Source organism: Syngnathoides biaculeatus, chromosome 10 (assembly GCF_019802595.1).
Source record: "Syngnathoides biaculeatus isolate LvHL_M chromosome 10, ASM1980259v1, whole genome shotgun sequence".
In the NCBI taxonomy this organism is placed as follows: domain Eukaryota; kingdom Metazoa; phylum Chordata; class Actinopteri; order Syngnathiformes; family Syngnathidae; genus Syngnathoides; species Syngnathoides biaculeatus.
In genome coordinates, this window is record NC_084649.1 from 6,658,520 (window position 1) to 6,785,102 (window position 126,583).

General features: G+C 41.6%; 3 protein-coding genes across 6 annotated transcripts; all 3 read right to left on the minus strand.

Moving 5' to 3' along the window:
- Positions 1 to 240: 240 nt before the first annotated feature.
- Positions 241 to 51,784, minus strand: tafa4b (TAFA chemokine like family member 4b). The gene is made up of 7 exons (XM_061832214.1): positions 51,659 to 51,784; positions 42,369 to 42,583; positions 29,902 to 30,022; positions 25,677 to 25,792; positions 18,328 to 18,483; positions 7,472 to 7,665; positions 241 to 402 (listed from the first exon to the last, which is right to left on the minus strand). The coding sequence occupies exons 3-7, from the start codon at positions 29,967 to 29,969 to the stop codon at positions 241 to 243; spliced, it is 696 nt and encodes a 231-aa protein (XP_061688198.1). The 5' UTR covers positions 29,970 to 30,022; positions 42,369 to 42,583; positions 51,659 to 51,784.
- A 3,789-nt stretch (positions 51,785 to 55,573) lies between these two features.
- eogt (EGF domain-specific O-linked N-acetylglucosamine (GlcNAc) transferase) lies at positions 55,574 to 82,346 on the minus strand. 3 transcript variants are annotated; one of them, XM_061833292.1, is made up of 17 exons: positions 82,208 to 82,346; positions 80,909 to 80,962; positions 80,527 to 80,760; positions 77,587 to 77,690; positions 77,368 to 77,476; positions 76,294 to 76,388; positions 76,104 to 76,208; positions 72,101 to 72,201; positions 69,743 to 69,846; positions 68,776 to 68,868; positions 68,551 to 68,622; positions 66,066 to 66,152; positions 64,962 to 65,030; positions 61,982 to 62,043; positions 61,762 to 61,881; positions 61,320 to 61,422; positions 55,574 to 57,902 (listed from the first exon to the last, which is right to left on the minus strand). In XM_061833292.1, the coding sequence occupies exons 3-17, from the start codon at positions 80,743 to 80,745 to the stop codon at positions 57,756 to 57,758; spliced, it is 1,590 nt and encodes a 529-aa protein (XP_061689276.1). In that variant the 5' UTR covers positions 80,746 to 80,760; positions 80,909 to 80,962; positions 82,208 to 82,346; the 3' UTR covers positions 55,574 to 57,755. The 3 variants fall into 3 exon arrangements, with proteins under 3 accessions (XP_061689276.1, XP_061689275.1, XP_061689277.1); XM_061833291.1 differs by having other exon boundaries at positions 77,587 to 77,693; XM_061833293.1 differs by lacking the exon at positions 68,776 to 68,868 and having other exon boundaries at positions 77,587 to 77,693.
- Positions 82,347 to 83,459: 1,113 nt separating this feature from the next.
- tmf1 (TATA element modulatory factor 1) lies at positions 83,460 to 103,178 on the minus strand. Of its 2 annotated transcripts, none has more exons than XM_061833041.1 (17): positions 102,432 to 103,178; positions 100,976 to 102,357; positions 100,797 to 100,900; positions 96,903 to 97,029; positions 96,654 to 96,759; positions 94,911 to 95,053; positions 92,280 to 92,446; positions 90,631 to 90,787; positions 89,329 to 89,421; positions 89,082 to 89,238; positions 88,126 to 88,318; positions 86,880 to 86,949; positions 86,700 to 86,792; positions 86,488 to 86,595; positions 85,765 to 85,923; positions 85,502 to 85,627; positions 83,460 to 84,205 (listed from the first exon to the last, which is right to left on the minus strand). In XM_061833041.1, exons 1-17 carry the CDS (start codon positions 102,565 to 102,567, stop codon positions 84,065 to 84,067), a joined length of 3,462 nt encoding a protein of 1,153 aa, XP_061689025.1. In that variant the 5' UTR covers positions 102,568 to 103,178; the 3' UTR covers positions 83,460 to 84,064. The 2 variants fall into 2 exon arrangements, with proteins under 2 accessions (XP_061689025.1, XP_061689024.1); XM_061833040.1 differs by having other exon boundaries at positions 86,488 to 86,601.
- Between the last annotated feature and the right edge of the window lie 23,405 nt (positions 103,179 to 126,583).

The window sequence follows — 126,583 nt, forward strand, 5'->3', positions numbered from 1 at the left end:
GACCCTGAGACTAAATTGAAGTGACTGTTGATACATGAGTGCAGAACAGACTACAGAAAGTCCTCCCCATCCTCCTTCTAAACAGACAATTGTTGCTGAGAAGCTGCTCACGAAGAGAGAGCACAGTGGCAAAGCTGCAGTGCTGCAACACAGCCCAAAAAATATTCCATGTCAGCGGTCCCGAGAGAAGCCAGGCGCTATGCTGGCCCTTCAGTAATGAGAGTTTGGAGCTGGCTGCCACTAGTAGGCCTGCTTTCCTCCCAGCTCCCTCTGGCACAGAGCTGAGCAGAGGAGCAGGAAAGGCACCAACTCAGCTCCTACAGATTTATCATAGCTCATAAAGCGGCATGACTGAAAGCAGAGAGTCTCATTCGGAGAGGCACAGTCCCCGGCGGGCCAACCCTGAGACACAATGACCCGACACGTTCACGTATCAGACAGGCAGATAGACACATTTAGGGAAAGGCACACAATTGGATGTGTGTTGAAGTGGAAAATACAATAGGTTTGGAAAATTAACTCACTAGTATGGATTGTAAAGGTGGAAAGGGGAGACCAGCGAGGGATTAATATAAGCACACAGAGATGGGAGAGAATGAATAGAGAGGTTTCAGATGGTTGTTTGGGTGGCACTATTGTCCTCGATGGAGGAAATATCATTATCCAGAGCAATTATTTCACCATATCTCACTGAAATATTGATGCCGAAAAGCTTTCTGGGTTTGGGGGGGGGGGGGGGGGGTCAACGCATGCACAAAACCCCTCCAATTTCTCTTAAAGGGAGTTCCAAATGACCGTCGTTCCGAAAGTTTATTTGCATTTACGCTTGATGTGTCCACAGTGACGACTGCAAACATCCCATATTAACGACATCAAAACCAAATGCTTAAAACTTTTATGGATCTCCTTTGAAAAGATGACAGCAGAGATTTCACAGAACAAATATACCTACCAAAAATACAGGTTCATCCCAATTTGCTAGTTCACATCGTGCCATTTTATACTAGTCATTTACAACCTTTCAGATGTAATGAGGCAGGATGTATACAGTACAGTACACCCATATAGTTGCCTACTTCAAATGTCAGATGATTTTAAAGTTCTGCATGACCTCCACAGAATGATACAGGTGATGCTGGGAAAAACAAAACATTACCCAAAGGTTTCAACTAGTGCAAATATCATACATGAATTTTTAATATGTTATGTTCCTACACTGCAATTCCTAATTAGAACTGCAAATCGGCTCACACAAAACAGTCTTTGTGGTGGTGACTTGACCCACAAGAGCAATTTGATTCTAATTGGCTAGTTATGAGCTGCTATCTCTTTGCTCCAATATATAAGCTCTACATGGTGACAAAAGGCTGGCATTATGTCCAGGGGTGCCCGACCCACAGCGTCCCCACCAATGTTTTGTTGAAAGACACACTTTGAAATGCTTCGTCTGTGTTCACAATTGATTTCCATCATCCACGCGTCCAATGGTTGATAATAAGAGTCAGTTGTAGTTCTTGTGCACGCCAGGCAACCATTGTTGTACTCCTCTCATGGCCACAGGGATGGATGGCATTGTAATAGTTACATTTACTGTCTTCTTTTGTGATGGATACGGCGACATCCTACATTCCCCATTTTTTTCGTCAGTTTGTATGAGTCATCCACTCTTTCCACATGGAGAATTGTTTCCTCTTGGTTCAGTGGCTCTCTTGTTATCGCGTGACCTAAATAAATAAATAAATAATAATGGTAATAATAGCAATTTAGCGTGAATACACATTTCTCACAACTAGTTTATGAACATGTCAATGACACAGTCAAATGTCTTAGTTTGATTGAAACCAAAAACTAACGGCAAATAAAAATAGCAGAATATAAATTGCAAACACATACATTTTACAAAGATGCCATGGTGACAATTTCTTAAACAGTGAATATTGACAAAACAACCACACAGCTCTCAACATGTATTCTTGTGCTGCTTTCATACACATTATTTCTTAAATGTAATAAATTCTTTCAGAACTTTACATAAAACATTGCCTGGTAGTTCACAAAGGTTTCATTATGATGAAATGTTGAGCTTGAATCCATACAACAGAACCCACCCACCCAATGCCAAACCGACAAGTGAAGCATGGTGATGGAAGCAAAATGTGAAAATGTTCTCAGTTGCCAGAACAGAAAGAGTCGTCAGGATTGAAGGGAAAAAGATCCAGCAATGTCCAGAGACCTCACAGTGGGGCAAGGGTTAATTTTTGAACAGCATCCTGACCCTAAGCACGCAGCCAACGTGTCAAAGGTCTTCAGGACAATTAAGAATATCCTAGAGTGGTCAGCCAGAGCACAGACTTAGAGCCAATTGACCATTTCTGGTTAAGATCTGAAAACGGCTGTGCACTGTCACTCCCCATGCAACTTGATGGCACTTGGAGAGGGGCAGCAAAGAAGACCAGGCAAAACTGCCCAGAGGGAGATGTGGCATGCTTATAGTATCCAATTCAAAAGGACTTGAGGCTATAATTGCTGCCAAAGGTGTGTCAACACAGTATTGAGCAAAAGATGTGAGTAGAATGTTGAAATGATTTCCGATTTTCAATATTTAGGTTGTAAATATGTGTTGTGTGCAAAATTTGAAGTGAAAAATGAATATATTCAAACATGAAACAAGGTTTTAATATAACAAAATGTGGGAATAAGGAAGTGCTGTGAATACTTTCCAGATGCACTATAGTTTTTGCTGATGCACTTTATACAGGGTGGCTTAGTGTGCCTGCTTACCTTTTTTTACGGTGCTGCTTAACATAAAGCTGCTAAACTGCTTTTCAGTGTTTCTGCACTGCAACAATGAGAATAAAGCATTCCTCTAGTGGAGAAAAAAAAGTGTCATCATTGTTGTGTCAATATATGTTATATTTTCTGCCAAGACCAGCAACAGCAAATTGCTAAGTGCCTATAAGTACCACACTATAGTAGCAATGGATACAGTTCTCTCCAAAGCTGTGGGGGAAAAAAAAGGTTTTTACTACAGTATGTACTAGCTTGCAGCACATTCCTTATTCAAAGAGTCTTCCAGCGTTGCTGCGGTCAGTCAAATTCCATACATTTTTCTACAGCACACCAACGCCGTGTGGGAGGAAAGAGGTCTGGACAGAAACTGATAACCATGGTGAAAGTAATGTTGAGGTAGTGAAGGGAGGTCATGAGTGGAAGGAGAAACGCAGGAGAATAATGAGAGACCGAGCGCTAGAGCAGGGCCGTGCAAACGGTTGCCATGGAGTCAAAGTCTCGTCGCCACGATCGTCAGTTACATCTGCCGATCTCACAAGTAACAGTTGACTGATCCCGAATCACCTTGTGTATGCAAATGAAGTACCACTGATGCAATGAGCCCTTCACCTCCTCTTCGCCTCTCACCTGATCGGTTAGCAACACGGTGGGAGTGACAAAACAGACAGATGTGGAGGGGAGAGGCAACAGGATCAGGATAATTGTCCTATTGGTCCCAGAGTTGTTGTTAGGCCCGGGGTCATTAAATCCTCTGCCTCTGGCTGGCTGAGCCCAGCAGTGCCTCTGTTCCTCAGTCTATCCTACTTACCAACTTCATTACGACCCTTAATTGTAAAACCTCTGCGGAAGGCCCCAGTCATAATGCATTCTAATGAATGCGACAGATGTTGTGCTGTTATGCCATCTCTTGAGCAATTACTCTTATGGCGCCAGTGCAGGTTCCCTCACAACTCTTTCTCTTTACACCTGTGTAAATTAAGCACACCTGTTCTCCTTTCCCCACCATGCCAAGTCGCGCTCACACCTGAGATGCCGCTGACGCAAATTAACTTCCACACGTCGACAGCTTAGAAACGCCCAAAAAGGACCCTGCAGATGAATCATCATGAAGCCCTCAAAATGCTGCTTATGTGCAGTGTGCAGAGGTCTCCAACCTGATGGCCTCGTCACACCATGACGTTCTGGTCAGCGTCCTATAGCGTTTGAGGAAACGTTGGTAGTCGCCCATGGTCGCCGGGATAGCCCAAGAGTAGTGTTGTTTCCATGCCAGTGAACGTCAATGATCGCTGGGAATCGGCGGAGAACGCCGGTCCAGAAAAAAAGTTTTGAACATGCACAAAAGTTCTCACCGGGACAAGCGTTCATCAACGTTTAATTTTAAACATTGCAGAACGTTCAAGAACATTCGTGGAACGTTTTAGTAAGGTTCGCCGAGCGTTGCACGCGTTTGCCTATCGTTAGTCAGTCGTAATTCTAGCTTTACTTGGTTGTTACTTAATCGTTTGCTTTGCAGTGAACGACTCACTGGCAGCCTGTCAACGACCACTGAACAATCCCCTAGCGCACGCAGGGTGTAACCATAGTGAAACAAACGTCGTTTAGTGTCCATTGAGCGTCATTCGAGCGTTTCCCGAACTTCCATGCATATGGGTATATAAACCGATGCTTTGTAAAAGCAAGGTCCATTTAATATTAAGCTCCAGTAGAGAGCACCTACCATGGAAGATCCAGAAAGTAGCATTTTTTTTTTCGCGGAAAAACTCCACCAGACTATCCTCAACAGCCCGGTCCAGGATCCTGCAATCCTTTCTCTGCTTCTTTTGTCTCTTTGTCGGACCGTCCTCACTGGGGTTTGCAAGGTGTTTAGGGTCCCCAGGGGGTGTCACATGGTGCGTGACTTCGAGGACGTGCTCTTCCTACTGCTGTTGTTTTTCCTCCAAACACATTGCTCGTGATGAAAGAGGCTTAGCTTTCTTACTAGCATCGCTAGTTGCTGAAGTCCGCACCCTAACTTTTTTTCTTCTCGGCGGCATGATGCTCACTGTTCTAACTCACGACAACAACTGAAGTGACTATGAACTTTCCAACGTTTTAGTGCCGGTTCCACTGTAAAAATTCCACGCCAGCAAAACGCTTTTCTGTCGTTATTCACCCATTGGTCACACGCTCAACACACTTGACAAATCGCTCGTCGCGCCCCAATGACACATTTGCACACGCTAAAGGTTTTTAGGGGTATCTTATTTGGTCGCTGTGACACGCTTTTCGTGCATTAGACACACTTTAAGTCATGCGTTAGACACACGTTAATCACACGCCACATGTGTCATCCGCGTTTGAGAACGCTGAAAAATAGAACGATTGAAATGTTCAGAGGACGTTGACCAGAACGTCATGGTGTGACGGAGCCTTGACCAAAGAAGACAATGTAACATGCTGACCTATTGAATTGTTACAAGTGACACGCATACTACTGTTTGCAATTGTTTGCCTTTTTTTTTTATTGTATTTTATTATTTTACAAGATTAAGCTCGCGTGTTATATGATCTGTAGCTCATATAATTGTGAAAAGGCAAAGTTTACCAGACATTAATTCAGACAAGCTATTACTCAGAGAAGAAAAAATAAATCACTTTAGTCCAAGATCAAGGCCTCTCTCAGCTGCATCAAATATTACTCAAGCTGTAAGATATTTATGAAGTTTATTTTTGGAGGAATATTTAGATGTAAAATGAGATTACTGGCCTGATAAGCAGGTCTTTACAATCAAATGATTGCAGTTCTATTTTTATGTGGCAACACGGAACATGAGTTAACAGAACATGCATGCAGAGTCGGCAGGGGAGAAATTGTTCTTCCGTGCTACGGTTTTATTTTAAGTAATTTCTTGATTGAACAGGTCTGGGTGTAACCAAGCTTGAGTGTGGTCAATGAAACTGAACCTAAAAATCTGATTAGCCACGGTTAATTCATGAGTTGGCAACAGGGGTCATTACCTTTTCACACAGCGTCAGGTAGCTTTGAATATTCTTTTTCCTTTGTAAATTAAATCACTATATAATGACTGAAATTATTTTTACTTGAGTTATCGTTGTCTGATATTTCTAATGCTTTGATGATCTTAAACAGTAAAGTTATGCAAAAAAATCTTAAGAATTTCTGAAGGGGGAGCAATGTTTTTTCACAACATGGTATCAAAGACAAAATGTCCCTGATTTTCCAGTGTTCTTCATTTTATTGACTTAAAGGGGAAATCCAGTGCTTTGCATGAACAGTGTATCGAATAGGTCATGTAAAATGTACCCTATTTTGATAATAAGATGTTAAATCCTCTCTCATTTAATAGTGTTTTGAGAAGATTTTTATCGACAATTACAAATTTTCAGGTGCACTGCCATTTTCGTGTGTCACATGACCTACGTGCGTGTGTGTGACGTGGTAATGTCACGGTCCACGGCCGGAACTCTTGGCCCGCCTTCGGCGGAGGCCTTTAGCAGAGCTTCGGTGGCGGCGGAGGCCTTTCCCAAGCCTCTGCCGCCTGGAAGCTCGCCTCAGACTCCGCGTCATTCCCGTCCGAAGGACCATCCACGGCTGCCGGCCCGGAGCTCCCAGAGGCCATTGTTTACGCACTTATGTCACGCGCAGGCCTCCGAGTAGTCAGACTCCGCGTCATTCCGCCCGAAGAACCATTCGAATATTCAACATTAATTACAGCCACAGGTTCAGATCTGTATGGAAGTATTGCTCCATCTTCCCATTCAACCGATACTGCTATTTCTTCATCAGATGAGGATAAATTCGAGAAATCAGTGCTGGGCATAAATGGTGTCCCATGTAATCGAGCCTTTGTTGCGGCACGGTACACGTCACATCCGCGCACGTAGGTCATGTGACTCCCGAAAATGGCAGCGCCCCTAAAAATTCATAATTGTCGATAAAAATCTTCTCAAACCACTATTAAATGAGAGAGGATTTAACATCATATTTTCAAACTAGGGTACATATTACATGACCTATTGTATACACTGTTCATGCAAAGTACTGGATTTGCCCTTAAATTAACTATATTGCCCTGAGTACCCAGTGTGGACGGGTGTCATTCGTCCATCCATCCATCCAACCATTTTTTATACCACTTATCTTTAGGGAGCTAGAGATCTCAGCTGACTTCAGGTGAATACAGTTGAGGCTAGTAACCAGCAAGTCACAGGGGACAAATGCAGTCAAATGATGCATACCGACAAATAAAGCATTATACAACCATCACTGATGATGTAGCTGTACACTCGCCTGACTTTGGAACAGGCAGAGTGAGTTCAGTTCCTACTCATTGACGGTGAATATGCCTTGCGACTAACGGGAGGCCAGTTCAGGGAGTGGTCCATCATTCGCTCAAAGTCAGCTTTAAGCAGCTCCAGCACCCCGTGACCCGAACTAGGATAAGCGGTGTTGAAAATGGATGGATAAAGCATTATACAACTCTGAAGTCAGCTCACTGAGCTGAGCTCTGGTAAAATGTGCTGAAGATGTTGGAAAACATGCAACATATGGCGAAGTCACACATGATGGCATTTCCACTTTTTACGTTTTATGCGACTTTAGAATAGTAGTAGAATAGTTCCACAAAATGTTGATTAATACAATTTACCGAGACCTACTTGCTTCTTTAAACTGACATACATCAAGTAGAAGAATGACAGGAAGGCACTTCCACACTTGATCAAATGCAAGTACAGTACAGACTCTCACCTTAGTGGTTTTGACTTTATTGCCAGTGCTGCAGGACCAGCCAGTCAAGTCAGGTAAGACCTTACATTCTTCTCCATCCATGCATGGCTGCATCTGGCACCACCATTTTTGGGCTACAATGGAGGCTGAAAAAGCAAAGGGCGGGAAATGTAGAAAAAAAAGACAGCAAGTCATTGACTGGACTGCATTATGACATGAGACGTAATAACAAGGTGGGAAATTGGGGCTGTTTTTCAGACATAACACAATATAACATTCACAATAATGCTCCGAATTTCAAATAAGCACTTGCTTGCATCGATTACACTATATTATGTTTATCTTAATCACAGTCATGGTAAGCTGGATTGTACCATATGTTTGTAAAGTTGGGAATAGTTTTTTGTTATTGTTACATTTTAGTATCAACAGTGGTTATCTTATTTTTACACATTTGTGTCACAATGTTGAGATATTACAATCATCTTTTCTGCGCTTAGAAAGCCTATAGATTCTAAGAGTTTAGCTTCTCAGTCGTTCAGTACATATCTATAATAAAACTTCATTCTACCAGGCAGATGTCAAGTTGACCTAAGCAGTATGTATTGACAGAAGAACCACATTGCATAAGACATATTCTTCTATCCAAAACACCTTCTTGTTCCCAATCCTTTGTGTCTTGTCAGCAATCTTCAAAGGGTGAGTGGCTTCACCCGATATTATTTTGCTGTACAGTATTTAATTTCACTTTACATGTGTATGATGTTCAAATGAAACAAAATGAATGATCAAGCAAGGAGGCCCACAGGAAAAAAAAAAGAAAAGAAAAGCCACATATAGTTTACATGTTCATATAAAAGTCACAGCTTCGTGCATTACAAAGAGTAACATTTAACAGGCTGTTATGATGCATGAGCTCAGCGGCAGTTAGCGGTTCTAAAAACCAATGGCTGTGTAATGCTTGTTAATGTCTCCATTATGGTGCTGATGATGGTGCTTTGAGTGTTATTTAGCGCTAATGGCCTGTGAGCGCTTTGACTTCCTTACAACTTATCCCATGCCAGAATGTAGTGGGTAGGCGCGGCCGACCCCACACACCAACGGCTGCCTGTCAAGGCCAAAAACAAACCAGCTTCAGAGCTCAGTTTGTGATGTCATGATTAGATCAGACACGGGTCTCAACAGATCGATGTTAAAGAGATTAGAGAGGTAGTGGTCAGCAGTTAATTCTGAGATATTCACCTCAGGGAATTAGCAGGGTGTGTGCAGAATGAGGTGTCAGATGATTACTGGTTTCACTATCAAATGGCAGCACTTGTTTTCTCCCATATTTTTTTTTTTTTTATTACCACTACTGATAACACTCTTGTCTTATGCCTGGCTGAACCAAAATAGATTTTTTTTCCCTTTCATCTCCTATCTTTATGCTAAACTGAGATAAGCAAGCTTGAATTTTTATTTACTCGGTGAAGATTTTTTTTTAATCTAGCCTTCTGCATATGGGGTAATATTCTTCCAATATCTCTACATAACTTTGGGTGCATTGCCTCAACACATGTCATGTCACTGTGGTGCATCATAATTTGAAATCTACTCCAAAGTCAGAAAAGTATACCACTACACCATAAATTACATCACACATTCCACGAGTAAATGTAATCACTGAAATTACTGTCTATGTAAAAGTTAAATTAGCTGTTATGAATGTGACATTTTAACTCATTGCATCATAACCGTTTTTTAAATGGCGACAACCTGAAGTAGTCTCATTAAACACCCTCCAGGTCGAAATGTGGAACATTTAAGATAGTGTGTCGCGCTAATTAAACATTGAGGGATCTACATAACTAATTTATATTACATATCCTTTTTGATTTAGATCTCGTCTCATTTACTTTTGCATTCGTATTGTTGTTTTCCAGGCAAAAGTTAAGTGTGATCGTGGCTAACTCCATCATTCATTGCACTAACGGCGAGGCTGCAAGTAGACCTGCGCTTCTGACATCTTCATGAGTTGAAATTGACCACCTCCTGACCTTTTTTGTCCCTTCCTTAAATACAACACAGATTCAAACACCACTACTTACACATCCTGTCATGCTCAAAAACTAGGGCTGCCAATGTTTTTAATCTTGGCTGTATCAAAAGAGGCGGCACGGTGGAGCAGCTGTACGTTGTTGGCCTCACAATTCTGAGGTCTAAGGTTCGATCCCAGCCCCGCCTGTGTGGAGTTTGCATGCTCTCCCCGTGCCTCCGTGGGTTTTCTCCGGGCACTCACACCCACATCCCAAAACCATGCAACATTAATTGGACACTCTAAAATGCCCTTAGGTGTAATTGTGAGTGCGGCTGTTTTCAGTCTCCATGTGCCCTGCGATTGACTGGGAACCAGTTCAGGGTGTACCCCACCTCCTGCCCGATGACAGCTGGAATACGCTCCGGCACTCCCCGTGACCCTCGTGAGGATAAGCAGCTAAGAAAATGGATGGATGGACAGATAGATGTATGCATAAAAAGAATCAGACGGAATTGTTTTAGGTGAATTGGGTGTACCCAAATTACCGGTATTTTTATTTGCTGAATGCCAGAATGATGTTTTTTTTGTTGTTGTTTGTTTACAAATGTAGCCTATATATAACAGAAACTGCAGTATTTTTTCTACAACTGCCCAATGTTTAGCTACGATACATATTGTTTATGCCAGTTTAAAAAAAAATCTCACACCTTAATCATACATTTCACCACCTCATTGTGATACTTATGGCTGTGAAAGTGGCTCTAAAATAGCGCAAAATGAGGTGTGCTCATCAACAGTGCACTGCTTTGTTAAGAGTGCAGGTGTTGAGGAAGCTCAAGGGTGTGCATATAGTTTTCCCCTCAAATATCTCCAAGGTTCTCTCATTGAGGCCCAGAGACGTTTAAGCCCACGAGGCTGCCTAGAGCATCATGCCTTCCCTGACTGATGCAAAGATGTCAATCAGAGAATGATTCCTTTTCATATGCTTTTTTGTGTGTGTGAATGTTTGCATGTGTGTGATTTCCAAACAGTTCACTTATTGCAGCATTTCGCTGGCATTTGGATTGTAATGTTTGTGACATCATGTGGACATAGTGAGGAGTGCATCCACATTCAAAACAGCGCCGTGCCCACCAGAGCAAAATTTTAACCAAAGTCATGAGGTGCCAAAATTATGGTATGTTGACTGATTAATTTACATTGATTTGTGATGTATTTTTCTTTCAAAACTTGTATTTAATGATCTAGAGTTCAAACGGGATCAAACTAGGTATCATTGTAGGGCATGGAACCAAATTTGGTAACCCTTGGTACATTATTTCTCCCACCCAACAACAAAATACTAATTTTATCCAATGAAAGTAATGCAACACTGATACATTTATTGTATAACTACAATGAAAATCCAATACTGTCATTATTTTTTGAGTGACCAAGTGAAAAGTTGTCTTGATGCACTAACCATTCTGGAGTTAAAATGTTTTGGGGGGTTTTCCCCCATGTATTCGAATTTGTGTCCTATCAAGGGTTAAGCACCAAGTCGTGGCAGGTAAACAGAAATAGAATTTACTTTGGGTGAGAGTGGGGTTAGTTTAGATCTACTGTATATGGTATACTGGATAAAAGAGATATAGAAACATTAAAACAATTAATGTTAATGGAACACTGCAGGAAATTTTCAAATTTATAGTGGAGCATCTCATCAAAACACTTTTAAAATACTGCTTGGCAAAGGTGAAGTAAACTAAATGTTTGAAGTAGTTAGTTAGTTTAATAATAGCAGTAATAATGGTATTTTTTTTAGACAACATTGGATTTCAAGACAGTGTCACTATTTGTGGTGGTGGTCCCGAACCTAACCTTCACAATAAACAAGGAGCAACAAGTGTATACATATTTTGACTCATTAACAAAGTATTCTCATCTGTCCTTGAATTCAATCAGCAACTAATCGGGAGTGGCCCGTGAGTCTGTCACTGGTTTGATTCAATGTTCATTGCGTCATTAAATCGGCTGCCCTGTGACTCTACGAAGGGAAAGCATCAACAAGCACAAAAGACAAGTGGACCGCAGATCTATGTTTTCATTTCTGTCTTCATCCTGGCAAACACGAGTCAGGTACAGCTAAAGAGTCGTGGGCACATCAGTACGAGTTGAAATCAATAAACAAAGTATTTGTTTGTCCCACTGCACACGTGCCTTTGCATTCACCTACACATAAAGTCAACATCTATTTGAGAATGTAAATTATACTAAGCGGTCTGTTTTCAACTTTGGCTAAGGTCTGTATCACTCTCGTTGAAGCTGTGATGTGTGCAACATGATCAGTGTACATAGGAGGATACATGTTGTTCTCCTCATTAGTGACGCCTTTACAGTATTTTATGTACTGTAAGCTCTTGGTATGAATATCCATCTTTCCATTTATCACGGTTGAGCTGAAACCTATTTCAGTTGATGATCGGCAAGACGTCCAAGTAAAAAAAAAAAAAAATGCTAACATGGGGAGAGCATGTAAACGCCATTGTTTCAGAGCCTTAGCCGATATTCAAACCTGTGAGGCAGACCACATACTAACCACTCATATTACAGTGCTGCCTCAATAAAAAATAAGATGCGCTATTTTGGCATGAAGTGCTTGATGTGAATAGTTAAAAGTGAATAATTATTCATTTGAGCATGTATACGCAATTTAAGGTCAGACAGTTTGATTTTGCTTCAAACAACAACATGAAAAAAGGGAAACATGTCATAGGATTCATTTTACGAGTTGAATGGGATTTTCGGGGACCTGTCACCCTTATTATCACAAGATAGAGAATACAATAGAATGGCTCCGTTTATGCACAAAATGGTGAATTAAACGGTTATTCTGGAGGTGGATGAGGACTGGTGTAAGGCATAACACAGCCATGTTCAATAGGGTGCGGATGTCTTGAGGTTTTTGTCCATGAATATTTAACAAAGGGCTTCACTCAATAGGCCAACACAGCCTTGTGTGCGTGTATTGGCGTGTGCGTGGTTCAAATACGAAACACATATACACATTCGAACACATAAACACACATGCACAAACACTTATGCTGCACATAAGATAAGCAGTCCAACCGAAAACCCTCAGGCTTGGTAACTGGACAGCACAGCGATCCTGAGGTAATTGAAGATAGGGTCACTGTTCTTTCTATTATGATTGACTCACATGGAGGGACAGTGTGTGCATTACAAGAATACACAAGGGTGGAGTAAAACCCAGCAAGAAATAGATTACACAGCTACACATAAGCACACACACGAGGAAAAACGAGCAGCGTGACCATAACAGGACTGAGAGTAGATCAGACACTTTAGTAAACAACTGCCAGCAGATGTTCCACAAAAGTCCTTGACTGTAGATGTCTTAAATCACAGAAACCACTCAACGTGTTCAATACTAACTGGATGCTACTAAAAATGGTCTTCCTGTTAGGGCCTTGCATGTTCTCCCTGTGAATGTATGGATTTTTTGCGGGTACTCTGGTTTCCTCCCACATTCCAAAGACAGGAATTTTAGTTTAATTGAGAACTTGAAATTGTCCGTAGGTGTGAATCGTGCTCGTGTAGCTGTGCATTGGCTGGCCAACATTTCAGGGTGCACTTTGCCTCTCGCGCAAACTGAACGGGATTGGATTCAGCACACCAATGAAGATACGCGATACAGGGAATGGATGGATCAAATGACCAAATGTTGTTGATTTTTTACTAACTTCCCAAGGCAAATTCTTTGTGGAACAAACATCTTTGCCAAGATACACAAATTTGATTCAGTCATGTTAGAGTTGGAGCAAGACAGATACCACAAAATGAAGTAATGGCATGTTGACCTGGCAAGTGGTCCAATCCACTAATGGTAGGGTTCTGCTCATGTGGGTTTTCTTGCAGTACTCTACCCGCTTCCTACATTTTGAAAACATGCATCCACCCAACTGTCTTCTTCTGTGAGACATAGTCCCCTTGACAGGTTCTGGGTCTTTCCTCGGGGCCTCTTACCAATGGAACGTGCCCGAAACACTTCACCAGGGAGGCCTCCAGGACAAATCCTAACCAGATGGCTGAGGCACCTCATCTGGCTCCGGCGAATGCAGAGAAGTAGTGGCAAAACACTGAGCCCCTCTAGGAGGACCAAGCTTTTGATCACTCCTAGAGAGAACCTAAACATTCCGCCACCTGCAGCTTGGCTTCCTGTAGTCTCTTCACTTGCCAGTGTTGCCAATCTTTAGATCATGGCTGACTCTTCGGTCAGATGACACACCTGACACCCACCTTCACCCATTCCAACCAGTTTCTTCACTTCCTTATGACACTCGCGATTGCCCTGGATTGTTGATCCTAAGTATTTGAAGTCATGAACCCTCTCTATCTCTTCTACCTGCACCCTCATTCTTCCTCCTCATCCCTCCCATTGATGCACATACAGTATATTCTGTCTTGCTTCAGCTAATCTTCATTCCTCTCCTTTCCAGTACATGCCTCCATCTTTGCAATTGAAGAGTTTGTTTTCAAAACGAGACATAGGCACTTTTTTCAGATTTACGAAACTCGCGCCAAAATTATGCATTCGGAGCTGGATAATTTTGGCGCGAGTTTTGTAAATCTGAAAAAAAAGCCTATGTCTCGTTTTGAAAACAAACTCTTCAATTGTTTCTCCACCTGCTCCCTGCTTTCACTGCATATCACAATGTCATCTGCTAACATCATGCTCCAAGGGGATTCCAGTCTAACCTCATCTGTCAGCAAACACGAAGGGACCTCCAGGCTGCTACTTCTCGGTCCACCACACTTTTCTCCTTGACTCTCCATCCATACATCCATCCATCCATCCATCCATCCATGGTTCCATTCTCAACATTGTTTATCCTGTTCAGGGTTACGGGCGCTGAACCCTATCGTTTCTTATCCGTTGGGTGAAAGGCAAACTACACCCTGAACTGGTCGCTAGTAAGTCGTGGGGTACACACATTAAACATAAGAATCTCAATTTCAAGTTTCAGCCTCATCACTCAATTGACCCCTCCGTGGATATTGCGCAATCCGCGTCACTGACCAATCAGAGGCCAGAGATCTGCATAAACCAAAGCCCGTTTTTGCTCCCGCCATTTTCTCAGACAACATTGCATGGTCCGCTATAGGTTTTGTTAGCGTTTTATCGCGTATTTGGGTTATTTTACAAAAAATATGGTTAAGAGGTGTAGTCACGAACTTTGTAATAGTGACGACAGGTATCCTGAAAGGCTAGTTGGTGGAGTTCGATTCGTACCTTTTCCAAAACCGAAGACCCAGTACGAAAAATGCCTTCGATGGATCAAACTTTGTGGAAGACCGCATCATCAACTAAATCAATCTAATATCAACCGGAACACATTTGTTTGCACGAAGGTATGCCCTATATTTGATTTTCAATACATGTCTCGTATAAATGAATTCGAAGTTCTTCGCTAGCATAACACTGCTGCGTGTGAACGATTGACACTTATTCTTTGTTGAGCGATATTTAGCGATGATCGGACTGCACAAACGTGTCGCTTTTTTGCTGGCTCGTGGCAGAAGCTTAACCAGACTGTATTTGCACGAAGATATGCCCTAAATTTGATTTTTAATACACGTCTCGTATAAATGAATGAGACGTTCTTCGCTAGCATAACATTGCTACGTGTGAATGATTGAATGAAATCAGAAGCACAGCCTCTCTCTCAGTTCAGAATTTATTGTATTTAGAATCTATAATATATCGTTGATTTGAATGAAATCAGAAGCATGGCGTCTGTCTCAGTTAACAATGTATTGTATTTTATTGTATTTGCCATTTTTTACGAATTGTTTGTCTTACGTCAGCGCACGTGGCGTGACGTCACTTCGGGAGGCGTGGTTAAGTGCCCTGTACGGAGGGGTCAATTCATATTCTTTTCATGTTCAAGACATTCTCAGCCAACTCTTCCTTAAAAAAAAACAATTTATTTTCCCATTTACACCATCCATCCATTTTCTGACCCGTTTATCCTGACAAGGATTGGGGGAGTGCTGAAGCTAATCTCAGCTGTCATCGGGCAGGAGGCAAGGTACACCCTGAACTGGTTGCCAGCCAATCGCAGGGCACATAGAGACAGACAACAGCCGCACTCACAATTACACCTAGAGGGAATTTAGAATGTCAAATTAAAGCATGTTTTCGGAGTGTGGGAGGAAACCAGAGTTCCCAGAGAAAAACACACGCAGGGACGGGGAGAACAAGCAAACTCCACATAGGTAGGGCCGGGATTTGAACCCCAGTCCACAGAACTGTGAGGCTAACGCTCTACAGCTGCGTCACCGTGCCGCCCATCTGCACCATAGCAAAGTTATTTGAACCCTGTGCCTGAACTTACTGTCTTACTGCCTTTCCACCTGCTCTCCTGGACACACAGTATATATATATATATATATATATTCTCTTTCTCTCTAAAAATCCCTATTCCACTTCCTTCATCTTCAATCCAAGTTTAGTTGAATTTCCACTGGTGCCCTGTCAGTTAGTGGCAGACATTGGCAGCACAGGCCACAACCGATCCGGTATGGAATTCTTTGGATGAACACTTTCCAATCTATCCCCTGCAATAAACTGGGATTGACTGTAGTTTATTCCAGAAAACAAGCAGTGTTTTTCCTCCAGAATATTGCCAGATGTAGCTCTTGATATCTTTTTCTAGCTGTATGACTGACTTTCTTACTGTTATTTACGTAATGCTTCACCATTCTGGTTTTCTCCAGGCACTTCGGTTTACTCTCACATTCTAAAAACATGCCTGAATAGAAGACTCTAAATTTCCCCTAGGTGTGAATGGTTGATTGTTTCTTTGTGCCCTACGATTGGCTGGCAACCAGTTGAGGGTGTACCCTGCCTCCTGCCCAATGACAGCTGGAATAGGCTCCAGCACTGCCACGACCCTTCTGAGGATAAGCGGCTTGACAAATGGATGGATGTATTGTTTGAAAAAGAACATTTTAACAAGTTCATTTTCAAAGTTATGTAAAGTAGTTATACTCATTAGCATAGCATAAACAGGAAGTTTGCTAACCTGTTTTCCAGGTTTGGTGTTATGTGTGCTGCACTGACTTTATCACACAGCGCTAGTTATATTATAAAATCAACATGATGGCTTTTTTATTACAAGGAAAAATAAACTATAATAGTTATTTAGAAAAAAAGTTTCATTCACAGTAATGATTCTTGCCAGGCTGCAGCCGGTAAAAGGACTTGCTGCTGTTTGCTCCTGTTTCAGCTCCATCAATAATGCAAGTCCATTTACACCATGGCCATTCCACACTGGTTGGCAACAGAGTGGGGTTTGTCTCTCTCTTTCAACGGAGGAGTGTGGGAGAGGTGCTGGCGTGCTCGGGTGTGTGGCTGAGGGTGGATCGTTTGGAAGCGCGAACTCCGAGGTCGAGCGTGACTCGGGAGATGAGTGCTGCTCAGCACTGGATTTGCAAGTGCGAGGCAGCGAGATTGAGAGGCGAGATTTGAATCAATTGCAAGACTCAGACAATCGTGGCGTGTGTGCACAAATGTGGAAGGGAGCAATTAAGATTCACCCATCCTCATCTAAAATAATTTGTCACTGAGAGACTTTTAATCATCATCCCTCTTATTTTTGGATGTGCTTTTAATTGGTGTCTTCTTTCCTATTGGAAAACTTTGTATAAAAGCTCCACCAAACATCTCACAATGTCCCTTATTTATTTGCGCTTCTGTTACAAAACAAATCATTGTGACTACAGTTGCTTGGTTTTATCATTATCAACCCATTGCTCCTATTTAAGATCTCATCAAAAGAGGTTAAACAACAAATCTAGTTCTTTATTGCGTGAAATGAAAAATTAAAATGAACTAGAAGATGAGGTACGTTTGTGATTTAAATGTGAAAAGCACCTTCTACTGGTCTCATGATGGTATAGGATTAATAACACCAAAGTGTGATGCGTGTGTGTATGTGTTTTATTAAGGAGTATAGACCATTATTAAAATCCAATCATCCATTTTCTGAGCCGCTTATCCTCACAAGGGTCACGGGGAGTGTGCTGGAGCTTGTCCCAGCTGTCAACTGGCAGGAGGCGGGGTACACCCTGAACTGTTTGCCAGCCAATCCTAGGGCACATGGAGACAAACAACTGCACTGACAATCACACCAATGGGCAATATGGAGTCTCCAATGAATGCATATTTTTAGGGTGCGGGAGGAAAGCAGAGTGCCCCAAGAAAACCCACACAGGCATGGGAAGAACATGCAAACTCCACACAGGCGGGGCCGGGATTTGAACCCCAGTCCTCAAAACTGTGAGGCAGATGCTCTAACCAGTTGTGCCATCCCCATGATAAATATTTATATTATTATTATTACTATTAAATCATGATTATTTCCTGACTTCATTATGAAATTGCGATGGTCAAGACAAGCTGTCCAAATGAACTATGCAGGTTTGTTTAACATGGAATTGTGTCTTAAATCAAATCAGATACCTTAACATGAAGCTGAAATTTCTGATCTTAAGGTCAGATATTTTTTTTTTTGTTGTTGGTCAGGTGTTAGCTGGTGACCAGTTCAGGGTGTTCCCCGCCTCTCACCCAAAATCAGCTGGGTCACCCGCAACCCTCCAGAGAGGAAGCACTTGAAAGGGGATGAATGTTTCCTTCTGAATGATGCTATCTGACCAGGATTGCCTATATTGTTACACATACTCCAATGTTGTGAAGTGATTACTATTTTTTGTTTTTGTTTTTTACCTTCCACACATGAGGGTCTGGCTCTGGTGGTGCCAGCAACTTGCCCGGGGAAACAGGAACACTTGACAGTTTGGGAACGCTCCTCAATCTTATTCTTATTACAGCAGCGATGGACAGCCACAACCTCACATGTCCCCTGCTTCACCTGGTAGGAGACTGGACACAGACACACCGATGGAGACAGATGTCACTTACCTCAAATTCAAAGACATTCAAACAGTTGGTGGTAGAACTTGTATATTTATTTTCCCTTTGTTGATTCCAAACATTGAAAGCATTTGTAGTTATTTGAAATGTGAAAATAATGGGTTTCATTCTGTGCCAAGGGCTCTCATTAAATATATCTGTTGCTCTTGATGTCAGATGAAGGAAGAAAAAAAAATAAAAGTAGCGAGTCCGTTTGAGTGCACGTGCATGCAAGTGTGTTGTGTAATGTCACCTTTTAAGTATAATTGCATTTCAGCTGAAACCTCTCTTGTGCAAACATCTTAAAAGCTACCTTGATTTTATACAAACCTCCTTGGAGAACTGCAAGTTAATTGTAACATTCTCGTGACACTAATGAGGGACAAGGCTGCATTTAAAGTCATGTACATTTAACACAGAGTGTCCATGCCTGGTGAACAAACTGTATCAAGGTGTGCACATGTGTGAAGTTTCTAAATTTAAGCTATTTCTTCCCAATCCCACTGTAAACTAGCCTTTTTATGATTTATGTATACCTGCTCAAATATGGAATACAATAAATATATCTTTATAATAATTATTATAAATATATATTATAATATAATATATTATAATTTTTATTGACACTAGCAAATAGTTATTTTTCTAGGAAACTGTTTTGTTGGAGTCCCACTTGGGACAAAATAAATTACAATTGGTGTAACCCTCGGTGGCGCACCTCTAGGGCATTGGGCTCACAGTTCTGAGGACTGGAGTTCAAATCCTGACCCCACCTGTGTGAAGTTTGCATGTTTTCCCTGTGGCTGCATGGATTTTCTCCGGGCACTCCTGTACTGATTATCGATCACAACAATACGTCATTATTTTACAAGACCCCACGACCCTTGAGAGGATAGGGGGCTCAGGTAATGATGGATGGATATATTTCAAGACAAGAGCGTAAAGAAATGAAATAAAATAACAAGATCATGCAGAGAAATGATAAGAACATAGACTAGCAGGAGAGAAGCAGATTAATCTGAAAGTGCATACTTCCTCAGAACATAAAAATAAAGAACTGCACCGCCAGTGGCATCTTCACACAATGTAAAATCATCTTTAATACTTGTTTACTGCATCTGAGATCATTACAATAACCACCCTTTATTTTTCCTGTGGGGAAAAAGAAGAATGCTTTAGCCAAGAAATCAAACAGCAGGGGCTGCTTTTGAGGAAATACAGTCCTAACGATTAGGGGCATTTTCACCACTGAGCACATGTGCAGACAGAAAATATGAAGATAACGTGTAAACCAGGAATGATTGGTCAAAGGTAATCTTCCCTAATGGTTTCCGAAGGGATTCCCAAGGACTTATCTTTAGTTTTGTTGTGCACCTCTTGGCCTCTCAAACATTTCCTGAGTAAACCCTGCAAGCGACACTGCAACGTATAAGCCTCTTTGCAGTCCCATGAACAGCAGGGTGAGACTGAGCCATGAGCTCAAGTGTCATTTATGTACGTGACTTTACACATACTCCAGAACTTTCCGCGCTCAGCTCAATGGCCCTTGCAGGCAGACACAAAAACACAGACAAACACACTCTGCAGAGGATCCTATTTCTGCAGGCCATGGCCCCACTCATCTTTTCTGATTTAAAGTTTGTTTGTTCTCTTCTCCACAGAGAACCGTCATTGATCCTTTGCTCTCAGAGTGTCCCTGTGCTATCATACCTGCACTTTCATTCACCCCCCAAGCGCCCCCCCCACACACACACACACTTACACACACACACACACACACATATACTCCCGTGTCTGAGGCTGAGACAGCTGTTGGAGTTCATTCATTCATACAAACAAATATGAATGACCCATTAAAATGTTGAATAAAACAAAAACTGATGACAAACAAACTGAGGGAGGTGTGTGTTGCCAGTAGATACTGTAATTTAAATACTGTACAGTACATACTGTAGATCTAGAGTGGTGACCCATATCAAGTTGCATCAAAGCTTTTGAATACAACTTACAAACATCCACCAAACAAAAATTTCTGAATTTCTGACGTGTGAAAATTGCAGTATGAGTTGAAACTTTTTCCATTCATTATCCGAAACGCTTATCCTCACAAGGGTCACAAGAGTGCTAGTGCCCATCCCAGCCATCTTCGGTCAGGAGGCGGGGTACACCTTGAACTGGTTCCCAGCCAATCGCAAAATTGTTATTTTTTGTATATTACCTCTATACTGTCCATTTTTTCCTATCATGGGTGGGTGTGGAATATATCCCCCGCAATAAGTGGCGGTTCATTGCACGTCATCTTTTATTTCACTGTAGGGAAGTTATGAATGGTCCCTGCCAGTTCTAATTGAGAGAAACTACACAGTAGTCTGGACTTCTGGAGTACAGCAACATGTTATGAGAGCTGCTGCCTCTGAGCACTCGGGTATTTAAGATTTTATGTGTGCAGAGGTCCAGTCTCCGGCTATACACACACTTAATAAGAGCGTATCTAATGTTTCAATACTGCCAATAAACCACTTTGTTATGACCATTAAAGAGTAATAGCGCATACTACACACAGATGAGGAGCTTTCTCAAGCATGGCTAAACACTTCGAATCCTGCAGTGTACAAAAGGAAAGCGGGAGGGCAAGGGGGTGATAACCACAATGACACTGTGAACAGGAAACGCAACCTTGAACTCTTGGCTCAGATAACCATTTCAAATACTGTGCAGTACAGACACAGCAAGAACATCATCCAATTTATCTGCTATCAATATCTGACAGTCATGCCCAGAAGAAAGGATTCCCACTAAATGTTTCATTTCAAAGAAGTCAGTATAGTGCAGCTCCCAAAGTAAATATGCACAATAGATCATGATACAATGATAAGTTGTGCTGATGGAATATTTTACACACATTGCTGGATCTGCTCTCTTAAATCCTCACAAATTTTCTAGTCTAGTCCAGTCTTTGGATTGTGGGGGTTGTGAGATTTATCTTTGTTCTTTCCCAACACTTGCAGCATCTTATCCTCACCTCGCCCTTGTGCAAATCATCAATCCTCCAGACATTATCGGCGTCTAACAGGCCCAGATCAGACCTCATTTCACATTTTGCACATTTTCATTTGAGGTCAATTTGTGACGTGACTGGTCAAGAGGTGTGACTTTTGTGTGCCCACAGTAAGCAGAAGGGGAAGGGGGAAGTCACAGAAAAAAAATTACAGTGAGAACACAAACTGGAGTAAGGGAGAAACAAGAGTGTGCGAGAGGACTGTGAGAGATGCAGCGATGGTGAAAGTTAGATATGTTTTCAACATTTTAAAGTTAGTGGATAGAGCATCTGCCACACAGTTCTGAGGTTCAGGGTTCAAATCGTGGACCCGCCAGTGTGGAGTTTGCATGTTCTCCTTGTGCCTGCGTGATTTTTGGCAACCAGTCCAGGGTGTACCCTGCCTCCTGCCCCTAAGGTGGCTGGAATAGTGTCCAGCAGTAATGTGACCTTTGCGAGGATAAGCAGATAATGGATGGATGGATGGATGGGTGAATAGACTGTTTAATGAGAGAGTGTAAACTCCAAAAGTAAGCGTTAATAGCTGCATTAGGTCCTGTGTATGCATATTTCACTCATTATGTTAGACGAGAAAAGACAAGCAACAGAACAGCTTGCCGTTAATGAATGTGCTCACAAAATAACAGAATGCCTCCATCATAGCATTCTTTAACCTCTAGAGCCACCCTGTGGTAGCGAATAGAAGTTCAGCTGTGATGTGTACCCAACAAATAAACAAACGCTCACCATCCAATTAGCTAGCCTTCTATTCCGTTTATTGCCACGAGGGTCACCGGTGAGTTTTCGCCTAACCCAGCAGATTTTAAGAAAGAAGACCGTGGACTAACCACCAGACAATAACAAGATACGTATGGACAAACAACCGTTCACACTAACACTGATGACAATGTACCTTAAAATCTTACCCAAAATGGTGAATATGATTTTTCTACCTGGAAAAAAAAAATCAGCATAGACACAGCCAATTACTTTTTTAGGCTGAAATTACATCTTGTGTATGATGCTAATATTCACAGCCAACAAGCCTTAAACCTCAACCAATTAGAATAAGCTCTTTCTAAAAAGCAGCAGTTGATTTGGGACCAAGTCATCTTGTTCCACAGAGAGGGGGAACCAGGGGGGGGGGGGGCACCCGTGACCTTCACAATACACAAGGCCTGCAATTAGTGGTGTCCCTGCCGTAAGCAGGCTGCCTCCTCTCGATCAAAAGGAAAACTAATCCCATCACTCACTGCCCAGACTGCAGTATGGTTGCATTTCGACTCCAAATAAAGGTCACCTTGCGAAACAAAATGGCAGGAGAAAAGAAGGTGAGATAATTCACAAAATTATCATAATTAAGTTTGGGAAAGAGTTGACTTTGGGTTGACAGTGCTGTCTTCCTACGCCTGCTGAAATTCTTAGCTTGTGGGCCACAAATTCTCAACCACATTACAATTAATAACTTTTTGTGCAACTAGTTCCCAAAACTGGTTAATTATCGCTTGATATAATCCATCCATCCATCCATCCATTTTCTAAGCAGTTTATCCTCATAAGGGCCGCAGGAGTGCTGGAGCCTATCCCAGCGGTCAACGGGCAGGAGGCAGGGTACACCCTGAACTGGTTGCCAGCCAATTTTAGGGCACACGGAAACAGACAACAGTCACACTCACAATCCCATCTAAGGGCAATTTAGAGTGTCCGATTAATGTTGCATGTTTTTGGAATGTGGGAGGAAACCGGAGTGCCCAGAAAAAATCCACGCAGGCACGGGGAAAACAAGCAAACTCCACACACGTGGGGATTTGAACCTCGGGCCTCAGAACTGTGAGACTAACACACTAACCACGCATCTATTACAACAACTTGTTTAAAGACTTTGGCGATGAACAAATGTGAAAATGATGTGGGGGTGAGTGTATTTCACAGCATCCCATTATAATACATTTCGATACACATGAAAAAAACAATTGCCAATGCTGGAAACTACTGTAAATTTGAGAGAATTGTTTGCAATTTGTGACTGGGGACTAGTTCAGGATTTAGTCTGCTTTTCGCCTGATGTTGGCTAGCCCTATGACACTAAAATGGATAAGCGTTGTTGTAAATGTGAATGGATGAAACATTTTTCATTTGATGTGAAGATTGAACAAGTACAGTAGTTTCAAGAATTTCCATTCCTATCTCAGGAATGTACCAAAGCAACTGAAAAAGGTGTAATAAGACACACAGTCAACAGAGAGTCCATTTTCTTTACAGTACAAGTGGCAGCAACTAAAGAAATTATTTGACTGGAGGGGAATGTGGTGCATATTAATGGAAACACTGATAATAATGAGCCCCTTCAAATCTGACGTTCTGGGCTCATGAGAGATATTCTCAATCAGGAGCGACCCCTAGCCGCTGAGGGGCGGACTGAAAAATGTCAGCAGAACTCCTGAAGTGTTGGATATCTCAGAGCACGTTCAGTAGATCAGATCTCAACAACGCTGATAAATTTGTGTTGACTTCAGCTGACAGCTAAAGTGCGATTTGCATCCGTACGGCAGACTCCATCATTCAGTGTTTGCATCAAAGCCCAAAAGAAGGGCTTGTCTCTATCAATGATTTCCAACGTGTGCAATGGCAAATCAGCTATGCCGCGGAAAGTTAAGAAGTTTAGCTTATTTTGGGCCGGCACAGTGGCCGACTGTTCAATAGTTGGGGATTCAAATCTTGACCCTGGCCGTCGTGTGTAGCGTTTGTGTGTTTTCCCCGCGCGTGTGTGGGTCTATTCCAAAAACATGCACATTAGGTTCATAAAAGAGTCAACTTTGTCCCTGTGCATGAGTGGTCATTTGTCTTTATGTTCCCTGCAATTGTCGAGCAACTAGTCTCGGGTGGGCCTTGCCACTCTTCCAAGGTTTGCTGGAATAGTCTCCAGCACACCTTCAACAATATCGAGGAAAAGCAGTACAGAAGACTGATTGATAGTCCAAACACTATTATTTATTACAATTTACTGTATATACAACAATGATAACGATTAAAGGAGAAATCGTCTACTTAAAGTGTATATAGCTTCACATGTTGAAACAGTCACTCAAGTGACAAGTGCTACCCGAGTGTAATTAATATCACTTCCAATTTTAACTCCAGGTGTCAAATTCAGGGACGAGAAAAGCACAACTTTAACACCGCGCTTGTAAAATGTTAACACACTAAAGAGGCAGTGATCACAGATGAATGTGATAATTGTAACTAGAGAAAAGCATGCTGGGAAACAGCACCTCCATCGAGGCACTACCTAGCTTTTTTTTTGTTTGTTTTGATGGTGCGATCTGACACACTGATATGACACATAAACTACAAATCCCATAATGCGGTCCAAGATGGAGAAAGATGTCTCGAATTATCCATCCATCAATTTTCTTAGTCGCTTTATCCTCACTAGGGTCACGGAAGTGCTGGAGCCTATCCCAGTTGTCAACGTGAAGGCGGCAGGGTAAACCCTGTAGTGGTTGCCAGCCAATCGCAGGGCACATAGAGACAGACAGCCGCACTCACAATCACACCTAGGGGTTTTTTAGAGTGTCCAATTAATGTTGCATGTTTTTGGGATGTGGGAGGAAACCGGAATTCCCAGAGAAAAACCCACGCAGGCACGGGGAGAACACACAAACTCCACACAGGCGGGTCCGGGATCGAACCCGGGCCTCAGAACTGTGAGGCCAACACTTTCCAGCTGAGCCTCCATGCCGCCTGTCTCAAATTATTCACACAAATTTATCCCCAATTTACATTTTTAAAATCCACAAATATAAGCGTGATTTACTTACTTTACTAGTTATTTTTCTTAATGTTGTGTGTGCAAGTATCATGGATCAGCGGGCACATGCATGTATTTTTGAGACAAAGTTAATGCAGTTTTCAAGATATTTACACACACAAATTGAGATTATTCACGTGTTGGAAGCAACAGCCTAGCTCACATTCAATCAGGAGAGGGGACAGTGAGATTAGCTCAGCCTGTTTCCATCAGGACCGAGATGGCTCAGGCGAAAGAAACATCTCAGGCAATGACAGTGTAATTAACCTCGTGTGGTATTTGTTAAAGGGGCTCTGCGCAAGATCTGATGTGTACCTGTCGATCCCCGATGGTTGCGGTTGCCAGTTGCCACAGGGTCAACGCAGACCATCGCCAAGGCAACGAGGTAGGCCACCTGCAAAGGCCAAGCTGACCTGCCCCACAGTTTCATCCTGCGAGAAGCGATGAGAAAAGCGAGGCACATGGTGGGTGAAGAGAGAAGGGAAAAGGCCATGTGCAGAGATTACAACCTCAAGGCAGAAGGGAAAAACTGCAGAAGACATTGCTTTTTGAACAGGTAACAACATTGGGAGGAGTGAGTCAGCAGAGGTCAAAGGTGAAAAATGAGAAGGGGATAGAAGTTTTCACAGCACATACTGTAACATAACGTGCTGGTCCATCAAATAACAATGGCTGCACTGTCTTCTCATTCTTTATATCCAATATGATGAGTACTTCCAATTTACTTTTGGTAGTTGCCAGTTATGGGACATGATGATGATGATGAGGAGGAGGAGGAGGATGAAAGTGTTCACAGTGAATGAAACCTTTTATCTGACGTGGCAGCACAGTGGGTGACTGGATAGATTGCCTACCTCAAAGTTCTGAAGACATTCTGCATGTGTTACAACAGTGTGGCTTCATAGTTAAAGAGTATGGGTACTAGAGCGGCCTGCCTGCAGTCCAGACGCGTCTCTCATTGGAAATGTGTGGCACATTCATTCCATCCATCTTATACCACTTACACACTCTGAGGTCTAACTTTTCTGGGGGTATACAGGGGTGATCCCAGGTGAGCCTAGAGACATAGTCTCTCCAGCATTTCCTGGGTCTGGAAGGTGGACCAGAATTTCCTTGAAGCCTTCCGTAGGTCATTCTCTATAGCCTCACTGAAGTCCTCCCATGAGTTTTTGCTTCAGTGACCAAAAAAGCTGCATTTTGCTTGGCCAACTGGTATCCATCAGCTGCCTCAAGAGTCCCACAGCCCAAAAAGGCCCGGTAGAACTCCTTATTCAACTTGATGCCATCCCTCACTGTTGGTGTTCGACAACGTGTTTGGGGATTGCCACCACCATAGGCACCAACCACCTTTCAGCCACAGGTCTGGTCGGCCGCCTCAGTAATGGAGGCACAGAACATTGTCCACTCCAACTCGATGTCACCCGCCTCCCGCGGAACATGAGCAAAGTTCTGTCAGAGGTGCGAGTTGAAAGTCCTTCTGACAAGAGATTCTGCCAGCCGTTCCCAGAAGAACCTCACAATTTATTTGGGCCTGCCACGTCAGACTGGCATCTTACCCCACCATTGGAGTCAAATCACCACCAGCGTGTGATCAGTTGACAACTCCACCTTTTTCTTCACCTGAGTTTCCAAGAAATGCGGCCGCAATTCCGATGACATGATCACAAAGTCGATCATAGAACTACAACGTAAGGTGCACATGTGGACACCCTTATGCTTGAACAGGGTCTTCGTTACGGACTACCACGATGAGCACAGAAGTCCAATAACAGAACTCATCAGGGAGCCGTTCCTCGCAATCAGGCCCTTCCAGGTCTCATTGGTATTGTCCACATTAACAGTGAAGTCGCCCAACAAAATGATGGAGACCCCAGAGAGAGTCATCTCTAAATGGTTTTGTTTTTCCTGTGATTTGCTGGTGACGAGTTCAGGGTGCAGCCACCTTTGGCGCGAAGACAGCTGGGATAGGCTCCAGCACTCCAGTGATCTTTGTGAGGATAAGATGGACAGAGGTTAATGAATGAATGAATGAATGAATGAATGAAGGGTTGGTTAACACATTCATCTCACACTTCTGAGTTTGCATGTCTCCCCATGCCTGCGTGCATTTTGGTTCTCTAGCTTCCATCCATCCATCCATCATCCATCCATCCATCCATCCATCCATCCATCATCTGAGCCGCATATCCTCACAACGGTTGCTGGAGTGCTGGAGCCTATCTCAGCTATTTTCAGGCAGGAAACGGGGATCACCCACCCAACCAGGTTACCAGCGAATCATAGGGCTGTCATGGTTCTGCCGGTCCAGCCCGGGCTGTGTGGGTTCCCGCACAGTCGCGCTGATTGGGAGGCGCACACCTGCGCCTCATGCTGGCTGATTGGCCCCGGTGTATATAGGACCCTGCGGACGACTGGTCCTTCGCCAGATCATTGCAACTCATCCCCCATTCCTGCACTCCCGTATCTCTGATCGTGAACCTGTGTGTACCGACCTCCGCCTGTTCTTCGACCAACTCGATAAGCCTGACTCCTTTGACACTCCTGCCTTCTTTGATCGATCTCCCGTGTACCGACTCCTGCCTGCCCGCGGACCTGCTCTCTTCGCCCGACGTCCTGACTACCGCTGCTGCACCTGACTGTCTGCCTGATCCCCGACCTTGGAACAATAAACGTTTTTCCCAAATTACCTCTGCGTCTCCCGAGTCCTGCATTTGGGTCCTCCTTCCGTCTTGATGGGTCGTGACAAGGGCATGTCTAAACAAACAACCATCCGCACTCACAATCACACATAGACAATTTAGAGTCTCCAATTAATCAATGGTTTTGGGATGTGGGAGGGAACTGCAGTGCTCGGTTTAAACCAATGCACGCACGGGGAGAACATCCAAACTCCACACAAGCGCAGATTTGAACCCCAGACCTTAGAATTGTAAGGCAGACAACTCTAGCTTCCTCCCACATTAAAACAAAAATGCTTCATTGGTCCATTAAGGGTTAATGTAAATGTGAATCTATTCTAGTCTATGTTATAATACACCATATCCAGTCTTACACAGACGATTAAAAAACCATGGGCATGAAATAATATGATCATTAAAGCTCCACTGACATGAAATGCATGATTTCAAAAAAAAGGTAGATGGAATGGACCCATCCGTTTTTTCACCACAAAACATGATTTTGACGTATAAGGCTTTTTTAACCCCCGCCAAGAAAATCCTCTCGAGGGATTTGTTTTGGAGAAGAAGCAGGAAGTGACGTTATCACCAGAAGCACACTCAGGCGGTCTCGTATGTTTATACTAGTTTTACTTGCTTGAAAGTAGCTCTTTGCTCCTTCGTGTTGGCCAAAATGCCGGCTCGTTGTATTGCTGGATATTGTTCGAACACTCGGGAGGATGGATTTACGCTTCATATGTTTCCAAAAGAAAAATGGATTGCACAGGTGCAAAGAATGATAATTGTGTTCACGTGCATGTCGGCGCCGTGTCCGCCGATCACGGCTTTGGCCGGGGTGGCTCATCGCGGCGCCGAGCTGGGCCTCTTTACTGCGTTGTCATTGCTCATGGCTGGGTGACCCATCATCAGCGACGTTGTTTATCGCCACTGCCGTCCACTGCATTGTTCATCGCCGACGCCGTCGGCGGCATTGTTCATTCATCGCACTTGTTCATCGATGACGGCGTTGGCGGTGTTGTTCATCCATTGCCGTTGTTCATCGTTGACAGTAGCCGCGGATGGCGGCGGCGATGAACAGCGTTGCCCAAGATGCCGCACTCAGCCGCGAGCAACGACAATGCTGTAAAGCGGCCTGGGTCGGCATCGTAATGAGCCAGACTGGCCGAAGCCGTCAACAGCTTGTCATGGTCGGGCTGCGGTGGCTCGTTCCACCCTGCCACGGCGTTGTCACTTGCGGCTGAGTACGCTACATACTGTCATACTGTCTGGGAGTCTGTTGTTAGTTAGAAGTGGTCCGCAGATCATCTAAATATTGCTCGAAACGATAGGGTAATATTGCCCCGGTAACTTCACTCGATTGTGAGATGTTCTCTTCTTCAAAAAGAGCTTCCGTGTCAGAAAGGGCATCGGAAAAATCACAAAATCTCTGTTGTTCCTCTCCCATAGCAGGTGCCACTACGTGTTTTCAATGGCGAATGGCCTAGTGTGACATCTGCTGATGACTTTGCAGGTAATATGGCAACACTGGAATCTCAAGTGAGACTTCTGCAACTTTGCACATGAATGACACACTCTCCGCTCGTATTTGTTTTTTTTGCATAGACATTGAAATGAATAATGTTATATGTATTTTTCATTATAATATCTATTTTAGAATGTTAATAGGCATGTCATTTGGGCTTTAAACCTTTTGTTTTATTTTCCAAAAATGGTTGTTTGTCCAGTAGTATTTGGACAATCAATTGCAACATTCTACTGGAGGATTTAGGTATTACCCAACATTTCATAGGCTGAAAAAACAATTGCTTCGCTCAATATGATAATCATGATCTCGATCCCTTACCGTGTCCTTTTCTGTTTACCTGGTTGCCTTTTTAATGGGTCTATCCCACTGAGTAGCCTCTTTAAAAACAACAGGCCATGGCTGCATCCATTCCCACCTTAGCTCGTCTCTTCTTCCTTGTCTTGCTTCTTTTTCTCCTCCTGAAATGAGCAAGCACAAAGGTCAGAGGCCATTGTACTCGAGAGTTCCTCATCACATCTCGAATAGCCTTGTATGAAGATACTCACTAAGGTACACACACACACACACACACACGCATGCACAGACCTACTTGCATGCTCAATTATGCACACAAAGAGGTAGAGATGTGAAAATCTAGATTCTGTCAGATCCGTTGTTTACAATAGGTTCACCTAGCCCCAGGCTCAATGTGATCCCCACTCTTTGGCACTTTTTCTCATACACATTTGCAGATACCGGACACGCATATCCTGCAAATACTATACATCCACAAAAAACATGCATGGTGATGGATGTGTGTTTGTCCGTATCTTTGATTTTAAAATGAGTATACAAAATCCAAAATATAGACTAGTCATCATTCAGCAGGCCCCGAAGACCCACTAATGGTGATGAAACTCCCTTGTCACACATTCACGTGTGGACTTGGACACACGTTTGCACACAACCTGTTTGCAAGGTAAATTCAAACAGAGGGACAGTAGTCGCCTGGAGAGATTCTCCCCAAATACAAGTGAGTGCACACACAAACGGTAAATTAGAATCCCCCTCATAAGTGTCTGTCAACACACTTTTCTTTCCAAAGGGACTAACTCAGCAAACAGAATGAAAGACAACAGATTCGCATTAATAATAACAAAATGTCCTCCCCTCTACAAACCTTCCTTATTCATCAGGCCTCATTCAAATTCAACTCAGCCTGGTGCAAAGGCTTGGGACCTTACAAGGGATGCGTCAGCTTCAACCAGACATTAGCAGTCCACGTCGTGCCACTGACCCCTAGCGGTGATAAATGTAAAAGCGCCAGGGACTTTCAGGTGGCCGTTTGTTACTTTCCAGGCCATATTTAGCACGAAGGTCTTCATTTTAAATTGCACATGATTAAAATCTGGTAAACTGACCTAATAATCTACTTGTTCCCTTTAAAAGAAGCACATGATATGTCAGTATAACACGTTAGTCATGTGTAACCCATGGATATGTTTAAATGAAGCATAGATAGATAGATAGATAGATAGATAGATAGATAGATAGATAGATAGATAGATAGATAGATAGATAGATAGATAGATAGATAGATAGATAGATAGATAGATAGATAGAAGATAGATAGATAGATAGATAGATAGATAGATAGATAGATAGATAGATAGATAGATAGATAGATAGATAGATAGATAGATAGATAGATAGATAGATAGATAGATAGATAGATAGATAGATAGATAGATAGATAGATAGATAGATAGATAGATAGATAGATAGATAGAGATAGATAGATAGAGATAGATAGATAGATAGATAGATAGATAGATAGATAGATAGATAGATAGATAGATAGATAGATAGATAGTAGATAGATAGATAGATAGATAGATAGATAGATAGATAGATAGATAGATAGATAGATAGATAGATAGATAGATAGATAGATAGATAGATAGATAGATTAGATAGATAGATAGATAGATAGATAGATAGACCAAACGTGCATTTTTTGGGGAATGTCGAAGGAAGATAAAACCCACAATAGCACAGGAAACATGAAAACATCACAGAGGAAGACCAAGCCGAGATTGTAACCCAGAACCTAAAAACACATACACATGCTAATCACGTGTTCACTGTGCTCCCAATACATCTTTACACCTCATGTGATTTACAGTACAGTACACACATTGCTATTTTTTTCTGGAATCTAGCTGGCAAACAAAATCAAATGACAACATGACCCGAAGGTGGCAAGAACAGATGTGTGAGTTGAAAGAACTCTTGTAAAAACTATCAGCAACAGGAAAGGAACATAGCAGCTCTGGGTGAATATCAAGTGTGGTGGTGTTTCAGTGCCATATTGATAAGTGACACCAGCAGTGAGAGAGAGGAAACGAGTGAGACAGATTGTGAAATGTATCACAGTGTTGGCATGGGGGGTGGTTAGGAGAAAGTAAGAAAGAATGTGAATGTAAGAAAATGAGATGATGATAAGTGTAAGGTAAAATACACAAACAGAAATTGAATGGCTTCATTTACAGAGTGCATTCTGCTTTGCTTATGGCAGAGGAGCTGTCACATTTGTTTCCGAGAGCTTAAGCTTTTTCTCGACAGTATTTCTTGATAGTATTTACATATTTCTATGTTCTAGAGTGATGATCTAGATTGATGTTATTGGTAAGGCTCGTGTATTTTCCATTCGGGGGAATTCTGTAGAAATACGTAAGATGCTTGGCGTATGTTGTGTGGCAGGTTGATTAGGCATGCTGCATGGAAGCACAGTAGCCCATATCTTATTCTCTTTTGAAAGGCAGAGCCACGGTGTGCATTTTTATCAGCTTTGGTCGATGATACACTTATTAAAAGAGTCCAATAAAACTGGATGAGTGTTTATGTGGGTGAACATCCGTTATTATTTGGAGCCATTTGTGTTCAGACATACGATTTGGTCAAGGCCACGAATATATTTATGATTAAGTTCTAGAAAATTTGTCCTGTCATGAAAACATAACACAAAAAGTTGAATCTCATAAAAAACATTTTAGATGGAAGTGACACAAGAAAGAGGGGAAAAGATTGTCGAAAGATATGTGGGTCTGTGTTTATGGAAAAATAAGCAAATACCACCATCATCCGTGATATAATGTTTAGAAACTGGCGACACCACACAAAATTTTCACACAAAGCTCTGCTCTTGAAAAAAAAAAAAGAAAGAAAAAAGGCGTTTATCCACTAATTGAATGGAATTAGGTTTTGTATGAAATCCTACTAAATCATCATGAGGAAACCATTGTGCATTTTCAGCCTTGGGATAGTGGGATTTATTGGATGTTGGCAGCCACAAGAACACTTTTTCTCTTTGTCTTTCACACACACACACGCACGCACACGCAAACACAGACACACACAGTAAAGAAATAGTGAGGCAGTCTATCAAACTATGCACGGTCTCACTCTTGCTTAAATAAACCCTGCACAACGTCACACTTCTCACTATGTGAGACGTCACTATCTGTTTTTCCGTGCAGTCATTTCACACAAGTGACACGGGGGCTCATTGACATGCAATGAGACAATCCCACCCCAGCCACCAACATATCTGTGTGCCCTGCATCTCAACGGCATTATTTGCTGGCACATCTGCAAAGGTACGCACATACATTTCCCAAATTAAACTTGTACTTCGAGTCTCGGTGACCAGTTCTGTTTCCGTCTTAAAAGTCTTAATCAAAAACAAAACAGCATGACAATTCATGCATGATGGAGAAGTGTCTGACACACTCAAACATGAAGCTGAGTCAGTAAAGTCACAATTCACTTATGGTTCAGAGGCCACATGCAGCGAGCTAGAGCAGTAAAATTATAGCAGATTTAATACAATATTTCCTGTTTAAAAACTAATGTATTTATATTTTACCATTTTGTTAGGACATTTCATAAGAAATGTTAGCTTTAATTTCATCATCTACGTGTATGTTTAATTTCTGATCACAGCAATAATATTTACAGGCACAAAATTCACAGGCACATTTACTTAGGACTAAAAACGATAGTATTGCACTTAAAAACAAAATCATTTATGAAGCTCTAGAAACTATTTTCATTACATTTTCTGCATGTGTATATTAATAATGACAACTATCCCCCACTCCAAATATATTTTTTTTCCTCTTTTAAATTCATCCTGCAGAAGGGATTGAAGCCCCTTGTGGGCCGGTTTGGGCCATTCCAGAGTGTAGCCTGCCTCAAAATCACCCATGAGCTGAATGAGCTTTAGAAAATAAATGGATGGATGGAGTACTGTAAATTGCTACAATATGTGTTCTTTTTCACAAAAATTAATTTATCTGAGCCCGTGTCAAATAAATACTATGAATAATAAAGATTTACACACCTTAATCTTTCAATACCAGCTGAAGTTAAGGTGCACTTTCCCTTTGTGATCAATAATATTGTGAAAATGTAGACTACAATGGATGACAGGCCTATAAGAAAATTTAGTTTTGGCGGTGGTGTGGGGTGGATGAATATTTGCTTTTTGAATCAGTAGTAGTAGTAGTAGTAGTGCAATGCAGCCCTATGGGGGCACAAACCAGTGCAATCTGTAGGCCGGTCCCAAGCCCGGATAAATGCAGAGGGTTGCGTCAGGAAGGGCATCCGGCGTAAAAACTGTGCCAAACAAATATGAGCGTTCATCTAAAGAATCCCATACCGGATCGGTCGTGGCCCGGGTTAACAACGCCCGCCCCCGGCACTGCTAACCTGCAGGGCGTCGGTGGAAATTCAGCTACTGTGGGTCGAAGACAAAGAAGAGGAGGAAACCGGATCCAGCGTCAGAAGAAAAAGAGGAATGCACAGAGCCTACAACTGAGTGTAGGGACTTTGAATGTTGGGACTATGACAGGAAAAGCACAGGAGTTGGTTGACATGATGATTAGGAGAAAGGTTGATATTCTGTGCATCCAAGAGAGCAGGTGGAAAGGTAGTAAGGCTAGAAGTTTGGGAGCAGGGTTTAAATTATTCTACCACGGAGTAGATGGGAAGAGAAATGGAGTAGGGGTTATTTTAAAGGAAGAGCTGGCTAAGAATGTCTTGGAGGTGAAAAGAGTATCAGATCGAGTGATGAGACTAAAATTTGAAATTGAGGGTGTTATGTATAATGTGGTTAGCGGCTATGCACCACAGGTAGGATGTGACCTAGAGTTGAAAGAGAAATTCTGGAAGGAACTAGATGAAGTAGTTCTGAGCATCCCAGACAGCGAGAGAGTTGTGATTGGTGCAGATTGTAATGGACATATTGGTAAAGGAAACAGGGGCGATGAAGAAGTGATGGGTAAGTACGGCATCCAGGAAAGGAACTTTGAAGGGCAGATGGTGGTGGACTTTGCAAAAAGGATGGAGATGGCTGTAGTGAACACTTATTTCCAGAAGAGGGAGGAACATATAGTGACCTACAAGAGCGGAGGTAGAACCACGCAGGTAGATTATATTTTGTGCAGACGATGTAATCTGAAGGAGGTTACTGACTGTAAAGTAGTGGTAGGGGAGAGTGTAGCTCGACAGCATAGGATGGTAGTATGTAGGATGATTCTGGTGGTGGGTAGGAAGATTAAGAAGACAAAGGTAGAGCAGAGAACCATGTGGTGGAAGCTGAAAAAGGAAGAATGTTGTGCAGCCTTTCGGAAAGAGGTGAGACAGGCTCTCGATGGACAACCGAAGCTCCCGGAAGACTGGACGACGACAGCCAAGGTGATCAGAGAGACAGGCAGGAGAGTACTTGGTGTGTCATCTGGTAGGAAAGGGGAGAAGGAGACTTGGTGGTGGAACCCCAAAATACAGGGAGTCATACAAGGAAAGAGATTAGCGAAGAAGAAGTGGGATACTGAGAGGACTGAGGAGAGGCAAAAGGAGTACATCGAGATGCGACGTAGGGCAAAGGTAGAGGTGGCAAAGGCTAAACAAGAGGCATATGAAGACATGTACACCAGGTTGGACACGAAAGAAGGAGAAAAGGATCTCTACAGGTTGGCCAGACAGAGGGATAGAGATGGGAAGGATGTGCAGCAGGTCAGGGTGATTAAGGATAGAGATGGAAATGTGTTGACTGGTGCCGGTAGTGTACTAAATAGATGGAAAGAATACTTTGAGAAGTTGATGAATGAAGAAAATGAGAGAGAAGGAAGAGTTGAAGAGGCAAGAGTGAAGGACCAGGAAGTGGAAATGATTACTAAGGGGGAAGTCAGAAAGGCACTACAAAGGATGAAAACTGGAAAGGCAGTTGGTCCTGATGACATACCGGTAGAGGTATGGAAGCAATTTGGAGAGATGGCTGTGGAGTTTTTGACCAACTTATTCAACAGAATACTAGCGGGCGAAAAGATGCCTGAAGAATGGCGGAAAAGTTTTCTAGTTCCCATTTTTAAGAACAAAGGGGATGTTCAGAGCTGTGGGAACTATAGAGGAATAAAGTTGATGAGCCACACAATGAAGTTATGGGAAAGAGTAGTGGAGGCTAGACTCAGGACAGAAGTAAGTATCTGCGAGCAACAGTATGGTTTCATGCCTAGAAAGAGTACCACAGATGCATTATTTGCCTTGAGGATGCTCGTGGAAAAGTACAGAGAAGGTCAGAAGGAGCTACATTGCGTCTTTGTGGATCTAGAGAAAGCCTATGACAGAGTACCAAGAGAGGAACTGTGGTACTGCATGCGTAAGTCTGGTGTGGCAGAGAAGTATGTTAAAATAGTACAGGACATGTATGATGGCAGCAGAACAATGGTGAGGTGTGCCTTAGGTGTGACAGAGGAATTTAAGGTGGAGGTGGGACTGCATCAGGGATCAGCTCTGAGCCCCTTCCTGTTTGCAGTGGTAATGGATAGGCTGACAGATGAGGTTAGACTGGAATCCCCTTGGACCATGATGTTCGCAGATGATATTGTCATATGCAGTGAAAGCAGGGAGCATGCAGAGGAACAATTGGAAAGATGGAGACATGCACTGGAAAGGAGAGGAATGAAGATTAGCCGAAGTAAAACAGAATATATGTGCGTGAATGAGAAAAGTGGAGGGGGAAGAGTGAGGCTACAGGGAGAAGAGATAGCGAGGGTCGACGACTTCAAATACTTGGGGTCAACAATACAGAGCAATGGAGAGTGTGGTCAGGAAGTGAAGAAACGGGTCCAAGCAGGTTGGAACAGCTGGCGAAAGGTGTCTGGTGTGTTATGTGACAGAAGAGTGTCTGCTAGGATGAAGGGCAAAGTTTACAAAACAGTGGTGAGGCCGGCCATGATGTACGGATTAGAGACAGTGGCACTGAAGAAACAACAGGAAGCTGAACTGGAGGTGGCAGAAATGAAGATGTTGAGGTTCTCGCTCGGAGTGACCAGGTTGGATAGGATTAGAAATGAGCTCATTAGAGGGACAGCCAAAGCTGGATGTTTTGGAGACAAGATTCGAGAGAGCAGACTTCGATGGTTTGGACATGTTCAGAGGCGTGAGAGTGAGTATATTGGTAGAAGGATGCTGAGGATGGAGCTCCCAGGCAAAAGAGCGAGAGGAAGACCAAAGAGAAGGTTTATGGATGTGGTGAGGGAAGACATGAGGGCAGTTGGGGTTAGAGAGGAAGATGCAGGAGATAGGCTAAGATGGCAAAAGATGACACGCTGTGGCGACCCCTAACGGGACAAGCCGAAAGGAAAAGAAGAAGAAGAGTAGTAGTAGTAGTGCCCCGCCTCCTGCCCCTTGACAGATGGGATAGGCTCCAGCACTCCCCGCGACCCTCATGAGGATAAGCGGCAAAGAAAATGGATGGATGGAAGATACACAATGATGGTACACAATGATCTGGTTCAAAGACCCCTGGTGGTACACTGTTCAACATTGCTGTAAATCGTACAATAATGTATCAGATATCTTACAGTAAAATACTGAAGTGACTGCACAGTAATTGACTTCAGTTTTGATTGCATGATCGGGTTTCTGTTGACATCTTGTTTAGAGCTACTTTATTTTGTATGCAGCAGAATAGGGAAGTCGTGTGCTCCCAGCATGGATTGCGGGATAAACTGTTGATGCTGTTGCTATAATAAAGACGTTAATCCTTAATGTTAATGAATAATAAGGATTAATGTAACATTGATCATGTCTGTTTATGTGACTGGTACTTCTTTGAAAATGTATCTTATTTAACTTGTATGGTGCACTTTTTGGGGGGCTTTGTTTGAGCTCCACTACGGGTACATCTGTGGAAAGTAATAACTCGGTGAGGATGGGAGCCATCCACAAGTCAGGGCAGTTTACCTGCAGTCTGATTCTCGGGCTGCAGATCAACCAGACAAAAATCCCATTAGTGTAAAACATAGCGCAACTCCCTTTAGGTGGAAAGATATTGAAAATGAAACTGGCGAGAGCACAAAGCCTAAAGGAATGATATACTGCAGTATGTGAAGCGTTTCACATTTCTTGAGTTGAGTGCGCGAGTAATGCAGCGCCTACATTGATAGATTTGTTTGACCGCAGTATATTACTTCAAACCATGACATGGCTTCATTGACAATGTGCATGTAATTAGCAACACACATTAAAACAATTCAACATCTCCATGCATAAAGCGTCATGACAGATATTGTCATTATTTTTTTTAGGTCTACATTGATTCACCTATTTTTGTAAATTTGAAAAATTATTATTTTTTTAAAATAGTTGTCAAACGGAGAGTAGTGTATCTATTAAAAGGTGTTAATGTGAACCAAAATTTAAACATATTTGGCAGCCTTGTCTTACTATGAGTTTTGTGCTTACTGTCGAATTAAACTGAAATTGTACATATGAACATGCTGTAGTCATTAAACTACACTAACACCACAGTAAAGTCATGATTACATAAAGAAAAGTTGTATGAAAAATATTACTCTGTCGTATATACTCAATTGTTCAATAAAAACCAGTAAGATTTTTTGTGTGGCGTCACAATGTATTCTTATGCAGTTGCTGAAATGAGTTCATTGATTGCTGTTGATAACCTTGAAATGTTATATTTCTGGACTGTCGTAATACGAAAATCCCCTTTGCGCGTAAACAAAATTTGCATTCCGGAATTTGTATTCAAAATGAATACAAGCTGCTCAGAAAAAGAAAGGTTTCACATTACATAAAATGTTGTATAAGTATCAAGTACTGTCGAATAATATTTAGGTGTGTGTTCCAATTGATCAAAAGTAATCCAAGAGACTCATAAGACCTGTTTTTAATGCAACCATCCAGAGGCACACTTAGAGCGTGTGTTTCCGCCAATACAGCAACAACCAATTAGCTCGAACAATCCCTATCTGGTGAAACGGTCGCGTGGGGAGGACAAGGTGGGAGGTATGCGAGTTTCTCAATGTAGGAACATTACCTGGCTGCGCTATTGACTTTCAAGTCTGGAGAATGGCCTTGCCACCAAGGTACCATTCCAACACAACTAAGCGCCCTGAACTTTCCATTCTTGTTGTTGTTCATACGGATCGGGATCTTCTCACATCATCAAATTTACATTTACAACCCTCTCTCACTAATCAATTTGGAATGACTAAAATGTAGAAGTTTGAATGTGTTTTACTTTCGAGGCTTCCACATACTGTATCATACTGTATCATTTTTCAGATCTACAAGACATAACATAGCTCCTTCTCACCTTCTCTGTACTTTTGTATTAACGCCCTCGAGGCAAATAATACATCTGTGGTACTCTTCCTAAGCATGAAACTATACTGTGTCTCACAAAATACTTCTTTCCTGAGGCTAGCCTCCACTACTTTTTCGCATAACTTCACTGTATGACTCATCAACTTTATTCCTCTATATTTCACACAACTCAGAACATCACCGTTGTTCTTAAAAATGGGCACCAGCACATATTTCCTCCATTCATGTGGCATCCTCTCATCTGCCAGCATTCTGTTAAACAATCTGGTCAAAAACTGGTCAACACCATACTGAGGATGGCTTGCAACGGTATTAACATGAGAACAACCTATCATCTGACCTTGGAAGGGGCATTTTGGGGTGGCACAAATAAGCAACTGGCAGCCCAAACGTAGCCCTTGGATTAGTATTGAATAGTCAGCCATGTTTAGACGTTTGTTGGTATTCGTCAGCGTTCTAAGTTCCAAAGCCTGCGCTTTGAGCTTGCCTCAGTGTTCATAAAAATCTTCAATCTGTCTTTGTCACAAGCCACTGTCCCACCCTGCCTGAAATCATAATTCCTGTCCCTGTAAAGCATGCGGTGAACTGTTTAAATAACTGCAGACCTATCGCTTGCAAGCTCATTGTCACAAAATGCTCAGAGAGACTTGTACTCTGGCACTTTCAAAAGTAGAGTACCCTTGACGTCTGACTCCTCTCAGTTTGCCTACATGGAAAAGAGGTCAATGTAAGATACCATCAGTGTCACTCCCCACTCAGCGCTGGAACACCTAGAACATAAGAACTCTTCCGTCCGGATGCTCTTCATTGATAACAGCTCTGCATTTAATACCAATAGACCACGCATTTTTATTAGGAAAATGTTTCACCTTGGTTTTTCTCACAACCGCCCCCATCAGACCCAGCCCTCACCTCTCTTCCTCGATCACTCTCAGTACTGGCTTCCCTCAGGGATGTGCGCTGAGCCCACTTCTGCACTGTCTGTACACCTCTGATTACACACTCATCCACCCCTCCAATCATATCAGTAAGTTTGCAGATGACACAACTATGGTGGGACTCATCTCTGGGGAGGATGACTCCACCTACCATGTTGATGTCCAAAATCTCTCTGCGGTGCTCTGAAAAAAAACTGACTTTAAAAGCAAAGAAAACCAAAGAACTGATATTGGGCTTCATGAAACACAGAGCTGTTCCACCCCCCATTTTCATTAATTGTGACTGTGTGGAAATGCCACCTCGGAAAATTATTGTCTCTAGTTTCGGAGGAAAATTCAGGATACGAAAGGAAAAAATGGCCACTGGATTCACAGTCCCCAAATTCTACCGAATGTAAACAACCTGTATCTTGGTTTGACTGGCACGCTAAAGCTGCTCTCCCATTGGCTATCACCTTAGCATCTTCCTGGCACGCCATTATTGGGAGGGATGTCAATCTTTCAATCACTCTTCTGTTGAAAGCATTTTAACATGCTGCATTGCTACACATCATATGACATAGCACAGCATGGTACATATTTCAGGGAAAGGAATCTTTAATTATTTTTAAATGTGCCTTTCTATTGCCTGCTTTTATCTGAACACAAAGATGATTGCACTTTTTATACATTTTTACTGAAGCACTTTTGAATAAAATGCTGATATGTCATATTCTGTGTGTTGGTGTTGTGTTGTATGGTTTCTGATGATGTGTACAGATGGAATGTTGTTGTAGTTTTTATGTGGAGGGGGGCATGTGCAATTTGGTTGTGTTTATACACAGTGACCATAAAATGAAAACTTCAAACGTGATAGTAAATAGCTGTAATTGGCTGGCAACCAGTTCATGGGGTACCCTGCCACCTGCCCGATGATAGCTGGGATAGGCTCCGGCACTCCCGCAACCCTTGTGAGGATAAGTGGCTCAGAAAATGGATGGATGGATGGCATGTGAATCCACTTCTTTGATTACAGTTTTTTTACATTTTTGCATAATTGCATACAATGCACAAAAACACTGAGATGAGAAATATCACATCAGTTTAATCCCCTAAAAAACTTGAAACAGAAGGTTCATCATTGTATATCCTTTTTAGAAATTGTTTTGCCTCCATATGCCTGTCATGCCCATCACATTATCGTCTTTTAATAACGTCTCCGCTTAGCGGAGGAGAGGAAAATGTAGGCTGCTGTTGTTTGTTTTATGGAAGGAAAAAACACGGACACTAACTGGCTAATAAACACTGGGCCGCTAACCCTACAAGTACAACCGCTGCCTAGTCCCAGGTTTCCTCTTTACACGTTTGTCGATTAAAGCTCAGACAGCTGGCATTGGTCGACATAGATCAGAACAAGCTTCTCTGACAGACAGAGTGCAGGCCTGAGCCGTAAATCCTGCACACTCTAATAAAGCAATAAAGGGCCTTTAAATGTCAATGTCCCTCTACACCGCATGATGGATAGAAACGTAGAAAGCAAAGAAGACACTAAGAGATGTCTATACACCCCCACACACATTGGTTTCAACAAGGCTTCTTTCCTCAACATTTGAGGAAAGGCTCTGGAAAATTGATGCTTTTGCTGTATTGCTACTCTTATTTTCGCTGTCTTCTGTTTGCTGTTGTGGGTATAGAATTACATGAAAATCTCATGTCATGCTCAGTCTGCTTTGAATTCTGCACTGAGTTTGATTTCAAAAAGGATCTTTTTCTGTATTTCATGCACAAAAAGACCATAGAATACAGCAAATGTCTGTGGACTGTGTATGTATCAAAGCAGCCTGCATAGCAGACTGAAAGAGAGGGGTTTTTTTTTTATTAATTTAGTGTAATGGCAACTCAATTTTGTCAGGTGCTCTATATTGAAGTTTCCCATTCTTATGATTTCCTTTTCAACCAAATTGTGTCTGGATTTACAGAATTAAAGGGGTGCAATGTGGCCCAGTTCAGATATTGAACTATGACGTCATGAAACTGTAAACTGAAAAGGTGCATGTAATCATATATTTGGAATCAAGTCTCCAACATATAGGTATAAAGATCAGATACAAATTGGATATCTGGTAATGTGAGTGCAGTGTAAGTGCATGGATCGAGTAAAGTCTGTCACTGTGAGCCAGGTGTCATTGAAATACATCAATCAATGACATACTGTATACGGGATGTGCCAGAAAAGTTCCAAGAATGGTGTTTTCTTCTTCAAAGTAATTCTCCTGATGGAATCCAGCGCAATTTCCCAGTCTTCTCTACCAAGCCTTCATTCACTCCAGGAAAGATTCTTTCAAGATCCACCGCAGCTTTGTCAACACAGCCATCTTGGTGTCATCCCCGTCTTTGAAACAGGTCACCTTAATGACCCTCGAAGGACTGGAAAAGAAGGACAAGAAAAAAAAAAACACACTGAGCCAGGTCAAGTAAGTAAGGCAATCTTCCCAGCCAGGAAATGTCAGATGCTCAAGGCGTTGTGAGCAAGCACGTTTTAATGATTAAGGAACCACGAGTTGTTCTGCCACAACTCACACATTTTTTTCAGGCACTGACGCATACATCTATGGTCACGGGAATGCTGGAACCTATCCCGGCTAATGGGTGAGTGGAGGCGCACATTCTGAACTGCTCACCAACAAATCACCTCCGTGCCGCTTCATGCTGACATTTCCTTTTAAATATACGGTGGTCAGAGTCAGTACGGGTCGGTGCATTTAGATCTGTGTTGTGCTACCCAATGTTGTCGCTACCATATCTGAACTGGTGTCTACTTTTCCACTTGCGTTTTGTCAGTGGGTGCATTAACAGTAACAATAAAAAACATGGAAAACAGAGAATCACAATTTGGCATTTAGATCAGCCATGTATACATAAAGCCTTCATCTATATCAGGGTCGCTTCTTGAACACCTGAGGGCCCAAGGCAAGAAGGCCTATGGAGACGACCCCTATCACACACCCCCACAAAAGCAAAATAAAAAGTCTACTAATCAGGCACAACATTAAAAAGATAAACAAAACTTGATGTGGCTTTGGAGATTTGATCTCAGAGAATCCTCTGAGGCTCACCAAAACCTTAAATCACAACTCTGATCAACCCATGAGAATGGTATCAATAATTCGCAAATACTGCAAAGAGTGTTTTATATATGCAATCTGGTTTCCTCCCACATCACAAAAACATGCATGAATTTGAGACTCTAGAGTGCCCCAAGGTGTGTTTGTGAGTGCAACTGTTGTCTGTCTCTATGTGCAGTGCGATTGTCTGGCAACCAGTTCTGGGTGTACATCGCTTCCTGCCCAATAACAGCTGGGATAGGCTCCATCATTCCCTCGACCCTCGTGAGGATAAGCAGTTCAGAAAATGGATGGAGTGATAGACTAATTGTAGTCCTTTGTGTATTCTTTGTGTTGCTCACCACACAGAACCTGTTCAGCCACATCCAAAGAGAGCGTCTGAGTGAGAGGGGTGTGCAAAGAGAGCTACTACATTACATTACACTACTTCATTTTGCACTGTGTGGACAACAGTTGCCAGAAAGCAAGCATCTCTCCAACAGCTACATTTTTGTCCTTACAGGGCCTCAAACTGTGACACTTTCGCTACAAAACCAAGTTCTGACAGATTGAGCTACTCTCCTCCCATTTGTCTGTTTTGCCTACCCATAGTGTGCCTGCCACCTCTGACCGATATATGGTATGAAGTGTTTCCAGTACATGTGAGTAAATTTCGAACACCATCTGGTTTGGTTGTTTACGTTGATATTGAAAGCCACTGTTGCACAGAACCATTCAAATTACTGGCCGAGGCTGTAAGGATGGATCTATGGAAAGTAGCAGCCAAAAGTTGAGATGTGTGTTTGCAATTTTATGTATGGAAAATAAACAACCTTGATATAGAGCCTGTTATTTTTCAAAGAATTTCTATGATCCTCGGCTATACTAACGCTGAATTACCTCCAATGGGCTAATCCAGAGAAGTCAAAAGCTGTTAATTGCTTACTTTTGCATCTCATGCACACAGATGCAAACCTTATCCTTTGCAATCTCTACGCATATACGTATAGAGACAAACCAACAACTTGATTATATCAATCCCTTCTGCCCCTAATGATGAGCTTGCACGTAATCGTATCGATTACCGTACGTGTCATGCCTGTCAACAGCAGGGCCAAAAGAAAAGCCGATCTTGCGAGAAGGAAGAAAGGAGTAATGGAAGAAAGGGAAGAGGGGAGTTGGATAGAGTAGTCATCTTGGTGGAACGTCAGAGTAAAGAGAGAGAGGTCAGAATGATAGAGCGTGAGAGACAGAGAGAGAGAGAGAGAGAGAATTGAAATGGAGCTGAGAACGATAGGAAACCTGATCAATTGTTCATTTTACAAAGTCGCTGAGACGTGTCACTAGTGTCAATAAATGAATTCATTTGTCTCTGGATCTGCCGAGCATGACACCTTGTTCACGTTTCTCCCCTGAGAAAGTCAGGTCCTCTAACCCCCTCTCAATCACACACAAACACATACACATTTGTGCACACACACAATGTTACTAATGCATGGTTGTAAAAAAAAAATATATATATATACTCATCAGGCATTACTCAGAGGCCATTTAATTGTAGTTAAGATTAGTGGGAAAGTGTTAAATCAGCAGTGATGAATGTGAAATAACAGCACAGACCCAAATCACCAAGCAGCTTTCCCCAAGGGACGGTGCCGCACGCCGGTGACTGACATCAGTCAGCCACCTAGAGGGACCCTCAATCACGAGCTGCCTGCTGTTTTCATTACAAAGCCATCACCTCCAGCACACACACACTAGGAGTGCACACAGAAATACACTTCTACACAAACTCACTCTCTCCCCTGACAGATTTCCCCCTCAGTCTCGACTACCCATATTCGTCTCTGTTGAAGATTTCTCTCACACGTCCATCCAAATGCAACTCCCTGCTCAGAGCCCCGAGCCTCCTTTCCTGCCCCCTCCGTGTTGGCGTCTCACCTCTCCTCCTATCCACCTTTCATGCTCTGCATCTCACGCATTTAAACTCTGCTCGTTGTTACAGGGTGGCTGCAATGGACACCCCCAGGCTCCGGCACCACTGCACTTTCCTCATACCGGCGTCACGGTGGAAAGACACACCGTGGTTCACCTGGGAGCTTTTCATAAACCCACATCGTTGCACTGTCCCCCACAGTTACGGACACATCTGGCAGCTGACATGGTGGAGGGCGAGGGGGGCAAACTGGGACGTGGTGTCACACAGGCTGACACACACTTCAATCCCTACACGGATTTTGGCGGGGGTAGCAGATGCAAGCAAGGTGATAGATAGAGCACTGTGGGAAGAGACGCCTCCTTTTCAATTACAATCATTACTATCACTTAGGGAGATTTGTCATGGTCAAAGCGAACTGGAGCTCAGAAGGAATTCACCTTGAGGCAGGTGAGAAGGAGTTTATTCTATTTGAACTAGGAGGATTACGAAGTCCACAAAGACGGTCCTTGCAAAATGACACTCAGTTACACATGCGCTACTACCAAGTTGTGAAACTATCGTTAAGCATTAGTTTAAGCATGACAGGTCATTATTGGTCTAGGACTAATATTAATAATGGGGGTGCTCAAAATGGACCCCCAAAGCCTGACAATGAAATAATGATTTCTCCAGGTGAGGAAATAAAGGTAAAGCAAAATATACTTCGATGTATATCATGACAGCACTCATCCATCATCCCATCCATTTTGTATACCACAAAAAAGCACAACACTCACATTCAAAACTATGGACAATTTAGAGAAGGGTACTTGAATACAGTACAAGAGTAATACACAAAATGTGGTACAAGGTACATGGGCTCCTTTAAGTGGTACATGAAAAAAATCACTAAAGTACAGTTTAGGTATATTTAACTTTTATGTTCATCATATTTGCATTGGATCTTTATGAACTGTTTTTAACATTGATTTTGGTACAGTAATATGATCAATACAGTTTAATTATAACACTACAGTGCGATATAATTTTATTGAATATAATTTTTTGGAAAACCTCTCGTTTTTTATCAACACTTAAGCCTACTATGCTACTGTATTTTAATATTGGTTTTAATGGTGCTACTTTTAGAGCAATTTTTTGTTAAGTGGTAGTTGGTGTAAAGGTTTGAGATCCTATTCCTTTGAGTAAAAAGATTTTTGAGTCTTCAATCAACGGGAATGCTCTTTTGAATGTGGGACAAAGTCAAATTACCCGGAGAAAAACATTGAACATTGAACCTGCATCCCAGGACCTTAGAACTGCGAGGCAGACCTGCTCAGTGCTCATCCACAGTGCTGCCCAATGACAGTATTGTTTTTTAACTTATTAAGAATATGTCATTTGAGGGGTGTGTTTAGTCAGAAATATGGCTGTATTTTCTTGTACCTCCTGTGCTTGTCCCACAGCTCTATCGTTTCTTCCATCTGATTATTCTGTGTGTTGAGTTGCTCGGTTTCAAGTCAAGGAGTTACTGCCTTAGTATGCATATTACAGTGTTTTCAGTCATTTTTACCCATCCATATGAAAAGAAATCATTTTGACATTGTCGCCTTATTTGGCTTTTTTTTTTTAAACACAATGGGAAAAAATACCACCGTCATGTAAATATTCGTGTTGCCTTCAAAAGTCATCCTGAGCTGAAGAGACAATTGCAAAGTGAATGGTCCCAAGGCAAAAGGCAGATACGTAAGCCAGTCTGGATGACACAAGCAGTGGAGACACGCACACACACACAGAAGGGCCCGATCCAATTGGTCCCGATTCAATTCCATGGCTTATTCCATCGTCCGGTTGCTATTACACGCTTTGTACACAGTTGTTGTCAAAACGCAATGTGCTCGTTTATGCTCATAGATACTGCCATATAATATTTTAAGAGTGAACATTGTATAAGAGGATGTGCCTCTCGATAAATTAATGGATTTGTTGAACTCAACCCTGGATTTGGGAATACTCCAACAAAATAATTGTGCGATTGTATGTGTCCTCAGGTCAGGAGAGTCTCTTTCCTCTTCCGACATGCCCCCCCCCCACACCCCCCCCCCACACACACACACACACCCACGTTTGACAAACCAAGGTCCCTAAAGACATGCTTGGATGCGTGTGGTCTGGCTGAACATGAGATCTCTGACCTCAGCCCAATCAGGAACGTTTACGATAAAAGAAATTTCAAGTCAGGGCCCAACACCAGTTACAGTACTTGCTCGATTGGATGAACGGACAACAATGCTACAGACATTTCAAGAAAAAAATATTGTTGAAGAAGAGGGGAAGCAGTGATACAATTATCTACATAGTTGGTTGCCCTAACTCTACATGTACAGTATAAAATAAAGGTACATCTGGTCTTAGAGTAATAAAATACTTAAACTTTCCTGAAGAAAGTGCTAAGTAATGTTGCTCCTGGTATCAGAGATAAATGGTGATCATATCTACCTGACACGTCTGAGGTTCAGGGTTAAAAAAAAAAAAGTTGTCTTCCTGTGTTCCTGAGTTTTGATATTTCATGCATGAGTTTACCCTAGGTACTCCAGCTTCTTCGCACATTCAAAACAAGCGCAAGTTAGGTTAATTGAAGACTCTAAACGTTTAGAGCAGCGGTCCACAATCTTTTTTTGCACCGCAGACAGGTTTCTAGTAGGCTTTTTTTTCTTTTTTTTTTCACGGACCAGCTTTGAAGATGTGCCATATATATACGACACAAATAAATTAGCATGATCGTCTTAAAAATGAATGTTAAATCCATGAAAAATGCAACTCACCATAACGCATAACAGACAGAAGAAACTTTCTTTTTCTTTGACGTTGCAGGCTGTTCCTCCGGCGGCCTTTCACCTTTTGAAAAGAAACTCACCAAAGACGTGTTTTTACTCATTTTTGCTAGTTTGAGGAATTATTTCTAGAATTCTATAACGTGACCAATGTGCAGTCTAGTGTTGTTTCACTCACAAAAATTCTACCAAAAGAACAAATCTTTTCAGTGAAAATGATGAACTGAATAACTCCATGAAATCATTTTGTTCTTTGATCTCGGCCACTGCCGTGAGTGAGTCGGCTGGGAGCGGAAACAGAATTATTAGAGCGTCCTGTGCGTTCTTGATGTATCACCTGCGATGTGCAGCTGTTGCGGCGGAGATGATATTTTTTCAAAATAAAACACATTTGAGCGGCATGGTGACTCAGCTGGAAAGCGTTGGCCTCACAGTTCTGAGGTCCCTGGTTCAATCCCGGACCCACCTGTGTTGAACTTGCATGTTTTCCCCGTGCCTGCGTGGGTGTTCTCCGGGCACTCCGGTTTCCTCCGACATCCCAAAAACATGCAACATTAATTGGACACTCTAAATTGCCCCTAGGTGTGATTATGAGTGTGGTTGTTTGTCTCCATGTGCCCTGCGATTGGCTGGCAACTAATTCAGGGTGTACCCTGTCTCCTGCCCGTTGACAGCTAGGATAGGCTCCAACACTCCCTGTGACCCTTGTGAGGATAAGCGGCTAAGAAAATGGATGGATAAAACACATTTGACCTTTGAAAATGCATTGAAACGGAAATTATATAAATTCGTCGCTCCTTCTATGCGGCCCAGTAACAAATGCTTCACGGACCACTACCAGTCCACGGACCAGGGGTTGGTTTAGACTAGATGTGTTAAATCGTTCATAGCATTATGAATGTTTGTCTATGTTCCTGCCACTGGTCAGATTTACCCGATTTCTCCACAAAAAATGAGACAGGATGGCTCCAGTTTACTTGTGACGCTAAATGAGGATGTTTTGTTTTTCCTCATTTCTCGTAAAAATAGAAGGGTTCACACGTTTTTCAGTTTTCTGTAGAAATCTATTTTGATTGAAATTAAGGCTAGAACCATTGAGGTCGAGGCAAGAATTTATACTGTGTCTAGATTACGTCACCTGCTATGTGACCACTTGGAAATATACAGAAGAGGATTTGTCGTACAAGACATGGTAACGAATGACTTTTCATAAAGATTGGCTTCAAACCGTACATTTATGGAGTCACAATCATTTGGTTCATGATTGCTTTGTGAAATAAACCCGAGCCTGTGACCAAAGTAGCACATGTGGTCTTTGTTGCCTGCCACAGCAAGGACTGAACTTTGGCCTTTTTACCCCCTGGAGTCATGACCTCTGTCTAATTAAGGTCTTCTTGTCTGTGGCAGAAAACAGTCATTGATTTTCTATCGCTTCTTCCGATATTACAGCCAAGCGTCTCCTCCTTGTGCGAGGAGTTGTGTGCCGCTCTTCTGAAGTAGATTTCATGAGGATGAGCGAGAGTCTTACTGTCCACTACTGCTGAATGACACCTGTCAACACAATATATGACTCAACGCACGGTGAAAAAGCTTGATGGGAATGAGCGCTACGGGATGCTCCGCTGGACAAATGGGAGTCTTCTCTCCTTCTGTCATGAAAGAATCCTTCTGCTCATTTTACCCCCCCCCACCCCTTCTCCATCCCCTCTCAGTCAGGAAGTATCCATTCATCACAGTCAGTGTGTTCGTGCAAGAGTGTGTGAGTGTGTTTGTGCGTGTGTGTGTGTGGGTATGGAGGTCTTCTCAAATCTGTCACGCTGCTGTCACCCTAATTCACCGAGCATCACCCACAGCATCTCACACACACACGTGTGATGATCATCTTCTCACGTGCTCGTATCTCCTGTAGTTAAGCATGCACGGCAACACACGTGCATACTCACACGTACACGCAGCACACACGTCTTTCCCATGCCTCTTGCAAAGCTTATTTTTGTCTTTCCAGCTCATTTCTCTCACCTCTCATAACCTCCCTGCTGCTGCTGTGCCCTGCCTCGTCATGCACGAGCGCTAACGCACACAATGCACTCATCGGCGGGCAGTCATCCTGTAGAGTCCTGACTTTGGTGAGGAGATATTGGGCCTGTTGAGACATGTAGCACCAAAGGGCCTTTTGAGCATGGGAAGCTGTCCCATTGCTGGGAGATTCTGCAAAACGTGAGGGAAGTGGCGGTGCATGTGAGAGTACGTACTGTGCACCCACACATATTTGTGCTTCAGCATTCACAATTGTTTTTTTTTTTCTTTTGGGGGGGTTCATTATTTTATTTGTGGAAAAATGTGCTTAGTCATAATTTTGGTAACCCACCCGATGGCATCTTGGTGCCAAGAAAATCATTTAAAGTGATCAGAAGAGCTTCATTTACACAAAAGTAATCATTTTCCACACAATCTAGAGCATTGGTTGGCAAAAAAGTCAATTACAAACAGATTTTAGCTATTTGCGGCAGGGTTTGGTCCCTAGCCATAGGTTCACTGTAGTGCAGAATCAGGAACTTAAAAGTAGAGGAGTTTTTCTGTGAATATAGGAGAACTGTAAAAGGGTCAAGAAAAGTGAAGGCTCCAGCTACTGATGCACATCCAGTCAGCCCTCTTCCACGTGCGTGTGCTGTGACAAGGTTGGAGAGTGTAATCGCCCCAAGATTAAGAGTGCTGCTCCCGTGTTAATGTGACTGTCAATGAGAATTAGGTCCCTGGACCGATCCTCTCCATCCTCTTCTCCCCCCAGGCCACCCCTCTCTACCTCCTTCTGCACTAATGACACCGCTCTGCGCGTGGTTGAGACAATGGAGGGAATAATTGCTCGCTCTCAATACAGTACAAATTGCAGAGGCAAGCAGCAGGACAGCAGACAATGGGGAGAAGGGAAATGGGTCGGTGGTGAGGGGAGTTGGGGGAAATAACAATTAAAACACGATTACTGTCCACATTGGAATGCAGGGGCGGGGGGGGGGGAGACAGAGAAAGGGAGAGAGAGAGAGAGAGAGTGAGAGAGCACAAGCTGAGTGAGGAAATTCCGTCCAATAGAATGTGACTATTACATTCTGCAACATGCCTTGATTTCAACAGCCTCTTATTCGGCTCCCATCTGCCCCAGCCCCGCCGCTACTTGTCCCTCCTTCTCCTCGTCTCCATCCGTCCCCGAAAGCCCTTCTTGATCCAAGCAAAGAGGGTGCCGAGTAAAGCCGTCTCCGGGGATCACTCGCATCACGGAAACTCAATAAAACCTCACCAGCGTGGAAGTCAGTGCCGAGCGTTGATTTAAGATGGGTGTGTGGGCGCATCGCATTAATCCCGCCTCAGTCTTGGCCACAAACCCGCGACACACGCACGCTCCACTCGATCCATGTCACTGGTGCGCTTTTACGCACGGGAATTACGCGGACATCATGTTTTGGAGTTGTTTTAAACGTGTATACATTTGCATAAATCACCTGGCTGGGCACAAACAAACGCATCATTCAGTTGCGAAGTCATGTGGATGAATCTCAGCACTCCACACCAAAGTCCTCTTCTGGCTCGTTCATTGTTTTACGTTGATGATGAAAATTTGAATTAACAAATAAAAATATAAATATGAACTTACCCAAATCTATTAACTGGATAACATGACTGCGGGAAAGGGGAGATTATCCAGGAGAGACTTTCTGCTTCAAACCCCCATGAATTTTCCTCACAATCCTTTCTTCGATGTCTCTGCTCGGGTTCCCGCAGAACCCAAACGGACCGAATCAGAGGGAAAGAAGGCTAGACGAGACGGCGCAGAACACCGGGGAACTGGAACCGTTTCTGACAAGCGTGAGTTCTTGTAACAGCAACCTGCTCCAAATGGAATCAACTGGCAAAGTCCCATCTCAACATCACAAAGAAGATAAAGTCACGCAAATAAGTGCGCATTTACTACCAAGTCAAAGACTCCGCCGCTGTGTGTGCTTTGTTCTAAGGCAAACTCCACAGAAGTTTGAGTCGCTTTGTGACAGCTCGGTGGAGCCGCCGAGAAGAGTGATGGCGGCACATCGGCGCAGTGGCGAGAGTTGCGCTCCCGTCGCTCCACCCGGGCATGCGGGGATCGATTGGTCATGAGAAATGAGATGTGTGCTCCGTCCTTCCCATTCAGAACACGTGCAACAGTGCCCGCCCAGTGCACCAGCGAGTACACCCCCTCCCTGATGTTATGGAGTTTGCAAGAAGTATTCGGATGGAGAGGGGACAATTCAGTACAATGTCGAGAAAGCAAAGGGAACGTTTGATGCCGTTTACCGAAAGAGTTGAGTAGCAGGTACTTTTATCTTAAAAATGCATCATTGCAAAGTTATTACGACTGTGGTTCTCTAACTTTTAACATCAAGTTCCACCATCACAACCAATTGGGAATGTTCACTAACGCCTTTTTAACCCCCTCCCCCTCCCCTCAGATCGATACCAGGATGAGTTTTCGTTTTTGCGTTCTCTGCCTGTACTGATTACCAAAATCACTGGTACTTTTCATGCATAAAATTCAAATTAACACAATGAAGGATAACTGTTAAGATATTGTGAACCTGCGACCCTTGTGAGGATAAGCGGCTCAGAAAATGGATGGGGAGATATGAAAAAAGATGTTTTTTTCTGACGCACATGATTGGCCAGTGTCAAACTACTACAGTTTAGCGCCAACTTCTGACAAGGAAGACTTAACTCAATGTCAGATTTGTTTGCTTTAATCAATAGTGAATGGTATCGTCAGCTGTCGCTAGTACTCGATACCTCGAGATAAGGCTGGTTTCAACTACCTGGTGACAGCCCTCGCCCATCTCTACTTAAAATGCAGTAGCACAGTAGGCCAAAATGTTTATATAAAAAAGATATGGGGTTTATTCTTTTGAAAAAAAGTATGTTTAATTTTATTCCAAGCCACATGACAATACACACAATTTTCGTATTAACACTACACTTAAAAATAGGAAAATGCCAATTTAATTCAAATGTATCACACGCAAAAGTTAAATACAATCTGTAAAACAGTCCATGAGGACGAAATGCAATTGTATTGAGGTTAGATCTTTTAACACACATGCGCTCCGGTCTTTGTGTGGTCTTCCTATGCTCACCCCACATTTCAAAAAGATGCTTCCTAGGTTATTTGATGACTCTAAACTGGTGGGTATAATTGGTTGGCGACCAGTCTAGGGTGTACCCTGCCTCTGGGATAGGCTCCAGCTCACAATTTAACTTACAGTGAGGAAAAGTGGCACAGGAAATTGATGGATGGTATTGCATTAAGAAGTTAACTTACAACCAAACTATACTTGGCCAGTGATTCTTTCAGGTATATAAAAGACTTTCCATGTCAAAAGGGCGGTCATGGTGGGAGATCCTCAAGACCTTTCTTATGTCATCATCATTTTAGTATTATTTTTATTCTTCACCATGTCCCTTCCTTCCTTGGATCACGTTCCATGCATATTGTGTGGGTATCAATACTAAGATGTGAATGCATGGTGAAAGTAGAATTCATCCATCCACGCCCCTTTAGCAGTATTTTATGATGGGCACCTCTCTCTTTTGTCACCAAGAGACTAGCTCAACAATTATTCCATCCCTGGGAATATTCTAGTGTGCTGATGCCAATTGATTGCACGGTACTGCATTTGAGGGCCCTTAAGACTGAGTGGAGGTCGATGCGTGCTAACGACCAAAGGTGATGATTATCCAAACTCACATTTATTCTTATTGTAAAACTGCTTGGTCCTGTGTCAGTACGTTCTTGCCGTGCATACATAATCTTAGAGTATTCAGATGATACAAATTAAACGAGTATCGACCCATTGCAGACATTTTGACCGTCATGTGGATGTTTAAAGTGAGCTCACAGATTAGACCGCAGCTGCAGTTTTGTTTACAAGATTTTAGCCGACTCGTTGTTTTTCAGTACTTTGGATTTCACGAGATTGTCTTGTCACTGTGCCTCTGTCCTGTGTGCTTGCATATCAAAGGAACAGTCACATCGAAAGAAGAGACACTTTTGGGGAAAAAAAGGAAGAAAACCCCACACAAATTTGAGCAAGTACGTGAAATTGTGTTTTCACCAGCATGGCCTAACAGTAATCAGCATGAATGTATTTTATAATTCTAATTCTCTACAATTTTTTCTTTCAGAAGTGACAAATAGAGGAAACCACGTTATGTGACCATTTTTCTGAACAACAAAACATGATGGGGCAAAATTTATTTTACACCTACTTTAAAAAAAAAAAAAAAAGCATTAGTCATCTGTTGGATCGTCAGTTTGCTCCACATAGTAGGTATTCACTTAAAGGAGGTACAAATTTCAGCAAGTACCAGCAGATCCGAATGTGAATAGCATCTCTTCACTCCCATAATTGAAACATTTCCCCCCTAGAGGGAGAAGTTAACTGCAGTTAACTACAAAATACGCCTGCAGCTTGATCAATATTCCCTTCCTGATCACCCTTACATAGAAGTATAGAAGATGTGATCATTAAAATGTTTCAGTAAACGATGACGCATGAGAAGTCGAGTCACAATCAATAACATCTAATATGAGGGGTTAAACTTGGGAAACAAATATGAAAGTTATCAGGACTAACGTGTGAACTAGTTTTTAATCCCAGAAAAGGGCAAATTTGTCAGATACGTGACTCCGGTCTAAAAAGATCCACAAACAGTTTGACTGAAACAAAACTAGTGGACTCCCTGTTTATTTTGTGTTGGTATGAGGAGAGATTGGATTTTTTCAGAGAGCATATATATGAGGTAAAAACCTAGTTAATGATTTTAAAATACCACAAAGGTTAATGAGTGTAGACATGTCGGTACATCTGCTTTTGATTCTCACCCCGAATAATGATTCTTCATTGCTCACGAGGTCACCGGCAGTAACTCGAGCTGGGCCATAAATAGTGTCCATCAATGGAGAAGCTGTCGATAAGTTAAGACAACATTTACAGAGAGTCGAGCTGGCCAGCTCCACACGCCAAACTTGAGATAAAGTGGAGATGGCAACATTTGACAGACATTATTGCCCTGTGACCCAGTGAAAATGTATTTGTAAAGTCATTATATTTACCATGCACAGAAGTGAGCTTGATCATCGCGCAGGGCAAGGAATTTGGCTCATCTGCGGTGATCTACTGCCCCCATGTGGTTAAAGTACAGTACATCACCTATAACTGATGAAGGGTTTTTTTTTTAGGTCATGCAGATTTATTACTGTGACAGTAAAAAACTGAACTAGTGCCCTTTTGCACAAAGTCCTTTTCTTCCTCAAACTGGAATTCAATAAATAATGAAACCGGGCAAAGGGATGCCTGGCATCAGCAAAAACTGTCAGGTAAGGAAGTTCAGCTTGTTTCCCCTCCAAGGTCAGACTTCAAAAATAAGATTGATTTAATGAGGATGAAGTACATCTTTGATGCGATATATGGTCAACGCAGACAAGAGAACATTATTGTCTTTTGAATTTTTTTTATTGAAAATGTTTCATTTTTCACATAAAATTCTTGACCAACAAACTGTCCCAATTGACTATTGCTTCTTTGATAAATACAATATAAAGGTTGAAACACCAACTACGGAATAATCAGTTAGTTTGAATGGCTAAAGGGTACCAAAGTGTAAAAACACTTTGAATAGCTATTGCATATCAAAGAAAAATGACCAAAACTTAAAATAAATACACATACAATCAATTAAAATTGTCAGATGCATTTAAACACTTAGCAGGCTAAATTGGGATTGGAGTGTCCAACTTTCTTTCCATCCATGTTCTATAGTGCTTATTAGGGTCGTGGGTGCTCACGTGAGCTATTCAGTCTTCAACCAACCTACCATGCATGTTACTGTAATGAAACAGCTAGGAATGCATTGATGAGAAAACTAACTCAAGCATTAGGGAATAGTGCAAACACCAAAGAGAAAGACAAGAGGCCAGATTCGAACTGATCCCGTCGACTGTAAGAGAGATGTGGTAGCCCAGTGTCCAGTGATTTAAAGCAAATATTCGTCCACCTTTTGCCCAAAGTTAGGCTGGATAGGCTCTGGCATTCACGCGACCCCTGTAAGGAAATGCGGCTTGGAAAATGGAATGGATGAATTTTACTCTAGCATTTTGTGTGTGTGTGTGTGTGTGTGTGTGTGTAATAGTAAAATCTTGGGTCTTGCTACAGATGCCACTCATACCAAAATAACATACGGCAGTGGAAACCCGCATATTCACAGTTTCGCATACCAAAAAAATGCGCCTATTGACATTTTTTATTAACTTATCCACTGTGATTTTCTTAAAAACGTACCTACTTGGTTTTATGGCGCTGAGGCCAAAGCAATAACAGTATTGCTCTGGCGCCATCATGTGGCATCTTAATGGCAAGGAACAATGAAGCGAGTGGAGAGCTTCAATTACACAAAAGTCCTGGCAGCACGGTGACACAGCTGTAGAGCGTTGGCCTCACAGTTCTGAGGGCCAGGATTCAAACCCCGGCCCCGCCTGTGTGGAGTTTGCATGTTCTACCCGTGCCTGCGTGGGTTTTCTCCAGACACTCCAGTTTCCTCCCACATTCCAAAAATATGCAACATTAATAGGCCACTCTACATTGCCCATAGGTGTGAATGTTGTCTGTCTCCATGTGGCCTGCGATTGGCTGGCAAAGAATTCAGGGTCTATCCTACCTCCTGCCCGATGACAGTTGGGATAGGCTCCAGCACTCCTCGCGACTTTCTCTAAAATTTTAAAAATTCCTCCATCTATCCATTTTCTGTACTGCTTATCCTCACGAGTTGGCAATCACAACTATTTTCAGGCTTTACTGGTTGCCAGCCAATCCTAGCCAGTATATACAGTAAATTATAAATCAAAATTATAATACTGTAAAATTTAAAGGCTCATGTGTGAAAAAGCAATACGTTTGTACATTTTTGGGTACTACCTCACTGCAAAGGTATTGTTCAGACAAAAGTACAAGGATTAATTTTCATTCGCTGTGCGGTGAGCGAGATGACAACAAATCGTGAAATGTAAACAGGCTGCAGCACTCCCGCAACCCTTATGAGGATAAGGGGCTCAGAAAATGGATGGAAGGAAGTCTTTTGACGCCAACTTGTGGCATCCATGCGCAATTACAAACTATTTAGCTATTCTCAGCAGGGCTTGGTTGTTGTCCGCCGCAAATAGTGGGGGTTCACTGTATTGATAAAACACAACATTGTGTGACAATGTAGCACAATCCTATTCTATGAATACTGATGTGTTTTGAATGTATTCTGTTTCTCAGGTGAAAACATCAAGAGCTCAGAGGAGTCTCGGATCAAGGTGACACTCATCAAAAGTAACAACAGGCCCCATGTTATGGGATCAGCTACTCATTAGCCAACACCACGCGGATTGAAGGAGTTGTAGTACAGTAATGAAGAAGTACTTCTTGTCGTTGTCCAGATGAATCCACTGCTTACATCTCATTTGAGATGCCTGGTATACAGATTTCACTCATCAGGACTTACTAAAGCAGGTAACAGAATGTGGCAAATTCTTAAACCACAGAGATCCTCAGAAATACTTTTTTTTTTTTCGTTTTGTTTTCTGAGGAGGTGGGGGTGGTGCAAATTTCTCAGGACCAATGTCACAGTGTCGCCTGATGTCAGCTACTTTAGTTTGATTTATTTATTTTTTTGCCCACTCAAGGACTCTACAGTTCGTCACGCATGTTACAATGCTGCCATTTGGGATGCTGTGTGATGTAATCTGCAGCATCCAGCACAATGCGCATGAATTCCTCCACGTCAAAGGAGTAGTTGGTGAACTTGGGATGGTCTCCAAGAGTCGGGTGGTGGCCCTATGGAAGATATTATAAGGGTCAAATCCAGAGAGAGGGGAAATTATGCCATTCCTTCGATGAATGCCTACGCTTGCTCACAGACAATTACCATAAGGTTCTATTATGCATCTTTGTTCCCAGCTTTAACGATTTTCCAACGTGAATTCAGAGATTTGTTTTTAAAATACAAAGAAGATGAAAACATGTGCCAAGGCTAAGAACTATGAAACTATGTAGAACTGAATTGTGGCGATATAGTTTTTTCACCATATTAGGTCTGTTAAACGCACTGGATGATGACCTCGGGAATCTGACATGAGTCCCCTACCCCTAGAAGAGTGGTCAGGCAAATCGTTTGGAGTGCTGCACCCCTTAGAATTCTGTTCTGGGTGGCTGGACATTTCAGAAACCGGCCTTACACTGAAAGGGTGCCTTGGCCTTGTGTTTTGGCTCACTGTCGTGTCAGAAATTTCAACGGTGTCCCATGTGGCGCTTCCAGGATGATGAAGTCCTACAATATTTTCAGATAATATGCTGGATTGAATTTATGGTCAAGTTGATCATTATACCCTGTACCATGATAGCTAAACACCCCCCCCCCCCCACACACACACACACAAAAACTGAGGTAAAAGAGAGAAAAAAAATGAAAAATAAAACATCAGCCATGAACATCCCTGATTCACAGATGGAATGGTGTACTTTTCACCATAAGCCTTGTTGACTCCATTCCAAAATGTGTTTGTGGTTGCGATCACCAAATTCAATTTGGGTCTAATCACTCCAAATAATTTTGTTCCAGAACCTTTGGTGCTTGTTCAGGTGGTATGTACCATATTATAAGTGCGCTGCTTTTATGGCATTGGAACAGTAAGGGCTTTTTTTCCAATCAACTCACCATGTAGCTCATTTTTGTTCGAGTATCTTCTAATTATGCAACTTAAAACAGCCAGAGGAGTCTGTAATTCAGTGAAGTTGCTTTTTGGTATTCTCTTTAGATGCTGAACAATCTTCATGGGAGTTGTGGCTGAAATCTAATTTTGGTCAACCTGATCCACCTGGTCCACCACGAGCACTAGCTATACCTACACGCCAAAAATGCATTTGTCCCAGATGCCCCAATTTATAACATACCTCAGTGTTATATTTAAATTCCCAAGTATTACAGTATGTATTTTATGTTACTCAAGCTAGCATATTAAGCTGGAACATAGAACATTGTGGGTTACTTGCTGGGGGAAATGCGCTCCAAAGTATGTCATGTAATGTGAACCAGAGAGTGAATATTGCGTGCCCCTTGTTTAAGACATTAAATGTTCAACTTTCCCTGAAGTGTCCCTGTTACATACATGGACCCCCACACTCGACACAACACTAAGCAATGAGGTGACGTCTCCTGATGAGTCTGCTGCTTGTGTGTTGGGTAAGAATAGCCCCAGGTAGATTGCAAAGTTCCTGGTGGCTAGCGCCTCTCATTGTGCTGTGAAAAGCTCTGCTATGAGCCGCTGGGACATGCGACAGCCGCTCATATTTTCATGGCTCAAACGTGAAGGCATAATGTGTTGTATTCCATTGACACCTGACAATTGAGTGGGTCATGCAGTTTCAGTGCATTCAGTGGACAGGCTAAGAGCAGCAGAAAGCATAGACAAAGTGTCATTTTATGTGCTTGATGTTTTTTTTAGTTTATATATCAGTTAAATTTGACAGGGTTGTCAAAAACAAGACATTTGTTTACACATTACAAAACTTAAACAAGATACGGTTTAAGGGTTTTACTGGTCCCAGCATCATGTCTATGTCTTATTTTCATGTGTATGAGTATAAATATGTTCATGTGTATAAATCTGATGACAACCACACATTGTCAGATCTGCCCTGTTAAAGAGCATAATTTTATGATGCCAAAAATACAACCTAATGCCTCCAGCGCAACCTTCGAAGTGGCCATTAATAATTCAATTCAATGCCAAACCCCAAGATTCTAGAGTAGGAATCGCAAAAAAACGCTTACTTTCATAACCGGTTTTAGCCGAACAGCTGTAGCAAAAAAACGATCAACCGATTTTAAAACCGGTACCATTGTGGTGTTTACATAATTCACCCGCGGGACCTTGAGTTGGAGTGCAGGGTTCCGCACAGACTGTTTTTGTTGTTGCTCTTCCGGAGTGACGAGTTCACAGAGTTCCCCCCGTTATGCGAGTAGTGTTTTGATGTCTGCCAATAAAACAAGTTTTGTTCCTGTGTCCGACACTTCGCCTCCTTTTCTCCAGCGCTACGCCATCGATCGTTAATTTACTCCGCGGTAATGGGGTAGTTTGTATACAATATTGACAAACAAGCTTGTTGAATGTGGCTTTCAACAACTCACTCGTGTAAGTTAAATTTTTGGTTTTTTTTTTTGCAAAAATGTTTTAATGTTAACATTCTTCTTTCGGACTTTCAGAAAGGGCATGAAAGTATACAGAGCATTTCCTTGATGCCATGTTTGATGTTTCTTTGATTTAACTGAATGTTCTTTTGAGCGAAACTTGAAAAAAGTGGAAATGATGTTGAAAAAAATAGCGCAATGTGGAGTACCGGAACCGGAAGAAATGATTGGAAATTTTAACCGATTTCAAAAGTCCGATTACTGCTTTGGTTTAAAAAAAAAAAACGAAAACCGGTTATAACCGGTTATTTGTGACCGGCTGCGATCCCTATTCTAGAGCTTATTTTTTGTTGTGCTTTGTTTTTTTTTTTTTTTTTTTGAGGCATGCAGTATTCTTATTTTGCCATTCTTATTTTGTGCAGTTTCCATTACCTTTTAATATTTTTTATCATGCCGTGCCTAAATGTGTTGTGTTTAGTTGAGCAGAGAGTGGCCAGATCTCCATGTGAGAGGCAAAGGGTTATTTGTCACCATCATTGTTCATCACTGCCATTACCATTCATACCTGACAAATAAAGATTGTAATTTTGATTAAATACAAATGTGATATGTTAATGCTAACACACAATTGAAAACAACATAGATGTATTAATGGAAAGTAGCATCATTATACCTGTAACTTAAAATAATCAAACAATGGTTACTTTAACAAACATGGGAGTAATACATAAATAGAACATATAGTAGTCACAGGTATATACTATATTCTCTACGCTCTGTGCAAACAAATATAACTTATTTAGTTTAGCCTAAAGTTTAGTTGAGTTTTCTGTTCTACTAGTGTTACACTACTGCTACCGACAGGCTAAGGGAGAAACCAGAATGAGGAGCACACTTGTATAATGTATGCAATCAGAGCATCTTATGCTGATAAGTTTGTGGGTGCGGCTTATATACTGGTGCATTCATTCGACCAACTTTTATGGCAAATACAGTACATGTGGAGAGTGCTTATCTGTTGAATCATACGTTAGAGGTGTTATTGATCATGCATTTTCCCTTACCTTGTCCTGGGGTAACACTTTGTCCTGTTTGTGCCAAGTCACATAGCGAATGCCTCGTAGCCGGGCCAAATCTCGATAGCAGCCCTCATCCTGACAATTATACCTGAAGCGTATAGGCACAACATTTACCTCTTGCTGGACTCGGTCTGCCTCTCTTTCACTTTTTCTTGCTAAATATTGCTCTTACACGAAAATAACATGCATATTGTTTTTTGAATCACTCGAGAAGATGCAAAAAGACATAAAAAACACATACAGCATTAGATTTGCTCCCCCCAGATGAGTTGGATGTGAGGAGTTAATTGTTTAATCGGTCATTTTTTCATAGCCACACACAAAGTAGCTGACAGGAAGCTTTAAGCACAAATTGCTTCCAAAATCATTACTCAGCCTGTTTCCCATTTAGTGTTTTCATAAATGTTAAACTGGCAGATAAACTTACAGCTCAAAGACCACAGCCCAATCGGGTAGGAAGAGTAGATGTGTAAGTCCTGCCCCATGCATTCCAATGAAGATATCTGAGTTGTGGGTGATCCTCAACTGCTCAAGGAACGGAACATCCCTAAAAGACCCATAGAAAACCACATCTCAGTTATTCATACTCACCACTCACAGGTACCAATAAAAGCTGGATATCAGACCCCCTGCCAAAGCTCACTCACTTGTATTTGTAGTCAAGCACATTGACCTCTAGATGCAGGACTGTTTTAAGCGCATTTACAAGCTGAAATTTAAAAAGAAAATACAATACTAAGTTATTGATCAAGGGAACAAAGACATCACTCCAAAAGAAGATAAGTGCCAGACAAAAACAAGGAGCACATGTCATTGCTATATATAATTTCTGGACTATAAGGTGCACCTGGTTATAAACATCACCCAGTACATTTTTAAAGGAAAAAAAATCTTGTGCATACATAAGCCACATGTGCCCACATTGAAAAATGAAATATTTACAAAGAAAGATGGTACACAGAAAGAGTTTTCAAAGTTTTAACAATATGCCCTAGCTTTTCTTTCCAAACAGTGCCTGTGACGAAGCCTAACACAGCAGCAATACAGTAGCACTAACAGGGCTGGGTTAAAAAAAACATACGACAGCAAGACAGCAAAAACATGGTTCAGGCTACCTGCTTTTATTACCTCTGAAAGCTTTTTTTGTCTTTTTACATTGCTCCAGTTCTTCTCGCTGCAGTTCCCAGCATCTCACCATCGATTCATTATGCCAAGTTTATGTGCAGCACCTGTTTCCCTCTTTATCGGCCAGCTCAATTGCTTTTAACTTGAAAGCTACGTTATATGCATTTCTTCTTGCATTTTCTATGATGAGGTTCTGTTTGTGCAAATTTTATTCATGCACAAAGCACAATGTTACATGAAACTTGTGTCTTCCTTGACACAAATATTCCACCTTTCTCACGCTTTCCTGCTCGAGCGCCTTTGGTGGCCGTTACAAAAAAATCCATAAATTAGCTGCATCATTGCATAAGACGCAGGTCTGAAAGCATGTGACAAAACCCGCGGCTTATAGTCCGGAAAGTATGTTATCCATTCATCCATTTTCCATGTCTCTTACGCTAAGGAGTGCTCGGGGAGTGCTGGAGCCTATCTCAGCTGTCATGGGGCAGGAGGCAGGGTACACCCTGAACTGGTTGCCAGCCAATAACAGGACACACGGAGAGAGAGAACAGTCGCACTCACAATCACACCTAGGGGCAATTTAGAGTCTCCAATTAATGCTTGTTTTGGGGATGTGGGAGGAAACCGGAGTGCCCAGAGAAAATCCACGCAGGCACAGGCAAAAACATGCAAACTCCACACAGGTGTGTACGGGATCAAACACGGGACCTCAGAACTGTGAGGCCGACGCTTTACCAGCCCCATTTCAAGAATAATCCTATTTAAAAAAAAAAAAAAAAACAAAACTTAAAAACACTTACACGACAGGAAAAGAATGAATGAAACTTCAGTAGGTACGAAAGGTATTTTTTGTGTGTGAAACTGGTAACCCACCAGGGTTCGCACGTGGCCCTAAAAGTCCCTAAAAACCCCTAAATTTTCGAAGGTGCATTTAGGGGCTCCTGAAAGTCCTTAAAAATCCACGAAAACCGGTCAAGCCCCTAAAAAGGCCTTAAATTAATTAAAAAATATATATATCAAAGGCAGGACCTCTACCGCTAAAATTCTCCCTAAAAAAATTATCTTTTATTTTAAAAAAAATTGCGGTCCGTCTGGCGTCTAAAACAGTCGGAAATTGTCAACGGAAGTCACCGTGTTGACAACTTGTCGCCATCTTGTCGATATTCCATTGTTTGTTTGCGTGAGTAGGCATTTCACTTCGTCTTCATTATGACGTAGCGTAGTTCTTTCATCGATCCAACTTGTATCACGGGGAAGTGCATTTTTCAATATGCTTGGGTTGAAAGTAAGGAGTTCGGGAGCTGGGTTCGTCGAGATCCAAAAGATCGGCACATGTTTTACTGCCATCTGTGCAAGCAGAGTTACCAGCTTGAAAAGATGGGCGTCAAAGCGCTGGAGTTGCACCGGCAAAACAGGAGACATGCTGATTTGGCGAAGACTCTCTCATCCTCCGTTGGTATGAATCTGTTTCTAAAATATCAAGATAGTGAAGCATCAACTTCAGGCAGTGGTATTGGCAGTGCATGCCCACCAATAGTTGTCCAGTGATCGACTTCAACCAGCCGGAAGTCAGGCTTTATGAACGTAGTTCAATACACGAAGACGGACTCGTTAAAGGCAGAGATCGCGTGGACCTTAAAAGTGATCTGCAACCATTACAGTTACAAATCTTGTGAAAATAATTCGAAAGGGTTTGCAGTCATGTTCCCAGACAGTGACATTGCTAAAAACTACCACTGTGGGGAAAGAAAGACTTCGTACCTGGCTACATTTGGCATCGCTGCCCACTTTTCATCTCTACTGCCTCATAGCCAAAAAAAACAGAATAGAGACTGACAGATCTAAGCTTATTGAGAAGGCTGACAGGCTGTGTGAGGAGGCAGAAGAAAAGAGGAATCTGAGGTTTATCACCGAGGCCAATGCTCTCAGAGGCAGAGCAAAGGACAAGAGAGCCACTTTGGCACCTCTGCAGCAACAAATAGAGGAGGCACTGGGTAGGCTCAAGGAGCTAGAGTCAGGGTGCTGAAACAGACATCAGTAGAAGACATTTGTGTATATAGTTGCAATTGTAGTTAGAATCTGTTTTTCTGTAGACTGTTATGTGAAGACATTGACAATGGTCATATCAATGAGAACTACCACAAGGGGCGACAGGTGATCACTGTCACAGGTACCCAGGTACTGGAACATTTGATGAACCAAGAACGGTTGATGGCACCATTGGGTGAGTCTTTTTTCCTTACTCTTGATTTCCCACGATGGGCCTAAATTTTTCGTGTCAGCCCTAAATTTTTTCCGTGTCGGCCCTAAATTTTTCGTGTCAGCCCCTAAGAATGCCCCTAAAAAGCTCTTAAATTTTTTGGGTCAGACTGAGTATGAACCCTGCCCATCCATGTAGAGAAAGATGTTAGAAAAGGTGGACAAAGGGGAGAACAAGGCAGGTGAAAAGAAACAGGTGGCTCAAATAAATAGGGAAGATAGGGAAAAAGGATCTTGCCTCACCTCATTTTGGTTTATTATTCTCCTGTATTCTGTACTGCGTTCCAGCAAGGTCACACGAATACGTCCTGCCTACAAACATTACATTTAATTTAATGAAAAGAAAAAGAAACATATCAAGTATAAGTATAAATATTTGGATTTATAGGTTGGACAGTAGCTTGCTGTAAAAAAAAAAAAAACTGTACTCAATCGACACCAAATTGTATTTGGATATCTCTACTTATGCACACATCAAACTCTGCAAAATATGAGAGCAATCACAACACTATTTTAGATTTGCTGGATGTTGGAGATTTTTCCTCTTACATAGCAAAGCAAATGTATTTATTTAGCACATTTCATACACAAGATAATTCTTCTACTTTACATGGTTAAAAGTATTTAAACACAAAAAAATTAACATTTAAAGCAGGGAAACATCTAAAAACACAATTAAAACAGCATAAGGTGCAAGAAATATCATTTGAAAATTGAAATACGCTAAAAAGCATGAGAAGAAAATAAGAATTGTTAACCTGGATTGAAAAACACTCACAATTGGGGCTGATGTCACAACCATTCGCAACTTATCCTCTTTGTGTGCAGCACAATAGTTGTATGTTGCCTCACAAAAACAATTATTTCAGTTTTGTATATATAAAACTCCACCAACCGCCACTAGTTAGTTGCTTGATGTGCGAAAGTGGTTTGAAATCTAATGACCGTGCATTGAGGGAAATGTCATAATTTTGGGGGCCCTTTTTCAAAGGGGAGTAATCACAAAAGGCACACGGTCGCGTGAAAAAGCACCAATTTTCACATGACCATACGCTGTCAAGATGTGAGGGCCAAATTTCGTATATTTTAGGCCAGCCACTGAGCAATATTGAAGGAGAAAAGTCATTCCTGCTACCACTGTGATAGTGTGACGAATGTCAACCGGCAGCCCACTCAATGAATAATAGTTTAATTTATTAAGGGACTCCTTATTACAGTTAAGGGAGTAATGAGGTTTTAGTGAAGCTGTGAAAAGCAAAGGGCTTAAAGATAGCACCCTTTCTTCAATAGCATCATTTTTTAATTTGCATAGCTCCTGGGCATTTGACTGTTTCATTAGGTTCTTACCATTGGTCCTTTCTGCAGTATGTTCAGACGATGGAGGACATGTTCGGAAAATGCCCGAAACATCCCTTCACTGGAGCAATCAGAGACCTGTCGACAAAATACAGCAGATAAAATAAAGTCACTGGCAGCACAGTATTGGATGTAAGTAAGTAGGTGCATTTTAGCAACTTGCATGGAAAGGACTTACCAAGTGTTTTACATTTAAAGTACATAGTTGAAAACAGGGTTAATACAAGAAAAACAATCTGAATAATCAGGTTTTACTGTAATACCAACCTAACCTACTTTGTAGAACAATCTAAATGTATAATATCACTTTTAGTTTATGATCTTGAGGAGCAGTAAGTAGCACACTGGAGTGACTAAGATCCCTATCTCACTGACCTCAAGACTAGTTGGCAACCTAATGGTGATACAGGTCTCTGTTGGTTGCAGAGACGTCTTCGCGACGTCTCTTGGAGTCTCCTGGAGACTAGCAGTGTTGCTAAGCCCTTAAATCGAATAGGTTCGATTTCAGCGGAGACCTTTTGGAGACTCCTCAATAGACACTATAGAAAAAAGGCTCATGAAGTACATTAATATCGCCAAACTGAAAGCAATCATTATTCAAAATTTATATGGACGTTTTAACCTATGCTGACTTCGACCTCTTAAAATATCGGAAAGATCACGCCATTATTTTGGATTTTTCGGAACGTTAAAATGTATTCCTGTATAGAAAAGGCTCAATGTCACTTTAAGAAAATAAGATTGCCAGCGATCGGTTTGAAAATGTGTATAGAGCTCTCTAAATATGCTCACTTCAATCTCATCGCAGGGCAGATATCAACAGCATCATAGAGTGGGAATTGATCCCATGCTGCCCACACCAAAGTCAGGTGTACATACCACTACACCATTAGTGACTTGGGTTCCTTAAACCTTACAAGGTATGTTGGAAAAGCTCTACCATTATAAAGAAAGCTCAACAGCAAAGTCAGGCCCCAGGAGTCTAGCCAAGAGACGTGAATAATTACCACTTTTATGATGGTTACCACGTCCCAAATTCGCAACCATTGCCTCTGAACCATGATCATGTGTGGTGGGTGATCATGCACAAAACCTGGGGAGAATGGTGGGGATGAAGCGAGATGGACACATGGCAGTAATAACCAGAATCCCGTCACCCTCACTCACACCAACCATCTCCGGAAGGATATATGAGTGTATGTGGTGCATTAAAATCTCAGCGGGGGAAAAGGCATGGACGCCAGGGGAACAGGCTGGAGTGTATCTGGTATGGAGTGTATCATCTGGCTGCATGTCATCCCTATCCGAACACTGCCCTCCCTCCACCGATGGGTGTATGATGTATAATAAACAGAGGTGTACCTGCTCAAAGAAGGGAAGCAACCGGACCAACACGGATGTGCCAGGACGTGGCCTAGCATTCGCATCTTCATGAGTCTTGTGAAATATGTACATTGTAAATAATAAAAATGTGTGTTACGAAAGAGCATAGATCCCTGCGGGCCCGGCCCAGCTGCCTAGGAGCCTCCAGAGAAAGTGGGGCATCCCTTTTACCCAACACCTGCCACCGCATGTCAACCACCTAGCGATCAGAAAAAGACACAGGAGGCAGGGCTTGCCAAGTCGGGAAGCACTGACATTCCACCAAAGGCCCCAATGTCAGCCAGGCACCCCACACAGTCTGAGCAAGAGAGGGGCAACAACCAAAGCGGAGTATCCCAGAAAGAAGGAAGATGACAACACAGGCACAAGGTGATACACAGAAATCCCCTTTCCATTGTACGACCCCATCTAAATATCCCCTTGGTTTACGGATTTCTGAATGTACAATATGTGTATAATGATTATTTTTGCCTCATCTCTAAATTTACTGTATGTCTAGAATGCATGTGAAACAACTTGGAATTTCTGAATCTGACATACACTTCTCCAGCACAGTCTATAATTCAGAAGAAGCAGGACTAAATAAATTGACGTATTACTGTCTCCACAATTTCTATCCATTTTCCATACTGCTTATCCTCACTAGGGTTGTGGGCGTCATGCAGCATATCCCAGCCGACTGTAGGTGAGAGGCAGGGTACCACCAAGAGTCAGCTGGAATAGGCTCCAGCGCGCAACTGACCCTAGTGAGGATAAGCAATACGGAAAATGGATGGATTGTGACCGTAAGTTAAATATGACCTTGCAATAATCCTATTGAGATAATGAAATACTGTATAGATACAGCAGTTTACCTAGCATTTGCATATTTTGTACTACTAAATGCATTACAGTACATGAGCTTGTGACCTCAGCTACAGTATGTTAATGACCAAATACCATTGTCCATATGTGAATGAAAATTTATTCAGTAAAGCACAGTCCATACCAGTGGAACCGTACAGACTTAGTACTTTTGCCCAAAGAAAAGTATGAATGCTTACAGTCATACTTCACAAGTACACTATGCTGATAGATTTATTGATCAACTTACAAGTGGTGTGTTGTAAAAGAGACCGTATCTCATTCTTGGGAGAAGAGAGAGAAAGGCATCTTTGAAACATACCTATGAAAAAAAAAAACATGATTTACATTAGCATAAATTGAATTGTATAAAGATTAGTTTGTAAGGGAGTATGTCACAAGATCATTCTTGGAATTTAACTTGTATTAACCGTATTAACCAAAATACACTGTATTGATCTAAAGTTTTACTTACTTTTTTAGAATCATAGGTCTTCAGGTGAATGATATCAGATTCTGAGAAGACCTTCCATATTTCCCTGAATAAATCTCCGTATTCATAAAAACTCTATTAAAATGCACAGAACGAAAGGAACAAAAAAAATTAGCCATCATGAAAAATGTGTTTTTTTTTGTCTATACCTTTACGAAAATTGTCATCTTGCATAAAATGAAATCCTGACTTTACTTAGTATTCAGTTTCAGCAAAAATCTTCAGTCATTTCTGTACCTTTTCATCACTTTTCCTTGTTCTAGTGCTCACAGTTTATCAATCCATCCTTCAACTGAGAAAATTCATGTACAACAGTTTCTCAACCTTTCCAAAAGCTCTGAGAAATACTAACCACGTAGTTGTCTCTCATTTCAAGTAAAAGCTTGACCTCTATTACCTCTATTACCATTCAGATTTCAGATTTTCAAAAACAGTCAGGATTGAACAATTAATGACAACCACCATTTTCATTGAGCTTTTCTTTTCAGAATTCCAGAAAAAAATTGACTTAATTTCTATAACCACTTATCTTACAAAAACATGTGTGAACAGCATTGGCCTTGTTACAACCCCTATATAACAGAAATATCCTTAGTCAGAGGAATTTCAACTTGAGACATTTGGTTCGTACTCATCTTACCCAAATGATTGTCCAAACTTCTGACCTTCTTTTCTGTTACTAATTCAGGAAATAAAATCAAGGCTTTCTTTCAATGTTTTTGTCCACCATTGGTTCACTTTCATTTCCATCTCATTTTAAAATAACAACTGATTATTGAATGTTCTATGTTTTAACCTCTAAAATAAAAATGTGCTTCATTGGTTTAAAATGCACTTGTGAATAAAAACTTTATATTATTATTATTAATGTATGTCACTGGTTACATGTTGATGGTTAACTTTAGAGAAAGTAAAATTGAAGGCTTGTCTTAATAAATCAGGTACTCACCGTGTCCCACATAATTATGTTGATATCAGTGCTGAAAGAGTTGTTAATGTGCTGGGATATGTAGAGGTTGACAAAGTCGCAGAAATGATGGTACATGTTCACCCCTGGTGAAAATGTTTAGTTATTATTTATTGTTACATGACTATAAATGGAGATGACAATGAACAATGTCAACAATGAAACATTTTAAGATGAATGATGGTACATTACAGTATATAGCCTACCAGGGGTACTCAAATACAAATCCTAAGGACTGGAAAGAAATCTTTTAATGATAAAAAGGTCCCTTTATTGAATTCAGTCAGGCCATATGCCATAATAGGGTAAAATTCAAAACAAAATGTCCTTTCCATCCATTATCCATGCCGCTTATCCTCACAAGGGTCATTGGCGAGCCGGAGCCAATCCCAGCTAGCTTTGGGCGAAAGGCAGACTACACCCTGTACTGGTCACCAGTCAGTCACAGACACAATCACTGAGCGGGACTCGATCCTACACTGCCCGCATCAAAGTCAGGCCTGTGTATCACTACACCATGAGTGACTCCCTAAACATGTCCTTTCCATTTATAATAAAAACACAAACTGAAATAACTTGTCATTTCCATCCATCCATCCGTCATTTTCTTAGCCGCTTATCCTCATAAGGGTCGCGGGGAGTGCTGAAGCCTATCCGAGCTGTCAATGGGCAGGAGGTGGGGTACACCCTAAACTGGTTCCCAGCCAATTGCAAGGAACATAGAGAGAAACAGTCACACTCACAATCACATCTAGGGGCAATTCAAAGTGTCCAATTAATGTTGCATGTTTTTGGGTTGTGTGAGGAAAACGGAGTGCCCAGAGAAAACACGCGCAGGCACAGGTAGAATATGCAACCTCTACACAGGAAGGGCTGGCATTGAACCGGGGTCCTCAGGACTGTGAGGCCAACACTTTCCAGCAGGCCCACTATGCCACTAACTTGTCATTTGTATTTTGACTGAATTAAAACAGTCAAACAAAACATGAGCCCTAACACAAAACACTACTCCAACATGCTGCCTGTTTTTTGAAACCTATCCAAATGAACTAGTATGTGCGATATTGAATGAAATTAAAATGTAATGGAACAAATCATGATTAAACTTTTGCAGTAAGCTAACACCCCCAACACACCTCTCTTTACTACTGCCGTCATGACATGATGTTGATGATACTACTGACATCAACAGCAAGATCTTTTTATTTCCAGTTGCAAGTTTGGCATCTTATATTGAAAATATGGTGTTTGACAAGTAAATACTGGATGTGGGTTGTGACAGGAGGTGGGCTAGACAACTAGCTCTCAGAACGACTCTAATAGCTCACACTTTTCTATGTAAATACAATTTATTTGAGTCCTCACTATATGCAGTCCAAACAGTCACGAAATACTCTTTTCGCTGCGCATCACTTAAACTGTCCGCTTTAGGAAAGCCCAACACAACCAGTTCCTAACGCCACCCTCCCTGAAGAGCAACTTTATCCCTTTAGGCATTTCTTGTCAACATAAATTTAAATAAATAAATTCTAAATGTAGTAGTCTAAATAAATTTGAATACATTTAAACTGATGCCAACTCCTGTGGCCCAAGTGGCAGAAATTATCTCATGGTTTCCTTACAATATCATGGGTACTAACGTGGTTGCGGAATCACAATGGCCCAGACTCAAATGGAAACTTATCTATTTGTGGAGCTGCTCATTAGCCAGAATATGAACAGGGGGGTTAAGTGTACAGCATACCAGCAGAGGGCTGTTGGTTCATATCCCTGGATGAGCACATGGCAAGTGTAGTTGCAGATGTATATTAAGTCCACAACTAGCCTAATACAACATTAAAATTGTAAAGCTGCAAAATGCTTTTTTTTTTACTAAAAGTATCTTTGGATATTTTTTTTCTTCAACTCTTGTGGGATACAGTTGTTTAACATTACCTTTTGATTTGTATCCTAATTAAATGATGCTGTACATGTATTCCATTACTCAAACCTATCACCTACCTCATTCATGCAAATCTCACATACACATTAACGGAACTGGTTGACTGCACATTGAGCTATATGAAATCAAGTGTGGTTTGCGGCCATACCACTATGACAACACCTGATCTTGTTTCGTCATTGAAAGGGTCCTAACAGTTTGTAGCCATAAACATGCAGCTGTCTATTGAGTACTCCTGATATATTCATTCACTGAATCCATTGAAGTAAGGTGAACTTAGCTTGCTGACTTCAAAATGCAGATACTGTAATAATAATTTGTATCTTAAGTTTAATTGGTGTTACATATTTATTAGATGTCATTATTTGGCTTAAAAGTGGAGAAAAATAGGTATTTACCAGCATCCAGTTTCATGAATACTGTGGGTTTCTCTATTATGACATCGCACGAATGTAAGGGATGAAACTCCAACTCTGTGTATGTTTGAAGCTCGGCATACCTGCAAGAAGCACCAATGCACTGTAAAATTTCAATCAAATATAATAGCTTGTCTGGTTCTGTCTACGTAATACTTGTTCCTAGTTATGTTGTGACTGCTAGTGCAGTTGGACATAGATACCGTATTTTCATGACCATATGGCCCACTTAATAGTCTTAAATTTTCTCCTTATATGGACGGGGGGGCGGGGTGCTTTATAATGCAGCACACCATATGTGTGCACCAAGTTCCAAAATCTGTAAATGTTGTTGTATGACTTTGATGAGCACTCCGCTCGACTGACCGCCGGGAGCTTTTCCTGCCAATACACTGCTTATAATAGAGATGAAAGTGGACTTTCGTGAAAATTCCTGAAAATACAAATGCGAGCACTAGGGTGGACCGGGGGCATACCCCCCAGGAAATTTAAAAAAAAAAAAATGGATGGATGTGGTGCATTCTGGCAATATCTGTGAACTAAATTCAGACAAAAATTGAAAGTAAAATTTCTAAGTCCCGACCAAAAAAAAAAATTGGGCTTAAGTTCCCCAAGGGCCAAGCCCAGATTTTTTTGCACCCATGCCCTATCACTGCATAGCACAAAATCACATTTGTCATTAAAATAGGCTTAAAATATGCCATCTTATCTCAAGACAAATGAATGAAGTGAACTATACAGTAAAAAGACATCTAAAATTGTCCTTTTCCCCACATTATAAATATTATAGTATAGATATAGAATATACACGAAAATATATCCTAGAATTTCTACACCGTACAGCAAAACATGTTAAAGAAGTTGATCTGTAGGAATTACTATTAACGTTTAAGTCTCAAACTTGTAACGTCGGGTTGTATTGATACACTCGACCACATTGCTCACTAGCTTAGATATAGATCTAGTAATACTAATAGTATAATCAGCTGCCTCTAATATAAACGTACGGGTGTGGTCAGTCATCCTCACAGAAAAAGTTGCGGGTGTGATTAGGGATAGCCTTAAAATAACTTACTGGATTAATATAACTGTAACTGTAAATTAAAAACAAAGTAAACAAATACATAACTAAAATAAAAAACTAAAATATATAACTCAAAAATGATCATTTCCAATTTCAACTGGTATTAGTAGAAAATTATATAAAATAGTATTTAAAATTTTTTATCAATAAAAATTCTTGATCTGACAAACTATCTGAGGAAAAGTGAAAAGCACTGGCCTGTGAAGGAATAAACACGAACGGTATACACCCGCAATGTTTTGAAAACGCTGAAAGTTTAGTTTAACATAATCGGCGTTCGTGGCAACAAGCTCGCGATACATTGGAACAAAGATTCCTGTCCGCAATCGTGACGTATTGTTGGGGGGGGGGGTCACGTACCACGTGACTGCCGTGAATAGGAGGGCGGCTTGCTAGAACGCGCCTTTATGTGATTGCGCTCGACGTATTGGCCACACCTGAATCAAGCGACGAGGTGGATGATAGTCTAATGCTTTTTTGTTTTTACACGGTCACACTGCCTCGCGATGGACACAATGAGCACCCCTAGTGTAACTGAATTTCCTTTGACATGCCTCAAGATGTTGATGACTGTCGACGTAAATGCGCTAAGCATTACGTGAAGCAGTTCTGAACATGCACTTTCGTACTTGCTCTGTACATGCTCAAGACAGTTACCTTGCATTTCCTGTTTCCAGGTGAATACCGGTTGTTCTTACTTAGTTAACACCGTTTATGAAATAAAAAGGTAAATTAAAGTCAAAACCACACAAAATAAGCGACGTCTCGATAGAATGCGAGGGGAGGGGCGTTACTGTTACGAGTGTTAGTGCCTCAACATGGCTACGCTCGTGAAACCAAAACAACAAACTCAAACGCATGTTCATTCAATGTTTTCAACTAATATCCGGATTGATTTTAGGCAATTTTTCCTCAATTTTCCGGAGCAATTTTCATGAAATTTTAAAATCCGGGATTCCGGAAAAATCCTGAGGACTTTCATCACTGTTATAAGGCAGAGAAGACTAATGACAGCATGCGGACATAAAAGGGGGAATGGTTGGCGTAAGGGAGGACACTAAAGACACTTCCACCACTAGGTATGTAGAGCTCGTGCACGTGACGTCACAATTTTCACCGCGCCATATTGCTGGTCAAACAGCCATGTGGGATTTATTCCTGTTGAGAACAGATCCAGCAACAAAGTACACTGAAGAAAATAAATATTTGAACACCCAGCTATATTGCAAGTTCTACCACTTAGAAATCATGGAGGGGTCTGAAATTTTCATCGTAGGTGCATGTCCACTATGAGAGAATCGAAAAAGAAAAATCCAGAAATCGCAAAGTATGTTTTTTTTAATGATTTATCTGTGTGATACAGCTGAAAATAAGTATTGGAACACCTGAGAAAAACAATGTTAATATTTGGTACAGCAGCCTTTGTTTGCAATTACAGAGGTCAAAGGTTTCCTGTAGTTGTTTACCAGGTTTGCACATACTGCAGGAGAGATTTTGGCCCACTCCTCCACACAGATCTTCTCTAAACCAGACAGGTCTCTGAGCTGTCGCTGAGAAACACAGAGTTTCAGATCCCTCCAAAGATTTTCTATTGGGTTCAGGTCTGGAGACTGGCTAGGCCACGCCAGAACCTTGATATGCTTCTTGTGGAGCTACTCCTTAGTTTTCCTGGGTGTGTGCTTCGGTTCATTGTCATGTTGAATGACCCAGCCACGATCCATCATCATTGCTCTTACTGAGGGAAAGAGGTTGTTCCCCAAAAACTCACAATACATGCCGTGGTCATTCTCTCCTTAATACAGAGCAGTCATCCTGTCCTCTGTGATGGATGGTGTTCTTGGGATGGAACTCATCATTCGTCTTCATCCAAACACAGTTAATGGAATTATGACCAAAAAGTTCCGTTTTGGTCCTGTAGTGTAGTCCTGGGCTGATTCCTCACCTTTCTATGGATCATTGAGACCCCAGGTGATATGTTGCATGGGGCTCCACTCTGATTGAGATTGACCGTCATGTTTAACTTCTTCTTCTTTAATTTCTCATGATTCCTCCAACAGTGGATATTTTTTCACCAAGCTGCTTGGCAATTTCTCCGTAGCCCTTTCCAGTCATGTGGAGTTGTACAATTTTGTCTCTGGTGTCTTTGGACAGCTCTTTGGTCTTGACCATGTTACAAGTTTGAGTCTTACTGATTCTATAGGGTGGACAGGTGTCTGTATCCAGCTAACGACCTCACACAGGTGCATCTGATTCAGGACAATACATGGAGTAGAGGTGGACTTTTAAAGGCGAACTTGTTAGTTCTTTGGTGGTCAGAATTCTAGCTGATAGATAGGTGTTCAAATACTTATTTCCAGCTGTATCACAAATAAATTGTATATATTGTAATTTCTGGATTTTTCTTTTTAGTTTATCTCTCTCTCTCAGTGGACATGCACCTACGATAAAAATTTCAGACCCCTCCATGATTTAGCAGTGGGAGAACTTCCAATATAGCAGGGTGTTCAAATACTTATTTTCTTCACTGTATGTGGTAGATAGAGAAATAGCAACTGTAACTGAGACAGAACCTTTCGATACACTGCGCTTTGTGGTAGCAAAAATATGGTAAATGTTTGCTTTCCTTCATTGTCTCTCTCATTTTGATATATAACAAAGGCACTCTTTGTCTGTGCATCAAAAAGGGGGACAACTCATAAGACTTGTACCCTTTCCTCTCTTTGCAAAGACTTTTCTTTCTTTTTTCTTTGTAAAAACTCACAAAGACAAGATTACTTCCTTACATATTCTGTCAGAAAAAGATGTTCCAAAACAGCAGGTAAGATTGATAAGATACTGATTCAAAGGAAATGTTGGTCATGGCTTTGATTAGTTGATAGTGGGCACGCGTGGCTCTCTCACCAAGACTGCAATGGGCTCTTGTGCTCTCCTGCTGCAGCAAGGGCTTGCTTGTTGAGTTTGCAATGACCACCAATCTCACCTTTCTGGATGAAGTCCTCCTTGTACCTGCAGCATAAACATAAATGAGGTGCAATAAAATTTTAATCGGTGGATTGTCTTTTCCTATCAATACTGTGGAAAAAAAAGTGACCTCTCTTGACTTCTGCGCGGTTTCCGCATGTCCAGGTAAAGGTTGGTTGCCTTACAGAATCTTGCATGACTGGTGCATCTCAAAGAGGAGTCCCCCTGGAGAAATGTTGTAATTTATTTTTTCAAAAGTAACACAATTATAACTATTTTTTTCTTTTCTTATTACAGTGTGCCCTTGTCCATTTATGGTTCACTGACTGCAGCCCCGCATATTTGCAGATTGAGCTTTTTTTTTTAATTTACCTTTTTTTTCACAAGTGCAACGGTCTTAAATTCTTTTCTAAATAGATCAGGTGCCACATTCGACATGATGCCTAACAACATGGTGCACCTTATGTGCACAATGAGTTCCAACATTAGCAAATGTTGTGTGACTTGTCCAACAAAGTACATTTAAACTCACTGGTTACACAGTTAGCATGCATGGTAGCAAGTGTTTTAGCGTGTATGTCAGCTACCATATGAAGGCGCTTATGAGACTGACAAACAATTGGATTTCATATCCGTAAGCAGAAGAAGTTTACAGTCTTACACAGTGCCTGTGTAGGCAGGTCATGACTGACGATGTTGGACAAAATCACAGTGTCACATCAAAACTATAATTATCAGACCACAGCAAACAGAATGTCATAGCTAGGAAATAATAAAACAAATTGAAGAATGACTTGGGAGATGATTGACACAAAAATCCACTTTAACGCCATTTACATGCTCCCAACATGCTTTGCGGCACTATGGAGGTCCTTAGTGCTGCACCAGCATGTTAGTTTGGCTATATGCTATGCACACATGCCTGGCTCTGTGTGTGATAGACATACCCCCCCCCCCCAAAAAAAAAAATAAATAAATTCAGGAAGGGGGCGACTAGTTTTTCACGACATAGTATTTAAACTTCTTTACCAATCCCAATTCCAAAGAAATTGTGATGTTGTGTTAAACATAAAAATAGAATACAATGATTGGAATTGGGGTTGCACTTTGTGTGGGCACATGTTCAGAAATATGCCTGTTGTTTTATTTCCTGTTGACTGACTGACCCCGTGGGAGCTACATACCGACAAATGAGAAGACTTACAGGCTTGGTGGCCTTGCAAAGTGTTTTGAGCTCAGAGCGGCGCTCCTTGACGTAGCCAAAATCCGCCTGCTTCCAGAAAAGATCCTGAGCTGCTTCCAGTGAATCTACCCTAATGGTACATAAATGTGAACACAACTAAAAAAAAAACTCACAGTACATACTGGAATCAAAAAGATTTATTTAAACAAATGGTTTGAAACGTTATATGAGAAGTAATACCATCCAGAGTCAACTTTGGTGCAAATGGGATAGCTGAAGCGATTCTTTCGTTCACAATTCTTCTCATAACCCCAACAGGAAGATAAATTCTGCTTGGCAAATTGCTGTTTAAAAAAAAAAAAAAAAGTACTTTAATTTGGGGAATTTTGCATGGTCAAAAAACATGAATAAAATAATTCCTGACCCAATTTGGCTTGAGTTTGTGGCATATTTTGTAACAACTAAAATGTTAGAGTAATCCCTCTCTACTTTGCGGATCACCCATCACGGATTAAGTGCATTTGCAGGCTAGAGAGATCCAGCCTGGAGTTAGTTATATGAAAGATTGTTTTTCATTTAGTTGCATAATAAATCTGCATACCCAATAGTCACTAAGGAGAAGGAGAAAAAGATCTCTACAGGTTGGCCAGACAGAGATAAAGAGATGGGAAGAATGTGCAGCAGGTAACGGTGACTAAGGATAGAGATGGAAATGTGTTGACTGGTGCTAGTAATGTGCTAAATAGATAAAGAATACTTTGAGAAGTTGATGAATGAAGAAAATGAGAGAGGAGTAGAAGAGGCAAGTGTGAAGGACCAAGAGAGGAACTGTTATACTGCATGCGTAAGTCTGGTGTGGCAGAGAAATATGTTAGAATAGTATAGGACATGTATGACAGCAGCAGAACAATGGTGAGGTGTGCCGTAGGTGTTACAGAAGAATTTACAGTGAAGAAAATAAGTATTTGAACACCCTGCTATATTGCAAGTTCTCCCACTTAGAAATCATGGAGGGGTTTGAATTTTTCATCATAAGTGCATGTCCACTGTGAGAGAGATAATCTAAAAAGCAACATCTAGAAATCACAATGTATGATTTTTTTTTTAACGATTTATTTGTGTAATACAGCAGCAAATAAGTATTTGCACCCCTAAGAAAACTAATGTTAATATTTGGTACAGTAGCCTTTGTTTGCAATTGCAGAGGTCAAACATTTCCTGTAGTTTGGTTTGACCAGATTTGTCAAGCTGGTCGGCAATTTCTCCGTAGCCCTTTCCAGTCATGTGTAGTGGTACAATTTTGTCTCTGGTGTCTTTGGTCTTGGCCATGTTACAAGTTTGAGTCTTACTGATTGTATGGGGTGGACAACTCTTTATGCAGCTAACGACCTCACACAGGCACATCTGATTCAGGATAGTACATGGAGTGGAGGTGGACTTTTAAAGGCAAACTAACAGGTCTTTGAGGGTCAGAATTATAGATGATAGACAGGTGTTCAAATACTTATTTGAAGCTCTATCACAAATAGTTAAAAAAAATAAAATCATACATTGTGATTTCTGGATTTTTCTTTTTAGATTATGTTTCTCACAGTGGACATGCACCTACAATGAAAATTTCAGACCCTTCCATGATTTCTAAGTTGGAGAACTTCAAATATAGCAGGGTGTTCAAATACTTATTTTCTTCACTGTAAGATGGAGCTGGGCCTGCATCAGGGATAAGCTCTGAGCTCTTTCCTCTTTGCTGACAGATGAGGTTAGACATCAATCCCTTTGGACCATGATGTTTGCAGATGATATTGTGATAGGCAGTGAAAGCAGGGAGCAGGCGGAGGAACAATTAGAAAGATGGAGGCATGCACTGGAAAGGAGAGAAATGAAGATTAGCCAAAGTAAAACAGAATATATGTGCGTGAATAAGAGGGGCGGAGGGGGAAGCGTGAGGCTCCAGGAAGAAGAGATAGCGAGGGTGGACGACTTCAAATACTTGGGGTCAACAATCTAGAGCAATGGTGAGTGTGGTAAGGAAGTGAAGAAACGGGTCCAAGCAGGTTGGAACAGCTGGTGGAAGGTGTCTGGTGTGTTCTGTGACAGAAGAGTCTCTGCTAGGATGAAGGGCAAAGTTTATAAAACAGTGGTGAGGCCGGCCATGATGTACTGATTAGAGACGGTGGCACTGAGGAGACAACAGGAAGCAGAACTCCAGGTGGCACTTGGTATGAACAGGTTGGATAGGATTAGAAATGAGCTCAGAGGAGAAGCCAAAGTTGGATGTTTTGGAGACGAGGTTCAAGAGAGCATACTTCGATGGTTTGGACATGTCCAGAGGCGAGAAAGTGAGTCTATAGGTAGAAGGGTGCTGAGGATGGCCAGGTAAAAGAGCGAGAGAAAGACCAAAGAGAAGGTTGATGGATGTTGTGAGGTAAGACATGAGGGCAGTTGGGGTCAGAGAGGAAGATGCAGGAGAGGCTTACATGGAAAAAGATGACACACTGTGGTGACCCCTAACGGGACAAGGAAGGAAGGAAAAGAAGAAGACCTAATAGTTACTAATTGTCCAGTTTTTGATATTTCCCTAAAAAAAACATAAACCTCACATTTTCAAACCTTCTTGCTTGAGGTTTATTAACATTTTAGCACTAAGGCATTAAAGCACTGTGGTTGAATTTGAAAATTTGACACCTAAAAATTCTGCACACCACATCTTTCTTTCTTCTTTGGGGTATTTTTTTCTTCAAGAAAAGATACAGTTATGCAGTAACTTACTACTCAGTTATCATGCCACCATTTAAAATGGACATTTCATACTTTCTACAATTTGTCATCATCATTACAGTCTTATTTAGAATTGTGGAGGTTTATAAAGGCAAAATCCAAAACCAACTTTTGACATAAATGTAGAATAGTCTTTCAATTCATCAAACTGAATGCATTTTTCTTGACTTAACTGAATTTCTGGAGTTGTTCAAGAAAGATTCATTGATTTTTCTATTTTGAAATGAAATATAGTAGTTGGTCTCTCAGACCATCTAATATGATCAACCTCTAATGTAACACATTTTTAAAAGTTCCATGTTTTAGCTATTTCCAGATAGTCAGAAGAGTGAATGAAATTCAACCCAGTTGAGAAATTGCTGTGTTAAAAGTATGGTTATTATGACAAAGCACATATCTTACTTTAAAAGGACAGTGTGGGTCAAGCCTGCACTGCTTGGCGACCTTCTTGTTGTTGTACAGAAAGTAAGGTACGTGATCCGGCGCCAGGGAAATGCTGCTATAGTTGAACGTTGGTGCTGATGGCTTGTGGTTGCTGTTCTCACTGGTGACCACAGCAGCATGAAAGACTATATCCAACACGCTCAAGAGCAGCATAGCAGGAATCACAGTGGCATACATGTGGGCTGCTCAAAACTGAGGTCAAGAAAAAGAGAAAAACACAGTGACCGTAAGTATGATTAGGAAGAGCATAACCCTCCAAGCCACACTGGAAGAATATGTGGGCATGGGAGGTGTGTGGGAACTAAATTCCAATCAGATATGAGTCACATCAGGAAACTACCTTCTGCAGGAAGTACTGCTGAGCTCTTTCCGACTTTTGTTTGGGTAATCAGACCTAGAAATACATAAGCAAAAAAAATTTGAAGGCTTCATGCCGCTACAGTGTAGAGCTGATATTTAGAGACGTAGTAATTCCATGACAAATGCAAGTATTTAACAAGTGAAGTATTGACTTTTAAATTTCCATATGGCTGCAATGTAGTCATATAATGGACATCAGTACATTTTCTATAGTTCTTGTGCTCATTATGGTGCAGATAAAATGGAGCCTATTGATGCAGACTTTGTGCAAGAGACAACGTACACCCTGGACTGGTCACAAGTCAATCACAGGGCACATATAGACAAATATATTATTGGGCAATTTAGACTATGCAAAATCCTTGCAAGTACTGAGATTATAGGCCAGCATGCCAAAATTGGGTTGATGGATGGAGGATTTAAGACAATTGGAAAATGAGGGTACCAATCTCACAACAGTTGATAACTCTAGGTTAACCACCAAACTATCTCACAGTGTTGCCGACTAATATTGATCTTTTTATTTCTATACCGCCTGTCGTCATTAGTCACAACTGAACTAAACCCTATCCCAAATGATTTTGAGGCAGGGTGCCCCCTGGAATGGACTCCAGTGCATATTATAGACTCACATTCACACACACATGGAGAGCTTATCATCTCCTAATGTGCATGTTTTTTGGAATGTAAGTCGGAGCATCAGGAAATACCCTTGAAGAGATGTAAGCTCCACAAAGGAGTACAAAATTCGAACCCACAACCGCTTGACAGAGACGCCGTGCTGACTACCACCACAAATTTTTCATTGGTACAGTCAACCATGTCCGTACGCACAAACTATCTTCAAGATAACATAAAACGCCCCTTCACAGTAAGTACTACAAATGTCTTAACAGTTCGGTCTTCTTCTCGCACTTTAATACTGAGTGGGGGCTGGTGTTGATTTTGAAGGGCCAATGTTGTCAAACTTTAACTATACGTTAAGTAATAAAGTATTCCTTAGCTAGCGTGCGCTTGTCTCGGTAGAATATTTGGTTACAAACGTTTATTTGTTCGTGTTCCCATGTAGTTTCCTACGGTAAACGTGAGTAGTAAAAAGAGAGTATACGAAGCTATCAAGACGCTAATTCAATGGAACGCTAATGAGATGCACCATAGTGGAAAAAAGAACCGCGCGTACAATAATATGTGTTGTACGAATAAAGGTTCATGCACAGCAGCACAAAGTCAATTGTCACCTATAATGTGTTGCGATGAATTGAAGGATTGTCACGTTTACCTGAATACACAACTTAATTTTCGCCGAAATGAAGCGCAGCTGACCGCGGTGGTCGCCATAACACCGGAAACCGGCATGTAGTGAAGCACCACTGGCGCAAGGGGCGCAAGTTTCCACATTCTAGTGTGGGCGGGACCACACTGCACAGTCTAGAAATGTGGATACATAGTGTTTAACGTCACTTAAATGAGGGACTTTTACTGGGAACGTTGTGGAATGTGCACAACAGTGCTGTTGGAAATTATGTTTTGTTTTGTTTTTGTATTTAACTGCTTTTAATCACATAAAGCACATTGAGTTACCTTGAGTATAAAAAGTGCTCTACAAATAGATGTACTTTTCTTTGCTCCACTTCATTTGTTCGAAAATTCTTTCCCGGTGACCTAGTGACACAAAGTTTCCACTAGATGGGAGAACAATAAAAAGAAATAAACCTTTGTATCCACCTGTTTCCATTCCACCAACAGAGTACAGGTAACATACTGTATTTCAGTCAATGAGAATTTTGCACTCATAGATTCATAGAAGACATGGGGAAATTATTTTGAGGCCAAATTCATGCCTAATTTCTACATCAAAAATAATATTCCTTGTTATATTACATAATTACATTCTAGTTCCTAGATAAGTCAATTTTGGGTTTTCATTTGTGTAGTAAAAAATACAGAAATGTGTGAATTGTTTTACTGTATCTCCATTTTAAGTTTTACTTTTTTAATTTACAACATAATTTGAGATTTTGACACTAATCTATTATGTTGAGATGTACAATTGGGCCTCCCGAAACAGCTCTATATATTTGTACATCTTTGGCATTCATTCTCATCAGTGTGCAGGAGTCTGAGTGCAGACAATCCAAAATTTAGAAAAGTTGATCCCAACCACTATGATCCAATTTAACTGAATTGGTCCAAAAAATTATCTTTGTCCAAAAGGTGATAGGAACAATACTCTTCCACTAGAGGACAGAAAATGAATTCCATGAATGGCTTTTATTCGACAGGCTATCTTCCGCTATGTAAAGGAGAAAATTGAGACAAGATCATTTCACGACTGCATTTGCTCTGCATAAAGGTCGGAAGCAAACTTTTGGTGTGAAAGTAACTTAAACTTGAACGAGTTCTTTTCCACTGCCAAGAATTTTTTTTTTTTTTCCCCACGATTCAAATGTTTATTCCTTTACAATGATAGTTTAAATGCCACACGTTTAGATTACAAGATCAAACTCTGGAATGTCTGTAAAGCAATAATATAATGTCTATGTACATATTTTAATATTTCCTAAAAACAAGAAAGCACTATGTACAGTGTAAAAGCTTTCACCATCTCAATTGCAAATACAGAGAGAAAACATGGATAACAAAATTGAAGGGAAATAAACTACAAATTCTCAGTGATGGGCCACCAAAAGCTGTTACAAAAGCCTAACATTTTGGTGAGAATTGACTAACAGGTCTCGATATCTTTCCTGGTTGAGGAACGTCATAGTTGACAAACCTCTTCCCGGATATAGTGTCAGATGTAGTTTCCTTGAACAAAATCTTTCAAATAACAGTTAAAATGAGATAAGCGCTGGATGCTGGCAAAAGCTGGAGCCGTTTTTTTTTTCCTTAATTCACTGCAACTTAGCCTGACCGGTTAAGCCTAGAATCCTTATGTTGTTCTTTTTAATATTTATCATCTGAAAGTATAAAATGTGTACAGTCAGTGTATCCTTCATCCTGATTGGGTACTAGATAATGTATACTATGCATTTTCACCAACATCCCTGCTTAAATATTGTATTATTAACAGAAATAAAATAATTTATAATAAAGGTGTTTTTTTAAGCCCACATACAATCAAAGTGCAATAGATTTATTTCTGGTTCTTCAGCAGTTCATCAATTTGGGCTTTGAACATGCTTTTAACATCTTCAAGGTCCAGGCGCAATTCCTCTGCCTCTTCAGCTTTTTCTCCATACATCTGCAAAATGGTGTTGTGCCTCTGCTCCAGATCCTGAAAGGCAAATAAATCCACATGGATAAAAATCTCAAAATCGATCCATCCACCCATCCATTTTCTTAGCCGCTTATCCTCACAAGGGTCACGGGAGTGCTGTAGCCTAACCCAGCTGCCAACGGGCAGGAGGCGGGGTACACCTTGAACTGGTTGCCAGACAATCGCAGGGTACATCGAGACAAACAGCTGCACTCACAATCACACCTAGGGGCACTTTAGAGTGTCCAATTAATGTTGCATGTTTTTGGAAAGTGGGAGGAAACTGGAGTGGCCGGAGAAAACTCTGAACATGCAAACTCCACACATGCAGGGCCGGGATCCAACCCGGGACCGCAGAACTGTGAGGCCAACGCTTGCCAGCTGACGCACCGTGCCGCCCAAAAGCCTCACAATCCCGAAAAAAAATTCTCTACATTACTTAAAGGATTCGCTCACCTGCCTTTACTCACATATGAACTTAAGTGGCATCCCATTCCTAACCCATAGGGCTCAATATGTCGTTGACGCACCTTTTGCAGCTCTAACAGCAATGCTTCTGGAAAGGCTGTCCATACAGGTAAGGAGTGTGGTAATTTTTTTTTTCCATTCTTCCACAAGCGCATTTGTAAGGTCACACGCTAAAGTTGGACGAGAAGGCCTGGCTCTCAGTCTGTGCTCTAATTCATTCCAAAGGTGTTCTATCAGGTTGAGGTAAGGAATATGTGCTGGCCAGTCAAGTTCATCAATGCCAAACTCTCTCATCCATGTCTTTATTGACCTGGTTTTCTGCAACAGTGCACAGCCATGTTATAAAGGGAAGAACGCTTCCCACAATGTTGGGAGCATTGATTTGTCCAAATATTGGCTCCTTAGTCCAGTGAAAGAAACTCTGAAGGATTCAGCATACCAAGAGCTTATGGAGAATTCCACCCTCCCAACTTTGTGGGATCAATTTGGGGAAGGCTCCTTCTTGTTCCAACATGACCGTGGACTAATTCACAAACGCGTGACTGTTGTCTGTCTCCATGTGGCCTGCGATTGGCTGGGCATCAGTTCAGGGTGTACCCTCCCGAGTGCCGATGACAGCTGGGATAGGCTCTAGCACTCCTGCGACCCTTGTGAGGAAAAGCAGCTCAGAAAATGAAAGGATGGGTAGCTGTGTGTAAATAGTGGCCATATGTCACATTAAACCTTTTTGACTAAGAAAGGGATGTCACTTCAGATCATATGTGAGTCAAGCCAGGTGACCGAATGCTTTTGACAATATAATGTCAAAGGGGGTTCGTATTTGAAGTATATTTCAACAGTCCGCACCTTCAGTTGAATTCTCAACTTGGGGATTTCCGTAACCTGCTCCTCCATCTCATCGTTTTGATTGGTGAGTCGAACCATCTCTTCAGCCATTAAAGAACGACTCCTCTCCAGACTAGAAATCTCAAGCTAACATGGCAAGAAAGCAAAGTGTTTAAGAGAAACATTTACAATGAGTGTTGGCAGTTATTCTCCATGTCTAGTTAGTGAATCCCTTTAAATAAAAAAAAAATGACAATCTTGTCTGGAATTATGCTGATTGTTACCTGTAACTGTGCTATCTCTCCTTCCCTCAGTTTGAGTTGAGACTGCATATTCTCTATGATGGTGGAGCCACCAGACAGCCGAGCAGCTTCATACAAGTTACTGCCATTCATTGAGAAAGACATGGTCCCACCCCCCACTGTCTGGTCTAAAGAGTCATCCTTAGGACAGAAGAAAAAAAGTAAAATGAGCCAAGCTCCACAAATACAACAAAAATATGATGACTACCAAATATCCTCAAAAAGTGGCTGGGCCATATTGGTTAACACAACTGCAGAGAGTACAGGGGGAGCCCATTTGCACTTTTACATATATGGGACAGCAGTCAAAATTTGGACAGAGATTCTCATTCAATAGCAGGACAAAGTGTTTTATTACAGCATTGAGTGACATTTCTGATCACTTCATTTCTAGATTTTAGTTTATTTATTATGAAGTATTAAAAAAATGTTCTTAATCCAATGCTGAGTTATCAGATGCGGGACTCGGTATCGCAGATCAGCTGTCACTTTCAAATGACTCGGACTCAATATAATTTTTTTTTTTTTTTAAAAAGTGATTCAGACATCCCTACATTGAAGCGACTGAAACCTAAAACCATGAGAAAAGATACTTTCCAACCAAGAACAGAACCTGTTACATGCACGAGAAATAGAGTCAAGCCACCTATTTAATTGGAGGCCACTATTTGAGGAAACTGTCTCATTTGTGGAACTAGTGTGTACCTGTAAAAATACAGAAGAGTGCAAACCAGCATTGTCAACCCCACCTACGGAGCTGGAGCGGGACAGTGAGGGTGTGGAAGAAGCTGGCGGATCATGGGTGATGCTCTTCTGCTCCTCAACAGGAAAAACAGGAAAACAGTAAAGAACACAACTAAGAGACGATAATAAACAGTATTAAATTGAATAGAGCAGTATCTAGTATTCTCCAAAACCTTTTCCTTGAGTGCCTCTTGTGCCAAATAGCATTTTTTCTTCTCCTGTTCCACCTTCATTTTCTCCATTTCTAGTTGATTGGTAAGGAGTAGCTGGTAGAGGACAAAGAGGCACATACTGTAAGTAAAAAGACACTTTATAAAGAACACCACCAACAAGTGGAGGGAAGAACACAATACCTTTTCTTTTTTTGCTTCTTCAAGCATGCGACAATGTTCTCCTCGCAGATTTGCTAGTTCGATTTGCTCCCTACGTTGAAATAAGTCATAAGTCACTTAACCTGGTTAGTCAAGACTGAATGAAACACGACACTTGTCACTACAAGTAGCATTAAGAGTGTCAAAACTAATATGCAATGCGTATTAGACATAGCACCATAACCACAAATACGTTGCAAATACATCACAGCCATGTATTCATGATCTTGAGTAGACAGCCATGTATTAGTCTGAAGAAAAAGAGTGATTTTATTCTTCAATGAGAAAAAGAAACACTATTATCAAAGTATTTGTGTTCCAATCCAACGTGGTGACTCATCCTGAGTCAATGAATGTTTTAAACTACCTGAGATTTCCCAGCAATGTTGAACTCACTATTGCTTTTGTCCATTGCTCTCTCCCAGTACCTGCTTTATTGGACACGGAAGTGCATGAAAACAAATTCAAAGGAAAAAATGAATGTTTAGGAGATCAGGAAACAAAAACTAAAATTTATATGTGGATTACAAGGTTTCACCGGATGTTTCGATTCTGAACAACAATAAAACAGGAATAAGATTACCCATAACGTTAAACTGGCCTACATTTACACTGAGGTTTTTTGTGCTTCTTCAAGGATCTCAAGCAGAAAGCCCAGCCACTTCCACTGTCAGGCATGCCTTATTTGCCAACTGACATGCAAGCATTATGATGACACCTTTAATCTCCGCACCACATTGCATTAATCCAAGCAAATCAACTCTCCACAAATCCGTAGCATCAGGTGTGGATAAGGGGTGTGATGTAAAAAAGTCATTTTCAACCATTTAACCCTTCAGTTAAAGTTGCATTTTGTTACTTTAATTGTTATGGTCATGAAGAATAATCTGCACCTAGTATAATGTGCCATTACTGCATGTCTCTGAGCTGTAGGATTTTAAGAATCAGATTTCATTCCAACTAAATATGTGGAGAAATAAGACATTGCAATCCACTTTGTAATAATACGATTACAGTAGTCTACAACCAAACAATTTTGTATTTATGTGTTTGTAATATTTTATTTAGGCAACTAGCTAATTTCAAGCAAGCAAACTCAAAACTGCTTACATCCCAAAATGCCTTTGACCGATTTGAGAGATGTTTGATGTAGCTATACTTTCCAAGTAAAAAAAAAAAAAAAACAAAAACGTTATGGTGGTTAGATTTTTAATCTGTACTGTAATACCTGCTGCTGTCATCTTCGAGTTTCTCTCTTCTGCACTTCTCAGTCTCTAAAAGTGCCAGGGATCTGACCTTCTCCTGGCGTAAGAGGGTATTTTGGGACTCAAGCGAGACCAACTGGCACTTAATGGAGAGCAGTTCTTCTGTCGCTGAACGTTCCTTTTCAATTGCAACGGCCAGTTGAGCCTCAGCCTCAACTGAAAGAGTGCAAGGGAGGATAGAACAAGAATAAGGTCACAATTAAACACCAAATCAGTTTTCTATACTACAGCGCACACCTGTTTTTGTTAAACGCAAAAACACTAAGTAGCTTGAAACTGAATTCCCCTTATGGATGAATAAAGTTACAATAAGAATATAAATGTACATCCATCTATCTAACCAGCCCTCCATTCGTCAAGCTTGACCGTAAATATTTTTTTTTCTGCATGACTGAACTTCTTCATAACTGAATCATGTCAACAGCCAATTAATTCTGCAGCCGTTAACATACAAACCCTCTTGGAATCCTGTACAAGACCTCTCATCTTAATTCTCTACAGGCATTGTTTGTAAATTGTGCTAATAATACAAAAACAAAAGTGTAAAGAATCATGATCATTTCTACTATATACCAGCCAAAAATATTTTTAACTGACTTTGCTACCTACCTGCCCCATTTCTCTTATATATATATATATATATATATATATATATATATATATATATATATATGTAAATATATACAAACACACGCACACACAATTTTTTCTCCGACATACACACGATGTTCGTCCGTAGACACCAACATTTCATAAGGACTAAAACAAAACAGCAAACAGTATAAACAAACAATGAGATGAAAATACAACTTAATGACTTGCCACAAGAAATAATTTCATAAAGTTGGTTCCCCAAAATAATTACTATATGCACATATTGATGTGTTCCCCACATGCACTAAAAATATTCAACTCTTACCAAGCCTATCAGAGATGCTTTTCTCTAGTTTTTCCCAGGATGCTGTTTGTCCACCAAGTGAAGCCTGCAGGTTCTCAATTTGACGTAGCAAGGGTCTTGTTGCTGAGGTAACGCTTTGACTGAGCTCCTGGTTCCTTGACTCTGCCTCCTGGAGCCTCTGTGGAAGAAGATTTAGATTTAAAACATGCGGTGTATAAGGAGAACTACTGATGAAGAATGATGCCCAACTTGTTCACGACCACATTACCTGCTGCAATTCATTGATCTCCTCCCTCAAATAGTCTTCTTTTCTTGCCTGCTGTTGCTCTGCTCTCTGAAGTGTCACTCTCAGGTCAGCCACCTGCCCACCATATTATGTGCGCAAAATTACATTAAAATATACTATATGACTAGTAACTGAATGAGCATTCCCACTTTATGCCCCCAGGGTTTAATTTCATTTTCACTCTGTTGTACAAGAAACTGGTAAAGATGTATAAAAAGAGAGAGAATGAGTGTTGAGGCCCTAAGCTGAGGTTGACTCCTTCAGTGAATGTTATCAAATGCATTTCAAGAATGCTACAGATATCTCCAACAACTACATGCAATTTCTTTTTGTCAACAGAAGGACTTCAGCTGAGAACCTCCTGTTTCTACGGCCAAGTCCTTACAGCTTAAGTGCTGCCCCCTCTCAAATCCCTGCAAGCACGAAGACAGATTGGATTTGGATTTTTATACTGATCGTACTGATAAACTTCACATTCATGAAAGAAGGATGAACAAGCAAATGTTCCAAGAGATTCCAGAAAAAAAAACTACTGCCATGAAAATTAAACGAGAGAGAACATTACAACAGGATAATGATCCAAAACATACTGCCAAGTAAACTCACTTGGTTTCAAACCCCCAAAAAATAAAGCTGCTAGAATGGCCTAGCCAAACACATGACTTGAATTCAAACAAAAATTTATGAAAACTGAAACTCAAGGTGGCGGTACAGTGGAGCAGCTGGAGAGCGTTGGCCTCACAGTTCTGAAGTCCCGGGTTCAATCCCGGACCTGCCTGTGTGGAGTTTGCGTGCTCTCCTCGTGCCTGAATGGTTTTTCTCCAGGCACTCCAGCTTCCTCCCACATCCCAAAAAAATGAAATATCAATTGGACACTCTAAATTGCCCCTAGGTGTGATTGTGAGTGTGTCTGTCTCAATGTGCCCTGCAATTGGCTGGCAACCAGTTCAGGGTATACCATGCCTCCTGCCCATTGACAGCTGGGATAGGTTCCAGCACTCCCCGCGACCCTTGTGAGGATAAGCGGTAAAGATGGATGCCAATAGCACCTTCAGAAATACATGCAGTGAGAAAAATGGTGATATATTAAATCCTTATTTTAGCCGGTGTACGGTATGGTACTTTCTGCAACACATAAGAAAACTTACTGATGACTTATTTCTATGTGAAATTGATCTAGTGCATTAAAAGTGATGTATTAGTACCAACATAGCGGCAACAAAGCCAATGTTTCTGATTGGCATTTACGTTTGTAAACGTGTTTAAACCACAAAACGGTGTTACCTGGTTGACTAGAACTTCATTCTGTATCCTGGCCTCCTCCTGGGCCTTCTCAAGAGCCAAATTTTGCAGCTCTTTGGCCTGTATCTCCCTACTCAGAGCTGCTTCTTCAACCTCGCTGGCTCTGCTTGCATTAGCTTTGTGAAGTTCTGCTAGCTCCCTGAAAGCAAAAAGGTTAATGATGACCAAACAAACACTACTTCCAAAAAAAATATGGGTACTCATATCCAAATTTCAAGCATCATTTCAGGATGAACCTGGAATGCACTTTCACGTTTACTTAATGAACTTAATTTGACCATCTCTAACTTTTGAATGCATGTCCAACTGTATAATGTTTAAGTACTTAGTGAAGATGCTCAACAGCAACATTCACAACAGATGTTTGATCCATGAATTGACCACTACATTTTCTGGTTCAACTATGTGGGACTGGTACCAATTGACCCCTCCGTGGATATTGCGCAATACGCGTCACTGACCAATCAGAGGCCAGAGATCTGCATAGAACAAAGCGCGTTTTTGCTCCCGCCATTTTCTCTGACAACATTGAATGGTCCAGTATTGGTTTAGTTAGCGTTTTATCGCGTATTTGGGTTATTTAACAAAAAATATGGTTAAGAGGTGTAGTCACGGACTTTGTAATAGTGACGACATGTATCCTGAAAGGCTAGTTGGTGGAGTTCGATTCGTACCCTTTCCAAAACCGAAGACCCAGTACGAAAAATGCCTTCGATGGGTCAAACTTTGTGGAAGACTGCATCATCAACTAAATCCATCTAATATCAACCGGAACACATGTTTGCACAAAGGTATGCCCTATATTTTATTTTCAATACATGTCTCGTATAAATGAATTCAAAGTTCTTCGCTAGCATAACACTGCTGCGTGTGAACAATTGACACACTTATTCTTTGTTGAGCGATATTTAGCGATGATCAGACTGCACAAACGTATTGATTTCTTGCTGGCTCGCGGCCAGAAGCTTGACCAGACTGTGTTAAGTGCCCTGTACGGAGGGGTCAATTCTTAAAAGTGAAGAACAATACCTCACCATTGTGAGGCTTAAAACAGGATACTCTAAAAGGGAAGTATCCACTGAGCTTTGAGTGCCACAGTGTCACCTGTAGGTTACAAGATGTTGCAAGAGAGACAGGGGGACTATAAAAATAACAGAAAAGAAGTGGATATGCTTGGAAATATATTGGTTGAGTCATGGCTCAAATACCTGTAGTGTATTTTATTTCTTGTTAGAAAAGAGCAAGTTGTGTAAAAGTACTCCAACATTACCAGTTGGAGAGGTGCATTTAAAAGATTAGAAAAGGTCAAATTAAGTTCACCTGTAAATTTCAATGGAAACCCAATACTTTTTGTACTGCATGTCATTCGGGGGGGCAAACTTTTATCATCATGTTCACTAGGCAAAAGCCCCTGAATGGGCATCTAAACTAGCTGTTTTGCAGCTTGCAGTGAGTAAGATGTCGTCATCCACAGGAAAATTTGCCATGCTCCTAGCCTAAAAGCTAAGAGCAACATAACAGAAAAGATTTAATACTAGCCAGAAATTTCATTTGTGTGTGATGCCAGCGTTAAAGTAAGTGATCTAGTCCCAAATAGTCATGAGCAGTAGCAAGAGTAAGTGGATTTTTACTTGTATGAGTTATCCAGAGCTGCCTGGAGACTTCTGTTCTTCTCAAGGAGCTCATCTGAGTCTGCCTGCAGCCTGCTGTGCTCCTTCTCCTGACGATCTACAGCTGAGTTCAGCTTCTTGATGTTGTCTCTATGCTGTTTCTCGACTTCCTCCTTCCCTTCCAAAACCTAAAGAAAAATTGTCAAAATAAGATAATGGCACCTTAATCCTTCAAAAAAAAAACATGATACACGAGTTAATTCATTCCCAAGAGCACCGATGTTGATCCTGACGGTTAACATGACAGTTAAGAAACCAAGAACGAGAAAGTCAATTTGGTAAATTTCCAAAATGACAGAATATTGTGTAACTAAAAATTATAAAGTGCATAAGACCTCCTTATTCATTTTGTATACTATTTAGCTTTGCTATAATTTGTATTACTAACTAGGTTAAGCTGTTGACTGCTGGATACCTTATGTTGTTGACTCTGCTGTATGTCATACCTAGTAAGAATCACCAGATGGTGATTGGTGGTTCATACACGGTTCCTTTCTAAAGTCACTGGAACAAATTTTTGGCACTATTAACCAAGGCCTTAACCAAATACAGCATCCATTTAACCTCCTTAAAAGGAAACTGAAGGGAGAACCCCCAGAAACAAAACAAGAACTGAAAGAGGCTGCAGTCAAGGCCTAGAAAAGCATTTCAAATGAAGAATGGAACAGTATGATGAAGACAATGAGTCACATGCATGATGGAATTATTGCAAGTAAAGGTACATCTGAGTATACCGAGTTCCTCACATATTCCAAAAAGAAGTATGGTTGGTTAATTGAAGACTCTAAATTGCCCGTAAACGTGAATCATAATCAGCTTTATTGGCCAAGTATGTAAATACTGTATCTCTTTGACGAACTTCTTCTCCCTTGTTGAAAAATGCCTGATCTCTATAAGGGTCTGAGTTGTTCTGGAAAGATCCACTTCTAAAAACCTTAGCGTCCAAACTTTGCACTTTTGTTAGGAGATCAATGAAGTCTCACTTCAAAAGCTTTGATTGCTATTTGAGAATATCGAGGGTCCCCTTTTGTATAATGACAGATTTCAGTCGGGTGCTGATTAATGATCTCCAGTATTTTTGAGAGATATTCGACACCTTGTTTTTGGTAGAACACAGTACTTAGGTGGTGTTCTCGCTGCAAAAACGTTTCACATTCTTGACAGCTCCATCACCAACTATTAACATTTGGGGTCCCAATTTTTTCTTGTACGATTTAATTTCGTACCTTTCAGTGGTGGGGAGGGATTAGCATTCTTGGGCAAGGTCTTGTAAAAGTGGCTCAAATCTATTTATAAGACTAATGTCAATATTTTCCATTGACTCACCTCACAAAAACAAGTGGAATGTAATGATTAAGTTCAATATTCCAACACTTTTTCTCACTTGTAATGTGGGTGGGTTCAAACAAAAGGCACGCTAGTTGTTGAACACATCTAGATATAAATAAAAGTTAGAATTGTGAATTTTTGGCATATTAAACTTTGGATCTGAAACCCAAACGTCCATTCCAATACTTTTGGTGGATACTATATTCACCTGATCAGAAAATATCACATCACATGTAAAGTTGTTGACCAGAGATCTTCTATTAGAATGATTTCAATTCAAATTACAAAAAAGTCGCTGCCATTGTCGCGAGTCACATGACCTACGTGCGCGAATGTGACGTGTACCGTACCACAACAAAGGCTCGATTACATGGGACACCATTTATGCCCAGCACTGATTTCTCGTATTTATCGTTATCTGATGAAGTAATAGCAATATCGGTTGATCAGGAAGACGGAGGAATACAGCCATACAGATTTGAACCTGTGGCTGTAATTAATGTTGAATATTTGGATGGTTCTTCGGGCTGATTACTCGGAGGCCTACGCGTGACATAAAGGCATAAACAAAGGCCCTGCGGAGCTCTGGGCCGGCAGCCGCGGATGGTTCTTCGGACGGGAATGACGCGGAGTCTGACGAGCGAGCTCCAGCGTCGGGCCGCGAGCCGAGCTTCCAGGCGGATGAGGCCGTTAGCCACCGGTTGCCGAAGCTAGGCTAAAGGCCTCCGCCGCTACCGAAGTTTGGCTAAAGGCCTCCGCCGTCGCCGAAGCTCAGCTCAAGGCCTTCACCGCCGGCGAAGGGGAGCCGCGAGCTCCGGCGGTGGGCCGCGAGCCAAGCTACGATGTCCGATCAACCGATACTGCGATTTTTTTCATCAGATGAGGATAAATACGAGAAATAGGTGCTGCGCAGAAATGGTGTCCCATGTAATCGAGCCTTTGTTGCAGCACAGTACACATCACATAGGTCATGTGATTCGCGAAAATGGCAGCGCCCCTGAAAATTCGTAATTGTCCATAAAAACCTTCTCAAAACACTATTAAATGAGAGAGGATTTAACATCAGATTGTCAAAATAGGGTTCATATGACATGACCTATTGGATACACTGTTTATGCAAAGCCCTGGATTTCCCCTTGAAGAGCAGTTTAAACAATAACAAAAAACAAAAAAAAGACATTTATAGAAATGTTTAAAGTTAGCTAGTATGGCTAATATGGGTTTAACAGGATACATTTTTTGCAAAACTGGAAGAACTCCCACCTGCTGCAGTTGTCTGAGCTCATCTTCCAGCTCCTTTATTTTCTTCTGTTGCTTGTTAAGTCTTGCGTCACTGTCTTTCTCCTTAACACGTAGTTTCTTGATAATGTTACTGTGCTGAAGCTGTTGCTTGGACAGCTTTTCACCTAAAAGTGAAATGGTACATAAGTAAACACGTCATTACACCTGAGCAGCATTTCACATCTGAACTAATACGAAACTATGATGCATAATGTCTTCACTAATTACTGAAGCACCAACAGCTTTATGCTATGAAATTAGTATGGGATATTTCCATTCCCTTTTTTTCGGTTTGTTTCCCTCTATTGTCGCGTCATCTTTCGCTCTTTAAAATAAGCAATTAGGGACAAAAACATAGAGCGTTGCGGTCCACTCAGGAGGGAAAGCCTTCTAACCAATTTCCTTCTTGGCAGTTGCGTTACCGCTTCCAAATACTAACGAACCCTATTAACTTAATATTCATTCATCAATATTTAAGCTAAAAGTTAAATATTGTTAAAATACAGTAGTTATTTGTGATCATTTTATCTAAGGATGCCAAACATACAAGGAATTTGTCTCCAGTAGTTGGAGCCCCTTGAGTACGACATACATGATGACAAAGATATAGTCAATTGAGACATAAAGACATTGTGGTAACCAGTCACGCAGAAATAAAGGTTGCTAGTAATCTGGCAGTCGCTGATGGTGTAGTGGTACACATGCATGCCTTTGGTGCGCGTAGCGTGGGATCGATTCCCGTTCAGTGATGGCGTCGATATCTGCCCTGCAACTGACTGGCGACCAGTTTCGGGTGTAGTGAGCCTTTCGCCCAAAGCGAGCTCGGATAAGCTCCAGCTTTCCCGCAACCCTTTTGAGGATAAGCATCTTAAATAATGGCGCAAAGATTTCAATGACCTGACAGTCATCTGGCAATGATGCAACTTTTTTTTTTTTTATGTATTACGCAAAGGATGTAGATTCCTCTAGCATTTAATGCCAAATAGACCAATACTCCAGTGCAATGACCACTGTGCAAAGGGCACTAGAACTTCAAGGAATGTATGCAGTTCAAAGTGACTATTCATGGGACAATCTGGGGCAATGCCGATTATGCAAGTATTGCAGATGCTCTGCAAAACTCTGATTCCTTTACCTACCCATTGATGAAGCACAAGATTAGTGTTTGTGACAATGCTGAGACAATGTTTGTGAATTTTGACCCAATTCATTTTAATGTAATGTTCTTAGTTTGAGCTTTTGTGAAGTTTTAGCTCAATGCTAAAATGAAAATGTGACTATTTCATGTTTCTTTCCATGACGACAACAATGTATGTTGTATTTTTGTGTCATTCATCTGTTCTTATGTTAGTTTGAAGACTAATGTACAGGCTAAAAACCATCAACCCAGCGTTGAAATTGGTATCTGCCTCAATGTTGGGATACACCTATTTCATTGCTTCATACTAACACAACTGACTTCACTGAGGTTCCGCATGGGCAGTTTCAGGAGATAATCTTGTACTGGTGTGTTTGACAGAGCGAAAATATGTCTTTGGAAACAAAGTTACACAGTAAAACTTAAACCATAAACTGAAGAATAATCCCCGAGAAAGCTGTTTTAGAAAGACTACGAAAGGTAACTTTTTTGGGTTTGGCAGAGGAAAACTATTGCGGTAAAACTGAGTATAGTATGTCCCACTGTAAATACTCTATTTAGTTTTTCCAGTGCATTTACAGTCTTACCTTCTTCCAGCAGGCCTCTGATTTGTTCCTCTTTTTCTTTGATGATCTCCAACGTAACACTGGAGTTGAGTCTTGCAGAAAGTTCCTCTCGCAGACCCTTAATTTCCTGTGAAGATATTACACCCTTGAAACAAACACCCGCTGGAGATTTCCCCAATAAAGAAGACTTCTTTTAATAGACATTACTAAACTCAATGCATATCATGCTTTAAGAGGTAGTTGAAAAAAAATGACTAAATTCAAAATTACCTTCTTGGCTATATCTCTCTCTTTGCAAGCTAGCTGAGCTTTCCTCTCAGTGTCTGCTATGCGCTGTGTAAATTCATCCTTCAAGGACTGAACTGTGGAGCTCTCTTCCTTCAAGGTTATAACTTCACTGAAGGAGGAACACACCCATGAGTGTCACATCTCATTGTCACAAAGTATGCAACCTGACTGCCAAAAGACGTTTGGAAATGAATGTATGGTCATGATTTTTCGTGCAAAAATAGATTTAATCCCATTAATCAGAATCACCTTTATTTTGCCAAGTATGTCAAAAAAACAAAACGAATTTGGTATTTCGAGGCTGTCTAGTACAACAACAAGTCAACTGACAGAGACTTTTGAGACATAAAGACATTGTGAGAACTTCCATCAATCATTTTCTAAGCCACTTCTATTTTTGAGCATGAGGCAGGGTACCCCATGAATTGCTTGCCAGTCAATCGCAGGGAATATATGAACAAACCATTCACACTCACATTCACACCTACGGGCAATTTAGAGTCTTCAGTTAACCTGCCATGCATGTTTTGGGGATGTGAGAGGAAACTGGAGTGCCCGGAAAAAACTCATGGATATAAGGGAAGAACATGCAAACTCCACACAGGCGGCGCCACAATTTGAACCACAGACCTAAGAACTGTGAGGCAGACACTCTAACCAGTTGTCCAGCGATTGCAAGAACAGTCATGAAGAAATAAAAGGTTGATAGTATCTTTTTTTTTTTTACACTTGTGCAAAAAGATGAAGAGTCCTCTAGCAATTAGAGCAGTTTGAATGACTAATAGAGCGATAGTCCACTGCAATTAATACTATGAAAAGGGCGCCAAGACTTCAAGAATGTATGCAGTTTCAAGTGACTAGTACAGTGCCATGACCGTCTGAGTTCTGTTTTTGGCATCCCAGGCGCAAAGGTTTAAAATCATCAAACCAATTGTAATATCACTTACTAACAACCCAAGGAAATACAAAATGCAGTTTTCAAATGACAATTCAATTTATTAGGCCCCAAAATAATTCCAAACATTTATGACCCTTTGTGAAAATATAATTGTACATTGTAACTGGTTGTGCCACCCTCAAGAGCAATAACTTAAATTAAGCATTTGCGATAATTGGTGATGAGTCTTTCACATCACTCTGGAGGAATTTTATCCCAACTCTTCTTTGCAGAATTGTTTCAACTCCGCCAGAGTGGAGGATTTTCTAGAATGAAGTCCCCATTTTGGTCACACCATAGCACCTCAATTGACCCCTCCGGACAGGGCACTTAACCACGCCTCCTGAAGTGACGTCACGCCACGTGCGCTGACGTCAGACAAACAACTAGCAAAAATATCGGCGCAGCAAGAAAAGAATAGAGCGAAACTGTCCGATTTACCGGCTGATTTCTCACTCGCATTCTTAGCTAACAGTGAAATATCGTTGAAAAGCAGACAGCAGGGCTTCAAGTATTTCAGCGAGGGGTATTTCAATGGTATTTACATGCATATCGACGGAGAAACCATTGATATTAGCGCGAGATCTTTTCGGAGTCAGAGGAAGACCGAGAAGCCACATAAAATAATATACTATAACCCAAAGACGAATTCGTCATTGACGGTTTCCTATTTTCGTGTTACATATCACACTTGTGTGCAGAATCTTTATATGTATCTGTATAGCCGTTTGTGAACCACCGTATGAAGGAAAAGGTGGCGAGGCTTGATTTACGAGTTGTTTCTCTCGTTTTCTTTGTGTAACGTCACGCGCTCCCCTCAATAATTATTCTTGAATGAATGCCGAACCTACGTAAGTCCCGACCGAGTACGACAATCACTACTTTAGTGTCCTCAAACATCCTTCCTTCAGTCTTGGTGTCTCGGTGCACGTCGAAGGCTTTTAGGACTGCTAGTCCGGTTTAGCTTAGCTCACCACCGAACAGAGACACGTTTGTGCAGTCAGATCATCGCAAAATATCGCTCAACACAGATCAAGTGTGACAATCATTCACACGTAGCTATATTATGCAAACGAAGAACTGCTAATTCATTTATATGAGACATGTATTGAAAATCAAATATAGGGCATACCTTCGTGCGAACATAGTCCGGTTTACCGTAGCCGCGAACAAAGGGACACGTTTGTGCAGTCAGATCATCGCAAAATATCGCTCAACACAGATCAAGTGTGTCAATCATTCACACGTACCTATATTATGCAAGCGAAGAACTGCTAATTCATTTATATGAGACATGTATTGAAAATCAAATATAGGACTTACCTTCGTGCAAACATATCTGTTCCGGTTGATGGAGTCAGTTGATCATGCGGTCTTCCACTAAGTTTTATCCATCAAAGACATTTTTCGTACTCGGTTTTCTGTTCCGGTTGATTCTAGATGGATTCAGTTGATGATTTGGTCTTCCACAAAGTTTGATCCATCAAAGACATTTTTTGTACTGGGTCTTCAGTTTTGGAAAGGGTACGAATTGAACTCCACCAACTAGCCTTTCAGGATACCTGTCGTCACTATTATAAAGTCAGTGACTACACCTCTTAACCATATCTATTGTTAAAGAACCCAAATACGCGATAAAATGCCAACAGAAGCTATACTGGACCATCCAGTGTTGTCTGAGAAAACTGTGGGTCGAAAAAAGGTTTATGCAGATCTCTGGCCTCTGATTGGTCAGTGACGCGGATTGCGCAATTTCTACGGAGGGGTCAATTTGATTTAAATCTGGAATTTGACTTGGGCACTCCAAAACCCTATTTTTATTTTTTTTGCCATTCAAAGGTGGACTTGCTGGTGCGTTTCAGATCGTTGTACTGCTGCATGATTCAAAAGCGCTTGAGTTTTAGGGCATGAACTGATGGGTGGATGTTCTCCCTCAGGATTTTTTGGTATACAGCAGAATTTATTGTTCCATCTACTACACCAAGTTGTGGTGGTTCCAAAGAATCAAATCACCCCCTGACCATCACACTGCCACTACCATGCTTCACTATTGGCATAATGTTGTCTTTATCAAATGGTGTGCCATTTTTAGACCAGATACGACGGGCTGCGCACCTTCCAAAAAGTTTAATTTTTGACTCGTCGTTCCACAGAATGTTTCTCCAAGTCTTGAGGATCATCAAGATGTTTTTGGGAAAATGTGAGACAAGCTTTTGTATTCTTTGCTGACAATGGGGGGGTTTTGCCTGGGAAATCTCGCACGGATGCCATTTTTGGCCAGTGTCTTTCTTATGGTGGAGTCATGAACAATGACCTTCACTGAGGCCAGCGAGGCCTCCAGGTCTTAGGTACTGTTCAAGGTTCTGTTGTGACCTCCTGGATGGGTCGTCACCCCACTCTTGGAATAATTATAATTACTGAAAAGGTTTGCCACTCTACACAGTTTTCTTCATTTGTGGATAATAGCTCTGTCAGTTGTTCCCTGGAGCCCCAAATCCTTAGAAATGGCTTTGTAGCATTTTCAAAACTTACCTTTCCCAAAATTGTGGTTAGTCACAGTGACTTTGTGATTTAACAGTGTGTGTGTGTGTGTGTGTGTGTGTGGGGGGGGGGGGGGGTACAGGTATAAAGGTTTTGATTTTTTCCTGTCCATTAATAAATGGAATTGTCATTTGAAAATTGCATTTTGTATTTCCTTGAGTTGTCTCTGAGTGATATGAAAATTAGTTTGATGATTTGAAACCTTTGTGTGTGATAGAAATCTAATATTTTTTCACGGCACTGTAGTACAATACACACACAATGCGCAATGTCAACTGTGCAAATTTTGCAGGTACTGCAGAGAAGGTTAAAGTTATTAATAAAAATATTCAGATATGATAGTCAATCTCAGTGCTTTCTGACCCACATAGTTTATAGTGTCAGTACCCTTTACTCACTCTCTAAGATTGTCACACTCTTCCTCCAGTCTAGCCTTCTCCTTGCTGACTGCCAGCAGCTGGGACTCTCTCTTTTCAAGGCAGTCAGACAGTTCATTAATGGCCTATAGCAACAACAAATTTGGATTCACACCAGAAATGCTTCATTTCTAAAAAGTATATATAATGGATGTGGTTACCTTTTGAAGCTCAAAAATCTGAACTGTTGAGACACCATTTGTCTCTTCTGTGATTGGCAAAAATAACTTTTCTTCTGCATTTGAGCTGTCAGACTGTGCAACAGTCACCCTTAATTCCTTTTCCTGCTCGTTCAACTGTTCAGGTTGTTCACAATTCACAGGCGTGACACTCCGTCCACTCTCCTCCATCTCATCCACAGACTGCTCTCTCAAGGTTCCAGTGAAACATTCCTGCTTCTCTTCTTCCACCTCATTTGTCCTTTCCACCATTCTATCTTCCTGCTTCTCACATACACCTGATTGAACTGCTGGTAGAGAAACAGGGCCTGAAGTCATAGAAGCAAGCGTCCGACTGCCAGGGATCTCATCATCAGAGTTTATTTCACTGACACTCCGACTATCCAGCGACTGTACACTGAATGAATCAATGCGCTCAAATGCATCTGAGGAGGACCCACAACTCTCTGTGAGTTTTGGATAGTCTTCCAGGCGAGGGAAATCCCCACAAGAAGAGGCAGAAAGAAGTTGGAATGATCCATGCATCAAAAGAAGCCCGGCTTTTCCTTCTCCTGTCTCTTGTCTGGAGCTGGCGGAGCTCTCACTCAACACACTCTCATGGTCCAGTACTTCAATGTCACTGGTGGTGGATGTTCCTGAAGAGAAGGCACTAACTGGAGGGGAGGGGGTGTCACTCTGGCGGTCTTCTGCCTTTGAGGGTTTTTGCTCTAAATGTACATCCTTGGAAGATTGGGATGCTGGTGGGTCAGAATGTGTAGACTTTTTAGATTCAGAAGATACTGTACAAGGTTCAGAAGCATCTGAGGGATTTTTCTCAACCAGGTATTCGTCTTGAATCTGTGACCACTCTGTGTTAGAGTCCACAGAAACGTCAGTGAGTGTATTTTGTTTTACTCTATTTGTATTTGTCTTTGTGATCTCTGGACTGCAAGTCAGGTCGGCACAATTTTCAATGGGAGAAACTGGTTGGAGAAGAATAGTGTCCTCATGGAAGGATTCAAAGCCCACCAGTTGGCCATCACCCCCCGTGTGACATTTGTGAGCCAAAACAGCAGGCACTGTCTTTAAGGTCTCCACTTCTTTCTTCATCACAGCATTTTTGCGATTATTTAGTTTTTTCTGATGCTGCCTCTGCGTTTTAGTAGGGGGTACAGACACTACCCGGGATGTGGTGATAGGCTGCACATCTCCAGGTGGCAGAAAGGCACTAAAAAAGTTTTCAGATTCCTCCACAACAGTGCGGGTCACGGGTGTAGTAATGGCCGCTGAGGGAGGTGGTGTTGAAGTCTTTTCTTCAGGTGGCGCTTCCCACTGGGTCATTCCCCATCCTCCACTTAATGACAACTTTTCAGGCAACGTCACATCTGACCACACACACAAATGTAATTAAGCTTTAACACAGTGATAACATTACATTTGACTTTCTTATATAACCTACCGTCGTAAGGCATGACAGTGGCGTCACTCCATTGGCCATCTTCTTTAATATCCAGAACACGATCGATTGATTTCTGAGCTGTTGTTAATGCTTGTTTGGCGAATGTGGACAGGTGAGACGCGTTGAACCAACTCATTTTGACTACAGAGCTAGAAATCTAACTCCAAGTTGATGCGCGGATGTGAAAATAAATCAACAACCAAAGAATAGCCGTTACACCTTTTGCTGCATTTCTGCTTTCATCGACGTCTTCGACGTGGCAACGCTTCGCTATTTCAAAAACAATTCTTGTCGGATCGGTTTATTGACAGTTTACTGTAACACGGCTTGCTAGTTAGCTGGGTGTATGGAATACGATTAGCCTTAAAATCTTGCAATTGGGATGGCATCATCGGAATGTAGTACCGCAAAGGAACGAACGCACTGTCATAAAAGAATATCCTTTTTGTTTGTTTTGGTCTCTCAACTAGCTTGTTGCATTAGCGATGTCGTTATTTCCGGTTCCACGAAGTGTCGTGACGTTAACATCCGGGTTTCCTGTGCATTTTGCAGTTTGTCTGGTGGTTGACGAAGGATATTTCGCGTGCTTTACTACAATTTGGCGAAATGCACCACGGAACAGTAGAATGAAATTCAAACGTTTAATCTATCCAGCCATCCATTTTCTGTGCCGCTTATCCTTATCCTCACTAGAGTCGCGAGTGCGCTGCAGCCGATCCCAGCTGACTCTGAGCTGGGAGGCTGGGGGGGTACATCCTGAACTGGTTGCCAGTCATATATATATATATATATAATATATATATATATATATATATATATATAGAGAGAGAGAGAGAGAGAGAGAGAGAAAAAGTACGGGGGGGGGCATATTTGAAACAGGTTCTTCAGAGCTGTGAGGCGGCTGCCATGAAGATGTCTAACGCAAAAATATAAAATATATATATATAACTAATAATAAAGTATTACAAAATTACTACAAGAATCTCAAATTATGTTCCTCTCAATCTTGTTTTCTTGAAATAAAAATAAAAGTAATCCTTTCTGCAGTCGATAATTGGCTTCCACAGGCAACCAGGTTGCTTTTACGAACGTCTTTTCACAATGCTCTTGGCTCTGGCAACCTTCGAGAAAACGTGGGTACAATATTGGGGTGTATCAGGAAGAGTTTCTTCTTTCTGTGTTGGTTTTGGGTTTTTTTGGGGGGGGGGGCGTTGTTCTTTTTTTTATTGCGGTGTGATTAAACGAGATTAGATGGCTGATTTTTCTTACTTTTATATGTAAGGTCTGTAGCAGATAAAAGCATATTTTGAGTAGAAAGTATTGTTATGTGTACCAGGCCTAAAATGCACATTTGAGAGCACTGAAACCAAACTGCAAAATATTCAGTGAAGTAGTTGTAAAATGGACCTCTGAGTTTATACCAAGGAAGCTGATGTCACGTGAGCATGAACAAAAGTATCTGGCGCTCAAACAGCAGTAAAAGTGCTGAATCCTAGTGACTAGACCAGTGATTTCCAACCTTTACAGAACCAAGGCACATATTTTACAATTGAAAAATCCCACGGCACACCAACAAAAGTACATGTAAAAAAAAAATGGATCAGTTAATTACTGTATGTACTTCCTGCCATCTAATAGAAGAGGATTTTTTTTGTTCTGTCTGTTGTTGTGCCTCACTGGCATAAATAGATGAATAAAGATACAATATTTATTTTAATAAATGTTTTTTTGGGGTTTTTTTGCAATTACATAAAATTGGATAACTTCCCACGGCACACGTGAAGAGCGCTCACGGCACACTAATGTACCCCGGCACACTGTTTGGGAATCACTGAACCAGACCACCAGGGCGATACTTGCAAGTTTAAGCAATGGGTTTCCACAAATCTTTGGTGCAAGGATAAGTTTGCCACCTCAGAATATGTTTCAATTCTGTTTCAAAGTGATGTAAAAACCAAATGTTTAATATTCATTAAGTGGAGTGGTACACTCACTCGTTCGGGCAGTATGGGTTCAGTTCCCACTCAGTGGTGGTGCGAATGTGAGTGTGAATGGTTGTCCGTGCCTATATGTTCCCTGCGACTCACTGGAGACCAGTTCGGGGTGTAGTCTGGCTTTCATCTAAAGTCGACTGGGAAAGGCTCCAACGGGTCGTGACCGTAATCAGGATAAGTGGCACTTAAAATGGATACAGTTTTTGGAACAGAGCCTGGCTCCGTTTTATTTGTTTTTCATTAATGTACAATATTTTATTTATTGTCCTACATTACAATTCCAACGCTCAATCTTTGTTACAATTCCGAGTTGTAAGGAGTTCGGTGAGGCCATGGAGAACGACTTCAGGATGGCTTCGGGGATATTTTGGTCCACTGTCCGGCGTCTCAGGAGGGATAAGCAGTGCACCTATGTATGGTGGGGATGGGGCACAGCTGACCTCGGGATGTTGTGAGTCGGTGGGGAGAATACTTTGAAGACCTCCTCAATTCCACCAACATGCCTTCCCATGAGGAAGCTGAGTCTGGGTACTCTGAGGTGGGCTCTTCTATTTCTGGGGTTGAGGTCACCAAGGTGGTTAAGAAGCTCCTTGGTGGTAGGGCTCTGGTGGTGGATGAGATTTGCCTGGAGTTCCTCAAGGCTCTGGATGTTGTGGGGCTGTCCTGGTTGACACTGCAACATCACCTGGACATCGGGGACAGTGCCTCTAGATTGGCAGACTGGGGTGGTTGTCCCCCTTTTCAAGAAGGGTGACCAGAGGGTGTGTTCCAACTAAAGAGGGATCACACTCCTCAGCCTCCCTGGTAAGGTCTACTCAGGTGTACTGGAGAGGATGGTCCATCGAGAAGTCAATTCTATGATTCAGGAGGAGCAATGTGGTTTTTGTCCTAGCTGTGGAACAGTGGACCAGCTCTCCACCCTTGGCAGGAGCCTTGAGGGTCCGGTTTGGTGGCCTCAGTATCGCATCTCTGCTCTTTGCAGATGATGTGGTTCTGTCGGCTTCATCAAGGCGTGCTCTCCAGCTCTCACTGGAGCGATTTGCAGCCGAGTGTGAAGCGGCTGGGATGGGAATTAGCACCTCCAAATCCGAGACTATGGTCCTCAGTCGGAAAAGGTGGTGTGCCCTCTCCATGTCGAGGATGAGATCCTTGCACAAGTGGAGGAGTTCAAGTATCTCGGGGTCTTGTTCACGAGTGAGGGAAGAATGGAGCGGCAGCTCGACAGATGGATCGGTTCAGCGTCTGCAGTGATGCAGTCTTTGTATCGGTCCAATGTGGTAAAGAGGGCTAAGTCAAAAGGCAAAGCTGTCAATTTACCAGTCGATCTACGTTCCTACCCTCACCTATTGGTGTCATGATCCTGCCGCTCCAGCACGAGCTGTGCGGGTGCCCGCGCAGGTGCGCTGATTGGGAGGTGCACACCTGCGCCTCATGCAGCCTGATTATGCTGTGGATTTATATGACCGCGATGACAACTGGCCGGGGCCAGTTCGGTGATCTTCATGTCCCGTTCGTGTGCTCCGGTATCCCTGATTGAACCTGTGTGTACTGACCTTCGTCCGTTCTCCGACCAACCTTGTAAGCCTGACTCCTTCGTTACTTCTGCCTGCTTTGATTGTTCTCCTGTGTACTGACTCCTGCCTGTCCGCTCACCTGCTCTCTTCGCCCGACGTCCCAACTACCGCTGCTGCACCGGGCGGCCTGCTCGATCCCCTACCTCTGCATATAATAAACGTGTCTCCCTGAACTACCTTGCATCTTCCGAGTCCTGCATTTGGGTCCTACTCTCGTTCCGATGGGACCTGACAATTGGCATTAAGCTGTGGGTCGTGACCGAAAGAACAAGATCCCAGATACAAGTGGCCGAAATGAATTTCCTCCCCAGGGTGTCCGGGCTCTCTCTTGGAGATAGGGTGAGAAGCTCGGTCAGGAGGGGCTCAGTGTCGAGCCGTTACTCCTCCGCATTGAGAGGAACCAGATAAGGTGGCTGAGGTATCTGATTCGGATGCCTCCTGAACGCCTCCCTTTTGAGGTGTTGGGTATGTTCCACTGGAAAGAGACCCCGGGGACGACCGAGGACACGCTGGATAGACTAAGTCTCTCGGCTGGCTTGGGAACGCCTTGGGATCCCTCCGGAAAAGCTGGAAGTAGCAGCTGGGGAAAAGGAAGTCTGGGTATCCCTGGTGTAGCTACTTCCCCCGCAACCCAACCCGTAAAAGCAGTAGATAATGAATGGATGGATGGATGGAATTCCAAGTTCATTGTTCTTAATAAGGATATACTTGAATTATTACGCTCTAATATCATATCAGCAGCATAAAACAACATACACGATACAATCATTTAAGATAATAGTTTCTGGAAAAATATATATCATCCCAAAAATGTTGCTGTCCAAGTGGCCCAAAACACATAAAACAGTATATTGAACGAGAGCAAAAGCAAAGGATAATATGAAAATATTGTACAAACAGTAGAAAATAGAATAACAACTTTCATGGAAATTTGCACCTTAGTGGGACGGCGAAGAAATAACCACAATATAACATGATTTCTGTTTTCCTTAAGATAAGTTGCAGGGAGTCATTGTTCAGGGATGAGACTCATTGTTTCCAACGTTGGACCCAGATTTTCTCCCACTGTAAATACACCTTGCAGCATTTTAAATTTGCCGGTGGTACCAGAAGTGCATTTTCAATCAATCAATCAATCAATCAATCAATCAATCATCAATCAATCAATCTATCTATCTATCTATCTCTGGTTTTGTAAATTGCAAACTGACAGAATGTCAAGGTCAACCGACTGCAGCGCTTGTATAAAAAAACCAACAGGGGGCAGCATCAATCTTTCCAGTTGTTTTCTTGAAGCGCATCAATGGTCACAAAACAAAAACAGTGTAGGTGTCCACGTTTTGCAGCCCAAGAATATAGCATAGATCATTCAATGATTATTGCAAAAATTGTACTAGTCCTTCTTCTGTTTGTTGAATGTCTGAGCAAATAAACAACCATCGGCGGAAGATTGCAACACAGAAAAGACAATTCTTGCTCTTGAAATCTGCCAGAGGTCAGACATTGGTCAAACTGACCATACTAACTGCTATTATGGAGTGTATTATGTAATGTGTTACTTCTGTATTGAACTTGTTATAAAAACAGCTGTGTAAAGTTATAAAAAAAAGGCATAATATTCTTGATTTACTGTTCTTAGCTGCTATCAGAGTGTGGAATTATATGAGGCATTTAGTGTGAATGAAAGACATAAAATTGAGAACCTGTGATTAAGCTAAATGACTTCAGTAGGCAAAATAGCTCCCATAAGTATGTGATTTACTGCATCGCCATTGAGTTAATGAACCTTTGTGTTTAATTTCTCATTCCGCAATGATTAATGAACCCAAGAAGAACTTCCATGCATTTTCAAAGGCAGGCAAACATAATTATTCATTCTGTCCAACCTCTCTCGATTGTTTTAGAAAATGTGAGTAAAATATTGTGGTGCAAAGTCAGGGCCTCCACGGCCTTCTCTAGCCTAAACACGATCAGAAACACTGCTCAACAGTACAACTTACAGGTCCCATTTTTGGTTGTTTAGACCTACTTTGTGACTCTGTAACATGGACTTAGCATAAAAGTGTCTGACAGCTACTTCTGTTTGACCCAGTTTGTATCCGCTTTGTGCATATTTGGTTAAGACTGCCCCGTTTCCGCTGATTGGGCAAACACATGTCAGTGTTCTGGTTTTTCCATTTTTAGACAACCTTGTCCTTTCAATCTGCATCTTGAAGATAGTAGACAAACAAATACCCATCATCTGATTGAAAAGCTCCTACGGCAAAGCTATTCAGAGACATTAACACCTCTCAATTGAGCTGGATTTTTTGCTCAAGTTTCATTTCCTGTTAGTTACTCAAAGACATGGCCAAATACTTTTTTTTACTGTAGAATATCGTGCACTTGTATTTGGTGGTGAATCAAGGCAAGGGGAGACTTGCACAATAGCAAGACTATTGGAAAGTCATGTACATAAATAATGACAGTTTACGTATCTCATGCCTGTGACATTAATTACTAACCTTGTTGTTAAGATGTTGAAAGTACAAAGGTTTCTCAACTAGGGGAGTTGAAAAATAGAAGTCAAAACATCCTTCAGTGCTGACACAGTTTAATAAATTGCTTTAAAATGCCATCTGTCATCCTTCCACCTTAATAGAGACATTGTGAATGTCACTTCTGTGCCTTTCAGATGACCTTGCCATCCATCACGAAGCTAGAGTGCACACAGCGATTGAAGACTCCTGATCTAAAAAGAGCATTTTTCTTTTGCAATCAAATAGACTAATGTTGCATCCATTTTGAAACGCGGCAACATCTTATGACTTGCCATTTACATCTTGTTGTCATATTTCCGATCAGATTACAGGAAACAGGGTTAAAATTGTCTTCTCTTGACATATTTTCTCATTCGTCAACTTTTCACTGCTATGTGTCTCCATATTAATTTGCCATACAATGGTTTCATGTCAGCCTGTCCAAATGGGCTTTGATTGTGCTAATGATCTGTCACAGTGCTGTGTCTTATATTCAATGCAGCGACATGGGAATGCTATATGCTGAATTTGTGTTGTCCTGAAGTGATTGATGAGTCTCTCTTCTGTGGTGTTTTGATTAAAATGATTAACTACCACTTCTCACGATATAATTAGATTCCTTAGTTACACTCAACAAAACAGTATCGTCTTGCTCTCATATCCCAGTATGTGTCTTATTCTGCACATGAAGGCCACACATTATCAAACCTGCAGGTATAACTTGCAGGTAATGTAAGACACAATTTACCCAATAGCCTGCTGTTATTCTTCATTAAAGCATAACATTTAAATTAGTTCAATGAAGATTATTTTTTACATGAGAAAATTTTGTCACATCTCAGTCACTGCAAAGAAAAAATGTTGAGTTGCATGTTTTTAGTCATAATCATTTAACCCTATTTTATGTTGATTAAGCAGTATCATGGGTACTATAGTTGTCTTCATATCACTATAATCCTTCTGCATCACATCAAAACATGACAAGACCAGGGTTGGTGCAGCATCTCCAAGCTGTTCAACAACACCATCTGTCTCCCAACGAGTGTGACATCATTCCGAGGCTGCACTTTCTACTTCCTGCTTCGGATGGGTAGAGACCCAGAGACTCCTTGTGCTCACCACTTCTGCTTTGCAGGGGTGGACGACTGGCTGGGACCTTGCTAAACAAGCTTTTTATCTCCCCTGCTGTATAGTGCTGAAGAGCTCTTCTGAAATGAAGCAAGATCTCTTAATAAGCGGAATCATAAATAAAAACTTGGATAACTGGAAATCACCCCTTTGGAAAAAGTGTTTCCTCCTGAGTGATTAGTGAAATAAAATGTACAGTATGTTATTGATTAATTATTGATTAGTTCACTTGTTAACTTTTGCATTATACAGAAGAAATACAGTACACAGTGAAAACGCCCTTGGGTCCCTTGAAAGGTACTACATAATGAATCTAAGATATCGTAATTATTATTAAAATTACTGAACTAATTACAGTTTATAGCAGCGTTGGGGAATTATCATGGGATGTCACGAAACAGGCAACGTGGTAAAGAGGTGATTGGCACATTTGCCTCAGAGTTCTGTGGACCTGGCTCCAAATCTGGCCTCACCTCTGTGAAGTCTGCATGTTCTTCACATACCTGTGTGGGTTACAAGTTTCTTCCCGTATCTCAAAAAACCTGCAGGGTAGGTTAAATGGCTTTGCTTTTCATTATTTGGTACAGTGGCTATGAAATTATAAAGGTGGTTAAGTGTTGTTGTAAAACAAAATATATGTACACCTTTTATAGTGAGTTTGCAAGGCTTGGCAAGGACTGTAGTGCCCGCTGTGTTTCATTCACCTAAAACCCAGAAATTGATTTTTAGCGTGTGTGACAGTTTATGTGCATTGATTGGCTGTAATCTGTGACCTTGCGGCATTGTGCACCGGCAATAAAAATTGTGAAGATTGGCCTCTTATGAAAAGTAGTTGCTAAACCCCACACGCTATCCAAAAATTTAGACAGGTTTGGGTGCTTCACTTGGTTTGCGGAAGCCTTCAGGTTTGTTGAAGTTTAAATTGTTCTTAGGTGTGAATGTTATTGAGACTGGTTGTTTAACTAAATGTATTCTGTGATAGGCAGGTAACCAGTTCAGAGTTGAACCTGGTCTTACGCTTGGCTCATGCTCAATCAAGACCCTAGTGAGATTGAGCAGTACAGAAAACACAATAGATGATGGAAGTGGGAATCCATATTAATGACTTTATTTAATTAAATATCCATTTGACGTAAAAGACAAAATAAGACCACACTTATTTTTACAATCTGCCCCCCTCAGCTCATCTACCTTTGCTGTTATTTCCAAATGAATCATTATTACATTAAACATTACCCGCTTGGTGATGGTGTCGATATGTGCCCTGAGACTCAATGGCGATCAGGTCAGAGTGTAGTCCGCCTTTTCGCCTGAAGTTAACTGCAATAGATTCCACCACCCCCAGTGCCCTTGTTAGGATAAGCAACTTGTAAAATGGAAATGGGAAAAGGAAATAAACTACAGTGAAATAATCATTCAATTGAAATGTATTGCACATAAAATTTAAATTAAAAAAAGTAACTTAATAAATGTTTGAAAACATCCATCCATGCACCCATCCATTTTCTTAGCTGCTTATCCTCATGGGAGTGCTGGAGCCTATCCCAGCTGTCAACGGGCAGAGTACACCCTGAACTGGTAGTGTTATTGAAAATGTACTGTACTGGATCTAAAAAAACGGACTTTTAAATCACTGTAACATGCACTGTTTGAACATTTAATTCACTTATTGTTACACATACCACTACAGGATTTCCACATTCCACTAGTGACCAACCTGAGGATCATTGGTTTAAGGAATTAATAATGTTGGACCTGGGGAATCGCTGGTCAGCAATTTATAATTACAACTATTGGAGTAAAATGTTATTACTCTCACATGACCTTTTATGAAAATGTTTTGCATGTTATTACATTAGTAAAAACAGGGAGTGGAAGTAAAAATTACTCCAGGAAGGAGCTGATTGGAAGTGATCTGAAATCAACATGAATAGAGTCTCTCGTGGGATACTCAATGGTGGACATTGTGGTTGTTTGCGATTGCTCCTTAAACCAGCTGGGACTACCCTCTACTTTCTTTAAGCCACTTACACTGAATATTTTAATGTACGAGATTAATCCAAAAGATATTTAGGATACATTGTGGGTGTCTTGAACCATGAACTTCAAATAACGATTTCATATGGGGCAGCACGGTGGATCGACAGGTAAAGCGTTGGCCTCACAGTTCTGAGGTCCCGGGTTCAATCCCGCACCCGCCTGTGTGGAGTTTGCATGTTCTCCCCGTGCCTGCATGGGTTTTCTCCGGGCACTCCGGTTTCCTCCCACATGCCACCTTAATTGGACACTGTAAATATCCCCAAGGTGTGATTGTGAGTGCGGCTGTTTGTCTCAATGTGCCCTGCGATTGGCTGGCAACCAGTTCTGGGTGTACTCCGCCTCCTGCCCGTTGACAGCTGGGATAGGCTCCAGCACTACCCGGGACCCCCATGAGGAAAAGCGGCGAAGAAAATGGATGGATGGATTTCATATGCAATCCTAACTAAATTAAACTCAGCAAAATTTACAGGATTAAATTTCTGGCCTGTTTGCTTCCTCCTGGTCCATCCTCAATTAGCTGTTTTGCAGTGATGAACTATAGCTTTTTTTTTTTTTTTTTAATTGTGAACTGGATGTGCTTCATGGATATGCAAAATTAGGACTTTTGTCTCCATGCATCTACTCTAAATGTTCTCATCTTTGTATAGTTTTCAGTTGTCCATTCTTTAATCTGTTTTTGTGAATGAAAAATTTGCAACTTTACAACTCTAAATAGCTCATTGCAGTGTACTACTCCACCACCCTAATCTGTCTGATTATAGATACGTCATCATGCCACACTTCCTTGGAACAGATCCAATTTTGTTTGACCACTTATACATAATCAAATGACTACAGTTTTCTAGGCACAATCTCCTGCTATTGAACTGAGGATCATATGACTCAAATTTTATTATTAATGGAATTCAACACACATTTTGCGAAATGGTCGTCACTTCAACTGAGAAAAAATGTGTGAATGAATTCCATCCTTTGAAAAGACCTGCATTCACAATGTCTACTTTATCAATTATTGTTTTCTGAAATTGTTTTATAACTGCAGTAAAGCTTTTCTATTTATCACAGATCCTTGTTGCTCCTAACGTGCAGTGGCAGTTCTAGCCCTTTTTTTTTTTTTTTTTTTTTTTGAGAGGTGGCCAGACAGGGGCCAAAGGTTTTGGTTTTGTTTTTTTCAGGGAGGCCAGGTCAGTGTCAGCTCCTGGTGCCAAGCCATGATGTGTCACTTTCCTTCTGTCAGACGTTTTCATCTCCCTCACATCGTCTTGAGCAAGAACAACAAAAGCATTTCAAGCTCCAGAATCTTAAGTCAGAGGGAAGGAAATTCCCCTGCCGTCATTTTTCTACAACGTTTGTTCCGGCCTGTGCTTCCTATTTCCTGTCCTCCTCAGCATGCTTCCTGCTTTGCCATTCCTGCATCACCATTGTGTCCTCCTCGCTGAAAAGAAATCTTGTTCATTGTGGAAACAATATCCAGTCTGTCAACAGTCACCCAAAAATTTCCTCATGGGTGAACCACTGCCTTAGAATGTTAAACGCTGGAAGGTTAACCACGTGTTAAGACTTTTGTTTTATTTAGCTATTTACGTCCCTTGTCATTTTGCGTGTGGAGCTCTGAGATCTGAAGACCCCTCCCCCCACACCTCCTACCCCTCATGAACATGATTAAGAATGTGCAACATCGCTCACTATCTGACAGCCAGGGTGTTTACAAGATATATTCAAATGGAGTCACAGGAGACAAATAAATCCTGACATCAGTCAGTATCCATGTTATAGAAACAACTCCTTTAGCAAATGGAGTCCTTTTGAGTTTAATTGTCTGTGAAATTTGAATTGTTCCAGTGATATTTAAAACATTATAGCTTTTCATTGCAGCAATATATTTGCAAATTGATTTAGCCATGTACTGTACCTCCCACTTGCCATCTCATTGCAATGGGAAATAGATGCATCATTGGCTGTAGTAATCAGTCGCCCTCATATGTGCACTATTTTTAATACTTAATAGAAACATTTTATGATGTACAGTAGTGAGGTTATAACCACATCAGCTCTAACCCAAGTAAGAAAGAAAAAGCACATTATTTAGATTGACATCTGCAAAAATGTGTTGGAATATTTAATTGGTGTTGGACCTTTTGCTGTACACATGCATACAGTTTGCAGATAAGGACATGCTGTATTCATGATGAGATACTGTATACCATCCTTATCCCCAATACATACAGCACAGTAGTTAAGCACATAAAAACATAATGACACAATAATAGGTCCACTTGTTAAATCTCCTACCAATGGAGATAAAGCATTAATTCCTGGAGCTGCTATACTGTATTTGTCAGTCTTTATTTAATATATTGCATCTTTAGTATTAGTTCCTTATTTGCATGCCAATTGCTGTTTGCTAATAAGCATATGCGTAACTCTGAAACAACACAATAACACAGCACCACTCGAGCTGGACTGCTCATATCCAGCCCATGTGAAAAACTGATGAAGCCTTTTGGATAAGGGGTGCAACATCCATCCATCCATCCATCCATCCATCCATCCATCCATCCATCCATTATCTGAGCCGCTTATCCTCAAAAGTGTTGTGAGAGAGCTGGAGCCTGTCCTAGTTATCAGATAGTTGGGGTCCAATCAGTTCAATGCCCTGAGAATAAAATTATTGAGACCGGTGAGAATATTCACAGATCTGAAACAACTGGTTCTGTACAAAAACACATTGCAGCATTTTGATGCAGAGAGGCATATACTGTACTGTAAATACTTCACGTCAAGAGAAATTACTACTAGTGAATGCATACTGTTCATTTTTATGATTTATTTTTTATTTTTATGAAGGTATATTCTGACAAATGAAAATGATATTCTGTGATGCTGATACATGACCAGGTAAAACTGGTGATCGGTACAAACCAAGTGGGTAAATAAATGATGGAACAAAGATGTAGGCATAGAATCAAATGTGTACATCACACATATATATTAGATTAAAAATAAACTCAGAAATACTGTCATGGTCCTGCCGTTCCAGCGCTGATTGCACACCTGCGCCTCATGCTGGCTGATTGGCCCCGGTGTATATAGGATCATGGGGGCAACTGGTCCGGTGCCGGATCGTTGCAACTCATGCCCCGTTCCAGCACTCCCGTACCTCCGTCTCGATGAGTCGTGACAAATACATGGTTGCGGAGTAGCTGTTTAACAAATTAGTCAAATTCCAGCAATAAACTCAGCTCAAATAACTTTTGGAGGACATTGAATCAATGAGAAGAGTATAACTTCATGAAAATTGAAGTTATAAGTGCAATTGATTGATGTGTGAGCCCCCCACAAAAAAAGTGATGACTTTCACACAAACAGCCACAACCCAGTTGTCAATTACTCTTGTGAAGCTGAGGATGCTGAATATTCATGATCAGTGGGGCATAAGGGAATTAAGAAAGTATCTAGTTCTGAAATGATTATCAGTGATGAGATTAAATCAGTTTCTCAACATTTATTGAGTTAAAACACCCATTTTAAATCATACAAATCTCAGACCACAAAACCAAGGAAAAATATCACAAAAAGAATTTCCTGCCCATTACTATACATCAATAGCATCGCCAGATGAACAAAGATATATATATGTCACGAATGTATAGTTATATGACGGTACGGTGGTACAGATGGAAAGTCTTGGCCTCACAGTTCTGAGGACCCGGGTTCAATCTTGGCCCCGCCTGTGTGGAGTTTGCATGTTCTCCCCGTGCCTGTGTGGGTTTTCTCCAGGCACTCCGGTTTCCTCACACATCCCAAAAACACGCAACATTAATTTGACACTCTAAATTGCCCCTAGATAGATGTGATTGGGAGTGTGACTCTTTCTCTCTATGTGCCCTGCAATTGGCTGGAAACCAGTTCAAGGCGTACCCTGCCTCCTTCCCGTTGACAGCTGGGATAGATTCCAGCACTCCCGTGACCTTTGTGAGGATAAGCGGCTAAGAAAATGAATGGATCAAGCATGTTTATGAATAAAAAGGTTCAACGTAACATAGATCATGTTTTTGTTACCTGTATTTCGTAGCAAGAGTGTCTTATTTAACTCTTGCATTGCATTTATGTTGCAATTTTTCTTGAAATCCTGACTGTGGGTTGTGTGCAGAAGCCCGACATCCTGGTCACCAGCACCATCATGAATGTAAACATTTATTTGTAAATTAGTTACTGTCATTCAAGTTCTGCCAGGAAGTTATTGTAAATCCTAAGAAATGTTGACCAGTGTCCTTATCCAGGCAGTGAATTTGACAAGCCTGGTTAAGTTACTAGTACAAGAAGTAGTCTTCGTATTTAAGGTTTACAGTGCTCTTAACAAGCAGCAAGCAAGATTGTGATTACATACTTTGAAATTTTAAGGCAGTGCATTACCTGAGATTTTCTTAGTAAACTTAGCCTTATTTACAGAATGTTGAGGAATCAGGTTATGAATTCATTATCCGAGAACTAATATGAAATGTTGAATATAACCAATGTAATGTTGCCCCTGTACATTACTAATTTAAGTACCAGTAATGGCAGTCTTGTGAAAGAAAATATGATGGAAAGACAGAGACACAGAACTAATCATTATTTGCAAAACCCATCATGACCCAAGTCAGAGTGGTCTCATCACTTTGCCCCTTTATAACTACTGAATAAAGAGAGTAATCCCATTAAGTCTCTTGGTGTCATCACTACTGGTAGCCAGTCTTGAAACCCACTTCCGGGTTCCAATGACACAACCAAATGCTCTAAAAATTAAAACAAGCTGCCAAGATGACAAAGTAAGAAAGAGAGTAATTCCTAGCTCTGCTGACTGGTCGAGGAGTCGAGGTGACAGTTCTTACCACAATATGCCTGAGGAGAGTGGAAATTAATCATTTCACCCCAGCTAGTGGGGATTTGCAGGTACTCCTTCAAAAGCAGCACAACCAAAGCTGCGGGTTTAGCCTACATTATACAGTAGTGTATGTAGGTCATTGGTGGTGGGCATTTTTTTCTGCGTGGAATATCAATTCTGGATCTAATTTTGCAGCATTGAGTGGTAATGATCATACACATCGTGTAAAACCCTTTCATTTTGGATCTTTATATTAAGGCAGAAAGTCATTTTTCGTATTACAACCTTGAGCATTTGCAGATGTAGCAGTACTAGCAATATGTTTCATGGCTGCTGAAAACATTATAAAACCAGTAATTCTGAAGATGTTTCACCCCCTGATGATGGCTGCCAAGCAAGAGATTAATAATGAAGTAGAAAATGAAATTATGCTGAGTCATTAAGTTTACTGCTCTCTCTAGGAGCAGATAATGAGCCAGCCAGCAAGCACAACTCCAGGCACACACACACACACACAAATGCTGGATTATAGATGAAATCCCTGAAATGTTTCACAGTTTAGACATACCTGAGAGGCTCGTCACCTGTTTCATTGAATTACTTCATTTCATTTCATTAGTTCTACATCCCGGATGAAACCATTCTGTTGTTATGATATGTCCTCTTTGTCAAGTACTCTTCACATTTTCCACTTTGCCATAATGAAGAATACGTCTTTTTATGAATCCAACTACAATATGCATCCAGCCATCCATTTTCTATGGTGCTTATCCTCATTAGGTTCACGGGTCTTCTGGAACCTAGCCCACAGGAGTGTGGAGCGTCCGCCACTCCAGAGCACGGACGAGAAGCGGCTGTGGAGACGTCGCCACCTCCTGGACAGCAACGTGAGGCGGCATCGGGTCGGTCCCCACTGCCACGTGAGCTTGCACTGCATCCGTTGAAACAGCAATGTGGGCGTGGCGCGGTGCCAAATCCGTTTCCAGGGCAACGTGAACCTGAGTAGGCGGAGAGTCAGTCGAAACTGACACGTGGGCGTGTCTCGGGAGCGGGTCAGTTCCGACTGCCGCGTGAGCTCTGCTCAGAACCGCCAACACTGCGACGTGCACTTGAGGTGGCGAGTCTGTTCCCACTGTGGCGTGCACTTGGCAAGGGGGCGGGTCGGTTTCCACGGCAACGTGAACCTGAGTCAGCAGTGAGTCCATCGCCGTTGCGACGTCAGCGTAGCTCGGCTGGTTCGGCAATCCTTGCCGGACCTGGGCCGTGAGAGCCGCCAATTCGGCGCTCTGCCTCTCTATCTGCGCCCGCATTTCGCGACAGAACGCCTCGTGGTTTGACGGCTCCTCCTCCCTCTGGGCTGGAAGCTTCGCCACCAGCTGCGGGTCTGCCGGTCTCACCGTTGCCGGCGAGGAGTGGGAGGACGGTGTCTTCGTTGCCGCGCAGCGAGAGACACCAGGAAGCGCCCGGCCGGGGCGTCTCCTCTGGCCGCCACGCGGAGGTCCCGGGTAGAAGGCCAAGCGGGTTCCCTCGTACCGATAGGTGCACTTGGATCTACCGGGCGAAGTCGCTCGGGTGCTGGAAACGCGGGAAGGCGGGGCAAACTGACTGGGATCAAAAGCCGGGCAAAGAGACTCAAAATCAAAGTCGTCGGAGTCGTACTCAGGCAGCCCGGCATACAAATCACGGTCCTCCTCATATTCCGAAAAGTCAGAGTCCAGAAGAATATGAGGAGCCGGACGGGTCGTGTTCGGGACGTATTCATACCTCGCTGGGGGAGCGTAAGACATGGGAGCGGATGATGTCAGGGAGCCTACCCGGATTGGACAGGCTTGGTCCTCCGGCAGACGGTCTACCTTGCGTCGGTCCCGGCGACGCCGGGTCTTTCCTGCTGGGTCCTGTATTGGCCAGTTCGTTCTGTCAGGTCCCATCGGAAACGAGAGTAGGACCCAAATGCAGGAACTCGGAAGACGCAAGGTAGTTCAAGAAGAGACACGTTTATTGTATGCCGAGGTCGGGGATCGAGCAGGCAGTCCGGTGCGGCAGCGGTAGTTGTGACGTCGGGCGAAGACAACAGATGAGCGGACAGGCAGGAGTCGGTACACGGGAGAACAATCAGCGCAGGCAGAAGTATCGAAGGAGTCAGGCTTACGGGGTTGGTCGGAGAACGGACGAAGGTCGGTACACACAGGTTCAATCAGGGATACGAGAGTGCTGGAACGGGGCATGAAGCTCAACGAACTGGCGGAGGACCAGTCGTCACCAGGTCCTATATATACGGGGGATGATCAGCCCGCATGAGGCTCAGGTGTGTGCCTCCCAATTAGCGCAGCCGCACGGGCACCCGCACAGCGTGTGTTGAAGCGGCAGGATCATGACAATCATGTACTGTAGCTATGAATGTATTAGTTAAAACCAAAAGAAAATGAGCATAACACTCCTAATATAATAATAATATGGCTGGTTTGAATGATAGCAGTATTCATCTGTTTCATTTTTACAATTTTTTTTTTTTCTGTTGAAGCAGATATACTTGTATGGAAGTAAATATGTGCCACCAGGATTTGAATTAAAAATCAAAAAGAAGGCAGGGTTACTTCAGGTCTTCTTAACATTGAACACTGAATTTAGACGCTGAATTTCAGACAGCGAATTGTAGCCAGTTGAATCTCAGGAGACTGAAAATATTGCATTTTTTGAAGATTGAATTTTTTTACAAGGCAAATTTGTCAAAATTGAAAAGTTACATTGAAATACAGCTTTTCCAAATGTGAGCCCTTTGAAATAACAATGTGAATTTTACAACATAAAATTTTCAGTGGCATTTTTAATTCAAATCCTGGTGGCACATATTTACTTCCATATGCTTGTCAAATCAAATTAGTGAGATAATATAGAAAATATTATCTTTCGACTGGGGATACAAAGAGAAAATGAATAATATAATCTTTGTACACAATGTAAAATATCCATAATAACAGTGCCCCAAAATCATACACAATGCATATTTTTCAAGCCGTGATAGCAGAAGATCATGCAACTCAGTTAGCCTTCAGCCACTGTTTGATCAAAGCCATATTTTGGCTTGGTTTATTCTTGTCTACTGTTTAGCCTTCCCATGGCAACATTGATGTTGATAAATGTGTGTCACAGACAAGAGGGTAAAAGTATAAATGCAGGTAATCAGAGAAGTGGTCATATTGCTCAGAAGAAATAACAAACTAAGATGCCCCTTAAGGGCAGTTTATAGGAAACATATAAAATTCCCTCCGAAGAAAGCCTACACAGCCCTGAGGAGCCAGTCTCAAGTGAATCAGCACAACATTGGTTTTATACAGACATTTCAACTTAGCGTCAAACAATGCAGCTCCATATATTTAAACAAAAAGATAGCCTTTGTAAAAATCATACCTTGGATTCTTAATGTAAGCATTGTCATCAAGACAGTAAAAGGCAGATAATAAATTTAACACCTTTCTTGTGAAAAAAAAAAAAAAAAAAGTGAGCAGACTATCACACTTCCAGATCAGAAAGCGTATGCATGGAGGTGGGATGCTCCTCACACAAGTTGATTTTCTGGTGGTGAAAGCACCAATCAGCAGTGTTAATCATATGGAGTGTTAAAACAAAAATTCTCAACGAGAAGGCTGCGACCCAAAAGTTGGTTGGAGAACCATTTTGGGTGGGTCGCAGAATTAAGAAAAAAAAAATACAAGTATTCACATTCAAAAGTTTTCTTTACTGTAGAGAGCCATACCATGTGCCCACATGGAATACATATAATAGGAAATGTTACTTCTTTGCACACTGGCCACTAGATTACTCTGTGAACAAACACAATCTACCTCAGCTTCTGGGTAGTGCACATTATGGCAATATGCTTTTGGTGGTACGTCATAATAGTTAAAAATGGAATTTGTAAATATACTGAACATGTGTTTTCAATGCAGCCCTATGGGGGCCAAAAAACAGTGCAATCTGTAGGCCGGTCCCAAGCCCGGATAAATGCAGAGGGTTGCGTCAGTCAGGGCATCTTACTAAGGGGCATCTCAAAACTGTGCCAAACAAATATGAGCGTTCATCTAAAGAATCCCATACCGGATCGGTCATGGCCCGGGTTAACAACGCCCCCGGCACTGCTAACCTGCAGGGCGTCGGTGGAAATTCAGCTACTGTGGGTCGAAGACAAAGAAGAGGAGGAAACCGGATGCATTGTCAGAAGAAAAAGCTTAATGCACAGAGCCTACAACTGAGTGTAGGGACTTTGAATGTTGGGACTATGACAGGAAAAGCTCAGGACTTGGTTGACCTGATGGTTAGGAGAAAGGTTGATATTCTGTGCATCCAAGAGAGCAGGTGGAAAGGTAGTAAGGCTCGAAGTTTAGGAGCAGGTCTTAAATTATTCTACCACAGAGTAGATGGGAAGGGAAATGGAGTAGGGGTTATTTTAAAGGAAGAGCTGGCTAAGAATTTCTTGGAGGTGAAAAGAGTATGAGATCGAGTGATGAGGCTAAAATTTGAAATTGAGGTTGTTATGTATAGTGTGGTTAGCGGCTATGCACCACAGGTAGGATGTGACCTAGAGTTGAAAGAGAAATTCTGGAAGGAACTAGATGAAGTAGTTCTGAGCATCCCAGACAGGGAGACAGTTGTGATTGGTGCAGATTGTAATGGACATATTGGTAAAGGAAACAGGGACGATGAAGAAGTGATGGGTAAGTACGGCATCCAGGAAAGGAACTTTGAGGGACAGATGGTGGTGGACTTTGCAAAAAGGATGGACATGGCTGTAGTGAACATTTATTTCCAGAAGAGGGAGGAACATATAGTGACCGAAGAGCGGAGGTAGAAGCACGCAGGTGGATTATATTTTGTGCAGACGATGTAATCTGAAAGAGATTACTGACTGCAAAGTAGTGGGAGAGTATAGCTCGACAGCATAGGATAGTGGTGTGTAGGATGACTTGTGGTGGGTAGGAAGATTAAGAAGACAAAGGTAGAGCAGAGAACCATATGGTGGAAGCTGAGAAAGGAAGAATGTTGTGCGGCCTTTCGGAAAGAGGTGAGACAGGCTCTCGATGGACAGCAGAAGCTCCCGAAAGACTGGACTACAACGGCCAAGGTTATTAGAGAGACAGGCAGGAGAGTACTTGGTGTGTCTTTTGGTAGGAAAGGGGAGAAGGAGACAGAAGGAGACTTGGTGGTGGAACCCAAAATACAGGGAGTCATACAAGGAAAGAGACAAGCAAAGAAGAAGTGGGACACTGAGAGGACTGAGGAGAGGTGAAAGAAGTACATCGAGATGCGACGTAGGGCAAAGGTAGAGGCGGCAAAGGCTAAACAAGAGGCATATGAAGACGTGTACACCAGGTTGGACATGAAAGAAGGAGAAAAGGATCTCTACAGGTTGGGCAGACAGAGGGATAGAGATGGGAAGGATGTGCAGCAGGTAAGGGTGATTAAGGATAGAGATGGAAATGTGTTGACTGGTGCCAGTAGTGTGCTAAATAGATGCAAAGAATACTTTGAGAAGTTGATGAATGAAGAAAATGAGAGAGAAGGAAGAGTTGAAGAGGCAAGTGTGAAGGACCAGGAAGTGGCAATGATTAGTAAGGGGGAAGTCAGAAAGGCACTACAAAGGATGAAAAATGGAAGGGCAGTTGGTCCTGATGACATACCAGTGGAGGTATGGAAGCAATTTGGAGAGATGGCTGTGGAGTTTTTGACCAACTTATTCAACAGAATACTAGCGGGCAAAAAGATGCCTGAAGAATGGAGGAAAAGTGTTCTAGTTCCCATTTTTAAGAACAAAGGCGATGTTCAGAGCTGTGGGAATTATAGAGGAATAAAGTTGATCAGCCACACAATGAAGTTATGGGAAAGAGTAGTGGAGGCTAGACTCAGGACAGAAGTAAGTATCTGCGAGCAACAGTATGGTTTCATGCCTAGAAAGAGTACCACAGATGCATTATTTGCCTTGAGGATGCTAGTGTAAAAATACAGAGAGGTCAGAAGGAGTTACATTGTGTCTTTGTGGATCTAGAGAAAGCCTATGACAGAGTACCAAGAGAGGAACTGTGGTACTGCATGCGCAAGTCTGGTGTGGCAGAGAAGTATGTTAAAATAGTATAAGATATGTATGATGGCAGCAGAACAATGGGGAGGTGTGCCTTAGGTGTGACAGAAGAATTGAAGGTGGAGGTGGGACTGCATCAGGGTTCTACGCTGAGCCCCTTCCTGTTTGCGGTAGTCATGGATAGGCTGACAGACGAGGTTAGACTGGAATCCCCTTGGACCATGATGTCCGCAGATGATATTGAAATATCCAGTGAAAGCAGGGAGCAGGAAGAGGAACAATTAGAAAGATGGAGACATGCACTGGAAAGGAGAGGAATGAAGATTAGCCGAAGTAAAATAGAATATATGTGTGGGAATGAGAAAGGTGGAGGGGGGAGAGTGAAGCTCCAGGGAGAAAAGATAGCGAGGGCGGACGACTTTAAATATTTAGGGTCAACAATCCAGAGCAATGGTAAGTGTGGTAAGGAAGTGAAGAAACAGGTTCAAGCGGGGTGGAACTATTGGTGGAAGCTGTCTATTGTGTTATGTGACAGAAGAGTCTCCGCTAGGATGAAGGGCAAAGTTTACAAAACAGTGGTGAGGCCGGCCATGATGTATGGATTAGAGACGGTGGCACTGAAGAAACAACAGGAAGCAGAACTGGAGGTAGCAGAAATGAAGATGTTGAGGTTCTCGCTCGGAGTGAGCAGGTTGGATAGGATTAGAAATGAGCTCATTAGAGGGACAGCCAAAGTTGGATGTTTTGGAGACAAGATTCGAGAGGGCAGACTTCGGTGGTTTGTTCAGAGGCGAAAGAGTGAGTATATTGTGGGTGCTGAGGATGGAGCTGCCAGGAAAAAGAGCGAGAGGAAGACCAAAGAGAAGGTTTATGGATGTAGTGAGGGAAGACATGAGGGCAGTTGGGGTTAGAGAGGAAGATGCAGAAGATAGGCTAAGATGGAAAAAGATGACATGCTGTGGCGACCCCTAGCAGGACAAGCCAAAAGGAAAAGAAGAAGAAGAATTGAACATATGTTTTCAGAGCATATTTTTACACACAAAAACAACTTTATTGTTCTTAAAGGTCCCCTGTTTTGCCTGTTTAAACCTCCACAGAGTGACTTTCTTTAATGAACTTTGTATGAAAGTGTCATTTTTATTTAAAAACACCTTGTTTTTTTCATTATAGTGAACAGGAAAGGTCCCCTGTGGCAGCAACTTCTGTTTGACTAAACTCAGACCCCCCACGTTCCTCTGATTGGTTGCCGCCTTCTAGAAGACCCTCTTGTGAGAGCACGTCACTGGCTTGGGAGCAAAATGTGAAGGTGCAGTTGTTTAAATGTCGTCATGCAATGGGGGAATTGTCCGCCGCGTGACCACAGGAGTATTAAGTCACAGTTGAGGTGCTGACTTTGGACAAGAGAAGGCGTAAACCCGGGACTTGTCGCCAGTCATTAGCAGGGCACATACAGTATAGACAGAAAGACGGGCACAACTGAAAGTCATCTATGAATCTAGTTTGCATGTTTTGGAATGTAGGAATTTCCTGGAGAAAACCCACACAAGCAAACATCGGATGGCCTGAGTTGAGATCTGAACACCAACTGTGTGACAAATGTGTTAACCACCAGATGACCATGATGATGGTGCAGTTCTTCGCCACTTAAAATAATAAACACATTAAGTGTACGTAATGGAATTGTTTACTCTATTCATATACTAGCAACAAAATCACAACATTTTACTGCTGTTGGGTGTCTACTTATACTGAAGCTAACACATGTAAACTTGTCAATTTGGCTAATTAGATTTGCTGACACAGCATAAACCAAATGTTTACATGATACATTATCATGTCAACCTGCAGCTGCATGCATCGCCATTATTGAATAGCTTGAGTAGCGGCAATAATGTTGGCCAAGCTCCTGTCTGCCAGCAGTGAAAGTCAATGACTTTATTGCTATTCATGAGTTTTGATTAATTGTTGGGAATTGGCTCTTCCAAGCTCATCGCACAGGAGTCGCTGTCGGCACTCATTACCATATTCGTGTTTGTGTTTGGATGTGCCCTTGCATTGTCATTCGATGGGGTAATGAATGCACATTGGTGATGAGATGGTGACAGCCTTGTCCTCAGCAGGTTAGGATTCAGTCTTGTGTAGCATTCCTTCATCATGCGTTGATCAAATTGTCTTCATAAATACAACGTTAAAACAAAATGTTTCATCAATATCCAATTATCTTTAACTCCAGACCTTAACCCTTGCCCTCACCTTTTGAGAGTAAAAAAAAACATCTTGTGCCTCTCAAAGACATGATGTGGTCGCTGCAAGGTGTTGCAGCCAGTAACAGCACGTTTAGCACAATGACCACATCCATCTGTAGAACAAAACAGGGATCAAACAGTGAGCTTTGCCCTCAGGAGGATATCTCCCATTTTACGACTTGCTTATGTCTGACTTAGCACAAACTTTGTAATGGAGCTCGTAAAACCGCTTGAAGGTGCAGCTTTTCTCAGTGTGCAACTTTCGCAGCCACATTGAAAACAGCAAGGATTTTTGTCCTCCACTTTTTATTAATGCCGTTTCATTGTTGAAGTCGTTAAATCATTGTAAAACGTGATACCAACCACACCAATACCAATCCAAATTTGGTGTACAAAAGGAAAATATTGGTGATTGTTACTGTTTATATCCTGGTGATACAATCATCTTCATATTCTTGTGTGACATGTTAGCCAAGTAGCTACCTTGCAAAAGTAAAAACAGATGCAATAAATTTTCTTGAATTTTTCTTTACTGCATGTTACAAATGAGGATGATAGTGTAATTGAAACGGAAAAAAAACATAATATCAGTAAAAAGTTGTATTACAATACTCGAGTCTTTTTTCTAAAGTAGTCATCATAGCCATCGAGCATAGTATAGTGAAAATAATTTCTCATTTCACGGTTTGTGAAAAGTTATAGTGTATGTAAAAAAATACACTCTACACTAATAATCAAAAGTCAGCTCAGGCAATGAAGTGATTGTGTAAACGAATGTATTCAGGAAAATGAACAGACTCATAAGCATCGAGTACATTATTAAATTAGAATACAGTATTTCAAATAGAAATTGTAATATTACAAGAGGACCAATCAAAATACAAATTAGGGAGGAATTTTCATCTTCCGACTTTCCCATGTTTTAATGAATTTATATAAAATATGAGGAGCCTTTATGAAGAACAGGGTACTGAAATGATTGAACTTTTCATTGTTATTCTAATATATGATGATGCAGCCCACTGTATTAAAACTATCAGCAATGTGTCTTTATTTTCATTAAATTGCGACTTTTTTCTAGATGAAAAATCTTTTTTAATCTAATAACATAGGAACATTTTTCTGATACAATGGTATTTTTTTCTTTTGTGTGTGGCCTTAATACTCCTTTGTAGAGGGTAATCAAATTTAACTGAATAAAAATAAATCACAATAAATGCTCCTTATTCTCTCTGGTGGCAGCTGTGGTCTCAGCTGTGCTTCACTTTAACTTAATCTCATCAAAGGAGAAAAACAAAATACAGTACTGTACTCATTTTCCTGCTCACACCCTCACACGTATTTTCAAACTGCAGCATTTGGGCTTAAATCCTCCGTACTTATTGCGGTGGCGGCAGAGTGCTGAATTAATACGGCAAAGTGACAGTCTGTGCAGACAATGGTCGCTGGGTCAGTGTGGGGTGAGGAGAGAACATGAGTCCCATGAGTTGGACCAGGAGGGATTTTCACTGCAACATATAATGACAGTACAAGCAATATAAACCTGCCAATGGGTTGAGGTGACAGTAACGATCGGCTGAGGTTCATTTTATCAAAGCTGACCTTTTTGACCTCCGGGTTCCCATGGAAACACATTTTCCCTTTCTGGGTGGTAGCTGCTGATTGACATCAGCTAAGAATGACACTCAGTCCGTGACCTGGGGCAGATATT

What these genes read in the sequence shown, in the direction of transcription:
- tafa4b (XM_061832214.1), bottom strand. Translation starts at nt 29,969, where the DNA reads ATGCAGCCATGGCCTGTTGTTTTTAAAGAGGCTACTCAGTGGGATAGA. An exon ending in CCCATTAAAAAGGCAACCAG is followed by an intron (nt 25,793 to 29,901) that starts GTAAACAGAAAA and finishes CGCTTCTCGCAG; the next exon opens with GATGAAACTGTGGGGCAGGT. An exon ending in CAGACCCTCATGTGTGGAAG is followed by an intron (nt 7,666 to 18,327) that starts GTAAAAAACAAA and finishes TTGCTTTTTCAG; the next exon opens with CCTCCATTGTAGCCCAAAAA.
- eogt (XM_061833291.1), bottom strand. Translation starts at nt 80,745, where the DNA reads ATGTATGCCACTGTGATTCCTGCTATGCTGCTCTTGAGCGTGTTGGAT. An exon ending in ACATAATTATGTGGGACACG is followed by an intron (nt 68,869 to 69,742) that starts GTGAGTACCTGA and finishes GCATTTTAATAG; the next exon opens with AGTTTTTATGAATACGGAGA. An exon ending in GAATAATAAACCAAAATGAG is followed by an intron (nt 62,044 to 64,961) that starts GTGAGGCAAGAT and finishes TTTAAATTTCAG; the next exon opens with CTTGTAAATGCGCTTAAAAC.
- tmf1 (XM_061833040.1), bottom strand. Translation starts at nt 102,567, where the DNA reads ATGAGTTGGTTCAACGCGTCTCACCTGTCCACATTCGCCAAACAAGCA. An exon ending in CTCGAAGATGACAGCAGCAG is followed by an intron (nt 86,950 to 88,125) that starts GTATTACAGTAC and finishes ATTTCAACGTAG; the next exon opens with GGAGCAAATCGAACTAGCAA. An exon ending in GAGAGATAGCACAGTTACAG is followed by an intron (nt 85,628 to 85,764) that starts GTAACAATCAGC and finishes TTGCCATGTTAG; the next exon opens with CTTGAGATTTCTAGTCTGGA.